The sequence below is a fragment of the Eublepharis macularius genome, chromosome 6 (genome assembly GCF_028583425.1).
Source record: "Eublepharis macularius isolate TG4126 chromosome 6, MPM_Emac_v1.0, whole genome shotgun sequence".
NCBI classification, from domain to species: Eukaryota; Metazoa; Chordata; class Lepidosauria; order Squamata; family Eublepharidae; genus Eublepharis; species Eublepharis macularius.
The window spans coordinates 45477063-45621241 of NC_072795.1; the positions used below are offsets into that span (position 1 = coordinate 45477063).

At 40.5% G+C, this 144179-nt stretch overlaps 1 protein-coding gene across 4 annotated transcripts; it reads right to left on the reverse strand.

The window, feature by feature from the left end:
* Window positions 1-25426: 25426 nt before the first annotated feature.
* Window positions 25427-98807, reverse strand: ACSL3 (acyl-CoA synthetase long chain family member 3). 4 transcript variants are annotated; one of them, XM_054982468.1, is made up of 17 exons: window positions 98750-98807; window positions 79311-79455; window positions 76186-76284; window positions 73972-74395; window positions 66671-66848; window positions 55783-55892; window positions 53447-53585; window positions 52215-52371; window positions 51011-51134; window positions 50660-50731; window positions 48075-48214; window positions 47365-47537; window positions 46314-46388; window positions 35664-35855; window positions 34554-34668; window positions 32336-32493; window positions 25427-30207 (listed from the first exon to the last, which is right to left on the reverse strand). In XM_054982468.1, exons 4-17 carry the CDS (start codon window positions 74329-74331, stop codon window positions 30044-30046), a joined length of 2157 nt encoding a protein of 718 aa, XP_054838443.1. In that variant the 5' UTR covers window positions 74332-74395; window positions 76186-76284; window positions 79311-79455; window positions 98750-98807; the 3' UTR covers window positions 25427-30043. The 4 variants fall into 4 exon arrangements, with proteins under 4 accessions (XP_054838443.1, XP_054838442.1, XP_054838441.1 ...); XM_054982467.1 differs by lacking the exon at window positions 98750-98807 and adding an exon at window positions 98596-98672; XM_054982466.1 differs by lacking the exon at window positions 98750-98807 and adding an exon at window positions 98541-98601.
* Between the last annotated feature and the right edge of the window lie 45372 nt (window positions 98808-144179).

Below are 144179 nucleotides of genomic sequence, written 5' to 3' on the forward strand. Positions count from 1 at the left end.
TCTCCAATACTAAAATGAACAACAATGGAGATAACGGGCAACCTTGTCTTGTTCCTTTACTAATCGTCAATTTCTTGGTCAATTCATCATTCACTACAATTGCTGCAGTCTGGTCTCTATAAATTTCCTTAATTGCTCTGATGAATCTTTCTCCCAATTGTAGCTTTTCCATAGTGGCAAACATAAAGTCCCAGTTTAAGTTGTCAAACGCTTTTTCAGCGTCTACAAAGAAGAAACCAACCTCTTTGTCACAACGCTTGTCATAATATTCAATAGCATTGATCACTGTCCTTAAATTGTCTCTTATTTGTCTGTCTGGCAAAAAGCCTGCTTGTTCCTCCTCTATGACTTCCGAGAGCCACCCCTTCAATCTCTCCGCCAATATCTTCGCAAAAATTTTATAGTCATTGTTAAGTAGTGATATAGGTCTGTAATTTTTCACGTTAGTCAGGTCTTGGCCCTCTTTTGGGATCAATGATATATTCGCTTCACTCCAAGTATCTGGAATCCTTTGATCCCTAAAAACTCCATTCATCACCTCTTTTAGGAATGGTGCCAGTTCATTGGCCATTGTCTTATAAAATTTAGCCGTAAGTCCATCTGGCCCTGGCGCCTTTCCTAGATTTGCAGATTGTATTGCCTTGCTTATTTCCTCATCAGTTACTTCACTGTTCAATTTATTTCTCCAAGCTTCCGAGATTTCTGGAAGTTTGGTTTTCTCCAGATATGATGCTATTGATTCTTTGTTTACTTCTTTTTTATTATACAGCTTAGCGTAGAATTTATAAAAGGCTCTACTAATGGTAGTCTGCTCCAAGTACGTTTTATTTTCTTCACAGATTTTATTTATTATTTTCTTTTCCCTTTTCTTCTTCAATTGCCATGCCAAATATTTCCCAGGTTTATTAGCACCCTCAAACGCTTTTTGGTTCAGTCTTTTAAGGTTCCACTCCAATTCTTTATTACTCATTGCTGTTAGCTGTTCTTGAAGAATTTTAATTTCCTGGTATACTTTCTTTTTCCCTGGTCTCTTTTTTAACTGTGTTTCTTTGGCTTTTATTTTCTCCTCAATTTCTTGTCTTTTCTCCTCTTTCTTTTTTCTTGCTCTGCCATTTAAGTCCATTAGTATGCCCCTTACAACCGCCTTGTACGCATCCCAAACTTTGTTTGTTGGTACTTCTTTATTCACGTTGTATTGTATAAAAAACTTTGTCTCTCTTCTCAGTATTTCCATATTCTCTCTTTCCTGTAACAAGTCCTCATTTATTCTCCAGGTTTTCCTTTTTCTCCTTTTTCCAAATTTCCACATAATTGGGTTGTGATCTGAGCCTACCATCGGCATTATTTCTACCTCCTTAGTCCATAACGCTAAGTCTTTTGAGGCCCAGATCATATCGATTCTTGATAATGTAAAATGCCTTGCAGAATAAAAAGTAAACTGTCTACTTTTAGGATATTCTCTCCTCCATACATCTTCGAGAGTCTCTTGTTGAATCAACTCAAAAAAGAGCTTTGGCAATAGTCCTCTTTTCTTTTGTACTGTTGTAGTCTTTTTGTCTAGTTCCAAGTCTGTCACTCCATTGAAGTCTCCAGCAAGAATTATCTGGTCATATGCAAGATCGTCTAAATGCTTCCTTAAATCCTCAAAGAAGCTTTCCTTTGCACCATTAGGTGCATAAAGTCCGACTACCAACACTCTCTTTAAATTCCAATTGCATTCCACTGCTACAAATCTAGCTTCCACATCTCTCATAACAAATTTTGGCTGTAGCTCCTCTTTTATGTACAACACCACTCCTCTTTTTTTCTTGTTGGAGGCCGCTACAAATTCTTTGCCCAATTTTCCAGATTTTAAATATTTTACATCCTGTTTTCTAATATGGGTCTCTTGCAAACAAACAATATCACATTTTTGTTTTAGTAGCCAATGAAAAATATTTTTCCTCTTATTCGGTGAGTTTAGTCCATTTACATTCCAAGATAATACTTTACACTCCATATTCATAGTTTTGTTGGTAAGTCTTTTTCATTGTCCTTAATAAATCGCTCCATCTCTCGCTCAGATCTGATGCGTTTTTTTGCCCCTCCAAACTCAAAGGACACTCCTTCCGGTAGCTCCCATCTGTACCTGATATTCATGTCCTTCAAAGTCTGAATTAGCACTTTATATTTTTTCCGGTCCAATAACACTGATCTGGGCAGTTCCTTCATTATAATGATCGTCTTGCCATCAATCTCCAATGGATCTTGAAATTGTTTAGTCACAATCCTCTTTCATATTTCTAGTTGTAAACTGCACAATCACATCCCTTGGTAATTTCCTCTGGGTTGCAATTCTTGAGTTCACACGGTACGCCACATCTAGGATAGCCACAACTTCCTCCTCCTCCTTCCCCAGGTATTCAGCCAACACCTCAGTCATCTGTTCTTGCGCTGACTTCCCTTCCACTTCTGGCAGACCACGAAAACGAAGCTGCTTCTCCATGTGTTTAGTTTCTGCAACTGACATCCTCCCCTTCACCAATCTCATCTCTGTTTGTTGCGTGTCTATTAAATTCTCCATCGCGTCTTCTACTGTTTTAACTCTCTGCTGCGTTCCTTGTAATTCACTACGAATCGTTTCCATACCTTTTTTCACTTCTGACAGCTCCGACTTTACTGTCTGTGTAACCTCTTTAACCTCTTTAATAAGCTCCAATTTCGTGTCCTTAAGTTCTTTAATCATATCTACAAGTTTTTTGTCCAGATTTTTATCCAGATTTTCTATTGCCGATTGCCACTCTTTTTTCGACATCGTGGGGCTTGCTTTAGCTCGCTCCCACGAATCTGCTCTCTTCCTTAACTCCGTGGCGTAAAATTAAACGTTTTTCTTTTTTCAAATGTCCCAATCTTTGCCAAAATTAAATTTTAAAGTGTCCAAAATGTTGGGCGTCTTTTCTCTATGGTTTCTCTATGTTGTTGTAATCCAAAATGGCCTACTTCCTCTTCCGCTGAAGCCGCGACCCTTCCCCTTTCAAAAATGGTGATTCCCTACTTCCTGTCCTTCGGCAAGGGCCGCTTCTCTCCAGCCACTCTATTGTTGTTACGCACTTCCTGTCTCCCGTCTTCCCACAGCAGGTCTCGCGATGGTGTCTTTTTCCCACAGCTCCAAAACCACAGGTATTCAAAACAATAGTCCGATTTCTTTAATAACTTCTTTAAACTTAGTCTCTTTTAAAATACAACTCCTGCCGAGTCTTCGCCTCCTTTTCACTAGTCTGTTGCAGTTTAAAAATCTACTTTCTTTCCTCTCTGTTTTTGTCAATCTGTCCCGTATCAAAAGATAGCGATCTTTACCTTCTCTTCACTTTTCTCGGGTTGTAATCGCTGTTTCGATCTTAAATTCTCCTCTCAGCTTCCTTTCCCAATCGAAGCTTGGGTATGTAGGTCTTATGCCAGCCGAATTGGCCCCAAAACTGCCGCAGAGATTATAGCCGACCCGTCGCAAGGTGGGACCTCAAGGATCGGGGGGAGACTCGTTGGGCAGAGCCCCCCCTCGTCCGAGATCTAGCTCACCCTAGGGTCTTGAGCGTTCTTTGCCTGCTCCCCGCCTGAGAGCAGTCGGCCGCGGGCTATTTTCACCCCTCCGGCCGATTAAAACGGCAGTCCGGTCAGCTCCGCGAATGGAGCTGCGTTAGACCTCCATGAATCCCAAACCGGAAGTCGGAGGCATTTTCCCATTGAAAAGCTGAAAGAAAGCTGAAAGAAGCCGAAACGTTTCGGCTTTTTTTTCTTTCGGCTAGCCGAAACGTTTCGGCTTTCTCCTAAACGTTTCGACTAACCCGAAAGAAGCCGAAACACTTTTGTTTCGGCTTTCTTTCGGCATTCAGAAAGCCGAAACGCACATCCCTACTTAGCAACTCGTTACTATTTAAAAGTAGCCATTGCACAAAAGCCAATGCGGCATAACGTAAGAATGTCAGATTAGGGTCTAGGAGACCCATGTTCAAATCCCCAGTCTGCCATGATTGGTGACCTTGGCCCAGGTATTCACTCTCAGTGTAATTTACCTTACAGGGTGTTTTGGAGGACACTATATACGTATATATTTGTGTATATATATATATTTATTTGTTTTAGTTCCATCTTGCTCTGATAACAAAGTTGATCAAAAGTCTTACATTCTTTGGATACATGTTATATATCATACATTTCATTTCATCTCTACAAGTTCCATCATAATTATATTATTTTCCACTAAGCTATTATCACTATAAGTCTGCTTTCTTTAATTCTAATACTTCTTTACTTTCCTCATTCATTTGATTGTGTTTTGCTAACATATAGTTGTGTATCTATTGTATACTTCCGTTTAATCCATATATAAAACAGGGTTGCAGGATAAAATTAAGGAGAGGAAAATAATATAAGTGGCTTTGCATTGCTATTGCAGAAAAAGGCGGGGTATAAAAATTAATGAAATAAATATTAAATAAGGCTGAAGACTAAGAGGACAGGGAAGGTTGGTGGGTGGAAGAGAAGGAAGCAGAGAAAGGTGAGCGTATGGGGGCTGACAGGAGGAAGGATAAATAGCATATGGAGGGTGATAAGACTCCTTGTCTGTTCCCAGTTTGTTTCTACATATTAAGCCTCTGCTGAAGGACATGGCATTTCTCCAGGCTGGTTGGCAACAAAGAGGTTGGAACAAAGAGGTCATGCAAAGTTCCTAAAGCTGTTTGCATATTAACAGCTATTTGGGCCATTCCCCAAAAACGATCTTGCCAACTGCAGAAAGGAAAGCTTCACATCAGGGAACAAGTGTGCACTCTGGACCCCATGGAGGAGCTACTGATAATTGGTGTGCAATCCCAGAACCAGCAGGAGGAGCAACTTTGAGAACATAAGGAGGAAAAGAATATATTAGGGAGTCTGAAGTTCTCTATGGTATACTGAGGGCCATTTCGTTTGCCTCTGGGAAGAGTTTCTTGGGAGATGTAATTACAAGTGTGGTGTAATTGTGTTAGTGTAGTGTAGTGATTAGGCTTGGGCAGGAGGAGGAGGAGAAGGTACCATTGAGTCACAATAAACTCATGGTGGCGCCATTCATGGGGTGTTCCAGACAAGAGATTAGTAGGTCTGATTTGCTATTGCCTTCCTCTGCATAGAAACTCCAGCCTTTTTTGGTGGTCTCCCATGCAAGTACTGATGGTGGCTGACCCAGCTTAGCTCCCAAGCTCTGATAAATCAGAGATAAACTGGGTTATTGGAGCTTCTACGCTGTGGAAAGACCTAGGTTCAAAATCCCAGTTCAACCATGATGCTCTCAAGGTGAACTTAAATGAGTCACACTTTCTTAGCCTAACCTACCTCATAGGTTTGTTGTGAGGCTAAGACAGAGAAGTGGACAAACCTATATTTTACTTTCTCTCTCACTGCTTCCCCCCTGCAAATGCCACCCCTCCTCTCATGTTACCATTAACCAACAAACATGTTTGGGAAATGTATATTTGATGGCCTTCCTGCATTGTCAACTAAATTATGTCACATTTTATGCCTCTTTTAAAAAAAACTCTTTGTCTTACTTTTTTTTAAAAATAGCAAATTCTTCTTTGGTCACAACTTGGCTGCTGAGTGTCGTTGCTGATGCAAGTTCTGAACATTCCATTTATATAAATATTACTTTGAATGAGGTAAAATCCCATGTAGGCAATGCATTTTGCAGCAGCTGCTCAGCTGGCTTTTCTTCTGCTATTCTTGCAGCACAGTTTGAAGATGTTTTGTGCCAGCAAATAAAAGCTTATATTAGACATGCCAGCTGCTGTGCCATTGCCACGTCACTACCCCCGATATTACGCTGGAATTGCAGGAAGAGAAGTCAGCATAAATGTTTAGAATGGGAGCTCAGTCCCTCAACTGGCTCCCCACTCCTCCCTATTTCTTCTTGCCAGGCATACGCATTTGCATGAGTCAATGTCTGTATTTCATTACAAAGGTAGAACAGATTTCTTTCTCTAAAAAAAGAAAACTTCCCCATATTTAACTTTCCATGGCAGCATTCATTTTTCTCTTTGAAGTGCTGTTTCCTCAGAGCTTTGTGGAGAGAACAGTACATAGAGAGCTATTTTCCAACACAAACAATTGTCCATGCTACTTTGAAGGTGATAGTCGTTCATCAAACTGCACAAAATTCACACTCACCCTGGATTTTGACCAACACTTAAAACCCAAGTACGAGGCAAAAAACCTAATACCAGTAGTTTTGAAATATTCAACCTCCAGGGAACACTTTTTACACTGACTCATGCTGAAGAAGTCCTACGCATCTGCTTTGGAGCCACAGCATATTTTAGGCTGATTTCCCACTCCTGTTTTACTGAGCAGTCACGGCAATCGCAATGGCATCGGCTTTGCACCCAATTGCCTTACACTTTTAACAAGTTCGATTTGCCATCCTGCATTTGATTTTATACTTGGTATTAGGCACCAGTTTAGTAGCAGGTTTTACGGGTTTTACTCTTTCATTTTTTTCCATGTTACATCACAACTGATTTTGAATAAGAAACCCCACCCCTCCTGAAGCACACTATTTACACATTTTTTGCAGCCATTACAGCTAGAAAAGTCGCCCTATGAAACAAGGGAAAGGGAGGGGAGAGTTAAGCTACTAATTCATGATATGCAGTTACGACCTTGGTTATTAAAAATAAATGGGAAAGTGCTCAGGGTGCTCTGAAAGGTTTGGATCCATTAGATCCACTCTTAGAAATCACCTAAATAGAAAGGGGTAGGTTGGATCAGAAAAGCAAACCTTTTGAAAGTTATGAGGACATTTAAAGGGGAAATCAAGCCATAGCTGCAGGGGCAGGGGAGCGCAAATCTCTTCCTCTGCACATCACTGCTTCATTGGAAACAGTGCTGAAATGTTACTGCCCATTATTAATAAAAATATAAAGGGGGAGGTAAAACGGCAGTGACAGAGAGGAGGGGCGATGTAAGTAGACAGACATGACATGACAAATCCATTGCAAGAGGAAAGGAGGTGATAGATCCATCGTTTAAATGGATCTGTCCATGTGAAAAAAAGAGAGAAAGTTTACTCAGCAGAGATCCTGAGGAGGGATGCTGACAAAGTGGAAATAGCGAGAGGATAGTAGATATTTTAAAAATTGTGGTGCACAGGGAACGTTACTGCCCCTTTAAAATCCCCCCCCCAAAGGAACAGAGTGATTGGGATGTGGAGGGTGGGTGAGGCTAAATCAGCTGCAACCAATCAACTACCAAGAAGAAGGGAAAAGGGGGGGACAAAAGTGTACACACTGACATGAATCGGACCAACCTCAACTCTACAGCTGAGGGCCGAGCTACAAGTGACAAATGACACTTGAATGGCAAGTGGATTGAGTGGAGGGCAAGTGAACAGGGAGAAATACACTTGCTGTTCAAGTGTCATTTGTCACTTGTAGCTTGGCCCTGATTCAAATAAAAATCGGGGCATGTCCATAGCGGGAAGAATCAGGGATGCCCCAAGCAAAGTCTGGTGCAGCATCACATGACTACCTCATGAGTGTAAAATGCGAATGGGAAGCGAAACAGGTAGTGAAAACGGAGCAAAGACTGAATGTGAAATGGGCCTTAGATTCTGGGACTTGCGTCAAATGCTTAGTTCACACAATGCATTGATAAAGCTTGTTTGTCTTCCCATGCTTTTTAAACAACTGTGTCTGTGTGTTTGTGTGTGTGTGTGTGTGTGTGTGTGTGTGTGGGGTAGGGGGGGAAATAACCCAGGTAGCCTGATCTCATCAGCTTTTAAAAGATAAGCAGGGTCATCCCTGTTTAATACTTGGATGGGAGACCACCAAGAAAGTCTTGTTACGCAGAGGTATGCAATGGCAAACAACCTATGAACATTTCTTGGTTTGAAAACTCTATAGGCAGGGCTCATTTGGAGCCGGAACACACAGGAACGGCGTTCCGGTAGGTCTAAAAAGAGGTCACATGGGTTTTGGCCCCACCCACGTAATTTCTTTTCTTCCAAGTGCAAGCCGAGTGGTGCTGGGCTTCAAAGAAACAGTAAGCTGCTTGGATTCCTTCTGCTCTGCTCGTTTACTTTCATTTGTGACTAAGGGTGGGGTGGGGAGAGAGAGAGAAAATATGAGTGAATGCCGAGTGGTGCTGAGCTCCAAAGGAACAGTAAGCTGCTTGGATTCCTTCTGCTCTGCTCGTTTACTTTCATTTGTGACTGGAGGGGGGGGAGAGGAGAGAGAGAGAGAGAAAATGAGTGCATGCTGAGTGGTGCTGAGCTCCAAAGGAACAGTAAGCTGCTTGGATTCCTTCTGCTCTGCTCGTTTACTTTCATTTGTGACTGGGCGGGGCAGGGGTGGGCGGGGAGAGAGAATGAGTGAGTGAGTGCAAGCCAAGTGGTGCTGAGCTCCAAAGGAACGCAAGCTGCTTGGAATTCATGCTGCTTTATTTTCATTTGTGACTTGAGAGAGTGAGTGAGTGGGTGCAAGCAGGGCTGGCTCTCCAGAGGAGGGTAAGCTGCTTTGAGTTCATTCTGCTTTAAGGAAATACCTGGAGACTTTTGCGGAGAGGGGCCTGAGGGGTGGATGTTGCCTTCTGACACACTTCTAGTGATGTCAGGGGGTGTGGCATATGCTAATGAGTTATGCTAATGAGTTCCTGCAGTTCTTTTTCTAGGAAATGACCCCTGCCTATAGAGTTGCCATAAATTGGCTATGGCTTGATGGCATAAAAAATGTCCCCCATCAGAGATCCCATGAAAGCTTTTACCACCCCAAACAACATATAGAACAAAGTAAAGTACTCCAGGATCGGAAAAAGTACAGAGACTTAACACAAAAGCTAAGGGCAGCGGAAATTAGATATAGATGGGAGCTACCGGAAGGAGTGACTTTTGAATTTCAATCAGGGAGACAAGTGATCAAATCGAAATATGCAATGGATGTCTTTGATGGAAAATGGAAAAGACTTTCCTAGCTCATCCAGATTATAACTATGGAGTACAAATTAATTTCATGGAATGTTAATGGGCTTAATTCACCCTCTAAATGTAAAGCTGTGTTACATTGGTTAGCTAAACAAAGAAGTAATTTCATTTGTCTACAAGAAACTCATATTAGGGATCAAGATGTTAAATATCTGATTAACAAAAAGTTAGGAAAACAATTTGTTTCGGCAACAAAGCAAAAAAAGAGGGGAATTGTTATATATATAAAAGAAGAACTACAACCTAAATTAATTGTGTCCGATAAAAATGGAAGATACCTGGCTGTGGAACGTTTATGCAATGCAAAGAAAACTATGGTACTTGGACTATATGCGCCAAATGGCTCCAAAGATATTTTTTTCAAGGATTTACAAGAACAAATGGAGCAGTGGACTTATGACCAGGTAATTATAACTGGAGACTTTAACGGAGTGGTAGATTTGCAATTGGATAAAAGTCTATCAACAAGTAAAGTAAGGACAGGGAAATTACCGAAGTTTTTTTTTGAAATTCAAGAACAAGAACATTTAGAAGATGTTTGGAGAAAATATAATCCTAAATTGAAGCAGTATACTTTTTTTTTCATCTAGTCACCAATCTTTTTCAAGAATAGATATGATCTGGGCGTCTAAAGAACTGGTAGTGTTTACAAAAGAGATTGATATATTACCAAAAGTTAGCTCGGATCATAATCCAGTGATGTGGAGATTTGGAATGAAACACAAGAAACGGAGATGGAGAATTAATGAGGATCTTTTGAGTGACCCAGAATATGTTGAGGTGTTGAGAAGAGAAACGAAGTCTGGGACACATATAAAGCCGTAATTAGAGGTGTTTTGATGGACTTAAATGGCAGAGAGAGGAGGAAAAAAGAAGTGAAATTAAAAGAGATACAGGAAAAAATTATTCAAGTTGAACAGCAATTGAAAAAGAGACCAGGTAAAAAGAAATTGCTGTATGAAATAAAGTTACTGCAAGATCAGATTAGAGCCATGGAAAATAACGAACTGGAGTGGGAGTTGAAGAAAATGAAGCAAAGATCATTTAAAGGAGCTAATAAACCAGGGAGATATTTGACGTGGCAATTAAAGAAAAAGAGAGAGAAAAGAGTAATAAGTAAGATTACAGAAGAGGGAAAGGAATTATATGATCAAGGATTGATTGAGAGAGCATTCTACAAATATTATGCCAAGTTATATCAGAAAAAAATAGTGGATCATGAAAAGATAAGAGACTACTTTGACAGGATTGACTTACCAAAGGTACCGGAGAAGTTGAAAGAGAAGCTTAGTGCTGAGATATCAATAATGGAAGTGTTACAAGCAATACAAGCTACTACAGTTGGTAAAGCTCCGGGACCAGATGGAATTACTGCAAAATTTTACAAAGTGATGGCAGAGGACTTGAAACAACTGATGCAAAAAATGATGAATGGAATATTGGAAGGGGTCGAGATGCCAGATACATGGAATGAGGCTAATATTACATTGATACCGAAGGAGACATTAGACTTAAGTAATGTTAAGAATTATAGACCAATATCTCTAACTAATAATGACGATAAAATATTTGCAAAGATACTAGCGGAAAGACTTAAGACTTGGCTAGTGGAATTTATTGATGAAGATCAAGCCGGCTTTTTACCGGAAAGACAAATAAAAGATAACTTACGAGTGTTGTTGAATGCTATTGAGTACTATGATAAAAATCCAGGGAAGCAGGTTGGTTTCTTCTTTGTGGATGCGGAGAAAGCGTTCGACAATTTGAACTGGGATTTTATGTTTGCAACAATGGAGAAGATGCAGTTGGGAGAGAAATTTATACAAGCAATAAAGGCAATATATAAAAACCAATCTGCAAATATAATTGTTAACTCGGATGTAACCAAAAAGTTGGAAATAAGAAAAGGAACAAGACAAGGGTGTCCGCTTTCCCCACTTCTGTTTGTAATGGTACTGGAGATTTTACTTAGGCAAATAAGAGAAGACAATTCAATAAGAGGATTGAGGACTAAAGGATTTGAATACAAAGTAAGAGCTTTTGCTGATGACATAATGGTGATAGTGGAAGATCCAATAGAGTGTATGCCAAAATTGATGAAGAAAATGAAGGATTTTGGAGACGCAGCGGGTTTTGTAATTAATAAGGTGAAGTCCAAAATATTGTGCAAAAATATGACTAAACAACAACAAAAGGAATTGATGGACAAGGTGGAATGTGAAGTAGTGAACAAGGTTAAGTATTTGGGAGTGGAAGTGACAGTGAAGAATATTGACTTATATAAGAATAACTATGACAAGTTATGGCAACAAATAAAGATATGATTAGATGGAATAAAATGAACTTGTCATGGTTAGGTCGTATTGCAGTAATTAAGATGAATGTTCTTCCAAGAATGATGTTTCTACTACAGACAATACCTATTGTTAAAGACAGTAAACAATTTGAGAAGTGGCAGAGAACAATGTTAAACTTTGTTTGGGCTGGAAAGAAACCCAGAGTTAAAATGAAAGTACTTTACGATGCGAAAGATAGAGGAAGATTACAATTACCAAATTTTAAATTATACCATGAAGCGATATGTCTGGATTGGATAAAGGAATGGATGACATTGAAGAATTTGAAGTTGTTAGCACTGGAAGGATATAATAAACTCTTTGGATGGCATGCATATCTATGGTATGACAAAGTAAAAGCAGACTCTATGTTTTTACATCATTATGTAAGAAGAAGCTTGTTTGCTGTATGGACTAAATATAAGAAATATATAGAAGAGACTATACCAATGTGGATTATCCCTGCGGAAGTAGTAAATCCAAGAACAGAATATGCAGGGGAAGACTGGTTGACATATAAAGAAATTCTTGAGACACAACAGAATAACTATATGCTTAAAGGTAATGAAGAATTGCCATTCCAATATGGATGGTTTCAATATATGCAGATAAAAGATTTATATGAGAAAGATAAAAGGAAAAATGGTTTTAGATTACAAAATTCTGAGATTGAGAATTGTTTGCTTCAGGGGGGGAAGAAAATAATTTCTAAAATATATAAGATATTACTGAAATGGTTTACAGAGGAGGAAGTTGTTAAAGTTCAGATGGTCAAATGGGCAATAAACTGTAATAAGGAAATTTCAATGGAAGCTTGGGAAAAGGTATGGAAAAATGTAGTTAAGATTTCAGCATGTACCATTGTGCGTGAAAATGTATATAAAATGTTGTATAGATGGTATTTAACACCGAAGAAGTTGGCCAACGGTAATAGCCAGATGTCTGATAAATGTTGGAAATGTAAACAGCATGAAGGTTCATTCTATCATATGTGGTGGACTTGTGATAAGGCTAAGCAGTTCTGGGGGGATATAGTTAAAGTTATGTCAGATATTTTACAAAGGAATATAAATAAAACCCCGGAATTGCTGTTATTATGTATGAACCTAGAAGATTTTGATAAAATGGACAGAGTTATGGTGTTTTATATGATTACGGCGGCCAGAATGTGTTATGCACAGATGTGGAAGACTCAGGAGATACCATCTATGGAAGACTGGATTCTGAAAGTCTTGAATATGGCAGAAATGGACAAATTAACAAGGAAATTGAAAGAACAAGAAGAATTGGACTATACATTAAGCAGGGAAAAAATTAAGAAATATGTGGGGGGAAAGTGGGACATGAAGGGGAAACTGTCGTCTTTGGAGAAGTAGGGGAGATAGAAACTTACTTAAGGTTAAAAAGGGGTATATTTTACTGTATTTTATTGGATTAGTATAGTATATTTACAGGGGAGTATAATTATGAGTAATAAGGTTATAGGGAGTATATGTGAAATATAGATAATATAGTTAATTGGTATGTAAGGAATAGTATGTTACATATATATATGTAGGGTTTTTTTTTAGTTAGTATATGTACCTATTATTACTTATATAATTTTTATATTTTTAACTAAGATAAGCAATATAGTTAGTGTAGATTGTTAAAATAATTAAAGAGATTTGATAGGTATAATATAGATATATATTACATTATTATTATAGATTTTAAGAATTTATGTGATATACTTTTTAGATTAAGTTGGGTATGGAAAACTGCTGGGAGTCACCAGAAAAGGGGGGGGGGAAGGATGGGGAAAATGCAATGGGGTGAATAATGATAATGATTTCTATATGTATGTTTGTTAACCCATCCAATAAAAAATTCTTTAAAAAAAATAGAACAAAGTAAAAATGGCAAACGTAAATAAATTTTAATATTCTCTGTTTACTATTTTTATTTTGCATGATGCTGCCTGCCTGCACTGTTTGTACTTCTTTTCCCTGTTCAGGGCAGTGTATCGGCTTACAGAGTATCAAATAGAAACTATGATTGGAGTACATTTCTACCACCAGACAAAATTGCTTTTAAAAAGGCCCTGTGGCTTTCACTACACTCCCTACACAAATGTACACCACTTGAATTGACCCGAGTCCGACCTAGTCAGAACAGTCTTCTCCTGTGGCTGCACATTGTGAGGGAAGGTTGTCTGTCAGGGAAGATGATTCAGCAATATTGATATTTTCCTTGACACCCCGCTGATAAGCTTCTGAGAAGCACCAGGGTTGCCTGGAACAGTCTGAAACTCCCTTAGGGTCAAAGAAGACACGATGTTGAGGATCTGTGATGGAAATCTTCAAAGCATGATTTAATCTCAAATGCAGCTTTGATGGTGTGTGGATTGAGGATGTGGTATCAGGCTAGCAAGGGGACGGGGAGGTTATACCATCTCCCCATATTGTGTGTTTTTCACTACCACGGGTAGTAGCTGCTCAGTGGGGCTGTTTTTTGAAGAGTTAAATAAAACTAAACTCATTTCAATAAAACTAGTCCCAATCTAGAGCAAAGGGATTCTATGGCAGATTTCCCAAAATCATATATAGTTTAGGCCCTCCAAGAAAACTCTTCCAGCTGTCTTTCACAAGATCACACTGCTCAGAATCCTGTTCTCAGTAACTTGAGTGTGTCATTAGGTGTATAGCAAATTTCAGCTTTTTATTGGCCAAATATTCCAATCCTTCTGATACCCTCATCAGGAGATTAGATCCAAGCTTCTTTATACAGATAAATACAGGCACATTATAAGTTAAGCAGTCAGAGGCCAAACAAACAAGTATATTTTGTGTTCTTCACTCTCCACTGGTTTAAAGAAGGTTTCTTTCCCCTTTGTTTTTCATCTAGCTAAATGTCATACAGTTTACAAAAACTGAGATCTGGATCATTTAAATGTGTTCCTTTGAGATGGTCACATAGGAGCACTACAGGAAATGATTGAGATTTGTGTTTATTATCCTGGGAAATCTATATAATGATCATTTTAACCTCTAGATGATTACTTTATTGATAACTTCCTCTAATAAAACATTACTTCTCTCTCTGGGAAATCAGATTTTACTTTAGACATGGCCATTTTTTTGCACTTTGATCTACTAGACGTCCTCTAGTTATTGAAAAGGATCTTTACTGCAGCAACTGCTCTTTGTTATTAGCGCACAGCTGCTATTGATTCTCAGAACTACAAAGTGTCCTAAGCTCCAACGCTGACATTTGATATCATCATGGAAAACTCTTTTGGCAAGCCTCATGCCTTGGGGAGGCCAGGAAGGCCCTGTCAGCGGGTGGAACTCATCTGGTAGAACTCATCTGGAAAGAACAAGACTCATGAAAGCTTGGAAAATTTTGTTGGGCTCTAAGGTGCTGCTGGACAAAATTTGTTCTGTTACTATACATTTAGATGGCTACCTCCCTGAAACTTTATCTTTCCAACAATCCCTTGAATGTTGTTTGTGTTGGTCTATGTCCAGATTAGACACATTTTCTTAAACCAGATGGAAAACTTAAAGCAGGTGAGTGAGACAAGTGAGAGAGTGTGGTTTCTTGCTTTACGCTCAGACTATTCTAGTGTGAAGTTGGGATCTGAAAGGTGGGCCCCATTTACACAGACCCACATGTAAAGTAGCCATATCTTCCCAACCATGATAACTTTCTGTGCTCAGCACTTCCCTCAGCAGTGCTAGAGGGCTGTTATAAGGGAGTCCCTGGCGCAGAGGTTGTGCCAATGTGACACAGGGGAAGTTGAAACCGTAGAGCACCTGCTATCACTTCGTTCACGACAAATATATTTCACCCCTAATAAAGGCATGGCCAGGCCAGTCAGAATCAAACTGTATTACGTTCCTGTTATCTGATGAATCCCAGACTATTACTGTTCAGGTAGCCAAATTTTGTGCAGCTTGCTACACAACCAGAAAAGATCACGTAAATGCTCTCATGTTTGCTAATGCATGAGGTTCGAAGTCTCTCCTTTAGGTATCTTAACACTTTTATATGTATTACCTACTCTTTTATCTGTACATAGTTTATTGTATAGCTAGTTTTTATCTTTTGTAATTATCTATTTTATGCTCTTTTGACTTTTAGAGGGATGTTATACTGGCACAGTGCCATAATAATAAACTTGATTACAACCTAGTGATGGAACTATTTTTCATCAATTTTAAGGAAAGTTGATATGGGTTAGATGACTCTTCTAATCTACACAAGTCCATAGAACTTTATTACTCCCGTTTTATGCCCCTCTCCAAGGTTGTTCTGTTCTAGGCCTCCAGACTCCATTCTTGGCATGTCTGGCTGAGGGGCCACGCTAGCCCTGTTTCTGTGTGTAAAGACATCTTCCATGATCATCTTAGGCAAATCCAGCAACTGTTGCCCTGTGTTTCTAGCTATAGCCCCAACAGAGTGTTTATCAAATGGGATTGGAAATGAATAGCAATAGTGTAAGCAGGCAATTCAGCTTTTGTTGGGCCCAGAGAAGGAGACATACTAATCATGTGTCTGGAATTTTTGGAAGCTAACTTGTTATCCAGAGGAAATAGTCCAACTTAAGACAACATCATGTCAACTTTCATTGCTAGACACAGAAATTTAAGTATCATTAATGTTGATTTCAATGGGCTTTGGATCAAATCCTTCATTATTCAATTGATGAGTCAAAAAGCCCTTGAAGAACAACCCTGGCTTCCTCCAGATACAACACTCCTCCAAGGAGCATGTGGCCAGCATAAAGATTAATACTTGTTAATGGATCGAGCAGTCCAGAAGAAACCTGGATGTTCATTTTATATATACTTTCTGCACATGGCCTGTCTTTCTGAACTTCTTGATTGGTAAATGGAAAACAAACTAGAACATGGATTTTTGTGCAGCATCCAATATTTCCTACTGTTAGTCCAGAAATATGATGGGCATTTCATTTTGTACAGCAGCTTTCACCCGTTCAGATTCTGAAAAAGTCTAGAAATGCTTATTCTTATGGCTATGTTGATTTTCAATTAAAATGATCAGCTGGAATTTTGCAAAACGCAAAAAACAAAACACTCGAACATCACCAAAAGTATTAAATATTCTTACAAAATAATAAATGAGCTGTAAAGGATCTGCAGTTCTCAAAGAGTGAATTCATAAATATACTGCATCTGAAAATCCCCCCCTCCAAGTATGCCTATGAAGGGCATGTCATGTACTGAGGAAAACATGAGCACAACTCATACACTCCCAGTCACCCCAAGTTAATTGCTTTAGGTCTGATTACTGCCTACATGCTCGCTCTCAATTTCTCACTGCTTCTCTGAACATATTAACCCAGACTCTTTTTTTAAAAGATGGCATTAACATCAGGTGACTGAACCCCATAGAGGCAGTTTTCCAGTTATGGCTGTCCAACAGAACACTATGAGATATAGCAATGATTGCAAGACAAATGTGCACCTGAAAACACCTTGTTTACTTTGTTATGAAGGGTTAATAACTCACTTTTAGAAAGGGAAGAGGAAAGGACTAACACTGGAACAGATGTTATTTGGAAGCTGAACAGCCAGGGTTCAGACAATCCAAGCAAAAAGAGAGCCCTACCCTGAATTTTGTTCGTCTTCTACTACTGTCTTCTTTCCCTATGGTCCTTTCAGGAATAAGAAAATACCTTTTAGTCCGATCTCTAGTATTTAGGAGGACATGCTTTGGTTGTTAATATTCCCCAAGTCTGTCAAATCATTCTGAACCTTAAATGCCTTCAAGTACAGTGAGTATTGTGGTTTAGGGATGATTGAATCATTCATATGGGATGAGCATTCCTGTTGGAAAAATAAGGCTCCCCAGAACAAACATAACATACTTGCTCATATGGTATTTCAGAAAAAATAAGGAGACAGTGCTCAGTGTTCTGGAAATATTTGGAAAGAATTTAAAAAGAAGAAACAGATGCAAACAATTAAACCCCCTAAACTATTGACAGTGTGGGAGTAACAGTGTCAGATTAGGTCAGGGTCATTTGAGGAGATCTGCAAATGTGCCAAAATTTAAAGACAGAATGGCGGGAGGAGAAGGAGATCTTTTAAAAAATTATAGTAGGCGAGTTCTTACAACGGCCAATGCCAGACATTAAATTGTGTGAAGGATTTTTAATAGTAACACCTCATTTGTATACCGCTCTTCTGGATAGATTAATGCCCACTCAGAGTAGTGAACAAAATCAGTCTTGTTATTATCTCCACGACACAGCTAGGGCTGAGAGAAGCAGCTTACCCAAGGCCACCTGGTGAGTTCAAGGCAGTAGTGGGATTCAAACCAGTGAAATGCTGCATTACAGCTCAATTACTTAACCTCTATGCTACACCAGCTCTTATTGACCATGTGGAACGAGAAGCTGCTTCTTTAAGAGTTAGAGTCAATGGCTCCTCCTCCCCCACACACCAATGCAACATTGTCTTGGAAGAAGATGCAGAATATGCATCATTGTGTATCATTTAGTGAGTGCTACATCAAGTGAGAACAGCAATCAAGAACAAATGCTACCAGACAGACCTTTCATACTATCTCACACTACATGTAATGCTTCAATTGAGACAGTTCCGTGATTCAGAGAAATCATCAAATGAGATTACTGAGAGCCATGAAAGGGACAGAAATTCTTTCCATCTATAGAACATCAGCTTCTGTTTGTAGTGTATGCTCAACTTCAACACTGCAACACAGTCCAAGATAAGTGCTATTTCTTATGAAAGGCAATTCATTAAGAGCATTGCAGCTGGATCATTTTCTGTATTTAAGTATCACCGCTTGCAGAACATAACTCGTATAGTCATCTCACACCAAACACACTCAGATGTGGTTCTGATGCAATAAACCATAATTTGGAGCTAAACAAGTAAGTCTAGGGAATCAAGGGTTTACACCAGTCTCCCTCCCTCCCATCACACACAACCAACTAACTAAAGACTTCTGATTCTCAGCTAGCCATAGTCATTATGTCTGAACCACACATGATTTGTGTTTTTTCCCTATAAACCAAGATTGAACCATTGTTCAGAATCCTTTCTTATACTGAGGAGAACAAACTATGTTTTGTGGTTCAGACATAACAACTAATTATGGTTCGCTGCAAAGCAAAAGTCTTCAGTTAGTTGCCCATATAAAAAAGGTGTGGAATAACATGAGACTGAAGTTCCCACAGCTTGGTTGACATAATAAACAAACAAGGAGTCCAATGGTACTTTAAAGACCAACATTTACTCCAGCATAACCTTTACTGAGACAGGGGTCATGCCTTTTGATATGAGAAATATGCCTTTTAAAACAGGGTTGTACTTTCCTGTAACTGTTGTTCATCAAGTGATCTGTGCAGACACACATGGGAATTGCACATGTGCAGGCTAGCTGTGGACATTCTAAAGCTTTTTCCCCAGGCGTGGCTATAAAAGCCAGGGCGAGCAGCTTCCTCCCTCAGTTTTCTAAGCCATCAGTGTAGAAGGAAGGTAATAAAAAAAGAACACACAGCAGGGAAGGAGGGAGGGATGTGTGTCTGCACAGAAGACTCCTCGATGGACACAGGGCTGGCGTGCCCATTGAGGCAGGTCTGGCTCCCACCTCGAGCACTGAGGCACTGAAGGGGGCGCCGGGGGGCGGGGCGCAGAGCTGGACTGCCTGGCCCACAGCTGCTGCAGCCTCCCACACTGCTACCGCCACTGCCACCACATGCCCCTGGCCGGGTGCAGCAGCCATGGGCCAGGTGCTGCAGGCGTCCGGGGCAGTGTGCGGAACCTCCCCAGCCACCCGCTGCACCCAACTGGGAGCGCAGGCAGCCTCTGCGTGCCGTCCCAGCTGCCCGCAGGCCAATGGAGCCAGCTTGCTGCATGATAGTCACACACAGTGATGTCATCACACAGTCCAGGGGGGGGGGCGTGTGCACACACTCTGTGCGTGCACACGTAGGGGCAGCCGCAGGCGCCAGAAACCCTGGCACTGCCCCTGGATGGACAACAGTTACAGGTAAGCACAACCCTGTTTTCATTGTTGCGCCTTCTCTGCATTCCGACATGGGAGATTAGTGAGCGATCATACCCAGGAGGTGGGTGTGAAGCTCTCATGGAAGAGACTCTTCAGGATGGATTTGCCCACAGCTATGTCCCTACATCAATGGCATAATGTTTGATGAATGTGGATGACATAGACCAGGAGGCCACCTTACACAATTCCACTGGAGAGATGCCCAAGTTGAAGGCTGGCAAGGTGGATTGAACTCTAATGTGCAATGGGCATGGTGACTGTTCATAACAATCCTTAATGAGTCAAACTATCCAATTCAAAATGGTCTGTGCAATGACCTTCAGGCCTTTTTTTGGGTCCTTTAAACAAGACAAAGAGATTAGGGTCACTTCAGAAAGGAGCCGTCCTGTCCAAGGAGAAGCACATCAAGGGCATGCAAAAATCTCTCTTTGTCAGTTGTAGGTATAGGGAAAAATACCAGTAAAACAATGTCCTGATTTAAGTGAAAAGTAGTGATGACCTTTGGCAGAAAGGAAAGGGACGGACAAACACCTTATCTGCAAACATCTTAATGAAAGGAGGGTCATGTCTCAGGGTCATGTCTCACTTCACTCACCCTCCTAGCCATGGTTATAGCCACCAAAAAGGTGATTTTAGCTGTCCAAAACGTTAGAGAGCAGGTTTAGGGGTTCAAAAGGTTTACGCATGATTGAAACAAGAACCAAGGAAAGCCTCCACTGTGGAATAGGCCTGGATGCTGGAGTATATAGGTTTGCTAAACCTCTGAGGAAGGACTTGCATTGTGGTTGTGCAAAGAGAGATTTCCCATCTACATTGTCATGGTAGGCCGAAATGGCCACCAAGTGGACTTTAATGGTGTAAAACAAATGGTAATGGGCTGAGACCATGTTTAAGTTGTTGCCTGCGGCTCATAGCAAAAATCTTTTCCATTTGGATAGGTAAGATTTCCTGGTGGATGGTTTCCTAGCTTCCAACAGGACCTTCTGGACTGGGGAGGAAAATTTCAGTCCACGGGGGATATGAACCAGGCTGTCCGTTTCAGAGTGCCTGGGGTTGAGATGGAGAACCACATTGTCCTATAGCAGGTATTGTGTTAGGGGGAAATGGCAGATTCTGCTCTGTGGAATTGAGTTGCAAACCAGGCTTGCCTCAGCCAGAAAGGGGCTATTACAATCACTGAGGAACCTTCCGTCATCATCTTGTTGAGTATCAACATAAGAGGAAGAGGGGGGGGGATGCATACAGGAGAGTGCAGATCTGAAAGGCGTCCGTGAGAGAGGTCTTCCCCTTTCCTGCCCATAAGCAATATCGAGCACATCTCCTGTTGCGGTCTGTGGCAAAAGATCTATGGTAGGATATCCCCACATTGCAAACATAGGACATAGGAAGTTCATGCGGACTGACCATTCATCGTTCCAGGATGTGGAGCAACTTAGTGCATCTGACAGATCATTCTCCTTGCCTGCTAAGTGTATGACAGAAAAGGAGACTGAATAGCCCATTCCCATACCAGTGCCCCCCTGCCCAAGAAATGCATGGCCGTTGTATTGTCTGTGCATATCTGAACATTCTTGCCTTCGACTAGGCAAGCAAAAGACTTCAGAGCATACCTAAGTGCCCTGAGCTCAAGGAGGTTGATATGCATAAATGATTCTTGATGGGACCATGCCCTCTTGACTTAGGTGGTTCCAGAGCAAGCTCCCCATCCCAGCAGAAAGGCATCTATATAGATCAAAAGGTGAACTGGGGAGGAGCTGAAGGGAGTCCTTACTAATAGGTTCTGTGTGTTGTTCCACCATTTCAGGGACCTGTAGATGAGCCTTGGAACTGAGAACTGCTTGAACAGATTCTGTCAGTGCAGGTGAAACACTCTGATGAACCAGTTCTGTAGGGGATGAAGCTTCATCCTGGAGAATGAAACTGAGTCAGAGAGATCATAAAACCTAACAGTCTTTGTATTTGCTTTGCACTTTGGTGCCTCTATGAAAGGACCTAGTTCAGAGTGAGGAGAAATTTCCCTATCCATTCTGGAGTAGGGAAGGCAAGGGCTAGCAAGGAGTCTAAAACTGCCCCCAGGAAAATCACCTTTTGCCTGGGAACCAGAGATGACTTTTCCAGGTTGACCTCAGGCTCAGTTGGTGGAGGACTGCAAGAACCAGAGATGTGTATTGGGACAGAGAGTCTTTGGTCTTGCCCACTAGGAGCCAATCATTGAGATAGGTAAATATAGTACACACTTCTTCCATGAAGTGGCTTACTTTTACTGCCATGACTTTTGTAAAAATATGAGGGGCAGAGGAGAGGTCAAAAGGAAGAACCTCGTATTGGTATTTTTCAGTGCCACATGGAAAGCAAAGACCTTTCTGTTGTGAAAATTTGTTGGAATATGAAAACATGTATCTTTTAAATTGACAGTAACGAACCAAACTTGACTTTGTAACAAGGGTAAAATGTCCTTTAATGACAACATTTTAAAACTTTTTGAAAACCATAAGCTCATTTAGGGAATTAAGATCTAAGATGGGGCAGGAACCCCATGACTTTTTGCTCTCAATAAAATAGCAGGAAAATACCCCATTGGTACAACTGGATGGAACCAGTTCTATGGCCTGTTTTTGCAGCAGTGACTCCACTTCCTCCAAGAATAAGGCAGGAGGAGGTAGAGAATTGAACAGAGGGGGAATGTTGGGTGGAGTTGTCTTGAATTCTAGGGAGTAGCCTTGGCTGATTACAGACAGCACCAAGCTTCCTGGGTGATCAACTCGCCGGCCTATTGAGGAAATGAGTAGTTGACTGCCATGGCACAGGACGGCTTGGCATCAAAAGCCCTGTTTATTGTACCCAGACAGATTCCCTTGGAGATCAGGAACCATCCTTTGATTTAGCTCAGAAATATCTCCTCCAAGCCTGAACAGAGGCTAACGAAGAAGGCTGTTGAGATCCTCTGGGCAATGTAAGCATCCGTTGGGAATGGAACCAATTCTATTTGTTGTTATAAGGTGCATACGGCCTTGAAGGAAAATTTGCCTAAAGAGATTTGCTTAGAGAGGTGTAATACCCAAGGGCCTTACTATTACCTTATCATCTTTAATCTTTTTTAGAGCCTCATTCATGGTGAACAAGAATAGGTCTGACCCTTCAAAGGGAAGATCTTCTACCATCTTCCTATGGTGAGGGGTGAGAGCCGTGATTCTGAGCCACACATGTCTATACAGTATAAGTGCAGAAGCTGTAGCTCTTGAAGAGCAGTCCCAAATGTGTATAGCCATATTAATTTGTTGTTTGGAGAACCTTCCCCTTGCAGAATTTTTGCAAGCCCTTGTTTATAATTTGGTATTAGACTTAAATATGAAAAGCTGGTAGCAGGCCATAATGGCCTCATTATTACCCATTATTACCAATTCTAAAGGTTAAGGCTACTGACATATAAACCTTTCTGCCTAGCACATCCATCTTCCTACCCTCCTTATCGATCGGAGCCAAATGGCCGGTATTTTTATGTAGGCCCTTGCCTTGGAGGGTCTCGGTGACAAAAGATTTGGTTGGAGGCTGAGTAAACAAAAATCCTGATCGTTCTTGTTTTGTCTTATATGTATTGACCAACTTCTTAGACATCACCAAAGTAGAGGCTGGCCTGAGTGAAGTACCTTGAAGACTGGATCTGAATAGGTCAGAGCAAAGCAGGTCACCTCAATATCCAAAGATCTCACTATTTGGATAAACTGCTCGGTATACAAGCAGAGGTCCACACTTGGGGATACAGCTATATCCTCCATCAGAAATTCCAATGGAGAAGACTCTGAAGCAGGATCTGATGCTGAAATCGTCATCAGAGTGCAGTGGGATTCAATGTTGGTTCTGGGACAGTGTTGTCTTCCATAACCATGGCTGGAACTGATGTAGGTTTTATTTCTAGGTTCCAAGTGAACCACCACATAACGGTCTTCTTTGTGCATGCCCAGTGACCTTTCAAACACACAAGCATAGTAACGGTACAGGGAACCATATGGGGAATGACACCGATGGTGTCTATGATGGGGAGCCAGTTCCAAATGACTGTCATTCTCAGATGGTCCCAAAGAAGCCCTCTGTCTGTTCACAGGCCATACTGATGACAGCAACAATGGAGAAATGGCTGTCAACAATTCTATGACTTCTGGAATCTCACCCTCTGAAAAGGATGGAACCAAAACAGAACACCATCTAGGGATTGGAGATGGGGTTCTCAGGACCCTGGGCAAACTCAATACAGCCGACATAGTTGGAGCCGAAGAGGAGGACTTTTTCCTCTTTTACAATTTTGAGGCTGACTGTTTATCGGCATGCTTCCTTTTAGCCTTTTTTGTAGGCGGCTCTGATTGGCACCAAGGTGGAAACGTTGAAGAAGCAACTGGAACCAACTGATCTTTCTCAGCGGTAATAGGTGCTGAGCCTGCTACAGGAACTGAGGAGGCCCGTCCTGGCCACTGTTTTTTATCTGCGGCATTATTCTTAGACTTGATAGTGCCCTTCAGGGCTGACTCCTGAAGTGCCACTTTCAATCGTGATGTCCTTTCATGACCACAAGGTGTCATGGCCCTCACCCAGACAAAACAGGCATTTGTTGTGTCCATCCGATAGGGCCATTTTGGTTCCACAATGAGAATACTTCTTGAAGAGAGCTTTTGACGCCATGGAGTTGAAAGCCCAAACTTGCATCTATCTTTGGAATCGACGAGTGGAGCTGATGAGTGGAGCAAAGAACACGTTCTTCTTCAGCGGCAGCTAAAGAAGAACTGAAGGAGGGAGTTTCTCACCTTGTCTTTTATAGCCACGCCTGGAGGAAAAGCTTGAAAAGGCTAGGCGAATTTCTCGTGCCTTTAGGCGCTTTAGAACATTTACAATTGGCCTGTGCAGGCGCAGTTCCCATGTGGGACTGCACAGAAGACATGATAATGAAACTCAGTTTTATTGAAAATGGCAGAAAGGGAGAGGAAAAGGGAGAAGTTGAGAGGCGAGAGATCTAGCATAATAAACCTGGTATGCCTTTCTATGTGGGCACTTAAATGGCTTGTGTAGTTTACAGTGGAAGAAGTCAGAGGTTCTGGCATCTCTCACATTAAAACAAACAAACGTTCATTAAAGTAAGGTAAATAAACTAATTAAGGAAGACGCAGTTTGAAGCGTAAGAAAACTGACCTACATCAGTAAAGGTTATGATTTGCTACAGCATGTTAAGAACAGTCTACTGAAGTTAGTCAAAGGAAGATCCTTTTGGTATTAGAAATTACTATAAGTGAAGAATCCCAAGTCTCAGTTAAAGCTAGGATGACGTAAGGCAACAAATTATGTTTTTATATCTGATACCACTGGCTCATTTTAGATGTGATGACAAAACACGGCTTGGTGCTACACAAACAAGCTTTGACTCATGCACTTTCTCCTTTGATCCATTTATTACATGGCACTCTATGGTTTGTGCTTACTGTCCAAAATATAATTGTAAACCACAATCAAACTATGGTATGCAGAACTATCTGACCTATTTACTGGAATGGCTTGGGGAGGCTATAAGGGGCAAGTAGTTATACAATTAGTTGTACAGCACATACCTGACTGGGCCACAGCATGACTAAAAACTATGTTTTTCTGTAGTAAACAAACTTTTGCCCATACAACAAGATATTCTGGCCTGGCTTTCATTCTGATATACAAGACTAGCTGATTCAGGGATTTTTTCCCCACAAAGAAACATTCAATTATGTGATTCCCTCCCCTGCAGTCTGAAGAGATGCTTTCCAGGAACATTTTTACTAGTTCAGCTGTTGGTAAAAAGTCAAAAGCTTACCCAAGATGGGATACTTCAGGGAAACTTCCCTTTCTCCCCTATGCCATGGGGACAGAGAGTAAAATAAATCATTATATTGATTGCCAGGTCATGGTAATGCTCACAGCAGTTGGGGGTGGTGTGGTGGTTGTTTCTGTTTAGAACCTCTTCCCAAGCTGCAGATCACTTTCCCATTTTTGCCACTATGAATTGGTTTTGCTAAGACTGCTAGAGTGAAAAGCTGGAAACAGATTAACTTGTGAAACTCAAATTTAATTTTATTTTTGAAGTGTAAATGTCCAATTACAAATAAATAATTCATACAATATAACTCAGTTATGATAGACACATTTTCAGACAGTTCAGAGTAACAACTAAGATTAATGAATTTACATTAAATACCCAATTACTATAACAAAACAACTGGTCATCCAGTTACATTTTCAGCTTGTCTAATGTGTATAAACTTTTTTTGCCAGTTTAAAAGACAACAGAGGAGTAGTTTTCTTACAAGCCCAGAAGAACACATACACCACATACTTAAAAATCAAATTTTAAAAAATAAGTCCAATGGAAAGGAGGGGAGAGGGAAACCTTGCCCATGTTGGCAGCAAACAGTTATTTTCTACGAGCTTCTATTACACTGAATTTGCTGTATAAATTCTCATGGATGAACCATGTTCATGTTCAACTCCACATATTTTCCTCATCTTTATTAAAAGCAATAGCCCATAGCATATTTACAGGCTTCATTGTGAATTTTAATTGCACACTGCTTTTAGCTTTAACTTCAGCAAAACATTGTACTGCTAAAAAGACAGTTTCCCCTTGAGGTAAATAGATGTAATTTCTGTAAACTGCAATAGCAGCAGCATCTGTAAAAACGTCCAAGGTTTTTCTTGACATATAAAGGTACAATCCATCACTGCTGCTGTACTCCTTTCAGTGGAACTTGCATGGATCTTTGTCACAAACAATGGTGACACAATGCCATTTTTTTTTAGACAGAAGCAGTGCTTAGTTAATATCTTCTATCCATTGCTACAAAAATGTTTTGCTTATCCTTGTTATGGTAACATGCAATATCTGGGCCAAAATGGCTTTATATTTAAACTCTTGAAGAATTTCAAGATGTTTAAAGTAAGTCGTCACAGGATTTTGTTTCTCTGCACATTCTATCTAAGATTACTAAAATTTCATTCACTCGTCCAGTGATATGGGAGCTGCGATGAGAACTCATACAACTATAAGCTGTGTTCCTAGTGAGGTCAAAAAGACTCACATGGTCAGCCCTGCCAAGGTACACATCCATATGGATTCACACCTTGGAGCAATGTAAGAGACTTTGATCTTTAATGCCACAATCTAGGAAATAAATTATGTCAAATTAGTCTGGCTAAGCTAAACATTCCTTTGCAAATGTTTGTTAACTGGCAGGTGTATTAGGGGGAGAAACAGCAAGGGGAACGACCACAGAACCGCTCCTTCATCCATTTTTTCTACTCAAAAGTGACATGACAGTAGTGCTGCAAAAGGTAGCTCTTCTTGCCATCTCTCCTTGCTGTCTCTCCTTATAGACTTTGAGCATAACAGCTTGAGAAAGGGGTTAAGTAGCTCCTCTGACTTGCCATTTGTTCATGGATGATTTTCATTAAAAGGACAAACATCAGTTTTGGGGTGGGGGCTGTTGCATGTAATGTTTAGTTTGGTCCAGAAGTACTAGAAATTTTAAGTGTAAATGTGGCTCTCTTTTAGTAGCAAGTGTTTTAAGTTTTTAAAGTTTCTGAACATGCTTCCACATCGTTTCTAAAGGAGTTCTTATACTATACCTTGCCAAAGGAGCCATCATGGTTTATAGCCAGAGGGTTATAGCCAGAGGGTTTATAGCCAGGTCAGTAGTTCAAAAGGGATTAAATGACAATTAGGGAAAATGACAAAACGGCTGCAAGGAATTCCTGCATTATAATTTTAGTGATCAAAAAGGGTGATCATTTCATATTGCTTGGTTTCATCTTAGTACCTGAATCTTAAAAGCAGAAAAGAACCCACATGTAGTAAAACCGTTCAATGGAAGTCATGAGACATTTCAAGTTAACCAAACATCAGGCCATTTGAGTTCCTTCCCTATGAACATGGAAGAATAGCTTCCATAAGAACTGTCATATATAAAACTCTTTCAGTAGAGAGCACATAGTAATGCACACAAAAGCTAAGTTGGATGTCAGATTTCTTATTCCTAAACATATAATGTTAAAATATCTAATTAAAAAACTCTACCAATTGGCAGGGATTAGGCCCATGAGTCAAGTAAACATGGAACTTAACATTTACAAAGAATGTATTGTTAAGTTTTGTACAGCAACACAAAAACCATCCCAAATGTCAACCCTGGATTATTAAAATACCATCTTAACATAATAAAGGAGCCAGATAACTATGAAATCTAGACATTCAAAAAAATATTTGCAATGGCCACATGTATCATTTTTCAACTGAGTTCTCTTTGCAGAGGCCGCGTAATTGCCATAAGTTTCAATTACAAACTGAATTTTGTACAAAGGACCAAAAACACGATGTGTGGCTGTGGCTGCTCATACATTTAAAAATATTTTAATAAATCCACTAGAATTTCATCCCACTATGCCAGTTCTTGAGAAGTGACACCAATGCAAAGGTTTTCGTTATCAGTCTTAACATTCATTTTAACTATTACAAAAAATCTACTTGACAATTTGCAATAAAACTCCATAGGAGAACCCCACATATCACTCTCTTTAGGTTTCAAATTTTATTTTTCCAACTAAACTGCTATTGTAAATTTGTTTCCTGAATCTGCCATGTTAAAGCTTTCAAAAAGTACTAAATAGCAGTCATGGATTGTTTCAAGTACAGGATGGACATGATCCAGTCCCAGATAAGCACTTTTCAATCACATTGACTTCTATGGGAGAAATTTAAGTTCTTCGCAGTGCCAAACTAAGCCGAGTTACAGCATTCTAAGTCCTACACACTTTGTAGTGTGGTACTGTAACTCTCCCACTGGAAGCAACAGGATCAAAAATTGATTAACTTTGACAGAATTGTATCCAAAGTCTTTTAAGTATTTAAAGCCCCATTACCAAACCAGTATGAAGATCCAAGACCACAGTTATATGTTTCTAAGAAAGGAAGCAAATTCTTACAAATTAAAGCCTTTTCACACTTGCAGGATAAAGATAATGGGTGCTGTTTATAACATGAAGTTGCCAATATTAAGGTATTTTTAATATCAGAATAAAAAAATATGCAGGTGACGTGGTACCCAGAATACTAATCTTGATATCCATGAGGCTCAGCTGAACATACAGACCTCTGGAAGAACAGGGAGTGCACCTTTATCTTGAATGTCAAGAAAATAACTTTTACGTTCATCCTCAATTATCTATGCAAAACTTTCCCCAGTTCTGCAATTAGTTTCAACTTTTAAGGAGGAAAGCATGCGCACTAAAGCAGATAGATTAAGTGCCAAAATCTTCATTGCAGAATATATAATTAAACTTATTTTCAAACTAAATATTTTGGGCACAACAATGAGCTATCCACTTAAATGAGACTTGTGTTATGATCCCAAGTACACTTAACCTGGAAGAATGCGTTATGAAAATGAGCAAAACTCATGTCCAACTAAATATGCTTAAAACAAGTTTCCACCAGCCAGGAAATTAAAATGGACATGTCCATCAGCTTTCATGAACCACCATCAGTATAAATGAAAAGTTCTCATCACAAAGAGCACAGTGCAGCATCTATTTTTCTTGTGCAAATCACACCAAAATGACAGATCTGCAGGAGAGCAACTTGAACCCACTGTAGTTGGAAATGCACAGGAAAATTTCACAATGGACTGCGCTCTTAAATGTTTGGGCTTCAGCTAGCCTTGAACTGGACCATAACTGTTGATTTGTACAAAACAAGACAGCAAGCCTGAACAGTAAAACCAATAAAACACAAATAAAAGTCTCACTTTTTGAAAAAGACATCAGTATGCATTTTGTTTTTAAACTGAGTTCTCACTTTTTAAACAATTCGATTTCTTTATAAAATGGCCTCAATACATTTTGAAAAGTGAACTACTTCTGTTAGACGGACTGATCTTAGACATAACATTTGCAGTGTTAAAGAGAAAACTTTGTATGAATAAAGTCTCAAAACAACTTGTTCTGCAGGCACACCTGCTTATATACAGTGCTTTGCCATGACAGTTTTTCCTTATTTTAGAAAAAAATAAAATATATATGTAGAAGGAAATTGTCAGGCACATATATCAGCTGTTGTTCTATAACGTCAGAATGTCAGACTATTTCTCTTGCAATTTTATACAAAACAATTGCACAGCAACAAATAATCTGGTCTTCTGGCCAACAATGATTTTTTACCTGTAAGTCATTTAATAGTACATAATTTGACCTTGATAATTCTTTAATATTTAAATACTTATGTAAAAAAGGCCCCCAAACTAATCATGTAGCCAAGTTATCCCTCTATATATCCAAACTTCAAAAAGTTACAAACAGAACATTGTACAGGATTTATAAATCAGGTTTAAAAACTTGAGGCTTCAAAATCATGTTAGTCCAAAAGGACTTTCAGGAAGAGTCACACACTGACAAGGTAGTAAAGGAACTGGGAAAAAGAAGACAGACACAAATTTTCTGCCTTAAAATTTTACTAATCCTGCCAGTTAAAGATGTTGACATTATCAGAAGTAACAGCATAAGCTGAAATTGATGAAACGTGTTTTTCTGTTGGTCCCAAGTGACGAGACATGTGATTCAAGTATTTCCTATTTGATCTGAGCTCACCATACCAAACTGGTGCAAGAAAAAACGATTATTTTACTTTTGTTCCATACATTCTATTAATATCTGCCTGGTAGTGTGCAGTAAGCTCTTTACGTTTTAATTTGAAGGCATCTGTCACCAAGCCAGTCTCTGGAGTCCAAGGGTCAGGGCTCAAACGAATTTTCAGTGGGATTTCAAATTTCTCCAGATTTGCTGCAATGACAGAAAAAGAAAAAGGACAGCTTAGCTGACACTGACTATTTAATATACTCATTATATTATATTCCTAACAGCTAATTGGTGCTGACAGCAGTCATGAGTATGACCTCTTCAGGATTGGATGGAAGGAATTCAGGCTCTCTCACTCTCCCCCAATAAATGGCTGGTGCCAGAGACAACAGGGCACGTGGGCCTCTGCATCAAGGCTTGCATTCTTGAAAGCTCAAACAATTCCACATAGCATTTGTATATCAGATGGTAGGAAAAACTGAACAACACAAGAAGTGAATAATGGTAATTAGTGGGCTATAATGTTTTGGCCCTTTTTATTATTGCCATTATATGGTGCTTGAGGGTACCAGACACACATATCGTGCTGTTACTTCTCTGTAACCAGAAACATTTTTGTCAATCAACTCTTTCTTAAACATTTAAAAGCAAGACATCAGCTATGAAGCATGAGTGATTGTTATTTAAACAAAAATTAAATAGAAATAGGCAAGCCCCCTCAAATGGTGATTAATAAAAATTCAGAAAACAAAATAGAAAGGAAGAAAGGTCCAATGTCCCTGAACTTTTGTGGAATTTGTTGTTCCATAAAGTCAGCCTAGAAGTGATATGAACTACAGTATGAGTAACAAGAGAAACCTGGACAAGCACTATTTTGTGTTGATGCAGCTAAAGCAGCATTCTGGACACTGAAAGGAGTACAACTTTCAACCATCAACATTCTCCTAGTTCCATTTGCTATTATCAAGAGGAAGAGAGAGAGAGAGAGAGAGAGAGAGAGAGAGAGAGAGAGGGAGAGGGAGAGGGGGAGGGAGAGGGGGGAGAGAGAGAGAGAGAGAGAGAGAGAGAGAGAGAGAGAGAGAGAGAGAGAGAGAGAGAGAGAGAGAGAGAGAGAGTTCTATACCATCCCAAAGAGCCGTTGGACAGCCTAACAGATTTTTACAGCATTTCCCCCTTTTTCTTTCCATAACTATTTTGCCTTTCACCTTACATAAGCTCTCCTGACACCTAACAAAGTTCTAGGATCATAAGATACACAGCAATTTAGACCAAAGCTTTAAATACACATCAACACATGTACAAAATAACAGGCTATTCTTACAGCCACGCAAACTCCTTGTTCTATACTCCTTGTACATGAGAGAGAGCACTTAGGATGCATATGCCATGTTAAATTTTGCTGCCCGTTTACAATAGCTCAGGATTACAGACTACGGATGTGTGTTTCAGGTTTCCGATTAGGGTTTTTAACCTGAATCAGGCCCAATTAGGAAAGATTCAGGATTCCCAAATTTGCGCCAGCACCGCTGAGCTGATTTGGGAATCCCGAAGCAATTCATATCACTTCTGAAAGCTTCAGGTAAAGCTGCAGCAGCCACAGCACTTCTTTTTCTTGCAAGAAGCAAGAAAAGTGTTGCTTTCAAATGCCCCACCACTTTTTTCACCCAATGGGAGGGGGAAGAGGGAACCCCTCCCCCTCCCATCAGATGAAAAAAAGAGGCAGGGCGGGAAGTTTAAAAGCAACACTTTTCTTGCCACTTGCAAGCAGCAAGAAAAATGTTGCTTGAAAGCAAGCAAACTCCCTGCAAATTTCAAATGCCCCACTGCTTTTTTCACCTGATGGGAGGGGGAGGAGAGACCACCAAATATTTTTTGAGTGCATACCCCTACTGTAGACTACATTCTAAATTTTGAAATATTCCTTCCTATTTTTCTAATCTTCTCTGCATCATCATTTCCAAAAACATAGAAAACTAGTGGTATACATTGCAATTCTAAGAACAGTTTCCTGGGAGTAAGCCCCACTCAATAAATCTGAGCAGTATTCCTGCTGGAGACCGCTCTCATATAATTCTAACTCATACACATCAGTCTCCTTAGAACCACCCTTATACCATATACCTATTGACAGTATTCTCAGTTCAACTGCTTTTTTAATGAACACTTCAATACTGGATTCATTTTAGCACATTCACCCCAACTTGGGATAATGAAACAAGTTTAATGTTAGAGAAATTCTTCTATATTTCTAATTGTTTTCTTTATATTTCTACATTTTTAACATTTGTTTTCATGGAAAAAATGAAGTACCCAGTAAGCGTCCTTTGCTTACCTGTGTTAGCAGCATCTGCTAAAATCTTTTGCACTTCTTTCTCCATTTCAGAAGAGTTACATATCTCTTCCCAAGTTCCTTTAAATCCCCTCTTTCTTGCTAGCTCTGTAAGTTCTTTATGGTTTGGCACAAGAAATCCAATGATGTAAGACTGGAAACTAAGATGATTAATACAGATCAGCATGAAATCAACAATATACATTTGTGTTCCGTTTTATGAAACTATAAAGTATCTAAATGCTTTATCACGTTTTTCTAAATGTTTATTTCCTAGAGTATAAATATTAGAACTCGTCATTCATTCATTCTGCCACAAGGATTCTGCTGAAAACATTGTCCCTGTGGCAGGTTCACCACACTCACACACCCCTCTTGTTTACAAGCTCTTACCACACCTTGAGCGAGCATCCAGCAATGAGTAATTCCGTATCTACCTCCTGTTCTATACACTCCACAATATCTGCTAGATATATAGCGGTTGTTTTCAACATGGGGAGGAGGAGGACAACAAGAATATCACTACTTCAGATTAAAAAGGCCTTGTAAATATCAGATGCTTATACAACTTCTACAGAAATGGCATCTAGGATTATATTTAAATTAAATGTAGTGTTCCACTAAAAATTTTCCAAATGTGTATACCAGTTATGCACAAAGACATTATGTTACTGCTTTACAGGGTGAGAAGAACTAAGATAAGGATCGTATGTCAAACCATTCAAAGTCTTGTACATTTTGCACAGGGCGACATGTGGCAGCTGTTCTTATGAAACTCTTGCAACCATCCCAACTGCTAGGAGATGCTGGAATTTTCAATTCTGCCTGGCTCAAATTTTCTTCTGAGGTTTATTGGGAAGTAGAGAAGATTTATCATGTGAGAGTTAACAGTTCCTTCCCTCAACTTAACTCCTTAGGCAAGAAACAATTCCCAACTCCTGGTAGGGCAGGGAAATGCGATTGTTGAAGCAGAACATCAAAACATTCCCGAATCCCCAGCCCACTGAGTTAGCAGTAGGAGGGAGAGCTTTGGAGTTCTCAGCAGCAAGCTTACCATACAAGTAGCAGGGCTGTAAGGTGAGGAATCTTATAACTGTTCTGGGAACTAATTACATAAGTAGTCTTGGAATAAAAATCTCATCAGCCATCCTTCTTCAAAAATGTGCCATCCTAAGCAGAGTTACACCATTCTAAATTCATAGGCTTATAAGGCCGTACGTGTTTAGGCATTTCTTTTCAAGAAGGGTAGGAACTTGTCAGTTCAGCTCACTTTTCCCATTTACCAGTGATAATCAGGCAGCCCATTAATTTGCAAGCTGTTCACAACCTGTTCATGTGTATTTGCAGGAACAGAATACTTCAAGCCATCAAAAGTTGAGTTGCAGCTGATGAGAAATGAGCTAGGAGTCAACTTCTGAGCTCCTACTGTGGAAATTTTGCTCTGGACCCAGGTGGTGGTGGTGCGGTTATCAGGAACATACTCTCCCAGCTGATCACACAAGTCCAATTCTTCTGATTGCCCATCCTAGAAACCTCTCTCCTCCCCCTTTTACAGTGAGGACCTCAGTGGCATTGCTTCTGTCCCTGCCCAGCTCCCACCCTTTTGCAGTGCAGACTTTAAAAGCATTATTTCTGTTCCCATCCAGCTTAAAGGGGAAGAAAGAGAATTGACATCTTTCTCCTGTCCCTTTTGCAACATCACTCTGTAGCTATTTTGCTGAGGTGCAGGGGATCAGAATCCAACTTCCAGCTGACCCTCCCACAACCAGTTGAGAGTTGGCTTCTCACCAACAGAGCAATGCAAACATGTTTAGTAGCTGTTATCTGAATCCATCCCTAATCAACTCTCAATCTGATTGTGAGTACTGAATCAGTTAAGTTTGTGTTCACTCAGAAATCTGTGGCATCTCTAATGAGGAGTTCAATACAGTTAACAAATCATATCCAATACTGAAACAAATGGCAAGGCAAAACAATATTAAAACAAATGACAATAATAAAAAGCTCAACAGTCCACCATACTAAAAGTGGCACTAAAAATTTCTGAAGTGTCACCCATTTTTTTAAATAACAGTGCTTGTTCAGAGCCTGGTAATGATTGGGTCAAAAGGAATCAATCCTCCTGTCAAATCTCGCAGAGAGCTTATACATATTAAAAGGTGTTATTTAAGCAAGATTTTGGTCACTTTAGCACAAATAACAGTTATTCCAGCTATCTTACCTGCTTGCATATACACAAATATTATCTACCAGTGGAAGATTCTTCAAAGCTGCTTCAACTTTACCAAGAGAAACATATTCTCCTGCTTGAAGTTTTACAAGATCTTTTTTACGATCTAGAGAAAGCAGAATTAAAATGAAAATTATTCACAAGATTTGACCTACTTTAAATAAAGTCATACAAGGATGAGACTCAGTCCTATTGTTTATTGCCACACTAAGGTCATCAGAGGTTTAACACTCTAAGAATTCTTACTATTTGCTTAATCCTTTTAAAACAACACAACAGGCCTTTCAAATGCATATAAAATTCTAATCATCAATCATATATTTACTTTGTATTAAATCATCTGTCTCGTGAAATTAAGATCTTGTGTTATATATCAATTCCATTTGCTTTTGCCACAATTCATTTACAGACACATACCTAACATATACCTACCTACCTACCTAACATATATACATACATATATATCTACCAAATATAATATACATTGCAATCTAAATAACACTTTCCTAGGACTAAACCCTACTGAATAGACCTAAGTAGGATTCTGAGTAGACCTGCTTAGGATTGCTCTCTTAACTACTCCCAAACTTTAAAATCAAACACATTAACAATCTGACTCATTGTACCTTTTGTTGGGACTAAATCTCAATTAACTGACTGTATTAAAAGTGACTTTTTTAAAGGCCTATTGGCGTCTTTCCAGTCTTAACCTGGACAGTTAAATTTTAAATACAAAGTACCTGATCATGGAGAAGTATCTGGGATATGATCTTACTACAGTCAAGGACTTTTAAACACCATTTAACGCTGCAGGCAAGAACATAAGCTCTCCCATTTAGTTCTAGTAATATCAAAGTGCTTAAACTTTTACAAATTGTTCCCCCCTCTAAAAGCACAATTCAAAAGAAATGAAAAGTAAAGTGTACTGATGAAGTAACATTTAGCTGAAAAAACTATTATTGTGTCTGAAATAAAAAACACTTAAATAAATGTATAGAAGCACTGAAATTCCACCACATCTATGGGAATAAAAAGCACCTTAAAACAACAGAATAGGTTTAAGACAATAGGTTTAATCAAAAGACCACTTGGCTAACTCACCAATAATTTTTAGACACCCATCTGCATGAAATTCCCCAATGTCTCCAGTGAAGAGCCACCTCTGTCCATTCTCATCTACCATAAAGTCAGCTTTGGTCCGTTCTTCATTTTTGTAATAGCCCATTGTCACATTTTGACCTCCAATGAGAATCTCACCTCTAGGGTATGGTTTGTCGGTGTTAAAGTATCCACCTACAATAATGTTAATACATCTTAATACATTTCAATATGTATTACAGAAGGATGACATTCCATAATACAGTAGGCAATTTCCTTCCCCATGGAAAATGCAAAATAAGTCCACACAGCAACAGATAGGTCAAAAGCTTTCATCTGAAAAGATACCATCACTTGCTACATGTAGGAAAGCATACGGGACAGTTCTATTTCATCTGGCATTTGAAGGAGATGCACTACCTAGTTGTGTGTTTCTAAATCTGTGTCCTTTTATATCTGTACATTGTTTTTAATCTATTAATGGGCTTCATGTTTTGTTTCCTTACATCTTGCAGATACACTGTTAATTGCTGTGAAGCAAAGGAAAGAAGGCAGGATATAAATATTTGAACTATAAGTACACACAGGTGGGCCAGCTTATTACAGTCACAATTGCCCAATGCACTGAAGATGTGCAGAAGAAGGCTGCCCACCCTGCCCGTCTTCCCCTTTCTAGAGCCTGTTGTATTTTTCCCCACAACTGGCTTTGTTGCTACTTTTTCCATAAAATTTGTTGCTTTAGGGAAGTTTTCAGCTTGGTAAATACCATCATTGATCTTTTCAAATATGAAGTAGTTCCATATTCTTGAATACTAGATCATTATTGTGGGTACAGCTTGATTTTTCCATCTTAATGCTATAACATTTTGGGCTGCCTTTAAGAGAACATTTATTAAGTCTCTTCTGATTTGAGGAATCTGCATATTATCCCATTGATCTAAAAATATCAGCTCTGGTTTCAGCAGAATAATATATCCGGTCATGTCATATATATGATTCAAGACTGATTTCCAAAATTCTTCTAAAAGGGGATATTTCCACCAGCAGTGTGAATAAGTACCTGGTTTTCCACATCCTTTCCAACATAAAGGCGAACTTTTGGAATATATAGCAGCTATTTGGGGGGGCAGGGTTAGATACCACCTAGTTATTATTTTATATAACTACCAAGGCTGGCTGTGGCTGTGGCCATTGGCAGCCCCAATCCCAAGTGTTTCTATGGTGTGGAAGTCTTCCCCACAGTAGAAAGACAAAGTGGTGTGGCAGGAGAACCACCTTTGGGGGGGCCTAAAATGGCCCCCCAAAGTGGGATCAGCTTGGGCCTTGGTGGAGGGTGGGAGGACAGGTAGGAGATGGGCCCCTGAAGCCAGACAAGCCTGTCTTATTTCCACTATAGGAAATAATGGAGAAAGGAGGGGCTAAGAGCAGCATCTTTGGGAGGCCATAAAATGGCCCCCCAAAGTGAGATCTGCTTGAGCCTTGGTGGAGGGAGGGAGGACAGGTAGGAGGAGGTCCTCTGAAGTTTGGGGGCACTTTGCATGCAAAATGCCACCCCTAGCCAGACAAGCCTGTCTTATTTCCACTATAGGAAATAATGGAGAAAGGAGGGGCTAAGAGCAGCATCTTTGGGAGGCCATAAAATGGCCCCCCAAAGTGAGATCTGCTTGAGCCTTGGTGGAGGGAGGGAGGACAGGTAGGAGGAGGTCCTCTGAAGTTTTGGGGCACTTTGCATGCAAAATGCCACCCCTAGCCAGACAAGCCTCTCTTATTTCCCCCATAGGGAATAGTGGAGTGGAGGTGGATAGGGGCACCTTCTTTGGGAGGCCGTAAAATGGCCCCCCAAAGTGGAATCTGCCTGAAACTTGGTGGAGGGTGGGAGGACAGGTGGGAGCAATTCCCCTGAAAGTTGGTTGCATTTTGCTTGCAAAATGCCACCCCAAGCCACCTAGAAAGATGACTCGTTTTTCCCCATAGAGAACCATGGAGAGTGTAGGAGGATGGGGGCACCTTATTTGGGGGGGGCATAACTTGGCCCCCCAAAGTCCAATCTTTCTGAACCTTGGGGGGTAGTTAGAGGAGAGTTAGGAGAAGGTCTCCACCACGTTTGGTGTGATTTGGACAGAAATTCCCCCCCCAGACTCCCGGAAAGCCAGGAGAAGGTTTTCTCATTGAAAACAATGGCCGAATCAAGCCGAAACTCAAATACCGAATCGGCTTGCTGTTTCGGTATTCCCTGAATACCGAAACGGTTTCCTGATTCAGTTAAAACCTACTCAGGTTTAACGAAACAGGCAGGCCTTGCACACCCCTAGTCATCATGATACAATGCAATTCTAAACCAAGTTACACCCTTTTAAGTTAATCTAACACACCAATCCTAAACATGTGGAATAAAATAAAAATATAACAAATGGCAAGCATAATTTTTTAAGATTAAAGTAATATACATATATATTTTTCCACATTGCACAAAATGCTTGGATGGAATACAACAGAAGTTTCTCATTTTATAGCTCTAATCACTCAATAAAAGCTGCTAAACGACAAAGTACAAATTCATTAGGGAGCTACTCTAAACACATGTACTCAGATGTAAGTCCCATTTTATTGAATGGGGCTTACTCACAGGAAAGTATATTCAGGATTACAGCCTTTGAGATCAAATGGCTTACTTTGAAAGGAATTTTTGTAGACATTAGCCTACTTCATCACAAAGCCAGAGCCATCTCTCACATATTGACTCTCTCACCCTTGGGGTAGAAGCCAGATCTGTAGTTTACCATGGAGCTGGATGATCTAAAGAGGGCTGAGAGAAGTCTAGAAAGATTCTTGCGGAAAACTTGTACAAAACCTGACAGAGCAAGATTGTATTTGAATTATAAAATTGGTTACTTGTTTAGACACTAATTTGTCATCTATAGGCACAAGCATTTTATATTTATATAAGAAAAATTTTTATATAAGAAAATATACTTAGCACTTGGCACTTTGTTTGCCTATTGCAAAAGTGTTTTTGATGTGTTGCCTTTCATACATGTGACCATAACGGAATATATGCTTTTAAACATTACATATAAAGAGATTTTTTTATAAATTGCATAAAATTACTTTTATTGTGGTATAAAATATTCTATATAGTAAGCAACGGTTGTTTTTCGCATTTTGGTTCTCCTGGATCTACCTGCAGCCTTTGATACAGTAGATCATGCTATCCTGTTGAAGTGTTTAGAGGTAGAAGGGGGTATCAGGGCATATGTCTTTGACCTGTTTGAATTGTTCCTCATGTAATAGACTCAAAATGGATGCTGTTAGAGACAAGCAATCTTCAGGGTGTGAGGCATCTCACAGGGTTCCACAGGGTGCAATCTTATCCCACATGTGATTCAAGCTTTATGTAAACCCTTTAGGATAAATAAATTGTAGTTGTAGAACTGGATGTCATCAATATACAGAGCTTTATATATCTCTATACAAGCTTTATATATCTCTATCCAAATTTCCTGGTGATGCAGTAGAGGTTTTATCACATACAAACCCTTTTGCTGCCTTTTATCCATCATAGCGATAGGAGCACCTCTTTCTCTATGCTTCACCATGGCAGCTTTGCTCATCTGAACAGGGAGTTCTGCAGGCTTCACCCTGCAAATGGGCAAAATCAACAGTTGCCCATACATGGACATTCTCTGTAGTGGCCCCCTCTTTATGGAATAGTCTGACTGAAGAGGTCAGGGAAGCTCCCACTCTCCTGGCTTTCTGCAAACTATGCAAGACCAAATTATTCAGGAGGGCTTTCTTACACTGGTAATAGGGCAGTGCTATAAGGAAATGGTTCAAAGAGATGCTTCAATGAAGGGATAGACCTTATACTACTACTATACACTGTCTGTTTCTGTTATTGATTATATCATGTCAAATGGCTTATGTTTTGTTTCAACACTGTCAGCTCTGCATCAGATTTCTTCTTGTTTTCAAATTTCTGCAACCTATACCCTTGTTAGTCCCTGGCAGGTAGATCTCTCAGCCCCTCCACAGTGAACGCACGTGGATTCCAGCAGAAAAAGCTTTATTAGAATCCATTCAGTTCAGGTCTGTTCTCCATCACGGAGCTTGACAGAAGTGACAGTTTCTTGCCAGCAAATTTCTATGGTGTATTGAATGCTCTAGCTGTTGATTGTATTGAATTACAGTGTGAAATGTTCATTGAGTCTCAGTAAGAAAGGTAGACTATAAATAACATAAAAATAGATAAATAATAGATATACCAACACAAGAAAATATAAATGCTATAATGAATAAATTGTGTCATAAAATATAGTATTTTCTAACAGAGAAATTATTTTTCCCAGAAGAGAGATTGGTGCATGCTGTGACCCTGAGAATCCTAGTTAAGCAAGACATGAACTCAGGTCTTCCATATTTAAATCTGTCACCAACCACTGAATTGTACAACTCTCATGTTTTTAGTTCAAATTATCTAGTTTTCTATAATTATTTAATTAACACTGGCTCACAGAATTTCCATCACTAAGAAAATCAAAACAGTAAATACTGCTGTTTTCTGAACTTTAATAATTCACTTCCAGAATGTGAATTATTCTGGAATTCTTGCATGATCCCTTGTTAATATTTGTTTACCTAGAAAGTCTAAAGTGTGTATCATAATTTAAGGATAAAATAATTATATAGTGAGCAGAGAAGCAATCCAACAGCTTAAAATAGTACAAATATGAATATCTAAATATAATTAATCAGCTTTCAGTTTCTTGGAAAAAAGTTTTTAATCAAAGGTTCTCTGCATAACAGGAAAAAAAGAATGTATTTAAAACTTGATAAAGAGATTAACAAAACAGTAGGGTGAAAGAACCAAATAATGTATCTTTTTTTCTTAAAGAAAACAAAACACATACTATATATTTTTACTGCTTAGGAAACTCATGCTTATTGATTCTACAGAAGAGAAATTGTTAGTCTGTTGCAGAAAAATTAAAAAGGAATTTTGTGGTATAACAGTATTTTATTACTGCATCAACTTTTGTGTACTGTAACAATTTTGTTTAAACTTTGCCCTTGGACTTTTTTTGCAGCTTTTCCTTACGTTACCTTAAACTTTTACCTCAGGAGGGCTCTGGTCACAAGTTCAGCTCTTCTTTTATTTCCACACACAGACAGCTTTCGTTGTTCTCACTTTACCCAGGCTTATACCTCAAGAACACCTTCCCTTTAGGGTTCAAATCCCACTTCTAAAACCACCTGTGGCATTTTGCCCTGTTTGGGTGGACCTATATATTCCTGCTTCCCAAAGGGTCTTCATTGTCATCGAAGGCTTTTGCCTTGAATCTCTTCAATTTAACTGGCATTATAGGAAGGCTTATTGATTGATAGTATGACAGAATGGTTAGTATGTGAGGGTGGATGTGAGGTAAAATAGGGATCCTTTTTTGCTTAACTAAAAGTAGAATTTATTTCTAAGTACATAAGTGCGGTGGTTATTTACATGTAAAATATTACAAGTATGTTGCTAGCTTTTTAATCATCTGAACTTTTACCTCCTTTTCTATATGCATTACATATGACTCAACAAATAATCTGGGAAAAGCATTTCCTAGGTAGTAATTTGATTATTGATAAAATTGCTCATCAGGGGCCAGAAAAGATCATTATAATACCAAAGGAAATTAGAAAGAGTGCTGAAAAAAGTTGAAATTTTTTTTTTACCTAACACCAAATTCAACAAAAATGTCAAACAAAGTTAAAATTTTACCTGAAACTCTAAATTTGCTCGCTTTGCGATCACCTGGTTCAGAGGATGTGAGCTATCAACTACAGTATAGTTTAATACCAAATACTGACACATATGTAATAATGTTATTGTGGATTTATATTCAGGAAAGGATATGAGTAATCTTTTTTGTCCAGGGGAGTAGCTGTAGGATACCAAAAATAAAATGGAGATTGATCTGGTAAGGGCTGTGGTGGTTGGGACAGGCATAGACCAAGGAGAGAAGTCCAGTCACAGGAGGAACTGTCAGAGGGACTAAGAAGAGTCAAAGCCACCTACTCAGTTTCCTTCATACAGATCACTTCCTACAGGACAGGAATCCTAATCCTCTGGTTGCCTACATCCAGCCCAAGGCCCATCACTGAGCACAAAGATCTTCACAGGCCAGATGTATCTGGAAGACCAAATCCCCTCTTGGGTGGTCCCGTATGAAGTAATAGACCCGAGAACTGTCGATAACGAACAGCAATGTTTAACTTACAAGGAGATAACACAAATACAACATTTAACGCTAAAAATAAAATCAGAAGAAGAATTGTCTCCTTGTTATAACTGGTTTCAATATAGACAGATTAGAGATCTTTACAAATCGGACTGTTCAAGAGGAGGAATAAGAATGGAAAATTCAGAATTGGAAGAAGCAATGCTACAAGAAGGAAAAAAACAAATTTCAAAGATCTATAAGATACTTCTAAAATGGCACACTGAGGATGAAACAGTGAAAGTACAGATGGTGAAGTGGGCAATAAATTTTCATAAAGAAATAGCAATGGAGTCCTGGGAGCACTTGTGGAAGAATACAATTAAGATTACAACGTGCATGAATATTAAAGAAAATGTGTACAAGATGATATACAGATGGTACCTAACACCGAAAAAAATTGCGCTGGGGAATGTTAATATGTCGGACAAGTGCTGGAAATGTAAAAAGCACGAAGGATCATTATATCATATGTGGTGGACATGTGAAGTAGCTAAACAGTACTGGGGAGAAATAACTGAAGCAATAAATGAGATCTTACAAATACAAATAAATAAGAACCCAGAATTGTTGCTACTGAACTTGGGAATGGAGAATGTTCCAGTGCAGAACAGAACATTGTTATTCTACATGACAGCTGCAGCAAGATTATTGTATGCGCAAAAATGGAAAGTGCAAGAAGTACCTACTGTAGAGGACTGGATTTATAAATTGCTGTACATGGCAGAGATGGACAAAATGACAAGAAAACTTAAAGACCAAGATCTAGAACAATTCATGGCAGACTGGGCGAAACTGAAACAATATCTGGAGAAAAAATGGGATGTGAAAGGAAAACTGTGGCAGTTTGAGAACTATTAAACTATGATACTATAAACAGAAGAGAGAAGTGACTTTACCAATAGAAGAAATGTGTGTTTATATTAATCTAAGCTAGGATTATGGTTAAGTATAGGAGGGGAAGAATTTATAACTGATACTTAGAAGTAGGATTGATATACTAGAAAAAGTAATATAGCATATATATAGTTACGTAAGGGAAGATGAAATTACTTAGAGTAATAAATGATATCAAGTTAGAATATCAATTTAATTATTATTTGGATTATGGTTAAGTATAAGATATGATAAGTATGCTGTTAATTACGGGAAAGTATTAGTAAAATTAATTTGTTAAGTATGTCATTAATTATGTCAGTAATTAATTACTGATATTTCTATCAGTAAAACTAATATAGTATGTATAGAGTAAATATGGGCTTAGAGTAAGGAATGTTATGTAGGGATGTTTGACTGTTTAATATAGAATTTGTTAAGTAATAAAGGGGGTAAAGGGTTGGAAAGCTGTTGGAAGTCAAGAAGGAGGGGGGAAAGGGGGGATTAGGTTAGATTAAATTAGATAGGGTTTAATTGAAATAATGTTTGAAATTATGCTCACCAATAAAAAAATTTTTTTTAAAAAAAAAGATCTTCACAGGCCAGACTGATAGGTCTAATGAGAAGCCAGCTCTCCAGACTACTTAGTTCTTGGCAAGACTAGGATGCAAGTGTTTTGTTTGAACTGGACTGAATTTGGAGTTTGAAGGGATTTCAAATAGACTCTGTTATTGACAGCGATGATTTTACAAAATTCGGGCTTGGTTCGGGAGTGAGTATTTTATATCATCCACACTAGCCACTTGGCCCTCTGGCAGAGGGAGAAATTGTAGGGGAGATGAGGATTTATTATCGAAGGCTTTCACAGCCGAAGGACGTTGTTGTAGATTTTCTGGGCTGTATGGCCATGGTCTTGGCATTGTAGTTTCTGACGTTTCGCCAGCAGCTGTGACTGGCATCTTCAGAGGTGTAGCACCGAAAGACAGAATTCTCTCAGTGTCAATGTGTGGAGAAAATGTTAGCAGTAATTTATATCTACTCAGGAAGATGGGTTTGGGCTGAATCATCCTGTAAGAGTTTCCCAGGTTTTGGCATGCTAATGGGGGGAAGCTTCACTGTATCCTGAGGAGGTTCTTTTGCATATGGATTGGTGGTTGATATGGTAATCTTACCTGTAAGGCTATTGTAAGATGTCGGGTATTTTGTTAGTCTGATGTTTTTCAGGACTGGAAACAATGCCCTATTCATCCTTAAGCTCTCTTTCCTGTTGAAATAGTGCTTGTGCTTATGAATTTCAATGGCTTCCCTGTGCAATCTGACAAAGTAGTTGGATGTGTTGTCCAGTATTTTAGTGTCCTGGAATAAGATACCGTGTCCTGTGAGTTAGGCTATGTTCAGCCACTGCTGATTTTTCAGGTTGGCCAAGTCTACAATGTCTTTCATGATCTTTTATTCTTGTCTGGATGCTATGCTGTGTGGTCCCGATGTAAACTTGTCCACAGCTGCAGGGTATGCGGTACACTCCTGCAGGGGTGAGGAGGTCTCTACTGTCTTTTGCAGATCGTTGCATCTGTTGTATTTTTCTGGTGGGTCTGAATACTGTTTGTAGGTTGTGCTTTTCCGTAAGTTTTCCCATCTGATCAGTTATTCCTTTGCCATATATCAAGGAGACGGCAGGAAATTTGTGATTGGGTTTTCCTACACTTGCTGACAGGTTCAGCAAGAAGAGAATGGAGCTCTGAACCCTATTTGACATCCAATCTCCTTAAGATTACTTTAAACTGTTAGGGGGACTGCCCAGGTTTAAAGCGCTGCAGGACCAGCAGGACTGATGTAAGACAACTTACATGCCGGGCTTGGCTTTGAGTCAAAGCAAGTAAGTGTCAGGTGCTCAGCATCACCTGTCATACTCAGCAACACCCTGCTGTCTTGTGATCTAATGCTTCATGTTATGGTTATGCTATTCTTTTACTGGCCTGAAAATGTTACTCGGCTTGTCTTTCGAACCAGCGATGTGAAAGTATGCAAGGGAGGCATTTGTTCCTACTGTTATCTCTATGAACCTCTGAATTGCACCAGGACCTCTCTCCTTAGCCTGGGAAGAGGTGCCTACCCAGATGGCACAACCTTGAAAATCTCATACATCAGTTCTGCTGTTTTCCTGCTTAGGTGTTTTCCCTCTGAGCTGACCATTAGACTGAGGGGAAGAGGATCTTAGAAATTGCCAGCACTCTAGAAACCTATATATGTTTGATGCTTGCATGTTAACGTCATGGCAAAGATGGAGTAAGCTCCTGAGACTAGCAGCTTTTCAGTAAAGTTCTTTTACTGTCTTCAGTGGAGTCTTTTGAGAGTTGCTTGGCAGATCCTTACAGTAAGAAGCATATCCATTGGTCCCCAAAAGTTCAAGTAAAAGGACAGCTGAGAAAGCAACTCAAGGCTGAAGGTAGATGGAAGGAGGTTAAGGGAACAAAAGACCCCTCTTTGCCCTGTGGGTCCACACTTTTTCATAGTATTTCTAAGTGATTACTGTTTGTACCCCTCATACTCCAGAACAAGGCTATGAAGCTTGGTCTACACATACAGAAGAATTAAGTGCAATCCTGAGGTGGCAAAATGGGCTATACCTCTTCAGATTGCAGGGAGGGCAGGGATCACAATGATCCCACCCACTGTAAACATTCCCTGCAAATTTTTAAAAAGCACATTAACAAGCCCTTCACATGTTTTGCTAGTTCTCTGCATATTGGAAATTAACAACATTGGTGAACATTGAAAAGAATAATCCCTCATCTGCAGTCTGAAATGATACAGAACAACCTACTGCTTCAGCACCCTGCCATCTCATTCTGTTTCATGTATCAATCAGATATAATAAAATAAGCTCCCTCTTTAAAATGCCAGGAGATAACCAAGAACTACATATTCTGATGAAACCAACGAGCACGTATGAGCTTTTGAAGGGGAATAAAATAAAGTATATCCAGGTTACCACCAATAAATGTAATGATACAGCAGATGGGAATCCAATATTTTTCTAATAATTTCCCATGAAAAAAATCTTTCCAATATTTCTTTCAAATTTTCTGTAAAAAGACTTAGCATTTATATAGCACATTTCAAGTCTTCTGAAGTGGTTCACATATCGCAAAGCCACAGGTAGCTGTTGCATAACTGAGAGAGAAGTTCTTTGAATATGTTATTCCCCCACTGTGTCCTCGCCACGAAAAGATAGCCACCATTCAGAGAAGGGTGTCAGCAGATCATACAGGACTCCTCTCCTTGCTCCCCATCTCAAATTCGCATTCCTACTTTTTTACATAGCAGATTTTAAAATTCAGAAGAAGTATAATAAGCAATAGCAGGAGAAGCCCTTTTTAAACAGAAGAAAGCCTCTGATGATACAGAAAAAGTCTCATAATCAGAGCCACATTCATTTTGTTTTAAACACTGTTTGTTCTGAATGTGAGAGATCATTTCACATTTAAGATTTTTTATCAAAAGAAAACCTTCCTACCTTCTTCCCAGTTCATTAGTTTGATTTCACAGCACACCAAGGGAGCACCCACTCTGCCCGTTGTATAATCCCAAACTGAAATTTAAAGAAAATGAAGAAATATGTTCAGAGACGCTTGCAGCAGTTCTCTCACGTGGAGGCGCAGACACAGCCGCTAATCAGGCTCACTTTGCAGTGGCACTTGCTCTCTGGAACCCTTTCTCCAAGGACGTAAGCTGCTAGCCAGCTAGCTCCCACAAACTAGCAAAGGTCTTCCTTTCCTTTCTACGAAGGCCTTTGGGCTTATACATCTAGGATGGAGAAGTGCTTTAAAATCTGAACAGCTGATACTGCTTTGTAGTAGCTTCAGAAATTGTATACATAGGACATTTTAATTGCTGCCTTAATTTTTTAAGGTACGTATTTCTTTAATTTTGTAAGCCATAGCAGAAGGGCCTGAGCACTGGATACAAATGCAAAAATAAACTATCAAAAATATCACCAACTGCTACTAAAACTCCTAGTAGTCTCAAAAGCATTCAGCTTCTGGGTCTCCTGTCTGGGTCTGCTGTCTGAGGAAAAAATAAGTTTGAAATAGAATGAAGTTTCACTATTCTCTTGATTCTGACCAGTAAAATAAGTTTTTATTCAAAATTGCTATCTGCAATTGAAATTTAACACATATATGAATAAAAAGAGAAGCTATGATTTCTGAGTACTTCCTTTCCCTATTTCACACTTGACCTTGTTCAAAAATTGGACTCGTGCAATCACTTGCCGTTACCACCATATAAAACGTCAATTGTAGTAATCTGCAGAAAAGGTACACATAATTTATGTTACTTCCAAGAGGTTTTCTTTGCAGGGAATCAAAAAAGGAACAGTTTCAGACTGAATAGTAATGTAAAATACTTTCCTTAGGAACAGTAAATACCTACTGAAAAATAGTATTTAAAATACAACCCCCCTACATGCATATTTTAAGATATAGAACTATGTTCATTATTGTGAATTTCACAGGACCCATCCCATTGAGCACTGATTGCCCTTCCATTCAACACACTGCACTCACTTTCAGTTATTGTTCCAGCCCCAGAGGATTCTGTTAGACCATATCCCTGTCCCACAGGGCAACAGAAACAGATGTTCATAAATCTTTGAGTTGCTGCAGAAAGTGGAGCTCCTCCACACAACAAGACCCGAATCTTCCCACCTAGCAGCATTCGAACTTTCCGGAAAATCAGGCTACAAGATAAAAAAGCACAGCATGTTTTTATTACTTAACAAGGAAGACCTTGCATAGTCCGCACACACAGGCACAAAACCTCTTCCCACTTCTTTATTCTTAGCATTAAATGGGGGTAGGGAGATAAGGAGTAGCTCCTTTTGCTCAGCATTCTAGCTAATTAGTAGCTTTTTAATTAATATTGAATTTTCATCTAGCAAACTTGGGATGAAGACAAAATCCTCCGTCTGTACCACTCAAACGCTGCCTAGCTCTCTCTTGCTATTGCTAGGCTAGCACAAGCTTCTCCCCCAATATTTACCTAGTATATTAATATTACATTTTCCTTCCACTATTGGGAAGTACATAGGATTCCCCAGAAGTGTCCATCTAGGCACTGATTAGACCCATACTGGCTTAGATTCAACAAGTCTTATATCATTCTTGTATCTCCAGCTCCGATCCGGGCACTACTACCTGCTACTATGTAAGCCAGTCCTCAGTCAGCCCACCTCCCTTCTAAATTCTTTGACTCTTAAGAAAACTCATTCACTTACCTGTTACAGAGTGGAGTTGTGCAGCCTTTGGAAATCTGTTCCATCTTGTAATTGTAAGCCAATATAAACAAATTACGCTGGAAACTGGACATTTCATTAACTCTGTTCATGACGTTTTTGTAGATTCGGTCCATGATTTCCTGGTTACAGAAATGGATTACCCGCATCAACTAAGAAAGATAACTGTATAATAAAATTCATTTACTGGATAAGACTGTGCAATCACACTACTTTTAGATTAGATTTCATGTTTCCAAAAGGCTCAAGGTCAATCAGAGCACTGATAACTTTAGAAAAACAACACAAATATAAAAAACAAACCCTCCTCAAAACTAGACTACTATTCCCTTCACCATAAATCCAGATTTGTGCCAGACTTTGAAAGGCTGGGAGAAAACACTGAAGTGATCTGAACTCACATAGACACTCTAACTTCTCTGCCTTTTCAGGGAACGCCATTCCAAGAGGCAGAAAGGAGAAATAGAATGGAAGGCTATGGGCAGCAATCCAAAGAACATCTTTCTGGGATAAAACCTCACTGAATACAGTGGAATTTACTTCTGAACAGATTGCTTACGAGTGCTCTCATCATGTGCCACTGTTTCCACAAATGTAGCCTTTTCTTTACCTACCCTCTGGCTTTAAGCATTATGCTTAAAAAGGAATCAGACTCGCAGATACCAGAACTGCTCTACCCCTGCTTACCTTGAACTCAAGTGTCCCAGGAAGCTGTAGCAAAGACCACTCTGCTGCCATCACATTACACTCTATGCACAGCACTATGTATTTTTCTACCTTACAACATCAGCGTCTTTAAGACAGGAGCTAGAAAGAGCATGTGGGTAACATGACATGATAACAGCTAGTCCCAGCTGGCTTTCACACTCTCCAGATCTAAAAATTACTCACTGCACCAATCTAAACATAAGAATGTTTATTAATATTATTTCATTATGATATTTAATAGTAAAATAGATGGCTTATACCAAATATGATAACCCAGGCCAACATAGGATTTTCTAAATATTCAGGGGACTCCCCCAGGACTGTTAAAAATGGTTTTGTAAATTTGTAAAGGAAAAGACCCCACCCCTAAATAAAACAGCCTGGTGAGTGCTAAGCATGCCCTACCAAGAATGGAATTTTTAGAGCAGTTAAGAATCAGTTGAAGGAGTAGATTGGGAAACTGACCAGCTCAAATCTGACTGTTCTCTCAAATACTGATTTGTAATTAAGCATCTATCACTAGAAGAACAAAAAGGGACCCATCCAACAAACAAGAGAAGGAGGGCAGCATATTCTATATGGGGAAAAATTAGTCTGTACACTTTTTTAAAAAAGGAAACCTCCTCCCATAACAGCCTGATCAGTGCTAATTATGAACCAGAAGGTTGACAGCAACTGGGTTTAAAAAAAAAAAAGAGCCAGCTCAAGTCCCTAACAGCTTTTAGCATGTCACAGAGGGAAATCATGGTCAAAGAATGGGCATCCTGAGGTATCTAATTCTTCCACACAGACATTCATGCCAGACTATGATGCTGTAAAACTTTTAAATTTCCTCACACAGACTGTCAAGATTCAAGGTCTGTGGAGCAAAAACCTTCTCATCTAGTCCCATACCTCAACAGCATCACATTGTTGTACTATTGGAGAAATTTCCTAATTAGTTTATCTTTCTCACCTCCCAGTTCTCTACAGACTCCCAAGTTGTTCCTTCCAATAGCAAAACAGATCTTTGCCTATGAACAAGACAGCAAAACAAGGCCACTCCAGACAAAACATATATACACACTTAGGGAACTCCCCAGAAATGAAGAAAAATACTATTTCATGTTTGTTTGTTTGTTAAAAACCCTCCCTTACATTGCCTCATGAGGATTGAGCATGCTCACTGCCCTTGAGGTGGCACATAATGTTGAGGACAGTAAAGAGGGAGAGGAGAGAAAAAACAGTGGAGGCAGAGGAAGAACGTATTTGCCCCCCTCCATTTCTTTGGGCAAAATTTGGGCTAGAAATGATAACGTTACACAAAATGAATAAGATCCTTCCCTGAATTTCATTAGCTAATATTATTACATGACTGCTAAATTAATATAATAAAAGTGTCATTAATATTTGAAATTGTTTTTATCTAAGTTATAATTAATATTCATGCCTCTATTTTTCATTAAATAACAACTTCAATACAACTCCTAAAGGTACATTTATTTGTTCAGGTTATTTCAGCAATCAAAACTTGCTTCTGATTTATTATTTGCCCAAACAGCTATTTCTGTGACAATATCCCTGCAGAAAATGCATAGTATATTTAGGTGCTACATTTTAGGTAATATATTATAGCACAATCAATATTTAAATTATTAAAAACTCAGACATATTATTTTATCATGTGGATTTATCAGTACAGTTCAAGAAAGAATTAAGCATGTTTTCATGAAAAATAAAACAAAAAAAACTCTATGGTTGACCTGATATGTTTTTATTTATTAAGAAACAGAGAAAGTAAGCATTACTTGGAAACTGCTCTCAAAAGATTGTCCTTTTATGTTATAACTGAAAAATATATATTTAAAAATGAAGCTTACCGGCACAGCAGCCATTAGAGTTGGCTTCAGTATAGAAACATCACCTTTACTTCCTTTCTTTATTTTAGAAGACTAAAAGAAAATAAAGTAACATTAATTTAACCCACATCACAAATCACATAATTTGCTCAATACAAATGATACATGTTTAAAACATCATGTTTCACAAAAAGGTTTAGTTAGAAAATATCTAAGATTCAATTTGTCATAAATATCAAAACAGTGATATCACTTTAAATAAAAACAAATACAATTTTAAATACAAATAGTTAAGGTCATATTTAGATATATTTTGGAAAAAGTTAGTAGGTACTCTTCACGGCTATGCTCTGATTCATGCAACCAACCTACCTGATCACTTAGGGTCTGAGGTGATGAGTAACCAATACAACATCCATGGGCCAAGCAAACAAGCTCAGCACTCAACTCCAGAACATGAGCAAGAGGCAGGTATCCAATGTAAGTGTCTTTCTCTCTGAAAAATATTACAGCATGTACTGTGTTAACCATCGAATTTCCTCCCATTTTTAAAAAATCCCACCTTCCCTCCAAGGAGTTCAGAGGGCATACATGGTCCTTCCCTCCTCCATTTTATCCTCAAAATAATAGATGAGGCTGAAAGAGAGTAGCTCAGTGAACTTTATGGCTGAGTGCACATTTGAAGTCTCCACAGTTCAATTCTAGAACTCTAAGTCCTATATGACCACTGACCAAAAGTCTAAGATTGCAACAACATGATCCAAATCATGTTCTGGTATTGCGCCTTTGCAAAAGAAATAGTCTTACGTAGCAACACTGTGCAGGTGGCCGATGATAATGCTGGTTCTTCTTAAGTACAACCAAATGGCTCCTGTTTACCATGAGACTGGGTACTCTCTTCCCACAGGCACTCTCTTCCTTGGAGATCAACCTCCTACAGTCTTGTACAGTTTGTCTGCACTGTTAAAGTGACACGGACTTTTCCATTAACCAATATTATTTTGTTGTTTCCTTGGAGAATGTAGTTTTACTTGAAACATGAATCAAGTTTATGTCACTTCAAAGTGTTGGCCAAGGCAATGAAAAAGCTTGAGAAAGATCTGCATCACAGGCAGTTTTGAAGTTTTCAACAAAATTTTCAAGTTGCAGAATACTTTTAGGCTAGGGTTCACCTTTCAATGATGAATCATTTCTGAAATATACCTGAAAAGTAATTATTCTTTTGTCTGGCTTGCAAACAAAAGTGTTGCCCTCTACTGAATAATCAAAACAAAGATTAGTAAATAAGAATTTTAGCCACATACAAACATTTTATGTCTGCGTAAATAAGCTTATTTTTCAGTTCCAGAATAAAAGCTTGGATAAACTGAGCATGGGGTTCCAAGTTGCCTAGAAAAAAGGTGGGCAAATAAATACTTTTAAGTAAATAAACATATTCTCCATGTATACTACAAATATGTTAATAAAATAATAAAAGCTTGTGTGTTAATAAGAGAGTTATTTCCATTATTCTATGAATGTAAAAAAAGCAAAACAAACAAGTAGCCATGTATAGATGATGAGATTTGATACATACCCCAGATGAGGAATCCTTTCAGCCATTCCAGTTATACCAGAAATAAGATTACAATGTGAAATCATGACTCCTTTGGGAATTCCTGTAGAACCACTTGTGTACATAATGACTGCAATGTCTGATGGTACTGGTCTCATCTTCTGTTTGTTGAGTGACACTTTTTTAAAAAAATCAGAAAAAAATGTAAAAGCAGTTGTATATAAAGTGAAATTGCAAGAATGATTAAGTTACCACAATGATAAATAAATAAGTTACAAGAGTAATTGTTCAAGTATATTTAAAAAATCTAGTTCAACTATGGAACTATTTTTTATGTCCAAAGCCTTTTGGAAAAATTCTAGCACTCTGAATTCTTAGAGAAGGGAAATCCTAAACAATAATCCTCATTTTGAATTACACCAAATCTAACTTTTCTATATGCCAACCATGGGAAATCTGCAAAGCTCTTACGGATCAAGTCCCACCACCTGCTGGACACAGGAATCCTAACCAAAATGTACACTGTGAAAGAATTATGCATCCTTCCTTCATTGAAGACAACCTCAAATATGTGGCTTGTTGCAACCCAAAGAGGTCCTCCAATTAACCTTCCTGCCTCAAGAACTGAATTCACCTAATCTAAATCAACCAACCACCTAACCTGTTCTAATGACACCTGGCAATAAAGACACTATAACATTCTGCAACTTATTGCAGTGTTACAACAGTTAGAAAGGCCTTTCTCTATTGACTCATCTTTTCAGGTAGTTTGAGCATTTTCCCCTCTCATCCATGGCAGATGAGGCAAAGAATTATAATTATGTATATAAAAATTTGATGTATTCTGGAAATACACGGGGGCCACGGGGACAGTAGTTTCAGAGTTCTGATGAACACATCCAAGAACTGACCATTTCCTGCCTTTCTTTCATATTTCAGCCACAAAACTTTACACTGAAGGAATATATGCAGGTGGGAACTTCCATTCTGTTCAGTAACAGAGTCTATGTTCACATAGAAACTTCAGACTTAATGACCATCAGTAGCAATAAGGAACCACACACATATACCAGAACAGAAGATATTTATTACCTACCCTCTAAGGGTACACCTTAGCAGAACACCTGGAGATACAGTAGCCTTCCAGAACTGCCATGCCTTTGATTGTCTCCTTTCTATTTTCTCCCCCCTCCCCCCAAAATCGTTACAGGAAGGACAAAAAAGTGATCAAGAAAGCAGAGAACTATACATACTATTTTCTGCTTTTGCCCCCATAGCTTGAACAGATGTCATAGTGTGAACAATTACACCTTTGGGGAATTCTGACCACGTTGTTGGTTTGCCATCCACAGTAATAATATGGCGCAGTAGCGGAACCTGAGATGCAATACTCTGCAGAGAAGCATACATACACACATTTTAAAATTGTTCTCAGCCCAAGGATGAAGAGAATGTAGAATTGCCTTCCTTTGCTTTTTTAACTTCTCTAACTAAGTTTATATCATAAAGTTAGTACAGATAAGGTCATAGAGAACATAAAAGAGGTAAATTGTCAACTCTGCTAGTGCTGGCATTTATACCTTGACCAAACACAACACTTAAAATATACAACCTTTTCAAGGCATGGATCTGGCAAGTCTATTACTCCTTGGAGTTTTCTTGACCATCCTACTTTTGCACCGTAACTCACAGAAATCAAGGGTTTCTAAATTCTATTGCTGAAAACTTTTCTTACCCAAAAGAATATTCACAAAATAGTATCTATAATATCACAACTTATCTGCCACTAGGAGCCACAAGTATCACTGCCACTACAAAATCCTTTAGTAAATGGCAACCTTTAAATCCTTTAGTAAATGGCAAATGTTTCAGAGCATATGGTCTGTGAAATATATTTTTAACATGCCATGAGTATAGATCATAAATGTGCTGTGACAAGATTTTAGCTTATGTTTTTTTTTTAAGGCATCTAATGGCCCTTTTATGGGGAACATTGAGACTGGGCATAATTTCTATATGAAGCAACCACATAACTGTCATACTTCTTTTAAAAAAATATTGGCCTTTTATTCCACTTCTATTGAAAGTATTTATGTTGTATAACTGCATAACGATTTAATCAATGTATGCAATGTTTTACCTTTGTTTTACCTCTCCTATCCTTGGGGAAGAAACCAAACCCATGGAGCTGGATGACCTAAAAAGAACTGGAAGATACCTAGATTTTACAAAAGGCTTAATCCATGTCAATGGCTGGAAATATCATGTAAATTATTTTTGTATTCTTGGCATATCTTTTTAATTATGTTAAAGAAAGTTTATTAGGAGAATATGGATCTTTTCATCCTGGGAGCAATGCATTAAGAATGGCAGGTCCCTGAAAAAAGAACATCTGGAAATGAGGTGGGTCAAGCCAGCTCCTCGTCGGACCAAGCCATGTTCATTTTCTCCTTTTCCTCTAACAACGAACAAACAACTAAGCGCCAAGTTAACTTTATGGTACTTATGGACTTTCCCTGTTTACATTCCTTAATTGTTAAACAATAGTAGTCTAACTGGTGATTTAAATTGCGTGTAATTGTGGTTTATGACTTGGTACTTTGATAGCAAGATTATGCGCCTTGGCTACTGTAATCAGACAGAATATTATGATCTCTTTTAAGAAATTTTAATTAGATTTTAATGATTTTATTCATTTTAATATATAGTTGTATTTAATCCTTAAATATGTTTAAATTTGTAATTAATGCACTTGTTATATCTTGCAGTATATAGCGATCTGAATTCTTGGATTGTAATTAGGGGTGTATGCTTCGGGTATCCGATCTGAGATAAATGCCCGAATCAGACCTGATCCGTAAAGATTCAGTGGTTCCAAATCGGGGCCAGCATGTTGACCCTAAAGCGATTTAAATTCCTCAAGCTGAAGCAGCTTGCCACTTTGGCTTTCAGGTTTTTACAGTTTATTTTCCCGCTTCGGGTAAACCAAAGCAGGAAAACCAAATTTTTACCCCCGTGCACATCCCTAATTGTATAATAAAACTGAAACTGAAGCATATACAGCTGTGATACACTTATGAGTCTTACTTGCAGTAGTTAGTTGTTATGATTTTTTCTGTATGTTTTTTTTTCAAAAATCTGCAAATTTGCATTTGCATACCCTATTGCATTGTTTATTGAATGTCCTGGTTGCTAATTATATTGGCTTACACTATGTAATTTGCCTTTAGTTTAAGTGAGAATGGTGGAGTACAAATAACATAAATTTAAAAAAATCTGCAAAAGCATACAAGCTAGAGTTATCTTTAGAATCTATGAAATGAGCCAAAAAGACTATGCTAAAAACCTAGACCAATCCTGTGGTGTTTAAGTACCAGACAACTATCCATTTACATATTCAGCAACCTAACAATTCTATTCTGCAAGTTATCAGTAGAGTTTCTATTTCTATGGTCTGACATTATAGTATAACCAAATTATTGGAGATGAGGAACAATAAATTCTGCAGTATTCATAAATTATTTCCCTTTATAATAAATAAGCAAACAAAACACAGCATATAATACATCCACACAAGATTATTCCTTACCTTCAATTTTGTTTGCATCAACTCCCTGCTAGTAATAATGGTTGTCACTTCAGTTTCATTTAATCCATGTACTACTGCAGGACCACCCAGAGTAGCATACAATGTAACAACTAGAAAAATGAATAATGAATTTCTTATTAGAGATGTCCAGGCCCCCTACACACACATTGCATACTGAAAATGCTTCCTTAGTACGGCTGTATCAATTTCAGTATGCAAAACTTGTGGAGAAGCAGAAAATGCAGAAAGTATTTTGATTTTTTTCATGTATATTTGGCTGCATTTCCTCAAAAGAAGTGCAACTCTGCTTCTTAAGCCCTAAAGCAGAATCTTTTGTTTCCCTTTCACAAATACACAGAGAAAGCTACTTTAAATTTTTATTCATTCAGATTAATTGTATAGTAGGAACATTAAAGCATTACACACACAAATAGTATGAACAGATTTCTACCCTACACTTCGCATATCTGCCACACCATACTATAGAAAGAACAAGCAGGGGACCCATGAGTGCTTGGAGACATTCCCTTTCACACCCACCAACCAATCTACCTTTATCTACAAACCTGTCTTCAGCTTTCTTCCCTTTCCCCCAAGTCAGCTTCGACCAGGAAAACTATGGCCCAGTGGAGCAGCTCTGGCTGCTGGGCTAGGCACAGCTGCATGGTAAAGAACCTGCAAAGCCTTGCCAGGGGCACCTCACTTCCCCCTGTATCCCCCACCACACTCTATAGTATCTTTCCTTCCTCCTGGTGACACCCAAAACTTCATCTTTTCTTGCTTTTTCCTCTCCTTCCCACACACCAACCAACATATCTTTTATCTTCCACCATATTCAGCTATATTATTTATGTGCTTCATTTATACCCTGCCTTTCTCAACAACGGAGATCCAAAGCAGATTACACCATTCTCCTCTCCTCCATTTTATCCCCTCAACAATCCTGTGAGATGGTTAGGCTGAGTGTGTGTGACCAGCCCAAGGACATCCAGTGTGCTTTTATGGCAGAGTCTCCTGGGTCTCCTAGATCCTAGTCTGAAACTTTAGCCACCACACCCCATTGGCTTTTACTTGGTGGCTGCTGTTGAACTGAAGTGCACTGCTGGGTCTGGGTGAGTCCTGGAATGCATGTGACATCAAATTGTACCAGGCTTAGATTTGGTTAGTCCTCCCTCAAAGGCTAAAACAACCCTAGAAATTGTCCTGCTCCCTTCCCATGCCTTTTACTGACAGAGACCAAGACTTCAACAGGCAATACTGTTGTGTTTGCGTAGCAACAGCCACAGAAGGTATTTGTTTCTTAAAACTATAGGCTTTGCTTCTATTATTGGAGGGGGGGTTAACCCCAAGTGTATTTATTTATTAGATTTCAGATTTTTGCTCAGGTTTGTAAATCTGTCTTGCAGGGGTCATTTCATGGAAAAAGAGCCGGAGGAACTCATTAGCACAACTGATTTGCATATGCTACACTCCTTGACATCACCTATCCTGGCTGTTTTGGACCCAATCCTGGCCATTCAGGGCCGAAATTGGGCCCAAAATGGCAAAAGGGGGCTGAAAATGGCCGAAAAGGGGCCCAAAATGGTCAGGATCAGGCTGCTGCTGAGAGGGAGAGTGATTCACCACTCGTCAGAGGCCCAATCCGGGCCATTTCGGCCCCAAACCAGGCTGAAACGGGCCCAAAATGGCCGAGAGTCAGGTGGGCGGGGCATGTCACCACCAGACATGTGACCTCTTTGGGGAACTGCCAGAACTGCGTTCCTGTGCGTTCCCCCTTGAAATGAGCCCTGCTGTCTTGTCCATTCATGGCGCCCATCTCCAGCTTTAAGTATCCACAGATTTGGCCACTTTGAGAATTTGATGTAACTAACAAAGGAAGTGGGGAATTGGGGACCAGCTACTTTCCCCTAATATACAAGGAGGCCAAATGTTGACAGTCACTAAATTTAAAGAAAGGTCACCCAATCTCATCAGATCTTGGAAGCTAAGCAAGGTCAGCCCTTGGTTAATAACTGGATGGGAGGCCTCCAAGAAAGACGAGGGTTGCTAATGCACAGGCAGGCCATGGCAAACCACTTGTCAGTATCTTGTCTTGAAAAACCCAGCAGGGCTTGCTGTAAGTCAGCTACAAATTGATGGCCCTTTCTGAAAACAGCCTCCATGGGAGGACTTATCCCTGCTGTGGCATGACTTCTATGTACCTGCTTCTCAGAAGCAGTAGTATTGTTGGCAATTCTCATGCCAGAATGGAAACAACAGGAGAATCTCATCACATGGAGGCAGTTTTTTCCAATTGCACTTGAGATCATAACATGTGCACTGGCTCTTACTTCTGAGTTAATACGTTTAAATTGCTGCATGCACTAGCTGCAATTAGCATACATGCTAAAGGAATGTGAAGTCAATCTTAAACACAGTCTCATGTCTCTGTTACAAATAGATCATACTGAAAACATCTCACAACCAAAACTGATGAAATATGTTGGCAGCATTATCATGGAGCAATTTTCATAGAACGTAACTCCATGGCAAACAAAAACAGTATGTGTAACTCTAAACTAAGTCCAGTGTGATGCCCTCCTGGAATCATTTAAACATAGGACAGGAGTCATATAATCCAATATTACACTCTGAATACTATGACCTTCAACAAACAGTCTGATGCAGTTTGGTGTGCATATGAGAAAAAAAATGCAACTAATGCCCCCAAGCCTCTTTTCAGTGAGCTATTGAACTTTAAAACAAAACAAAAAAGCCTATTTAACAATGAACCACAGTTACATATTATTGCAGAGCAAATACACACGCACATTGTTTTGTTTAATTTGGTGGGAGCAAAGTACAAAAGATTGCCTTTATTAGTTCCCATGAGCTCTTTCTATTTAGTACAGTGACCCCTGTTATGTAAACACAAGATTCCTCAGGCCAAATTTCTGCAAGATGGGGGGGGGGGTAATAATCTCTTGAATAATAACTGATATATTTGTTAATTCACCTAAACAGCAAGGGGGGGAGAATAAAGTGAAAAACTATTCAGTGGTTAATGAAGACAAAAAGTCTGTCCCCTTACAAAGTGATATACTGACGTCATGGAGAAAGAGATGAAGTGAGCTACAGCAGCTGCAAGCCATTATCACACAGCCTGATCTGCCGAGTTGCCACTGACCAGCCAAAATACGTAACACTTCCTCATGCATACACGAAACATGATTAAATGTTACAAACAACTATAAAGTAAAAACTTCCAATTGCATATTTGTTACTATCAAACAGTGATCCAAGGCAAAAAATTCTCCAAAGACAATTCTACTTAATATGAAGCTGGTTTCAAATACAATAGCATAAACTGTCCAATATATAACAAAGCAAACACAAAAACACTACTTAATTCTACAAAAATATTATGGGTTGAATCCTGTCTAAATTCCATACATGCAAGCATAACCTCCTCCTCTTGTACTGCAGCCTGCAAAGTGCCCTAAAATACTGCTCTTAGGAGGCAAGGAATCCACTAGGAGCAGCAAGAGGTTGGTGTTGAAGGGCTGCCAATGCAGTGGGCGAAAAAGAAAAATCAGCAAAAAATTCCACAGGATTCAACCTTATACAACAACCAAGACTATGATATCACAGAAGAGCCCTGCTAGATCAGACCAGTGGTCTGCCTAGTTCAGTATCCCATTTCACACCGTGGCTGTCCCAGAGAGCTGACAAACTGGGGACAGAGACCAGTGCTTTCCCCAGATGTTGCCTCCTAGCACTGGTTTTAGAGGTTTTCTGTCTAAGCATGGAGGTTCCCATTAGCCACTGTGGCTAGTAGCAAATAATAACATAAGAACATAAGAAAAGCCCTGAAGAAGGAAACACTAATATAGTTGTTCATACTGACAGGGATCTATCATTGATCCCCAAATAACTAAAAAGATAAATAGGAGTTTGGAGTGTTTCAAAATGAAGACATCTAAATAGAGATCCAACAGAAGTTTATAAAACTGAGCATGATATGGAGAAAAAAGACAAAAAAATGTTTTCTCTCCTCTCCAGTAATGCTAGACCTCAGTGATATTAGCTGATCAATGACACTGACTGGCAGTAGAGACAGGACAGCTAAAAAAGCAAGAAGTACTTCACATGATGTGAGATCGATTTATGAAATTCACAGCTGCAAGATGTGTGGAGACAGCTGTCACCTTTGCTGGATTTAAAAGGGAATTAGTACAGTTAGGGAGCAGCAGTGGAAGAAGGCTGTTGCCTTCATGTATGAATACAGTAAAAAAACCCAGTTCTTTTTATGCTGATGGATGTGTGGATTACAGGGGGAAAAACACAGAAGATTATGAATTAGCATGCACAAACATAAACAGAGCAAGCTAAAACCCAGCACATGAACAATATAGGAAGAGAATTACTTTTCCAAAACAGTTATCGCCAACGTTTTTCCTTGCAAAAATCCAATTCATGCTGTCTTTTGACTGCAACTCAGTGTTTAGAAATGACTACGTGAAAAGCATATGACCATATTACCATCTGCCAGAAAATAAGTCAGCCAAGTTCATTCATTTGAGATCACAAAATGATGTGTCATGCTGTGAGCTGAGGCACGTCTCAAGAAGTTGAGATGTCCAGCTAAATCCTCACCATCCCGCGTGACATCCTGATTCAGATGCAAGCTTCTCTACAACAGATGCTTCCATTTTTTGCCACAGTTTTATGTAACAAATGAAAGTCTCTTCTTGAAAATTAAACTGTCGTTTCTGATGGTCTGAACTAAGTTTATCAAATTATCTTAGAAAGAATTTTTAGTATTTCTGAAGACTCTTTTAACATACAATAGTTGACACTTCAGGTTCTCAATTACAATTTTAAAACATTAATAAACAGAAGAATCCATAGATCCTGCCTTCTCACAGGGTATTCCCCGGTAAACTTTACTCCTTTAAAGCAGTGCTTCTGCAGTAAGTATCACAGTGGAAAACATGTAGAAAACATTATGTCAGACTAAAAATCCACAGGGATTTTTCAGAAAAGATCAAGAAGCAGGAACCTACTATCCACTCCTGCTCAAATTCCATCTTAAAATATCCCCCAAGAGTTTCACTTCCTTCACAGGAATCACTTCAAAGATGAAGTACATCTTTGCATAGATAGAGATATCAAATTTCTGGCATGTGACTAAATTACTGAGGAAGGATAAATGCAGTAACAGTCAGTTAGGCCACAAAACCTTATTTGGGTTCTTTGGGAAAAGAGGGTTCAAATACCTTATTTTAATCAAATATTAATGAAGAATATATGAATTGCCAAACACAGAACTGGAATTTAGCTCAGTCAGGCTGGAAACAAAAATTTAAAACAATTTAGCTGCCTCAATTCTTCCTGGACTAAATCAGCTTAAGACAAATTTAAGGCAATTTAATCCGATTGTAGGCTCTGAGTTACTTAAATATTTGGAGAATATTTTGTTTTGAAGGGGAACAAAAGGTAAAAAGTTACATGTCTACAACAGAAAATATGATTTTGGACATGATGAGAGCTCACAAATAGAGCTGCCTTTTTGTATCATAAAACCAGTAACATACTCATTTCTAGAGAAAAATTACCTTAATTACAGGTTTCTCAAACTCTGAATTCAAGATTCCTTTAAAAATCAGTATACTTTCTGGGATCTCCCAACCTCACCTTAACCTAAATATTTGTGGGGTAGCTGATTCTCACACTCAGCAACCTGCATCTTCCTACTTGAATCTGAGAATCTCTAAACTGGGATACTGAATATTTTAGCATGATTTCTACCCACTCCCATGTTTGCCTACCAGCTCTACTCTTTTGCCTAGCATCAAGGTCCATTTGGTTGCTCTAGGCGTGACCTGAACAACAAGTAGTAAGCAGACAGACCAGGGGAAACTCAGAGTCCCGGCAAATGTGGCCAACTGCTCCACTGCAACACGTTCCCTCTCCTAAGAGTCTTAAACCCACAGAGAGAGAGCATAGGCAGTATGCTGTAAAAGATGGCAACATAGGTGTATTTTAATAATATTTCAAACAAGTCCATATTTTCCTAGTTTAAAATGATGTCCATGACAAAAGAACACCATAAAATGACTGAAAAGAAAGTGACCAAAACAATCATTATGTTGGTAGACCTCAATATATCTGAACTGTTCTTCTTCTCCTTGGATTCAGGGGTGCATGGCAGAGTTGGAACTCATCCCTTCCAGCCTCTTCATAAAGATGCAAAAGATGACCCTGAGAATGACTTGAGTCACACACTCATGCATGGTCACTTTACTCACTGACATCACATCATGCAAGATGCAATACAACATCATGAAATCAAGTAACATAAAAGGAACAGCAGTTTAAAAGTAAAGAACTCCAAAAAACTGAAGTGAGCAGTCCTGGATCCCTTGTACATTCTCTATAGCTCCTATGATACTAAATCATATTTCATATTTATTTAGAGAGTCTACAGCACTAAGAAGGAGACAGTTCATGAAAATACTTAGTGAGACTCAGGAGCAAGGACACAGTTATTTTATCATGCCAAATAGTTATTCCCCATTGCTACAGTACAGAAATTCTTCCAATTGGCACTAGATAGCATGTACCATAGCTTCCATGTAACTGCCTCCATAATTTTCAATGCAATGCAAGTTAGGCAGTATTTTTTTAACATGCACAACATACTCTTTGCTTCCCCAGAAACAGAGAAAAGTTTCACTGCAAAAATCCTGCTCAGCTGTAGCTATAACACGCAGGCAAAAACAATCTCTAAAAACAATCCTAAAGCCAAAGACTTTACATACTACTCCGCGAGGCACTTATCATTTTCAAGAATTGATATGATCTGGACATCAAAAGAGCTGGCTTTAAATACAAAAAAAGTGGAAATTTGCCAAGGGTTAGTTCAGATCATAATCCAATATTATGGAAAGCAACAATGGGTCAGAGAAGGTTAAGATGAAGTACCTAGCCTGGCAACTGAAGAAGAAAAAAGAGCAGAAAATTATTAGCAAGATAACTGAGGAAGGAAAGGAACTGAAGGATCATCAGGCAATTAAACAGGCCTTCTATAAATATTATGCGAAACTATTCCAAAGTAAGGCAGTGAATTTGGAAGAAATAGATCGATATTTCCAAAAAATAGACCTAACAAAAATATCAGAAGAAATGAAACAGAGACTGAATGCTCCAGTAACAGAGGAAGAAATTTTACAAGCAATAGAAGTAGCAAAGATTGGGACAGCACCAGGACCAGATGGGATCACAGCTAAATTCTACAAAGTAATGAAGGAAGACCTTGTACCGATATTAAAAAATATAATGAATGATACACTTCAAGGAAAAGGACTTCCAGATACATGGAATGAAGCGAGCATTGCTTTGATCCCGAAAGAATTACTAGACTTGACAGATGTGAAAAATTACAGACCAATTTCGCTTATAAATAATGACTATAAAATAATGGCAAGAATACTAGCAGACAGACTTAAAATATGGCTAATGGACTTTATAGGAGAGGACCAAGCTCGATTCCTACCAAACAGACAACTAAAAGACAACCTGAGAGTGGTTATAAATGCCATTGAATATTTTGACAAGCGACCAGACAAAGAAGTTGGCCTTTTCTTTGCTGATGCAGAGAAGGCCTTTGACAACTTGAACTGGGACTTTATGTTCGCATTAATGGAAAAGATGGACCTAGGTAAAGAATTTATAGAAGTAGTAAAAACAATATATAAGGAACAAAGAGCGACAATTTGTGTCAACGACGACCTGACAGAGAAGTTTGAAATAAGAAAAGGAACAAGATAAGGATGTCCACTATCACCATTATTATTTGAGATGGTCCTAGAAATATTACTAAGGCAGATCAGAGAAGATGATAATATAAAAGGAATAAAAATAAAGGGATCTTCTTATAAGTTAAGAGTGTTTGCAGATGATGTGATGTTTATAGCAGAAGATCCACTACAAACTTTGCCAAGATTACTTGATAAAATTAAGGAATTTGGAGATTTGGCAGGCTTTTATATAAACAAAAAGAAGTCAAAAATAATAACCAAGAATATGACCAAGAAGAAGCAACAGGAACTGAGTGAATTAACAAACTGTGAAGTGGTACACAAGACTAAATATTTGGGAATAATGCTGACAGCTAAAAATATTGATTTATTTAAGAACAGTTATGAAAAGCTCTGGACACAAATTGAAAGAGATATGATAAAATGGAATAAATTAAACTTATCGTGGTTCGGTCGGATTGCCACAGTCAAACTGAATGTGTTGCCTAGGATTATGTTCCTAATGCAAACAATACCAATTATAAAAGACAAAAAAACAAATTGAAAAATGGCAGAAGATGATATCGGAATTTGTGTGGGCAGGAAAGAAACCAAGAGTAAAGCTGAAAGTACTTTGTGATGCTAAGGAAAGAGGTGGAATGCAGTTACCTGATCTTCGACTTTACCACGAAGCGATATGTCTAGTCTGGTTAAAAGAATGGGTGTCGTTAACCAATCATAAATTACCAACTTTGGAAGGTTATAATAAACTATTTGGATGGCATGCATATATGTGGTACGATAAGAATAAAATGGATGCAATGTTTCAGCACCACCATTTGAGAAGAAATTTACTGTTGACTTGGTTAAAGTACAAAAAATTTATAGATCAGAAGAAACTACTGTGGATTATACCAGCTGAGGTGATCAACCCAAACCTAGAATACAAAGGAAGAGAATGGCTTACCCTCAAGGACCTAACAGAAATAGCAGATAAGGAGGTGAAACTCAAACCAAATGAGGAGTTGCCATTCAAATATGGTTGGTTACAATATAGACAAATTAAAGACTTATTTGACTCAGACAAGGTTTTAGAACCAAGAATTCAGAATTTGAAGAACTATTGTTGGGAGATAATAGTAAAGCAATTTCTAAAATGTACAAATTGTTTTTGAAGTGATTTACAGAAGATGAAACAGTCAAGGTACAAATGGTAAAGTGGGCTATAAATTGTAATAATGAAATAACGATGGAAGCATGGGAACAACTATGGAAAAATACCTTAAAAATATCAACATGTACCAGTATTAGAGAGAATGGCTATAAAATGTTATACAGGTGGTATTTAACACCGAAAAAATTAGCCATAGCCAATAAACAGCTATCTAATAAGTGTTGGAAATGTAAGGAGCATGAAGGTTCTCTATTTCATATGTGGTGGACTTGTCGTAAGGCTAGAGACTTTTGGACCAAAATATGTGCTGAGATGTCTTTGATACTTCGCTATAATCTTGCTAGAAATCCAGAAATGTTGTTACTATCTTTGCATTTGGAAGATGTTAACAGAAATGATAAGATATTGTTATATTACATGATAACAGCAGCTAGAATAATATATGCTCAGTACTGGAAGAAAGAAGAGATACCTGAAATTGAAGAACGGACAAGCAAATTGTTGTACATGGCTGAAATGGACAAACTAACAAGAAACTTGAAGGATCAAGAATCAAAAGCATTTTTGGAAGATTGGAAAAAGTTGAAAAAATATATGGAAAAGAAATGGGATGTTAAGGGACAATTAAGGCCTTGTGAGGGGTTTTAATGATACTAAGTAAGATAAGATATAGTTAAGATCTTTACTAATAACAAGATAAGAACAACTTTCGTATAGAAATAATGTGTTACTAATAACGGGGGGGTTGGAGTGCTGTTGGAAGTCAACATTGAAAACGGGGGGAAGGGAGGGGGTGTGGGAATATATTCATGGGAATTGAAATGGATTATATTTGTATCTTAATTTGACCATATATTGATCCATCCAATAAACATTTATTATAATAAAAAAAAACATAGACTGCACATCCAATTCCTAGAAAAAAATATAGATTATATTACTTGATGTGTGTGTTTGTTCTACATTTCTGACAACAATCCCAAGAAAAAACTGGGATGGGATTGTGAAGAGTAGGGCAAGAGGCAGAAGCAGCAAAACTTCCATTAACAGTGATTGTAACATGACCTGCCCGGAAAGAATTACTGGATCCAAAATACGTTCTGCAATTGTTTACAACGGCCTATTATGCCAACCTAATTTATAGTGCAATCCTAAGTGGAGTTACACCCTTCTTGACTTGATTGGACTTAGAAGGGCATAATTCTGTTTAGGACTGAACCGTTAATTCGATGCGTTCACAAATCTTACTGTTGTCGCCTTGATGGATCTTTTAATTGCTCCAATTCATGTGCTGGTGACCACGCATGATAAAAAGACACAAAGGCCTTGAAGTAATTATTGTTCTGCTTCCTGCCAATCCATTGTTTTCACTAAATACAAGTAGGGGAGAGGGGATATGGGAAGAATCTTCAGAATGAAGAGTTAAATTGCATTAATTTAGTTATATTAGCCTCTATGTTAGTGAATGTAGCCACTCAAGTGATCTGAAAGCTAATCCATATACAAAGGGTGATATTCCTCCCAGGAATACCTTGGAAAGGAGAAGACCAGACTGGCCACAGCCATCAACCGGAGGAGCAACCACGGGAAGCCTTCTTCTCACCTACCCCCTTCAAGGAAGAACTCTTTTCTGTCAGCTGCACAGGCGCTGCAAAAGCAAGTAAGATGACAATTCTGGTTGCTGCCACTCACCAAAGGCCCAAAGACCTCTGGGAAGTTACCCTCACCATCCCAGAAGTACCACCAGTAAAACAAGATCATCTTGACCTCAACTGGATACAAATGCTTAGAAGACTGGTTTCTGTTATCTGCTTTCCACTTATCCACCTGAGGGCACAGACTCGTGTCTCTTAATTGACATATACTATTTGAAAACAGGACACAAATATAATGAACAAATGAACGAACAACATAGGACAAATAAAATACTTACGCCGATAGTTGTTCATGAAACAAGCTTGCGCAGCGATCATCCATTCTGCTCGAGTCTCACAGAAGATGGCAATGTTTGTCTTTGGTTGCTGGCCTAACACTGCTAATCCTCTCCCAAAGTTATTAGCTTTATTGTAAACATCTTCATACGAAAGCCAGTTATATTTTCCAAGGATGACCTGATTAAAAACAATATAGACTTTTAGTCAGAAACTAAGCCTAAATATTTAGCTGCATTCATGCAGCCCAGCCAACTCATCATCCTGGTCTTTTCACCCTTTCCCTCACCACGAGCCAAAGTTTAAGGTCTTTCAGGTAATGACCTTTTTGCTAATGCTAATCTGTAAAGCGTTGTGCATGGATTTGGTGCTATACAAATAATAAAAACTAACAATAATAATAAATGTAAGAGAATCAATGAGGGACTTCTGAGGATGTTCTTATTGTCTTTCTTCTGCAAGTCGAGGGAACTGGGACTACACAAATAACAAAAATCTTTAAAATTATCTTCATGCGCTACTCAAGAATAATGATTCATCGCATTTGTGAGGGAAGCCACTCTGCAAAACCTCCATGAAAGCAAAAGGCCTTGCCACCTATGGAATTAAGTGGGATCAGGCCTCTTCTGTTGTTTCAAAAATCTCAGTAGCCATAAAATCTATTAACTTTACCATAAGATATTTATGGTCTGTAAAAAAATGGAAGAATTCAGCTGTCTGCTATGGAAGGGAGACACTCTATGGGGGTCTGCGGGGACACTCACTGGCTGATTCCGCACTTGCTGGATAATGCACTTTCAATGCACATTATCAATCATTTAAGGTGGATTTTTTGTTCTGCACACAAAAAAATTCGTTCCAAGTGATCTGTAAAGAGGATTGGAAGTGCATTATCCAACGTGTGCAAAATCACTCCCTGTCTGCTATGTAAGGGCCATAGACAAACTCACGATCTTTCACTCAACTGCTCTATTTGGGGAAAACCTGTGTTGGTATTATTTTGTATGCTGAGCCATCTACAGAAACCAGGAGTACTTAAATCTCACTGTAATATTATTTAAATGTGTCTTATTATTTGGCATTCTCTAGCATTTCATTGCAACTACTTAAGATTCCTAAGTTTCAGCTACAGGTCTGAAATATATTTTGTTCTAAAAAAACAACAGTATATTATAGAAAACAAAAGATCGAGGTGACGTCTACTAAATGCACTAGCACTTCTGCTAGTACGGTTGCCAGAGACAGTCAAAGGTTGTCCATGGACTGCCAAGGGTAGTCCATGTGCTCTTTAGCCAAGCAACATAGTGGCTTTAAAAAGAAAAAGGTTTCAGGTGGCTTATCCGACAGCTTTATTTATTCAGATTTGCTATTCACACATCTAAAACTGCATTGTATAAATAACAGATAACAGCAAATATTGTGATTTACAAAATTTTGGTAAATTTTTTATACACAGCATAAACTGATAAGATACTGCCCTCTAGTGTGCAACACTAATTAAAACTTTAGTCTGTATACGTTGACTATGATGTAACAATAAATTAGATACTGTATGGCGTTTATGTGATTATTAAGTATGCAATCCTACACAAACTTAACCCAATCTAAGCCCACTGATATAAATGGATTTAGACTGGAGTAACCGCAGAAAATTATACTGTAAAGCCACAATCCCAAGCACACACATTAGGGAACAGTTCCCATTTAACTCAGCTAAAATTTAATTCTGAATAAACATGTGCTCAATTGTAGTACATGACATTCTGATGGCTTTATTTTTAATTCAGTAAGGAAATGCATACTTTTCAAAATGCCATACTTACTCAAATTGTGAACCACCAGCATAAATGCTGAAGACTGTAACCACACATATTTTGGAAGCCAACTTAAACAAGACAGTATATGCTTTGTCAGCTGCAAATGCTCAGCTGTTTGCAGTTCTCACACCAAAATTAAAAAAAACTACTGCAGATTAATCATTTTTAAAGTTCATATTTATTTTAAAGAGTGGAAGAAAAATATAAGACAAATCTGATCAGACAGCCAAATACAAATAAGACTTTAAAATCTAACAGGGTTCTACAGCATAGAATGAAAACCCATTCTACAAGCAAGAAAATCCAATGCCACCATCCTATGGAAGAAAACAGAATAGCAGCAAGGGTGTCAGCTGTCTGCAGCATAATCAAATCACTGGTGCACTCTCTCTAGAGTCTACCTACATGCATATTTTTTAAAAGTCTGACTTTCCCATGTTTATATTGCTATACCAGAATCTGCATTTTCAACAGAGTAGTGTTTCAGGTTGTGGGAGGAGTGTATGTGATTTGTAATGCTGTCTGCCAGCTCATTCTTCCCACTATAGCCACCACATGAACTATGTGGCTATGTTCAGTCATTACATTGAGCCTGAATATGCACTGACGAGGGTTACTGCCAGGCTCATGTGCACTCCTTGCTCCTTGCTGGGCACAGGAGCCCAGAAACAAGCTGAGTTTGTCTGCATTCAGGCTCAGAATGAGGGCTTGACGTGATGTCTGAATGCCGCCCATGTCAAAGCTGGTAGAATTGCTAAAGAAGAGAGAATGGGTGGCTTCTGTGATTTATCCCTCTGTAGCAGAGGGGAAAAGATGAGTGGAAGAGCTCTAACAGTAATTATACACACACACACACACACACACACACACAGCCACAAGCAATTACACAACTGTGGAAAGGAGGACAGGGTCAGAGCCAATGGATTGAGGGTGACAGCCAAAGTGAGGTTTCTCCCTTCATGCTACTACAGATAGCAAGGAGAAAAGAACTTGAGCCCCCTTCACTGCTTCCTCTGTCCCCATCCAGAAACTCACACAGAAAACACACATGAGCAGACAGCTGCTTCTAGAGCTATACAACCCTTACCAGATTCTTCCAGAATCCAGATAGAACATTATTTAAAAAGTAGAAAAATCAATGACAACTAGTAAGGGGACAGGAACACACGAACTAAACAGACACAGGAGTGCTAATGGTCTCTGGACTGCACTTTACGTCCAAAGTGCCAAAATGTTTCTGTAGCTTATAAAAAGAGAATTTGTCAATAAATAAGCTTAAAGTCTTCAATCAGCCCATTTTTTTCCTCTTTCTCAAGAAAAAGTAAGCAAATCTGTCTCAGCATTTTTCAGCTCTCTGGTAGTTTAACAACTTATATAACAGAATGACCTAAGGGTTCCTAATGCCAAGCATTCATCTGATACTTATACTTACAAAAAAAAAAATCTTACTAAGTAGCAAAAAATGCTAATCTATCCACAAAAGCCGATTACATGGACTGTGTGGACTGATTCATGGTCAGGTTAATGGTGAGGTAGAAGATACTGAAGGCCTGGTGGAATTCCTCCAGTGTTTCTTTCCCTTGTGTCCAGATGACAAAAATGTCATCAGTAACTCTCAGGTACAGGAGGGGTGTTAACAGGTGGAAGTTGAGGAAGGATTGCTTAAATTCAGCCATGAAAATATTGGCATATTGAAGTGCCTTCTGAGTGCCCAATACTGTGCCATTGATCTGAAGGAATAAATCTTCACCAAGTAGTTGCAGGTGAAAAACAAACTGGAAGAGTTTGGGTCACTAGGTCATCTGTAGTGTTCCTACTGATTGAAACCCACTGACTGGCAAACATATTTACATGCCTCCAGTCACCATCCTAAACACATCAAACAATCCATTGTCTACAGCCAAGCTTTGTGTTACAGCCAGATCTGTTCTAAATTTCTCTGACAGAGATTCTTACCTGCGGGATCTACAACAGACATTTTTGGAATTACATTACTTCCCTAATTTAGTAAGGAAATGGACTTGTAAAGTTAGAATGATACCAAGAGATAACCTGCTGCAAGACAGGCCTGAACAAAACAAAAACAGAACATCATTGGTAGTTACATACAGCTCTCAGCTCAAGACAGTTCAACACATTAATTAGTTGCAACCTACACTGGACAATGATACTCCTCTCACAAGTGTTCGGAGACATGCCTTTCTTGCCCAGAGACAGCTCCCTAACCTTAAGCAACTCCTCACTTACAATAATGTACTTGCTAATATGGACACAGCCTCTGGGACCAAGGCCTACAATAAACCAAGATGCCAATTCTGTCCTATTTACTACGACAACACAATTGCTGGACCTAACAACTCCAGTTATACCATCTTCCAGTGTTATATATGCTATCAAATGTCAGCAATGCCTTTCTACTCTCTACATTGCACAGTCCTGATGCAAAAGAATGGACATAAATCAGATGCTTAAAAGAAGTCAAAAAAATAAAAACAGCACTCAAAAACCAGTGGGAGAACATTTTAATCTTCCAAGACATTCCATTGCTTACCTAAAAAGTGGCAGTTCTAAAACAGGAGAGGATTACAATTTGAGATTGCTGAACTTGAGTTCATTCACACATCACATCTGTGTTTGTTGAATGACTGCTTGTCATGAGACACTTAAAAAACACAGGGCCTACATATGCAATCCAGATATACAGAAGACACCACACTACTAGCAGAAAATAGTGAAGACTTGAAATGACTACTGATGAAGGTTAAAGGAGAAAGCACCAAAACAGGATTACAGATGAACATCAAGAAGACAAAAGTAATGATTACTGAGGAATTACACAATTTTAAAGTTGACAAAGAGGACACTGAAATTGTTCAAGATTTTCTATTCCTTTCAATCATCAACCAAAAGGGAGACAACAATGAAAAAATCAGAAGAAGATTGAGACTTGGAAGAGGAGCTGTGAGGGAGCTAGATTAAGATCCTTAAAGATAAAGATGTCTCTCTAGGAACCAAGATCAAGATAATCCAAACTATGGTATTCCCCATTGCCATGTACGGATGTGAAAGTTGGATAGTGAAGAAAGCTGACTGGAAGAAAATTGATTCATTTGAAATGTGGTGCTGGAGGAGAGTTTTGCGTATGCCATGGACAGCCAAAAAGACAAATAAGTGGGTACTAGATCAAATCAAGCCTGAATTCTCCCTAGAAGCTAAAATGACAAGACTAAGGCTATGGTACTTTGGTCACACCATGAGAAGACAAGATTCTCTGGAAAAGTCAATAATACTAGGAAAAGTGGAAGACAGCAGGAAAAGAGGAAGACCTAAAACGAGACAGCTTCACTCAATAAAGGAAGCCACGTCCTCCAGTTTGCAGGATCTGAGCAAGTCTGTTAATGATAGAACATTTTGGAGGGTTTTCATTCATAGTGTCACCATAGGTCGGAGGTGACTTGATGGCACATAACACACACACACATATGCAACCAGGTACCTGGAGACCTGCCTGAAAGGGGGTGGATTAGGGATACAGTACTTTACTTCATGCCATATTTCATAGAAAAATAGTAGTGCTATTTCTTCTCTTCTCTAAAATGTTGTGTGAAAAAAGCCCAGAGAACTTTGCAGAAGGGAATATTTGGTCTGTTGTCGTGTCCAGCAGAGATATTCTCTACGGTTACTGTAATGCATAGAGAACTAGGGGGAGGGAATCTTTGTACTAGCCAAGGACATTGGCAAAGGAGAGAGAGTTGCCCCAGGTGACCTGGCAAGAGGATTTGTCCCCTCCTGTTTATGAAAGTAAGATGGGACCTAGTTTAGCTGTTCATCATGGTCACAGATTCTCTAATGCCAAAAACAAAACAAAAAAGCCCTGGAAGTAAAACTAAAGTACAACTGAAAAACTGCCTGCAACGTTTTCATACAAACTGCAATGTGATCAATGGATAAAGTGATCCTCCAGGATATTACTGCCACTGTTCTTCCAGCCTGATAGACCTCTTGCAAGGCCAGAAGCAACTTATCCCAGTAAAGAGATACGGAAAGCCTTTGCAAGTGTCTGGCTGTTTATGATACAGTCACTGGGAAGATACTCAACAGGGCTGAGAGACTTTTGAAAGTGAGAAGGGAAATAGTTGCTCAGCAGTTACTCTACCTAGAGGTGTGTGATTCAGTATATCTGGTCTGAAAATAAACCCAAAAAAACCTTATTGGTATTTTTCAGGTATATTTGGGAATTCCAATCATCTGGGATTCTCAGATATACTGGCACTGGTGGTCCCAAGTAATCCCATAAATATTCTGGAATAACCAGATGTGCCATTTTAAAGGTCACAGCAGCTTATTTTACTCCTCTTGCAGGTTTCCTGCCTTACTTCTATCCTGCTGCCAGGATTGTCTGGGTCAGCACTGGTTCAGCTAAGATTCTCTGGTTTGATGTTGGTTCTGTTGGGGCTTTGTTGGTTCAATTTGCAATGAGAGGGTTTTGGTCAGTGATTGCTCTCGTTTGTTTAGTTAAGACTTGTGCCCTGGAGAAAACACTGCATTTTTTCTACCATAGGAAACAATGGAGAACAGCTGGGGGCACCTTGTTCAGGGACCCATAGAACTGGACCCCGTGACTGTATTTGAAACATGGGGGGGGGGAGTCTTTAGAGGACAGGCAGTCCTTGTTTCACTGCAACTTTATTGTAATTTCAATGAAAAACACACACACACCCCCCAGCCCCATGAGAAGACTGCCCCACAGGGAATAATAAATCTGAGTAATTTCAGAATCCTGGGGGAAAAGAAAAGGTCCAAATACAAAAACAGTACGGGAGGAGCCAAATATTGTGAATTGGTCTTCCCAATATCCAATTTTGAAAAATTCCTATTTTTTTAAGCACACCTCCTTAACTGTATCTATCCCAGTAAAAATGGTCAACAGGGAATTGCAACACCAAATATGAGCCTTAGAAAGAGCTACCACTTCCAAGCAAGGAAGCAAATATTGCAAATTATCTGTTCCTGAACCAAGTACGTAAATATGAAAATACCCTAAAACATATAAATTTCTTAATATCCTTTTATATATGTGTGTGTGTATGTGTGTGTGTATGTGTGTATGTATATGTGTGTGTGTATTGCTAAAACACCTAATTTATACTTTAACCTATTAAATTATTCAATTGTAAACAGTGTTTGAAAGAAATCTTTTTCATACTTGCAAGAATTTTCAATGTACAGCCAAGCCTTCTGAGACTTCCAGTTCAACAAGCAGGCTTTTCTGCTTGACCAATCTTTCCAAAGAACACAACTTTTTATTTGCAAAACAGTTTGGAAACCCAACGTGCCTGTGTTCTTCCAGCATAGTACAAATTCATTACACATATACTGTTTAAGATTTCTTGACTCACTAAAGAGAATACCAACACAATAAAACTTTTCAGTTTTTCTTCTCTTCAGTTGTATTGAAATAAAATAAAAACAGAGGAGCAACGTACCTTTTTAAAAACTTTTCCAGATGGCTGGATTTCATCTTCTTCCTTTAAGATTTCCCGTGTTCCCAAGAGTTTCTTATCCTTAAATTTACTTGTAGCATACTTGAAAGCTTTGTCAAGCGTGTCACATCCAGGATATAATACAGATGCTAAGCAATGCAAACTGTTAACAGATCTGTATGGACTACCTGGTTTGTTATTCACTGGTTTAGCTTTAATTTGCTTTGATTTGGCAATTGCATATCTTGATCCAGAAAATATATACCATGGGATATAGGTTACAATTGTGTATATCAGGATTACAAACTTTATAACATGAAGAAGAAAAGGGTTGATAGTATGCTTTAGCTTCATTGTGTCCATTTTTGAAGAATATAAACTACTCAGAACAGCCTGACAAATATATCACATAAAGATCAACAAAGTCCTGAAATAGAAAGAAAAAAAAGGGGGGGGGGAGAGAATGAGAAATACTCTCATATACTGAAAGCACATATTTGATCACTTCTGGTCACAAAAATACTTAAAAAGATTTTTTGGACTAAAATCACATTCATTTTAAAGAAATATAGACAGAAATATAAATATCAAATAAAACAGAAGGCCAAACAAAAATGGATGACTACTGTTAAATATTTTAACACTTCCTTCAAATCTGGGGCCTTGACCCACCATTTAAGGGATATAAAGTACAGAACTATACCAGATCTCTACTAGAGCCCTAAGAGCAGGGTATGGGACCAGCTATAAGTTAGAATTGTAAGCGCTGGGTAGATGAACCAATACCAGATAGTTCAGGTATCACAAGCCCAGTCCTTCCAACAATGGCTGGCAGTGCAATCCTAAACAGAACGACACCCTTGTAAAGTATATATGGAGACTATATATAAGGTCTTCTTTGTATCTCTAAGCACAAGATGTAGTGGTGGTCAATGTATATAAAACTAATGTATTATTTCAATACATTTTCTAGCTGATTTTCTTAAGCCATGCATTGAAATACTTTTCCAGCCTTAAAACAGATTCCATCCAAATATATCCCAAGCATTCCCAAGCATAAGCATCATTTTTTCCCCAGTACCCAGCTAAATAGGTATTCAGGAATGCCATTTCAGAGGTTTGGATCCAACAATGTTTTCACAGATAGGATTTCTGCCCATGGAGTGCAACTGGGGACCCCAGGAACAGCATTTTTGGGAGGTATTTGGGGCTGCAAAGGGGAGAGTGGGAGAAAGATACTTTCCATGGACAGAAATCTGTCTGCAGAAATCTAGTGAATCCAGGGCAGGCTTTGGAGCAGTATGAGAAAGATGCAGAGAGATTTCCGAAGATTAGCTCAAGACTCTCACCAAGGTTTAAAAGGTGCCCCCCTCCTCTGAAATGTAAACACAATCAAGTTGCAAAAGATCAATTTTTTTGAAGGAGTTTGGCACAGATGCTTTTTATACCTCAGAATAACGACAACAATGTTACTCTTCATTTGTATGTAGCAAAGGGGATTGTGTTCTTGGCATAGACTTAAAAAACTATTTATAAAAAGAAGCCCTCAGTATGTTGAATGAGCAACATGGCCAAAGATACTGGTGGTCCTGACCAGTAATCAACTGTATTTGCACAGCAACCCATCCCCCATCTGTCCTCCCTAAATGGAACTTTTCCAGCTTAAGAGTCAGGAAACTATCATAAGGAATCATATCTGGTTCTCAATAATCAAGATATTATGCAGCTACATAAAATAACCAATAACTGTGGCTTGTTACAGAAGTTATATGCTCAACATATAGAATTAAAAGAACTATTGCTTGGGTTTAGATTATATAGTCCCCGCTTCTACTCTCTGCACCAGAGCAGCATGCACAGGACAGAAAGACAGAAGGGGATTTCCTACTGCCAGCCTCAGCTTCCTTGCATGTAAGCACTGCCTCATGCTGCAGATGTACTGAATTTTCCCCTTATATTTTATAGCAATTTGGGTCATTATTTGTTAATGATAAGTACGAACAAAATCTGCACAGTGCCTAATGACAAGATCATATACATGCTTTTCATTGTAAATTATTAATTTGGTTGGTGGAAATATTCCCAAAGTATGCTAAAGGAAGTATGAATTCCATCCACTGTTCACATTTCCACATTCCTGGTTTATGACTTGAAGGGGTATTTAACACTGAAAAATTACTTAAACTCAGGAAAAAGAATAGTATTTAAGGATCTTACTTGTTCACCTTGGCTACCGCGCCATATTGCTATCTGATGCAGCTGCTTACTGTCTGTTTAGTTCACTGGCAGAACTTGCATTGTCACTGTCTCTAGCAGCTGTAATAGAGAAAGAGAGCATGTTTTGAAAGAGTAAGGCGAAGTGCAAATATCCAGTTGATGGAAGAAAATGCTATCACATAAAAATGTTTTTTAAAAATTATTGTAAAAAATCAGAAGCAATCTGGAAATTGTTGGGATAGATGTCCACAAATTACTCTGCCGCTAGCCAGTCTAAAGGCTAGTGAGGGGCTATACTTCTACCCTACCAGTAAGAATAATGCCAAGGGAAAATCAGTTTACTCCCAATGGGATATAAATACTCATGACCTTTAACCTGATCTCCAATATTCTACTCATTGTATCCCTCTACTTGTTTCCCCTTGTATGTCTTGTAATTTAGTCTAAAAGCCTGTGGTCAAGGACCTAGGTCTTTTCAATTATGGGCACTATTTTGGGAGACAAAACATAAATATAATGAATAATCAAGAGTACACTGTAAATCTAGATGATACACCATGGTACATTTCATTATGATTTATAGCAGTATTTAGCAAATATGAGGGTATAGTGGTTAAGGGTTGGACCAGGATCTGAGAAAACCATATCTGAATCCCCACTCTGTCAATTCAAGTTATCGGCTATCACATACTAAGTCCTTCATAGTCTTGGTCCCTCATATCTGCAGGTCCACCTCTCTTCCTACACTCTGCCACAACAGCCTCGCTGATCTAAGCAGGGCCTTCTGCAGGTGCCACCCTGCAAGTGGGCAAGATCAACAACTGCCTGTACATGCACGTTCTCTGTTGTGGCCTCCGTCTTATGGAATGACCTGCCTGATGACATCAAGAAGGCTCCCACTCCCCTGGCTTTCCACAAATTATGCAAAACTGAATTATTTAGGAGGGTTTTTATCTACAGGTAACAGAGCTGGTTTGTAATGAAATGGATCAGAATGATGCTTAGGGACAGGAAGTGTGGACTATACAACTGTTTATAGCTGTATATCTGTCTGCTGCCGTAAGTATCGTCCTACTGTGTTAATTTCTGCATTGATTGACATGTTGTCATGTTTAAATGCTTATGTTCTGTTTCAGATTTCTGCTTGTTTTCAGATTCTGAAATCCAAACCCTATTGTACTGTTTATTGGATGTCCCATCCTGTTGACTGTATAGCCTTACACTATGTAATCTGCCTTGAGTCTCATTGAGAAGGGTGGAATGGAAATAACATATAAATAAAGCTTGTCTTTTATAACTGAGACACAAAAAGAAACTACTGGCAGTTATCTATACATTTTTTCTTAAGTGAAAGAGAATTCTAAAAACTGTACGATTAAATTTCTGCCTGAAATAAACTGGCAGAATTACCAGCTCATCCAGTCCCAACAGTTGCAGTTAAATTCTGTGAGAATAATTTTGTCAGATACACAACTTTATAAAGTTTGTGTATACTCCTTTACAGTTTGTAATCTGAGACCACAATCAGGCAGATCCTTGTAGACATCAGTCATTTAAATCTGCTCAACCATGGAACTTCAGAAGACAGTTCAGTTCTCAAGTCACATGTTCTGGAGAGACAGAGTGACTGGCCCAAGGTCACCGAGTGAGCTTCATGGCACAGTGTGAATTTGAACCAGGCTCTCCCAGATCTTGGTTCAACACACTAACTGCTACAACACACTCGCACTGAATTCTAAGAAGTCTGCCAGCAGCCTATGCCAAAGAAAGAGAGCACTACTCTACCAAAGGCCAATTCAATCCTGGGTTGTATCAAAGGGGCCATAGTGTCGAAATCGCAGGAGGTCATAGCCCCTCTCTATATTGCCTTGGTCAGGCCGCACCTGGAGTATTGTGTGCAGTTCTGGAGGCCTCACTTCAAAAAGGATGTGGACAAAATCGAGAGGGTACAGAGGAGAGCGACGAGCATGATCAGGGGTCTGGAGACTGAGCCCTACAGGAAAGACTGAGGGCCTTGGGAATGTTTAGTTTGGAGAGGAGGAGATTGAGGGGGGGACATGATTGCTCTCTTTAAGTATTTGAAAGGCTGTCATTTGGAGGAGGGCAGGGAGCTGTTCCAGTTGGCAGCAGAGGATAGGACCCAAAACTACAGGCTTAAATTACATGCAGAAAGGTACTGGCTGGATATTAGGAAAAACTTTTTCATGGTCAGAGTACTTCAAAGGTGGAATCAGCTGCCTAGGGAGGTAGTGAACTCCCCTTCACTGACAGTTTTCAAGAAAAGGCTGGATGAATATTTGTCAGGGATGCTTTAGGCTGATCTTGCACTGGGCAGGGGGTTGGATTAGATGGTCTGTACGGCCCCTTTATGAGTGCAAAAGCATGGCGGCATGCTTCAAGCCTTGCTGTTTTGATGCCTCCTTTCTTGAATATATCTGAAATTAAACTGCAACAAAGCAATGTATTTTAACAACATGGTTGTGATTACCTTCTCATGCCTGAAATTAACTAAAGTTACTGGTGTTCCTGAAGAGTGGTCACAGATGGTCTGAACAGTGTGATGCTCGAGGGGGGGGGGAGACCTAAGGGGAGCCACCTCCTCAAGGGAAGCACCGGCACTACTCCCACTGCATGATTTCTCTTTATCCTGTCAATTATATGGGGTTTTCCTCCCTTAATTAAGGATGCTGGTGCTCAGTCACCATGCCAAGAACTGCTGTTCTAAGGTGGTAAATCAAAAACTGTATGCTCTGTTTCATTTTTCCCACAATCATTGTGTACAGTACAATAAGTTTTGCTAACACATTAACTAAGATTCCAACATTAAATAGACTTAATTTCAGAAAAGTCAATCAAACTTACTGCAAGAGAAAATGCATTAAAGTTTCTGATTAAAACGAGGTTTGAAAAAGGGGGGGGGGGGACAAAAAATCTTCATGTTCTGATTCATCTTTCCAGATCAAGTCAGTTTAAACTTAGTCAGGAGTTTTGAGAAACTGCCTGACTATTGCTAGAGTTGATCCTTGTTATCCAATATAATCTGTGATTTTACCCATTACTTTCAGAGATGCACTTGTTAATTGGAAAAGGGGGAAAAATCCATTAAAATGTGTTTACCAACTGACCTGATAATCTTGCGACAAACAAGGAGTCACAAAGTGTCACATCAAAGAAATTTTAAATGATTTCTCATTGTTATGGTTGGTACTGATGGGACCGTAGTTTCCCTTCACTCTCAGCTGGATTTGTCACAGGTAACACCGTTAAAATCTGAAAGACGAAAAACTTACAATTAAAGTAATTTAGCATTGCCCTTTCAATTAAACAAATGCAAAATAATATTGGTAAATCTAAGTTGCACTGTAGTAACCTAACATTCATATACAGAAGAGGAAAAGTTTTCATCCAGGCAATTCAGAAAGCATTGTTTAACATGTTATATTTAATTGCTTGTGCTTTATTTCAGCTCTGTGTCAGATTTCTGCTTGTTTTCAAACTTTATTGAACGTCCCACCCTTGAACGTATTGACTTTTACCACATAATGCACTTCGAGTCTCAATGAGAAAGACAAACTATAAGTAACATAACTAACTAAATAAATATCAGTCTATTTATTTGGGTGTGTATCCCAAAAAATGCCCTGACCTGGATGACCCAGACTAGCCTAATCTTATCAGAAGCTAAGCAAAGTCAGCCCTGATTAAAACTTGGATGGCAAACCACCCAGAAAGCCAGGGTTGCTAAGCAGAGGAAGGCAAGAGCAAACCATCTTTGAATGTCTCTTGCCTTGAAAGCCCTATAGGGTCACCATAAGTCAGCTGCAACTTGACAGTGAAAAAAATCTCAATAATATGGCTCAATAGACATTCAGGGAGATTCACAACTAAATAAATATGAACTTTTCACTGACTAAGTAAGTTGTATCACATACCAATTTCAAGTTTGACCACTTGCCACAACTACTGCAGGACATATGACAACTATTTATGCTTGCTGACTTCTAGCCTGTGGCCAGATGGTCATGTATATCTGCCAGCACAAGCAGAATTCAGTGTTTGGAATGCTATAATAAACACTCTTTTGCTAGCTTGTTAAAAGCTGAATCCTGCATTATAGTGGCTGCTTCCACACACATTGGATAATTCACTTTCAATACTCTTTAGTGAACATTTGGAACTGCTTTTCCATGTGTGGAACAAAAAATCCACTTCCAAAGGATTGCTAAAGTGCATTGAAAGTGCATTATTCAGCGTGTATGGAAATGGCCAGTGATGGACACATGCAATTGCCCACAGGCTGGGAACTGGCACTGGCAGGACTTCCAAGTGATATTCCTGAGCTACTACACTGTCAACGACCACAGAGGATCACTCACAGTGACAACAGCCTACATGGGTAGAAGCCAGCCGCACTGAAGTCAAGCTATGGATGGAAGAAAGACCTCTTAGAAACCCTATTTAAGCAGTCTTGGAGTTCAAAATGGAAGAAAAGCAAGATATAAATATGATAATTACATATTCCTTTAAAACAAGCAATAATATTTTGTACTTAGCGTGATACTGCACTTAAAGTGTCGGACTAGGGTCTGGGAGACCCAAGTTCTAGTTCCAACCTGCCAAGGATGCTTGATAGGTGACTCTGGCCCAGTCACATACACTCAACCTAACCTACCTCACAGGTAGTTGTGAGGATTCAATGGAAGAGAGGACAATAATGTAAGCCACTTTGGGACCCTATTTGGGAGAAACATGGGGTATAAATAAAGTAAATAAATAACAGTCAAGGAAAATAAAATTCTGGACATGAAAGAATAACATACTGAAAGATCCCTCCCACACACACACACACAACCTTGCCAACAGCTCAGATGCTTGGCAAATCCACCATTTCCATACACTTTTCCCAGGCCAGGTTAAGACTGTGTATCTACTAGTTACTAAGGATTCAAAACAACTGAGAAAGATTAATCACTACCAGAATGAGAACTTTTGGGTAGTGATTTCTCTTTGGCTCAAGTAAAATAACTAGAATTGTCTTAATGAGGAGGCTTATTTTCTTTCAAATTTAACTTCAAAAACCTAGATGTCAAGGATCACAGGACTCAAGAGTAATCGCTAACTCAAAACAGTGAGACAGTTCTGAATTTTTGGAGATTATTCCTCTTTGAGATAAATTTAGACAGTATTAATTGGCTTTAAATAAAACAATTTACTTGCAATTCCCTCTTAAATTGACAAAAAAGGAACAGCCTGAGAAAGTGAAGCTGTTTTGACGAGTTACAGCAGCCTCACTGGAGGCTGCCCACAATCTCCCCGCTCTCCTACCTTTCAAATACAGAATACTTGGCATGCAGAGTATGGCTGCCTACCACTGACCCATGCCATACTCTGCACCCCAGGTATGCTGTGTTTGCTAGAGTTCAGCTGCCTGCATTGGCTGGGCAACAGCAGGGATAAACGAAGAAAAAGCTGTGGAGCACAGCTAATAGGTTAAAGAACTCAGTATTGTACTTGATCCTCAGGTGGCAGCTGTGAGTAAGACTGTTTTATTCCAGTTACACTTGATGGCCAAGCTGAGCGCCTTCCCGGAAAATTTAAAGTGCTAGTTCTGTGCTTCGAACAGTCTGGGCTATCTTAAAAACTGCCTTTCCTTCCATATATTCCTTTATGTAACTTAAAGAGCAATCCCGTCTACTCAGAGTCCTACTCAGGTCTATTCAATGGGGCTCATGTACTGCATTGTGTAAAGAATTGTGTTGGACATCCTTACCATTATGATCCCAATGGGAAGAGTCAAGGCTGCTTCCCCCCCTCCCCCTCTTGTGCTGCAGGCATTTAAAACTTGGGTATGGCTGGCCTCTTGACTCATGGCTCTTAGTCTGCGGGTCACAACTGCTGGTCAGATGTATTAACCTGGTGGACATCAACCTAGTTTGGTTTTTCTTCTGTTTGTTTATAAAATAATAATAAAGTGCTGTCAAGTCACAACTGACTTTTGGTGAGCTTTCATGAGGTTTAGACTATGTTGTATTTAAACTTGTTTAGGGTTGTTTTTTGTAAGCCACTTTGGGTCCCTGTTAGAGAGCAAATCAGAATAAAAGTATGTACTAAACAAAGAAATACAGAGAAGGAAGTTGTAATTATGAGTACATGGATTTCATAACCAACCGTCTAATCCTAAACAGAGTTGTGTACTTGTAAGCTCATTTACTTCAATGGGTTTACAAAGATATGAGTCTGTTAAGGATTGCATTTGTAAGAAAAGTTTCATGTTTCTTATTGGTATCTAGCTTCTAAAGAATTTAATCAAAAGCAAGATTAGATTTTCCCCTCAGAGGAAAGAGGAGATAAAAAAGAGGGAATCATCTTATTCGCATACTGGACATAACTATAACTTGTAATATTTTTAGGTCTTACATTCAGGGTTGTATTCCTTGTGAGTAAATATGGTATTTAGTTATGTTTATATGGTCTGTGATTTTATAAAATTAGATCTCATGGGACAAAGGTCAGGGAATAGAATGTTACTGTGGAGTTCTAGAGGCTACAGTATGAGATTCTTTGTGTATATGAAGGCAGTTCTGTAAAACTATGGTGTTTTGTTAGCCTTAATTATAATAACACCTATGCATGTATCCATCTGCTTTACTTATCCTATCCCTTATTAGGGAAACTGTTAGGATTATTTTTTCAGCAATACTTATATAGGCTCTCTCTTTCTCATCCCCCTGGTTGTTTAATATCTGATTTTTATGTAAAGGGTTTCATACCTTTTTTGGCTACTCAGAATAGCTTTTTTCTTTGGGATGTTAATATTTTGCTAAGATGAGGCCCACTCATCTAGAACATAAAGGAACCGCAAAGCTTTGAGATGTGTCAATACTGAATGCATGATTACACTATAAATCTAAACCAATTTCACTGTTCTGGCCAGAGAGCTTAAAGAGTAGTAGTTTTGTGCAGGTGTTTATTCTTAAGGGTTTTCCATTCTTTTCATCAGCAATTTCCAGGTACTTGGATGAAGGGGTAAACGGGCGACTCATTAAATTTCCTGATGACACCAATTTGGGAGGAGTGGCAAACACTCAAGAAGATAAGAGTTAAAATTCAACAAGACCTGAATACTCTGGAGAAGTGGGCGGTTGTGAACAGGATGCAATTCAACACAGATAAGTTCACAGTATTACATCTGGGCCACAAAAATGTGAAGCATAAATACTGGAGGGTGATACACTTCCGGGTAGAAGTGTATGTGAAAGAGATCTTGGGGTAAGAGTGGACTGTAAACTAAATATGAGCAGTCAGTGTGATGTGGTGGCAAAAAAGGCAAACTCAGTCTTGGGTTGTATCAAAAGGGCCATTGCATTGAAATCAAAGGAGGTCATAGTCCCTCTCTATACTACCCTGGTCAGGCCACACCTGGAGTAGTGTGCGCAGTTCTGGAGGCCTCACTTTAAAAAAAATGTGGACAATCGAGAGGGTGCAGAAGAGAGCGATGAGGATTATCAGGGGTCTGGAGACTGAGCCCTACGAGGAAAGGCTGAGGGCCTTGGGAATGTTTAGTTTGGAGGAGATTGAGGGAGGGACATGATTGCTCTCTTTAAATATTTGAAAGGCTGTCATTTGGAGGAGGGCAAAGAGCTGTTCCAGTTGGCAGCAGAGGATAGGACCCGAAACTACAGGCTTAAATTACATGCAGAAAGGTACCGGCTGGATATTAGGGAAAAACTTTTTCATGGTCAGAGTAGTTCAAAGGTGGAATCAGCTGCCTAGAGAGGTAGTGAGCTCCCCTTCACTGGCAGTTTTCAAGAAGAGCTGGATGAATATTTGTCAGGGATGCTTTAGGCTCATCCTGCATTGGGCAGGGGGTTGGACTAGAAGGTCTGTATAGCCCCTTCCAACTCTGTGATTCTGTGAAAGTGTTCTTAGGACTGCACTATTAAGGAAGCCTTGCTTTAGGTCCCCCCATACCCACCTGTCCAAACAAGCACCAGAAAGAGAACTTTCTTAGTAACACCACTTGCGTTTATGGAGGAGGGCCATCAGATCAACTCTCTCCTACCTTTCCAACTTTCAACTTCAAGAAAGTATTTACTGGATTTGTAGGACAACTGAAGGAATGTCTGGCAGCTGATTTCAAGTACTTCTGCTTGTACTATACACATGCAGTTGTTATCAGTAATTCTGAGGAAATACTTTAAAGGCATATTTTATTGTATTTTTTACTTTTAACTGTAAGGTGCTTTGAATCATAAGCAGTTTTTAGCCTAAACTGCTAAAATATAACTAGATAAAATAAAAACAGTGGGTACAAAAACAGAACATCATACAGATTTACATCAGCTGAGCTAGATAAATTCTACAGCAGCACATAGATTTTATTTCCATTCACAGAAAGTTCACTGTCATTATTTGATACCCTACGACACAGGGACAGGAGCACAGCTCAAGCAGCCCTGCCTTTTAAAAAAAAGTCTGGATACATTAAATGATGGCAGATCTATCAATACAGATTCATTTCCACAGAAGAACTTCTACATTTAGAGTATATTTCTGGCTACCACACACTGGACAAGCAGCAGAGCATGACCTTTATGGCTGCTTGAGAACCTCCAGAGGGCACCTGGGTTAGCTGGCGATGAAAGTGACATGACAGACTGACGGTCTCATCCAGCAGAGTAATTACGTTCTTCCTATGATTAGGGCAAACAAATTCCCCTGAAATTAACAGGGTTTGAAGTTCAACTCTAAACATTTCTCCAAAGCAAATTACATTGAGTTCACTTACTTGATGGTAGAACATTTAGGAGAGCAGACTTGCAGTGCAAAACATACAGTCTACTGCGTCTTGCAGCCTAATCTGTTTACTCAGAATATCTGGAGTCAATGGGGCTTACTCCCAAGCAGGCAAGCACAGGAATGCAGCCAGCAATTCTATGACCACTTAGTGCGAATGAACTTTTGCAATTTGCATGAATTTCAGGGTACTGCAAACAAAAGGCAGAAAGCTGTTATAACATCTTTTTGCCAAAACAGACACCAATTACTAGAGCCCATTAGGAACACACATTCGCTTCTCAGTAAACGTGCACCAGATCTTTTAATCCAGGTGGCTACAATATGGATGCAACACACACAATATTGGTCTGTAACACCCACATACACCACAGCTGCTGCATCCACTTTACCCACAATTCGGCAAAGACTACAAGCAAAAGCAGGCGTGTGAAGAATCGATTATACCACCACCCCGTCAAAAACTCACCACCTAACACCATTCTGAAATGAATAGAAAAATCGGGAGAGTTAAAGGCACAAAGGAATTATTTCCAAGGACAGCGTACCTGGGGGCAAAATCAAGGTTTTTAAAAGGGCGCCTATTAAACCTTGTTTATTATTAACTGCTGGTTGCAGCAGCAGTTGCTCGTGGCTCAGGGCTTGAAGCACGATTTCAGGAGACAGCTGCGCGCCTGCAAATATTCTCAAGACTCATAGAAACCATTGAACACACCCCCTAAACTCAAATAAAGAAAATGCGCCCTCTGGCGTGCACTTCTGACAGAGAAACGGAAAGTCCCTTTGCTCACATTCCGCTGTATCTATCGCGAGTCGGCGCGGGAGAAAGTGCGCAGCTACGCTCCGCGTTCCTGGAAGCCCCGTTTCCCGGGTGACGGAGGAGCCCGGCGCCTTTGAAAAACCTGCCTCCCCCATGGAGCCAAGGCAGCTTACCTGCGACCCGCCCGAGTGGGCGGCCAGGCTTCGTCCTGCCCCCCTCCCCGCCCACTAGGTGTCCCAGGCAGCACCCACTGCCACGCGGTCTCTTGCGTTCGGGGGTTTAGAGCAGCCACGGAGGAGGCGGCGTCTCCGTGGAAACGGAAAATCCGCTTTGTGACGCGCCGCACGCCGGCTGCTTCTCTCCACCCCCACCGGGTGACCCAGACAAAGGAGGTCGCTCCCTTTCCCCGCATCCGGAGTTCTCTAGAGCAGCCGGCTCCGGCTGCGCGCTCCTGCCGAGCATGTCGAGGCCGGTGAAGCGCAGGCAGCACTTGCAGCAGCAGTTGCAAAACAAAACGGTAGCTGGCCTCTAATGCATTCCATGGGAGTTCGATTGCAACGTTGAGCAATGTCTGGCAGTGGGGCTGGGCCGGTCGCCTACTGCGGAAAGGTGGGTCTGAGAGCACCAAGAGGAAACAGCTCCTCGGCTCCGCCTCTCAACGCTCCAACAGTTTCGTTCTAATCTAGGCTTGGGCTATAATCAGCTTCTCATTCAAGAAAGCGATGAACATCTGCCGGATTTCTTCATAAACTTGGAGTTTTCTCTAGTCAGCATCAAATACTCCAGGGCTCCATCAGAGCGTGGCTAGATTTAGAATATAGGCTCTTAATCAGGCCTCCCTGCCCCCCCGCCCGCCCCCGTGACGGTAGGAATTGGCCAACTACCAAGTTACAGTTGTTGGCAATCCGCACTCTGCAATGTCTACCCATAGTGATCTTCAGAAATTGAATTTTTTCTTCTGTTCAGTCTTATTTCAGTAAGGAAATAGCAAAAGTAAGGTGAGTTCAACAGGAAATACACAATTGTTAATACAATCAAAACCTCAGAGCAAGTTTCATGTGGACAACATAGCATAAAAACATAAGAAAAGCCATGCTGGATCAGGCCACTGGCCCATCCAGTCCAACACTGTGTCACAGTGGCCAAAAAACCCAGATGTCATCAGGAGGTCTGCCAGTGGGGAAGGGACATTAGAAGCCCTCCCACTGATCGCCCCCTCAAACACCAAGAATACAGAGCATCACTGCCCTAGACAGAGAATTCCATCTATACCTTGTGGCTAATAGCCACTGATGGACCTCTAACCTTGCAAAGCAATTGTGTTAACGTTCTAGAGATGGAAACTATTCCAGCTGCTCGTCCTTTTAATCAAAACTAAAGTTAAAGAATTTTCTGTTTTAAAAAGTATTTTAAACTTCAACCTTTGGTGGTTAATTTGTAATTGCTGGTCCTATGACTGTAATAAATTGAACTGAATAACTAAAGTTAAAGGATTTTGCAGAGGTGTTTCACTTTGAAGCTTTTTATGAAGTCACAATCACAAATACCAGTAATTCCACAGAAGTCCACGGATAAGCTAGTATTTATTGGCTGCAGCCTCGGTGTGGTGTGGTGCTTAAGAGAGCTCAACTAGAAAAAAGGAGACTCAAGATCAAATCACTGCTCACCATGAACTTACTGGGTGACCTTGAGCCAGTCATTCCCTCCAGCTTAATCCACCTCATAGGGTTGTTGTGATTGTCCTGAAAGCACAGCTAATTTAGAAGTGCATCCTATTTCAAGTCTTATGATTCACTGCTATCGGAAAGAGTTCTACCTGTACAACTGCTGCTGTTAAAGACAGTGTCAAGAAAAATGGTGGCAACCCTACTGCTTCAGAAACTGGCATACCATCTGTCCACTTCAGGCAGGCAATCTCCCACCCTTGCAGCCAGACTGGCAGGAGAATGGGGAGGAAGGTGAAATGATGTTGTGCAATGTATCAATGTCACATTCAGGCAAAAACCCAAATGTGATGTCAGCTGGTCTGGAAATTCTGTAGTAATATAGAATTTCAAGGGCACTAGCTGACATCACGTGACATCGATACATCTTGCGATGTCAAGTCCTCTCCTTGCCCTGTACTCAAAGCTCCTGAGGGTGCCAGGAGGCAAAGAAAAGATCAGAAAAGATGCTGGCATTGTCAAAAAAAGTGGCCATCAGAAGTAGCATATAATGTTGATCAAGCACAATTTGGTGCTGGGATTTAGCCGTAAAGATGTGCTCAACAGCATCTTTATTTCACATGCAGAATGCCCTTCTTTTGAGCTGTGCTGGGCTGTACCACCAATACATGTAGGATTGGGATAAGACAATCCAAAGTAAATGAGTGCAACTATTAGACTTAAGCTCCAGCATAGTTTGTTTTGGAATGTAAGCATTACCCAGGTAAGAAGAAGCTGGCAGTTAAAAAAAAAAGAACCTGCAGCCATTCTTCCATCCTGGTATTCCCAGGTACAATACTGAGCACTAGCAGGGTGTAATGGTTAGACTGTGTGTGCGCTATGGGAGAAGTAGATGATTTGATCCATTATATTCTGAGATGTCCTCTCTTACTGGATCCTCAAAATAAATTCCTTATTAATATTGTATCTTTGTGGGAAGGACTTTCAGATTTGGATAAAGTAATATTTCTGCTTGCCGATGAGGAACATTTTGTTTCCAACAGAGTTGCTCTGTTTGCATTAGCAGCTAGAAGGATTAGATTGAACTATATGAAACAGTGTAATGGTTAAAACGGTTTTGAATATATTTTAATTTGGTCTCAACACTATGGGGTTTTGTTCTGCATTACATTGTATTGTATTGTAATTTTCATAATTTTTTGTTAATTTCGGAATTTTAGTATGTAGAATAGTATGTGTTGTTTTACATTGTTACGACCTATGATCAATATAATACAATAAACAATGACTTAGACTGTTGGACTAGGATCTGGGAGGACCAGGTTTGAATACCCACACTGCCCTGGACCAGTCACACACTCTCAGCTTAACCTACCTCACAGCATTGTTGTGAGGATAAAATGGAAGAGAGATTGATGTAAACTGCTTTGGGTTCCCACTGGGTGGAGTATAAATGAAGTAAATAAATAAAATATTTATTTCCTCTTGTTCTGTGCAATTTGGCAATCAAAGGTCTACAGGAAGCACTACATTGCTACTTTTCACAGTTAACAGCCACAAATAGATCTTCCTATACTGATTTATTTTATACATCCATTTTATGCTAGGGCCATTAGAAAATCCTATGATATTTCATTCTATTTCATATTGAGAGAAATGACTCTTCCTTTTCTTTTGTTGATCCTACATCCGCTGCTAGTCACTTGAATTGGGAGACTGTTCTTTAATTTGGAGAGAAGTTGAATAAACTTTTTCCTTGGGCAAGTAATTATCTTCCAAAGCTCTAGCTTTATCCAGATAAAGAAATGATCCATGTCTCTGGCTGACAGCACCTGTTGAGCTTTTCTGAAGCTCTTCTCTACACTGTTTGAGATGTGGTAACCTAAATTGCATAAAATGTATATCTGGATATATTACTAATCCAGTAATAATTCTAGCTTGCCTTATAAACATTTAGCCTTTTATAATATGTTTTTATTTAATGTCTGTATATCTCTTTCAGTGTTCCTGATTCTTTATAGCAGTGATCCTCAGTATGGTAACTGTGGGTACTATGGTGCATGCTAATGTGCTTCCCGACACCCACTTCCTCTTCCTCAAAGCATCTATCTGCATTGAATGATATGGCTGCTAGCAAAGTGATGTACACGTATACACTCCTTCCATCCCCATGCACATCAATTCCCTTCTCCACTTCCTGCTTTGTTGTAGTCTTTGTTTGCCTGTTCAGGCATGGCAAACTATGGTTACCCTGAACCAGTAAGTGGAAGAAGGAAACTGCATGGATGAGGGATCTGCCTGCCTGAATTAAACAAGGACTTGCTAATCAGCACCAGAACGCATACCGTTTATCTGCCTAATATTTGGGTTAGATAATGATTGAAACAGTGCAGTTTTATTTTTTCTGGCAATTCCAGATCACATGGAGTTCATTAAAAATGCTTGAAATAATCCACAATTACCTTAAAATATTATGTAGCCAGTTCATTTTTTAAAAAAAGTATTGCAATCTTTTCCAGAAGATGCCCATCACTCTCGTTTGTCTATATAAGACTAACCTACCAGTAGCCCAATATACACTCAACAGAGGTAGGTACAGAATTAATGTATGCAAAGGCAAAGCAGGAATTAGTGTGATAGTCCCACTCATGACCAAGCATGCTTTTTCCTACCTATGCCCATATGCTTCAAGGAATGCAAACAAATTATAACAGGACTGCAGTCTCAGTGGTGTGTACTCTGATAGAGACTGGTATGATGACATTTTCATCTTCATCGGAATCTATAAATCCTGAAGACAGTGTGGGGGAGATACACGTTAATTCTAATAGAATAGATGATTTGGCATTCCAGATTGGAATCCCCTCCCTGTTGAGCCTCAGAGAGGTTCTTATTATATATTTACATATGTAGGTTTAATTGTATATGGCCAAAGGCCGTCACAATACAAAGTTAAAAAAAAAGTAAAAATAGAAATCTATCTTACAAGCATAAAATACAGTTATTAAAATAATAAAAAATAAAATACAATTAAAATGGGACCTTAATAAATACCAGATAGTTATGAGAAAAGTTAGGTTTCTGAGGAAACAATCTTGGCCCTAATCTTTTTTGCAGCTAAGGCAAACAGGGATACTCTGCTAGTGACGAATCAGTATCAGATAACAAAAAAACTAATTTGTCAATATCAGAGGTAAAGTTACTCCCCACTAACGAGTTGGCAAGAAACTTAGCTGTAACCTCTGCATACATGGGACAAAATAAGGTGTAATGTAGAAGATCCTCAGGAACTGAGGCACCGCATATGCAGAGACGGAGAGCCATTGGGTTTTGATGGTATCTTCCTGTAAGTAAAGCTGTCGGCATTGTTTGAAGGCCCAGGGAGGTAAATGATTTTCTGAGATTTTGGGATGTGATATTCACTTAATGAGATCTAACATGATCTCTTTTGATCAGTTTAAACAGGGGGAAGATTTGGACTAGGAAATTGTAAGACTGTCCAAAAGAGCATCACATCTGTAGACCCAATTTCGTAAGTTGGGGCCATTATTTAAGACCCCCAACAAATCATCTGGAATGGTATAATGAACAAGAATATTATTGTAGCAAGCTGCCTAGGGTGAGTCACTGTGTGTCATCAGCTGAAAGCATCGCTTGCTGAAAGTGTTGGTAATAACAGTATTACCCTTGCTCCAGAATTTAAGTATGGCCAAATGAACCCTAGCTCTAACTGGATGCAGACCAAGTTCTGCCCTCATTAGGGCTGCAGGGGTCCCCCTGGGTAGTGCAAGCAATCGTCTAATGAAAAGATTTTGAATTGATTCCAGATGGGTTATGATATGTTCTTTCAAACCCCAGACCTCTATACCATAAAGGAGGTGGGGGATTGCCTTACATAAATACAGTTTTATTGCAGGGTCTACAAGAGATCCACCCTTGGTATAATAAAATCTCAGAATTGCCCCTATTATTTTTAAAGTGGAGGATTTGACAATATCCAGATGTATATTCCAACTTAGGGTCTCGCTAAAGGTCACTCCCAAATACTTATAGGAGTTGCACTGTTCAATGGAAATTCCATGAATACTCCAGGTAGTCCTTCTGGGCCGCCTTCTAAACACCATGACCTTGGTCTTGTCATAACTTATTTTGAGGGCCTCCTCTTTGCAGTATTCACCTATTTGGTGCAGTAACCTTTTTAGTCCAGTTTGGGTAAGGCAGAGCAGGACCATGTCATCAGCATATAAAAGTATCAAAATTTTCTGATGACCAAATGAAGGGGCAACAAACTCAGGACCTGAGAACCTGTGCACTATGCCGTTTACGTACAGGTTAAAAAGCATGGGAGCAAGTACACATCCCTGCTTAATCCCTTTAAGAACTGGAATTTCATCTGTAAAAGAGCCTGAAGTACCAACCCTGATTTTGGCAAAGATGTCTGAGTGTAATTCCTGAAGAAGAAACAGCAAGCATTTTATATTTGTGCTAGCTAGCTTCTTCCAGAGACAATTTCTATCTATAGAATCAAATGCAGCAGCAAGATCTACAAATGCTACAAAAAGGGCTTTAGTAGGGCCATTTATGCCTGATAGGGCTAATTGATAAAGATTTTGACAGTGCTCAACTGTACTTTGGCCCTTTCTAAAGCCAGCCTGATTGGGGTGGATTACATGATTAGAAATTTCCCAGTCCTCCAATTTATGCAGAAGATATTTACTATAAAGTTTTGCTGTAATATTCAACAAGCTTATGGGACGGTAGTTTTTTGGATCTGCTTTATCACCTTTCTTATGAATAGGAGCTACAATACTCAGTTTCCATCCTGATGGGAAAATGCCAGTTTCATTAATCTGCGTAATGACTCTGGCAAGTACTGGCGACCACCAGTCAGGAAAGGACTTTAGTAGTTCCAGAGGAATAAAATCCTCTCCTGGAGCTTTTCCTGAGGCTAGAGAGTTGATAAGATCTCTAATCTCAGGTTCAGTAACTGGGAGCCAATTAGGAGATACAGAGAATTCAGAGTGGGAAATTTGCTTCAGTATGCCATCAGTCAAGGATGGGGACGAAGGCGCTCCAAAAATTTTGCTGAAATGTGTATGCCAGTCTTTTCCTGAGATTTGAGCTTCAAGCTGAAAAGGAGGCTTGCCAAGCCCAAAAGAAACAAGTTCCCAAAAACACTACTCTCTTTTCTCTGCGACTGCCAGACCTAATTCACGCCATAGGTGTTTGGCATGATCAAGTTTTTTTCTTTTAAGATTTTTATATTTAGATCTAAGGAGTAAGAGTTGGGTTACAGATGCTTCATCTTTGCGGTAACGAATCAAACGTGTACAGTTACTTAACTCTTTCTTGGCCATTTTACACTCCTGGTCAAACCATCCACTACCATGGTTTAGAATTTAATGGTCTGTTGTTAGAAATCATGGGTTTTAAGGAGCTAACAATGCCTCAGAGAGGTATATCCCTAACATGGTTAACACTTTGGACCTGGAGACCATAGCAAATAATGGCTGTAGACAAAAGGTACCATGTTTAAATGAAGTATCAATGCTAAATTTTTCAATCAATGGATAATACCTTATTGATTATGAATAAATATGTGATACATTTTGGAACATGTTAGAAGAATTCTTGTGGACTAATAATAAAAGAGAAGTATAAATGATGATTCTGTCATATTTATAGAAGAGGAGAACATTATGCAGAGATTCTGAATTTTGTCATCTTGTTACTAAACCAGAACTGAGAGAGCAATCCTTTAAAAGATCCCTGGATACAGAAGGATTCTTCAGATTCTTTCACAGAGAAAACAGTTCTGCTTTGAAATTTATCATATAATTCCTCTGAAATGGGGGGGACTAATTTACTTAATAGTCATTATTCCAATTGTTTAAAGTAGTTTGTTGGGTTTAGAGTTTTTAAAGTATCTATGCAAGTTTGGACTAAGTTGCAACAGTCTAATGCACCTCAATGTGGGCCAGTTTCTATAAAAGTGTCTCCATCCCTCTGATGTGGAAGATCTGAAAAGCAGTTTCCTAATCAGAAGAATGTATCCTATGGATATACAGTTTGTGTACAGGCATTGCATCCATGTGAGATAACTGTTCTAGGTGGAGCCAGCATAGTTTGTTCCGGGTGAGTCCAACTCACTCCTTTTCTCTATACACATTGTCCCTGTGTCCACATCAGTGTGTCTTCAAATAGCTGCAAGTGTAGATTGTGAAAACTTGTAATCTGTGTAATTCCTTTTTTATTTTATCTCACCTGCAAAGATGTGGAACAAGACAAAACATCTATCTTTTATCCTCCTCCTCACCTACTTCTGTTCAATCCAACTAAGAAGATCCACACAGGGAAGTAGCTGTCCACCTACACATTAGCAGCTAGATCAGATATGAAATCTGATGTGTATCCAATGAAATACAGAAAGGCTACATCTGCACTGTGACACACATCTAATTTACCCCTCACAATGTAAACAATTCTTCATGGTCAGGAACTTGGCCTTTATGATCACACAAAACAGGTTTTGCTGATTGCTTTCTTTCAATCTCAGATCTAATGCCAGTGAATGAGGGCTTGTATCCCTGATTTCTACTGCCAATGTTCATTGGCAGCATGAGGATACTGCATTTGCCAGTGGGGGAGGTTGGATGGGTAGATAGACTTTTTTTTTTTGCTTAAAAAAACATTCTGCATGCCTGGGACTTTCCGCCATCTGTAGGGATCACCTCCAGCCATGTCCCTTCTTGAATTTGGTATACTAGACAGCCCTTTGCTAACAGAGAATCAATGCCAAAATTGTCACTGAAAGATCCCCAGAAGGTGCCTTTGATGTTGAAAAAAATTAACTTATACCTTTCATTTAGTGTTGCCTGAAGAAAGCATGTATCTGAAGTAGCTAAAGGTGAAGTATTTTCCTAGTTATCAAATCAAGATAAGCTAGGATCTAATGCACAGTAACGGGGCCAGTTTTGAATCCACACAGAAAACACACAACTCGTAAATCAAAATGGCATGTCACTTTGCAGACAGAATAGCCTGCTTTTCACAAAATAGATAGTTCATCATGCTCAAATGCTTCACACACTAAAAATGTGGGTTGCGATCCCATTTAATGCCAGAGTTAATATTTTTGTCTTTAGATATAAGATTCTTTCAGAGTTAGGATATCTGGTAATCTAATTACTTATAGGAGGGATCTATATTCTGAACAGGATTGATGTGTATGGCTTCTGAAGCAAAAACTGCCTGCAGAGCATATGCAGCCATATTAAACACCACCTATGCACTTTCCTGTATCTATATTTACATGTCTATAAATAGAGAGAAGCCTCTCCAAGACCTTATGGACAGCTGTTAGATGCTATGGTCCACATGTCATCTTATTTCCATGGATCCCTTGCCCTTTTACTGCAGCTAGCCCCAAGCTACAGATTATATAGGGGTGGAAAGACAGGAATAATAAATATGCACGTGCCATTACACTAAGTTCAAAGAGTATCAGAAAAAGTAGCTTAAATTCATATCTATCATTATGTATATGTAGTACTTTCAATGGTACACAGTATTCTACAGTATTTCTGGGAAGGGATAAGAAAGTGTTCAAAAGACTACCGGTCTTAAAAATGTCATTTCAAAGACTGAATTTTCAAAGAGTAACTTAATTTCTACTTTTAGAGTATTCCAAAAACACTGTCATTGCATACCCATGTGAGCCAGCGAAATATATTCTAGATATAAACACAGCACTCACAACTCTCAGAAGTATAATTTTTTCACATAAATGAAATTTTGCCTTACAAACATTCTCTCCACCTCTCTCACTGCATGTGCCAGTCAAAGTAAAGCTATGAGACACAAAATACAGGCCTCCAAACACCTTTAAATTTTATTTAAAAGCAGCCACAGGAGGCCCAGAACTGAATAAGCTGGTGGAAGGAGGGAATATATGAATGTGCCCCCTTGCTGCTATTTACCCTGGTAGCAATTTAGCGGGAAGCAATTCAGATTGAGAATTGGAGGGGGGATGTTCCTCAGCACCATAGGCCAATATATTTTGGACCCTTCCCCTACTTTAAATAAAATTAAAGCTATCGAGATATCTGATAATAGATTTTCTCAGATATTGCACTGGATCCAGACTAAGTATACAATTGTTAGCAAGGCAGTATGTACCTATATTGGCAGTATGAACACTATCACCTCCTCTTAGAGGTAAATGAGTTCTCAAATTGTGTTCTGGAAAGCCCCAGCATTCCTGAAAGGGGGAACAAGCTTCCCTGAATGACATCTTAGACACCACTAAGCATCTTCCTTCTACAGTGAATAGCTGGTGGTGGTGAATTCGAGGATGCCCTCCAAAATTCTGTGGGGTTTGGAAAATGAGCATATAACCTAAAATGTTTCCTAGAAATCTCTGCAGCATGCTGGTGTTCCTCAATAAGACAAGACGATAGGAAGAGAATCCCCTAAGGATAGAAAACCTGAAAAACAAACACTGGTCTAACACATGTTCCAGCTGAGAAAGCCTTTGCAGGTACAACAGCTCCTGTGCTCTCACGGAGCTCTTCCATCTTCAAAGGGTTCTTTTTTTCAGTCTGTCTATCTTATTTCCACCCTCCCCACGAATGGGCTCAGGGCGGCTAACAACAGGAAAACATTAAAATCATCAATAGTTTTCTAAAATCCATATTTAAAATCAGTACAATTCTCTATTGAGTTAAACAGAGGGGGCAAGTACTATGTCGGTGAAACTATCCCTCCACTGAACAGAATGGAAAAGTCTGCAGATGTTAGAGCTATAATTCCATTTACTACCGTATAGCTCCACAGATAACCAGTGAAGGGAAAAAATACATAACATTACTATTCCCTCTTTTGGCAATAGCCGTAAAGAATTGGAACACGTGTTTCTCCAGACATAGGGCTCCACTGCCTACTCTATACAAATAAGGGCTATCTTATTTATTTCTACATCAGGGAATACTTGTTGTATACCTATTGTACTCGAAGACCATTGCCCAAGTGCACAGAGCTGTATCCTGGAATTCTAGTGTGCACATAACAAGTTGAGGACTGATACAATTTTCATTCTAGATCCCTCCCCGGCCAGCATCCTGGAAAAAGTAAGTTTTAGCATAGTTGTGTGCGATAACATTAACTAGAGCTCCCAGTTTCTTTCACAAAAATTCTAAATAATAGCAGAAATTATTAATGAAATATACAGTGCATTTTTCCTTTTTTATATAGCTTACTGATGCCCATGACAGTCCTAGTAATCTCACTTTATTTTCTTTGGGGAATAAATTGTGGAGTATTCCCCACCACCACCAAAAAAGTGATAGATTTTGTTGGCCTTTGCTCTGAATTCTCATGATTTATAAATCCCTGTCAAGATTGTTACTAATCCCTCATACACACATGAATGAGAAGTACAAATAGAACACATCACATTAAGCGACATGAACAAATTATTTCCTGAAAAAGAAATACTACATACAGAATATGGCCAGTGATGCAGCTCACACATCAAGAAACTGCAGCTAAATTTTGAAGGAATATTGTATGACAGCGTTCTACAATCCAAGCTGCTATTTAATTAACCTGGTATGATTTCAGCCTAACCATCAAAATATGAAAAAGCTGTCACTTCATCTCTGAGGAAACTATCCAATATTATATCAGAAGAAACACTGCTTATAGATCCATCAGGTTCAGTTTGGCATCTGTTTGGCACTTGGCCACACAGACTCAATAAACATCATTCAATGAGAATTATATTAACTGTGACCCTACAGTCTACTACCCATTTTATGTTTCTCACTCTCATATTTTCTGGAACACTAGCATTGACTTATTCAGGCAACAGACAATGTGATCTTCCAAATTAACACTATAGGGTTTTGTTGCCAAAAGCACTTTCGTTTGGAATTGTTGTTGCTGTTTTGTTATTGTTACTATTTGTTTGGAATTAGCAAACTAATAACAACGAGTTGAGTCTCAGTTCTGCTTAAAACAGCACAGATCACAGTCATTCCTCCACAAGCAAAGAAGACTGATTTACACTAACTTCCCTGTCCTGCCACCTTCTGGCTACAAAAGTGTGTTGGAGTATCAAAGCTTCCTGTAGCAATAACACCTACCCAGTGCCTGTAAACTCTAGTCATCAAGTTTCCCACTCACCACAGAACATGTATGTTTACCAAACCCTATCTGCGCTTTTGGGCATCATCAGTGTATATAGACTAACATATATTTCTGATTAAGTATGGTTTGTGTGAGATTGCACTCACTCAAATAGAGAAAAAGGATAGAGCTATCATACTTTAGACACCCTTTTGTACAAGGTTCAAGAGAGAGTCTAGGGGCAGAGAGAAAGTATTTCTTCAAATCATGTTTACTTGATGCATACATTTCATTCATATTCAACACTTTCTCATATACTGAGCTGAGTAGAATTCCTTTTCTCAACCAACGTTTCTGCTGATGCTATCTCATGTATACAAATAGAGCATTACCACTTTGTATATGGAATCGCAAATCTAATTTACGTTAATGAACGTAACCACAGAACCAGTATGGGTGTGTGCACATGTCAGTGCATCACAGGTTCGCAGGGCCACTTTCACTCCTGGTTCTGTTGCAGATCTTCACAAACAGAGCAAGTGGGCAGATGGGGGATCCCCACCCCTTTACCTCCCTGGGACCACAACGACAAGAGCTTGAAAGGTCATCAAGAGGGAACTGGGTGCGGGTTTACGCTTGCCTGTTTATCCCGAGTTAGTGGCGGTGCAATCCTAAACTGCGTTACAGCCTTGTGAACCCACCAACTTAGACAGACTCAGAGGGGGCAGCTCTGTTTAGAACTGTGCCACGGGGCACACCTAAAAGGGCGACCCTCTGTCCAGCACAAGCCAGCAGACGCGCCATACAGCATTCAACATCGAGGGGGAATCCGCGCACGCAAGAAAAGTGAAATTGCCTACGTGTCCTTCGAAGAAAGCTTATTCAGGATTAATCACCCCGGAACAAAACCGTGCCGCCTCGACACCACAGCTCTCTTCAGCCTGCCCAAAGCAGGTCGCCGCCCTCCCTCTCCCGTCCCCCGCCTCAATTCCGGACGAGCCCCTCACCCTCAGCCGGCGGGCTTCTCCCTCCGCCCTGCTCGGCTGCCTCTGCCCCACTCACCGCCGCGGCCAGAGGTCTGCAGAGCCGGCGCGCGTGCCGAGCGAGCCCTTGGCCTGCGAAGCGCAGCCCCCGTCGGGTGGGCCGGTGCCTCGGAGCCAATGGCTGGGCCCTCGTCCTCCCCCCCGGCCCTTCCCTTCCCCTCCCACTGGCGCACCTCGCAATCGCCGCTCCTTCGGCGGCCCAGCATCCTCCTGCCGTCTGCCCGAGAGCCGCTTCCTCATTGGCCCGCGCCGAGTGGCGCGCGAGGGGCTGGCCCTGCTACGTTCTCAACGGCTGCGGCGGCGCGAGCGCGAGCGGTGGAGGGGTTACTATCGGTCAGGCGCCGCCCGGGGTCACGGGCGCCTGCGGTAGGGGCTGGGGAGAAGGAGGCCGTTTGCGGACGAGGGCCGGGTGCGCGAGCGGGTGGGTGGGAATGGGGTGCAAGAGTCATGCACTCGCGCATAGAAGCTCTTGGCGGCGCTTAAATAAACCAAGCACCGTCCTTATCCTGCCTGATCCACGCACGGTTACGCTGCTTAGTAATTTGAAAGTGCATTAAACGGCTGTGTTACTTAACATGCAAATCAATATAGCAGGTTGCTAGACCGCCGCCTTCCTTTTAACTCCGCGATCTAACCGGGTTATTATTTATTACATAATAACGTAATCCCCAATTGCTATTCAAACCCATCTGCGTGGTGCTGAGAAACCTTGAATGGAGCGTAGGCAACCAGACGGTGGTGGTTTTGTCCATTTAGAAGACTGGATTTTCACCGACGGGAGGGAATCTCCTTCCCTCTCCCATGCTCCTCTTTATCATTTAGAATTATCATTAATGCTGCAGTAGGAAGAGCAATTTACTAAGGGAGCTTTGACTCTCAAAAGCTCATACCTTGGAAATCTAGTTGATCTTTAAAGTGCTGTCGGACCTGGACCTTGCTCTTCGACTGTAGGCCAACACAGCTACCTAAAACTATCCTAAACAGTTACACCATTACAAACCCATGGACGCATAACTCTTTAGGATTATGTGGACAAAACATGTTCCTAAACGCATTATGCATTTGTAAAGTCCACTGCTTTAAAACGGAACTAGTGGCTAACATCAACAAACAAGGAGCCCAACTATGTTTAACGTGGAATGCTTTCCCATTGCTTCAATGGGATTTGCTTTGTTCAATAGATGCATGGATTCCATAAAGGCAGGCTTTATAACTTGCGCAGCAAGTGTTCTGATCCAGTGTAACTTGTGGACATAAAATACTCTAAATGAATACATAGTATGGTTGTTGTGGGTTTTCCGGGCTGTATTGCCGTGGTCTTGGCATTGTAGTTCCTGACGTTTCGCCAGCAGCTGTGGCTGGCATCTTCAGAGGTGTAGCACCAAAAGACAGAGATCTCTGTGTCACTGAGAGATCTCTGTCTTTTGGTGCTACACCTCTGAAGATGCCAACCACAGCTGCTGGCGAAACGTCAGGAACTACAATGCCAAGACCACGGCAATACAGCCCGGAAAACCCACAACAACCATCGTTCTCCGGCCGTGAAAGCCTTCGAGAATACATAGTAATTGAACCTCACAGTACTCTGCTAGATTCTCTTAGCAGATGAGGAGCGTTAACATCAGTCTCATTGTTCCAGTCTTTTATTGAATGCTGTGCAAATACCCATGGGCTATGCCACATTCTCCTTTGCAAATACTTTTCTACCCTTTCTGCTTAGTGTTAGATCCGTAAATAAGCAATACCGGAAGCGGCAGTCTCTGAATATGAATGTAGACTCACTGCTCCACCACCTAGAGCAACTCCATAAGGCGATCATTTGCTGCAACAGTAATCTTGCAACAAGCAGGTGAATGGCTGGAGAACATCCTTAAATATGCATGTATATACACTTGCATACTGGATGAGGGATACACTTTTGGATAGCACTGTATGTGAACAAGATCTAGGGATACAGGTGGATGGGGAGCTAAATGAGTCAGTGTGATGCAGCAGCAAAAAAAGGCAAACAATATTGGGGTGTATCAACAAAGGCATAACATTCAAATCACAGGATGTCATTGTCCCACTATATACCATGTTGGTCGGGCCCCACCTGGAGTATAGTGTGCAGTTCTGGAGGTCTCACTTCAAAAATGATGTGGGCAAATTGGAACAGGTGCAGAGGAGATCAACCAAGATGATCAGGGGCCTGGAGACCAAGCCCTACGAGGAAAGCTTGAGGGACCTGAGAATGTTCAGAGAAGAGTTTGAGGGGAGACAAGATTGCTCTCTTTAAGTACTTAAAAGGTTGTCACTTAGAAGAGGAAAGGAGGCTGTTTCTGTTGACAACAGAGGATAGGACTCAAAACAATGTGTATAAATTCCAAGAAGAAAGGTACTGGCTTGACATTAGGAAAAACTTCATGTTAAGAGTAATCAAGCAGTGGAATTGGCTGCCTAGGAATGTGGTGGGTTCCCCCTCCTTGGCAGTCTTTATGGAGCAGTTGGATGAATACTTCACCGGGATACTTTAGGCTGTTCCTGCACTGAGCTGGGGATTGGACTAGATGTTCTGTAAGGCCCCTTCCAACTCTTTGATTCTATGACTCTATGACCTGGAAGCCCAACTGGGCTGCATCCTTTCCAAGCCCATATGCATGGATGCATAAGGATAAGCACCTGTCCATTTTCAGTCCTTCACTCTTCTGAGCCTTGCCTCCCTTTCATTCTATGCCTATTATACACTGAAGTAAGTATGTGTGCTAGCACAAGATCTTAATGCTTTTATTGCATCACATACCCTTATTGTAAATATGCTCAATTTCTGTGCATGGGTAAAGCTGTTGGGGGAGAAGGTCTTATGAAACTGGCAAAGATGCAACACCGAAAGGTCCTTAGAAGGTCTTCACAGATGCCTGGACAGGTCTTCCTCAAGTTTTTCAGAAAAGTGACAGAAGATCCTTAAGGCATTTGGGACCAAAGAATTGTATATTTTAGCACTGTGTTTTATGAACTAATTTCTTAATAATGGCCTGTCTGATATTATATATTTCTGCTCTTCACAATATTGAGGTTACAACCTATATACTACTATGAACATATGAAGCTGCATTACACAGAGATAGACAATTTGTTCCTCTAGCTCAGCATTGTCTACACTGACTCTCAGTAGCTCTCCATAGCATGAAGCCAAAAACGGTCCCCAAATTGAAATTGCTTTCCAGACTACAGAGATCAGTTACCTGAAGATAATGGCAGTTTTATAGGGCAGACCATATGGCATCACATCTCCACTGAGCTTCCTCTCATCCTTAAACTCTACCTTCCTCAATCAGTTCCCCCAAATCAGGAATTTCCTAAGACAGAACTAGCAAGCCTAGACACAGGAACAGATAGGCCTAGTTGGGACCATTGGACATTTCCACCTTTGGTTTCTGTCAATACATATTAAGTCATAGTTGTGAGAGTGGGTTATGACTGAGTTGCAAACTGTTTTGGAGAAGCAGGAGCAGCAGTGAAGAACTTCCACAGACCTTTATGAGACTTTTGGAAACTATAGCAGAAATTTGTGGACTGTAGCTAAACAGTTACATATTTAATGGAACTAGGGAACACAAGATTCATTAAGATTTCAAGGACACGGAGTCTCCACTAGTTTCTTACTCTGGTTGTTTCTTATAAGATTTAGGCTGAGAGAAACGAGGCCTCATGGTAGCCTGTACAGTTCATTCAAAGACACATCGCTAGAGGATCTTCTGTCTAGAGTAGCTAGCTTAAGCTTAGTGTCAAAACAGCAGACCATTTATTATGAATAATAATTAAATAAATTTATATATGTATTCCTGAGGACTCAAATCTATGCTATGAATAAATGTTCAAAAATGAAAAAAAATACTGCCTTCATATATTGCAAAAAACAGCAGTTGAAAAATGATTTTCGTTACTTTTTTGGCTGCCTAATGCCTGATATTGATACAGGTCAAAAATTTCTTTGTGGGAGGGAGTAAAGGGATTTGCCCTTTCACCTGCATAGGTCTGGTATACAGAGGTCCATTATATTGTTGCTAACAATAGTTACTCCATCCTAACATCAATAGTTAGAGATAAAGGTGTTCCTGAAGAATAATACTGTGGCCTGACCCTCAGGTAGGAATGTGACAGCTCCCCCCCCCAAACCCTTTATAAAGGGGACCCCTGCCAAAGTTGAACAGCTTTCTTTTTTCCTTCCTCCAGGCAGGACCATAGTTAATTTGTCTCTTTAGATGCAACCTTTTCTCCAGATTGGGAAAGAGGAGAGGAAAAGGCAAGTATTGCAGAGGGAAAGCCGGTCAAAAGGGTTGTTAATGTGTAATATATAGGGGAAAGATCAGCAGACAGGGTAAAGTCAACAGACAGTATTAAAATGAGCAGACAGGGTAAAGTCAATAGGTCAAGTAACCCTTGTCAGGCCATTCTGAGCTTGAGATTCCTATTAATCAACATTGCCCTTTTGTCAATGGTTTATTTGCATGGCACTGTTTTGTTAGTTTTAATGACAGGGAGCAAATCCTGAAGTGACTGGAGAAGATTTCTCTGACCATCACCTGACCAAGCTGAGGTAGGAATAGGCAGCAGCAATAGGAATTTGAGGATGAAGAATATATAGACCAAGGTGCCTACAGTGCCATTCTAAGCAGGTATATTCAAAATTCCACTCAGGTCTATTCAGTGGGGGTTTACTCCTAAGAAAACATTCTTAGCATTTCACTGTGAATTGCCTTTGGAAATTTTGGAATTGGTAGGTCACAGTTTTCAGAAGTAAACATGTTGCAAAAAAGGGAAGGAGTAGGACACTGCTAGCTATGGGCAAGGTGCATGTGGGTGCAGAGATATTTACATAGGATCAGAGTCTTAAATATTTTTAAATAAGATATATATGCTTCACTAATAGCTCACCACTGGGGAGTCAAAGTGGTTTACATCATTGACCTTTCCTCCATGTTATCCTCACAACAACCCTGTGAGGTAGGTTAGACAGAGAGAGTGTGATTGACCCAAGGTCACCCAGCATGTTTCCATGGCAGAGTGGAGATTCAAACCAGGACCTCCCACATCCTAGTCCAAGACTCTGACTGCTACACTATACTGGCTTGCTATACTGGTACATGCTGATTCTTCTTTCCACGTAACACTATCAGAATTCAAATAGGATCTGTTATACTGGCACTTTGTTGATCTTTCCCCCTGAATTTTGACATGGTTTTAGAAAAGCTTGCCGATCCCTGCTCCAGAGCAAGATTCCTCTCTTAGCAGAAAAAAGTTGCAGGACCCAACCCTATGTGTAGACCCTGTAAAGAAATAAATAAGTGCTCTTTTTCCTCTTGAATGTTTGGATAGGTTTTTCAGGATGCTCAGATGCTGAATTTGATCCCTTTGAACCACACAGCACCAAGAATCAACCTGAATGGATTAGTTTGCATGGTAAATGTATTGTAGTCTGGGCATAGCTGGTGCAGTCCACATTTAAGAAAGAATGCTGATGCGGGGATCTAAAGTGCTGTCAAGTCATAGCTGACTTGTGGTGACCCTCTGCTGGGGTTTTCAAAGCAAAAGACTAACAGAGGTGTTTTGCCATCGCATGCTTCTGGTCTTCCTTGGAGGCTTCGCATTCAATTACTCAGCCAATCCTGCTTAGCTTCCAAGATCTGAGATCGGGCTTTTCTGGGCAGGACAGAACGCTGCTGCAGGGACAATATTTTCATTGTATTATATAATCTTATCGTTGTTGGGGGGGCTATTATTATATTAGGCAAATTTACATACAATGTGATATTTCATAGTTGTTTCTATTGTTGGGTTATCCGGTGTCTTATAGTTTTGCAGATTCTGCACCATATTGTGCTTTGTTTTACTGGTCCTCTTCCTGATCTTTATGCTAACTAAACGGCTGGCCTGGAGTGTGAAGAGCTCCCATATAGATTTGGTCTTACAGAAGGAATTCTGGATCTAAGCCTGATTCCCCTTTGCAGCAATGCTCATTGTGCCAGAGAAAGGCTTTGAAGATCAGAACCCAAATCTTAAAAGGCAGAGCCAGGCGAGATTCTTTTCTTTCTAGCCCATCTACTGAAAGCACTAAAGAAGAGCTCAGATTTGGAAATCATTATATAAATCATTGAACTACTGCTGTGGAAGTGATATATGTTACTTTCTATATTAATGTTAAAATTGTAGTGCAGCCACCCTGTCTAAAAACATCTAAAAAGAAACATATCCCAATCAAAGGTTGAGTCTTCAAGACCTGCTTGTGTTTCCTTCTTCTGCATGTTGCATATATTTCATCTCTGTTCAAGTCTGTATATTGGGCTGGCGCCTCATATACACAACTCTGAAGTACGATAGACAGTCAGTGCTGCGTTCACACATTCTATTTAACACGATTTTCAGCCCTTCTTCCACTGTTGGTGTGTGTGTGAAAAACAAGTAAATGTTCAATGTGCTGATACATTTTTTAATCAGTTGATAGCCATGTAGGGAAGTTGATTTACAAGTACATGGCAACACTTTACAATGTACCTATTATTTTGGTCCTGGACTTTCTCTGATAGGTATCAGTCACTATCACTGGTTATGCTCTATTTTTCTCACAATCACTCATCTATAATACTATATCAGTAGAAAAGAGCAAGAATCCAGTAACACCTATAAGACTAACAAATTTTGTTAGTCTAATACTATGTGTCTTGTTTGATGTCAATGAAATTTACTGATATTAAATCATCTTGTCTGTCAAGATGGGTAGCCGTGTTAGTCTGTAGCAGTAGAAAAGAGCAAGAGTCCAGTAGCACCTACAGGACTAACGAAATTTGTGGTAGGGTATGAGCTTTCATGAGCCACAGCTCACTTCTTCAGATACATCCTATCTGTGTTAACTAGGAATCTTTTACCTATGGGAATAGGAATATGAGGCACAGCGGTGGCAGGAACTATGAGTGAGATATCAGTGTGAGCATTAGCTATCTGACTTCTGTCCATGAGTTGGATCCAGACTAAATTTTCCACTGGCAGAATGGAATTTTCCTGCCTCCTCCTTCCCGCTGATCTCTACAAAATGCTGTTCCTGGAGAACATGAGCCCTATGGAATAGCATGGGAAGAGTCTGTAGTAGGAAGGGTGAATTAGGGGAAATTGCTAATATAGTTTGGATCCAACCCTGTGGGTTGGATTCAGCAGTAGATTTCCACTGAGAGGATTTCCCCCCAATTCCCTTCTTCCCCTGGAAGCCCCCAGTTCACTCCTCATGTTCTTTTTTTTTTAATTTTAGTACAGCATTTACATCCTATCTTTCCCTGTGGCTCAAGGCAGTTTACAACAGATAATTAAAGTATTGTATAACAATAAAATGTCAAATCTTGCATCCCCTATGCCCCAGGAACACTGTTTTGGTGAGCATTTTTGACTGCAGCTGGACAGCGGAAGTGAGAAAGTGCTGTTCTGCTGAAGGAAATCCTTTCAGTTTGTGGAAATTATCACAGATCCAACCCTGTGTATGGTTAAGTCACACAAGCTCTGGATCTGTGAGCAGAGTATGTTGGTTTAAGTGGATCAGTCTTTACCTGTATTCAAAGGATGTAACTCAGTTACATAAAACTCAGTTTTTTACTTCCATCACACACATGCACTTCAGTCATGCTTGAGTGAAAACATGGCAAAAGCTGACAAATTGGCAGGGGCCCAAGAAAGCTGTATGTCCAGAATGGTGAAGGAGCAGGCAGAATTAGCAGAGCTGGAATAATCAATGCATATAACGAAAAGAGGCTAGAACTAGGGGGACAGGAAGGAAAGAAGATGGCTTCCCAACACTTCCTACTCTGCTGTCCAAATGGATGGGTTGTTACTTCCTTTTTGTGCCATATATTAATAGGTAGTTGGCAGAAGTATACATAAAATGCCAACGTTATTTGAGAAAGGGCTACACTCCAAGAACTTTGTGTTCATGGTTTATACACATTATGAATAGATCATGGGAAGAATCTGAAGGACTGGTTCAAACAACAGATTAGCTTGGCATTGAGTACCACAAGAGAGTCCAAATGGTACTTTGCCAAGAGACTTGGTTCTACCAAGATATCAAATGAGTGGTTGTCGAAAGGATATAATTGTCCATATGATGGAAATGCTCTGGGCTTACAATTCTCTTTCAAGCCCCCTGTACATTTTTCTATTCTATAGAAGCTGATGAAGGTATGTCAGTGATGTGTTTGACTGGCAACACAAGGGTCACAGAAATAGAACTTCATTGTGGAGCCATAATCTTCAACCAAGCCTCTGTTATTCCCCAGTCCTTCAGCAGAATTGAATTATTTGTACCCAGATATGGACATTGATCCCAAAGTTGCTATGACAAATGAGCCAGCATGACAGAACGAAAAATGCACTGAAACTTTGCTCTGTGCGAAATCTCTTTCCAACCTTTGTATCATGGGAATATATTCTCAACAAAACAGCCAGCCTAAACTTCCCTTGCCTCTGCCTCATGCACTTTAACACGGGAGCATAAAGGTCAAAGTACATGTGATGTGGGAATATTTTCCTCATTTTTTAAAACCCAAAACAGTTGTGGGTAGCTGCAATCATAATCCAAAGTTTGTATAGAGGGAGGGGGTGGTTCCCCCCCCTTGTGTTCTGTTTTTCTTATCAAAATTGCTCTATCTGGGGTGCTGTTTGCCCTGCCAAAGAAAATGAACACGTTCTCTAGAATTTCATCCACAGGCAAACAGCAGCTTGGAGGGGGAATTTCGATATGAAAAGTTGTCCTCTAGGAAAATGTAATCACCCTCCCACAGTGTGAACTTCTGATCAAGATTGTAATGTACCACAATTGTTTCAGGTAAAAAACAAACAAATGTCAGAGAAAACATTCATACGATTGAGCGTCATATATGGTTTGAACCTTATTTTTAAAAACATGCAAGACATCCTTTTAGAAAGGGGAATTGAGAATCTTTAGTATGCAGCCCTACTTTCTCACAAGTCATAGTGTTGCTTTATTTAAAACATTCATAATGCTACACAATTGAAATTATTGCTTCCACAGGGTATTGTCATATAGCTAAAACTGACTCTTCATAGAACACTGCCAAGGGATAGCTTTCATGACGTTCTTCCAGCAGCTATAGAAAGCCTGCTGAGAATATTTTCCTGCTCAGAGAATGTGGTCATCATTGCATGTTCTCCTCCATGTTCCTCCTCTGATTGAAGTGATGACAGCTGCCACAAGAGACAGAACCTTGGTGGCTTTTCCTCCCATCTTTGCAATACCTTCCTATTAGCAATCCATATGTTCCCTTCCCTGACTTCCTTTTGGTGGCAGCAAAAGACACACGTATTTGGTCAAGCATTTGGAAGTTATCAGTTGCTGTTAGTCATTATGGATAATTTTTTAAAATTCAGAAGCTGTATTGCCAGCGAATACCAGTTGTTTGGGCCCTACAGCTAGGGAGCCCTTTTGCCCTGCTTGCAGTGTCCCAGGAAAAATGGGTTGGCCACTGTATGAAAACAGCATGCTGGACTTGATGAACTATTGGTCTGATCCAACAAGGCTTTTTTGATGATGGGCTTTAACAAAATAGCATCAGTTGGTGAGTAATCTTAGGAATGATCCATCTAGGTTTTTGCCAGCAGCTACCCACCATCCAATAGCTGTTTTAAATATCTGCTCCATAACTATTCAGTACAAAAGCATGACGTTTACTAGGTGGGAGAGCAAAGTGGATGGGGCAGACATAGGTACTATAGTAATCACTTGATAGCAAGACCTCTCGTATATTATAGACATTACTCCTCCACAGGGGAGATTATTGAATTTTTTTATACCCCACCTTTCTTCTTAATTGGGACTCAAAGAAGGTTGTATCATTCTCCTCTCCTCCATTTTATCCTTATAACAACCATATGAAGTAGGTTAAACTGATAGTTTGTGATTGTCCCAAAGTCACCCAATTTATTTACACTGCAGATTTTCCATAGGTTAATAATTCTTTTAAATCAGTTTAAAAAGCAAGCATGACAATAAGAAAATGAAAGTTAAGTATAAATATGGCTTATTTTGTGAAAAATCTGACTGAATCTATTATTAGATTATAGCAGAAGATAAATATATATGCACACAGTGCAGCCTAAAGCCTACTGTGGATTACTGTATGATATTTCTACAATAAGTACTAAATGTGACTCAGTAATTATAATACTGTAAAAATAATATTGTAGGCTCTCCAGATATAATCCATTAAATAATCTAACTGAAAAAATACTATGGTTGGTCTTATATTGACTATGCCAGTTACATGGGCAGAAACTATCTAACTCTGTTGTGCAGAACAACCAAGAAGAATGAGTAGGAAAAGATACAATTCAGTGGGGCCAGTCTGGATGAGGCTGGACTGTTGTTGTTTACAGTTATAAAGCTATGTTGTGTTAAACCAGGATCTGGAATCCAATGCTTGTTCTGCCAAGCTCACTGGGTGACCTTGGGATAGTCACTCTTTCGATTTAACCTACCCCATAAGGTTCTTGTGAATAGCAGAGCTGGAATAATCGGCCCGAATAGGAGTGCTGCGGGGTATAGCAGTGCTCCCATGCTCCAGAGTGGCCTGATTCAGACTGATTCAGCACAGGAGCTCTCCCAGGACCAGCATGTGGCCCTCACGATGATGTCACTTCTAGGGTTTCCAGGTCCCCCTGACACCATCCCGGGCAGGAGGTTGAAGACTCAGCACCTATTTTATGGCTTCGCTATTGCATGTGTGCAGAGTACATGCGGACTCCTGGCCTGCGAGATGACATCACTTCCAGGAAGTGACATCATTGTGTGAGTCACATGCTGCCCTGGGAGCGTTCCCATGCTTCCCGGGGGGGGGGGGTGAATCAGGCCCAATTTGTCCCAAATCCTGCTGAATCACTGTGGTGCATGTCCCCCCCCCCCCGGCCAGGTAAGCAGGGAGGGTGAAGGGTGGCAGCAGGGGATCTCCCGCCCCCAGCAGGGGACTGGCATCCCTAGTCATTTCCCGGAAGTGACATCATCATGCAGGTTGGGAATGCACATGTGTAAAGCACGCACACCTCAGCACCAGAATGTTAAGTGCCAGGTTTCCTACATCCTGCTGGGACGGTAAGGAGACCTGGCAACCCTACAGAGAGCCCTGACCCCAAACTTCCCAGTGTCCCCTCTCCTCTTCCAGAAGCTCTACCAGACAAGCAGTCAGTTCCCTGTACATGCCTCCCCTCAGCCAGCCATAGCCCAGGACTATTGGGGAAAAGGGAACTCAGGGGTTAGTTTCCCTCAATGCACTCGGCCCTTTTCACGTAACCTCTGTATGTGTGTGTGGGGGGGGGGGGTGCATGTGTTATTTCCTTCTCAACTAACAACTTCAGGCCAGCCAGGGTTAACCAAACAAGAATAAACTTTATTTATAAGAAGGGACATAGGAGTGAATGAATTTTAAACTAAAATGCATACTGAGGTTAAACAGGGAAGGTTACAAAGTAGAACAGACTAACAACCAGCTTTCTGCTGCCTCTCTTAGCAGCATCTCAAACCCTTCCCCCTCTCAGTCTCTCAAAAGCCCTCTTTCCCCTGCAATGGACTCTAACTCTGATTGGCCCAACTTTCCACCCGCACCCATTGGCTGTCTCTCAGGAGAGGTGGAGCTAGAGCCTGTCCTGGATAGTTCAGGTGAGCCTGATCTCATCGGATCTCAGAAGCTAAGCAGGGTTAGCTTTAATTAGTATTTGGATGGGAGACCTCCAATGAAGTTCATGGTTGCAGAAGTAGGCAATGGCAACCCACCTTTTAGTCTCTTGCCACGAAAACCCCAACAGGGGTCTCCATAAGTCAGCAATGACTTGAGGGCACTCTCCATCACCACCTGCAATCAAGTGTAAGATGGAGAATATGTCAAGAGTTGTCCATGAGTACTGGTGGTGGTGGGGTGGAGGGGGTTGTTAAATGGAAGTCAGAAGGAGGCAAGACTATAATGGCTCAGATGGTTTTGAAAAGAGATGTGGAGATGGTTGGAAATACAATGTCTTGTGTATAGAGAAGGCAGGAGACCCAGAATACCTGCAGGGGACAGCAAATCTGATAGTTCAATAGCAAAATAAGATCCTTCTCTCTTCCTCTCTTCTGTCCTTCTTGCATGTCTCCAGATGGGTATTCTTAGTGCTACTTCCTGCTTCTTCCTGGAAGTCCCTCTCTCCTAGTTTAGTAAGGTAGTTAGTATCTATTCTATTTATCTGCTTTCTATCAAAGTTGTAGTTCTTCAATAAACTCTTTTCATTCACTCCTTAATCAGACGCAATCCTAAAATATACCAGAGCCTTCAGAGATGGACTCCATCATACACCTGACAAGTGGACTCCGGTCTGAGAGATTGCGTGTAGGGAGGAACATGCTAATCTTTAACGTGACATAAGACTCTGCTTTTAAGAAGACAATGTTTCAACAGGAAAACAGTCCTCCTACTACCACCCTGAAATATCCTCTTTGATCCCTTTCTGGTTTCTTATACTTCCAGGCCTAATTCAAAAAGCACAGCAGTAATTTTCCACCTGAACACTTGGCACAAACCTCGGGCAAATTCCTTGAAGTATAGCAAGTCCTGTTTTACAGGTTAGTATTCAAGACTCGAACGCCTAAAGCAAATTGAGGTGGAAGCGAGAGAAGACACATTATTAATAGGAATGGTCTCACTGTCCTTCTCTGTCTAAACTCTCAGAGTTATTCAGCAAACAGCTGGTGTTGGATCAGGCTGCATCATGGAACTTCCCAGCAGTTTCCTTGAACTGTAGAGATGGGAAGGCTAAGAAGTCTGGCCTTTGCAAATGTGGTTAATATTTAGCAGCTGATGGGACATCGATTATTTTAGAAAGAAGAGACAGAACAAGTACTTTATCATTTCAGGCACATTGGGTTAGCAAGTCTGTTAGAAAATCAAGCTGCTGACAGGCAGCCCAAGAAATAAGAAATACAAAACAGGCAAGGGATGGTATGTTTCGCTTGAACCAGCCTCTGATAGTGTAGAAGTGTGAATACAATCCCATTAGCCAGGTCTGTGCACATTGATTACATAAAGTTACGAAAATTCTCTCATATGTGCTGGCTTGGATCCAGCAGATGGTTCCCATGGACAGAGAGTTTTCTACTCATGAAGCATGGCTTTCTTACTCCGAGGAACAGCATTGGGTGGGGGGATATTTGGAGATGCAGCAGGAGTGAGGAAGGCAAGAAAGTCACACTCCATGGGCAGAAATCATCTACTCCATGCCATTGATAGGACCAGCTCTAGGGTCCATGCCATTGATAGGACCAGCTCTAGGGTTTGGAGATCTTGACCAAGAAGCCCTCCTCACTAAGCATGCTGCTAAATATCACATTCTCACTGAAGTGTGCACATGCACATACATTCATGCGCGCACACACAGCCTCCTAGAACATGAAACAGAGTGTGACTCTTTCATACTCCTTTAAGGCCTGTTGGAGTCAGCAAAAGTAAAAGTAGTGTGAAAGAGTTGTGTTCCATTCCCTCCAGCAAGGGCAGGAGGGACATTGCTCAAGAATCATTCCTGGGACGAGTGGATAGGCCAAGCACATCTGGTCAATAGTGGGCCCTCTGCTTGACTGTGAACCTTGGTGGGTGCCTCACCACTTGATGCCAGTCGTGTGAAGACCTCTAGATTGGAGTCTACTTCTTGAGGTCTTCGAACAACAACTGCAGTAACCTATCTTCTGCTTATGTTTACTCTATAATGAGCCAGATACCCCAATAATGTTACAGATAACAGAACACAGCTCCAAAGACAGTCCCCTAAATGAAAAACCAATTTCAGATATTCAAGCCTTTGATTTTTGTATCACTGAAGTCAATAGTGTGTATATTTTGAAAATACTGCAAATACATATTCTTAGTAGGAATAGAAAATTTCAGTCATTGCTTTGGGTTAAAGAATTCAAACAATGCCAGCATGAAATGAACTTCATAGATTGCTCTTCCTACCTTAATTTCCCTGTCATTATTACTGGAGTTACAGAATATTCTAGCCCACAGCACATTCTTGGAACAGGATAATAAAAGTCATGTTTGGATATGTCAATGTTTCTGTAGTGAAGGTTCAGCTATTACTGTTTCCCTGAGTACAGCCAGGTGATGTCACCAAATGGAGAAACAGTCAACTCTGCGGTCAACTGTGTAATTATTTTAATAGTTCTTTTCTCATTGTACTACCCAACTGCTGTTTGCAGAAGAGTGAGTTTCACATTTAACGTTTAACAGCTTTGTGTATTTTATCCTAGCAAAACGCCTATGACATGGAACACCTTACTTCTGTTGCAAAGTTTTTCTGTGTACATTGCTCTGCATACATTGTCCTCTCACCACATGAGGTGTCTATGGATGGAGACTGCGCTACTGGCTGCCAGGCCTGGTGAATAGGTATTGCCCCACAACATTCCCCACAGTACTCTTATATGGCACAAGTAGCAAAAATGCTTGGTGATAATAAAGAGTTACAGATAGACATTCATCAAGAGATTAGGATTTGAAACCTTTGCTGAACTGCAGCATAGTTTGTGATACCAAAAGCTGGACCATTAAATTACTTTGTAATCTACATGCTAATTATTCTAAAATGGACCAGATTTAGAAAATGTATCCTTAGTGATACAAAGAAAGCCATATTAGTTTCATCACAGAACCATTCCTTTAGGTGTTCCTTCACTTGACAAATAAGTCATCCCTAGAGACAGCTGATGTAAGTGACAAGCAATTTTCATCTGGGGGGGGATAGGATGCAATAGAGGGAGTTGTGCATTTTAGCTAAGTTTATACTTTTCTGTTGGCTCTGCTTCTTGACTCTTTGATCATCAGCCTTGTCCCTTGGCTTTGCTCTGGGAACACATGAAGCCACCTTAGACAGAGTCCAACCACTGGTCTATCAAGGCTGTTCTTGCCTGCTGTGAACAACAGCAGCAGCTCTACAGGGCCACATTTTTTATATCACCTACTATCTGAGCCTTTTAATTGGATATGCCAGGGACTGAACCTGGGGCCTTCTGCAGGCAAAGAAGATATTCTACAGCTCAGCCATGCTCCTTCATCTGACATCATTGGTCTTGCCTCTGTGGGAGTCAGCCCTGGGCTGGCATCTGCCATATATGGGGTCTTCCCATCACTGGCTCTGTACCTTCCAAGAGTTGGCAAACTTGCCACACCTAGCTAAAGGCTCACATCTATGTGTGATCCTCTGGGGCCAGTACTTACCAGCTGCTTAGGGCAAGCATGCACGCTCAGCCCTTGGTCCCTGTCACTTTCACAAAGTGGGATTTATTTTTTTAAAAAAGATGTTCCTTCATATCATGGGGATCTACCAGATGTTATGCTGAGGGCATCCACTTTGATAATAATAATAATTTATATATAAAATTATATATATATAAACAGAATGTTATATATATAATTCTGTTTATAGTACAGAATAGGTGATGCTTGCTCCTAAAAAAAGGGAACTTGTTTGTGTCCATGCACATACATATACATGGTGTGCATGTGCATGGGCTAGAAGGCAAAGTTATCTCATCCCTGCCTTTGCTATCAGATGACCCCAGGTTACAATTTTGAAGGTCAATTGCCCCGTATACAAGGGCGATCTTGAGTTTACAGAATATTTAACTCTCAAATATTATAAGTAGGTCAAACAACAATATTTCATTAATCAATTTACCAGTGACTTTAAGGGAAATTTGCCTCCAGCAGCTGAATCTCCTCCCGAACACGGATTTCCCCATGTCTTCCATTTAGTTGTTTGTACTGTCAGCAGATGTTTATTTTGTGAAAACATTTGCCTATTTCTAGTATATATTTCAAAAAAGTGAAAATAATTTACTTTTAGGCCCATTGTGAGAAAGATTCCCACAGCATTTTTGGAAACAGTTTTTTTAAGCTGTTTGTAGTCTGTTTGTATGATCTCTGTTTTTATGCATGGCTGGGGCTTTTTAATGCTTAGTTTTAATTAATATCTTTTAATGTTTTGTTTTCATTATTTTTGTTTTTTAAGATGCCTTGGGCAGGTTCCTGAAGAGGTGGCATAAACATGCCCCAGGCAGGCAGGCAGGCAGGCAGGCAGGCAGATTTCCCAAGTACTGGTGAGCCCAGATGCTCACCCATGAGGGCTTCTGCATGAAAGCAAAAACTGGGTATACAAAAGGGACCTGGAATTTCTACTCTAATATATTAGCTGGAATTTTACTTTAATTCAAGGCATACATAGAGTGTGCAACGTGCAGACCAAGCAACTCCTTATACCAATAATTTAGCATTGTACGTTTACTCATGGCAAAACTGGGATAAGGGAAAACAGTGCTTTTATATGACATACATAGGAGTAGCTCTTATTCATATTAATAAATCATAGAGAAGCATTCATTAAGCAATAAGAAAACTGCTGAATCTCAACAGAGCTTGTTATCAGCAGATTTCAAACCAATAAATGAGTCATGAATGTAATCTACAAACTAGCTATTCTGAAATGGACCAGAGGAAGCAATTTGAAAAAATGTATCATCAGTGATTGAAAGAAAGCTGCTATATTAATTTTATCACAGTACCACCCTGCTAAGCAGTTTCTTCACTTGACAAATGAGTTAACTCTTGAGATATCTCCCTGGAAATTAACAACTCACTTGGTTTGGGTAACAGCAACATCTTAGCCCTTTTGCAATAACAAGTGGTTTCATTTAAAAGATGGGCACATATTAATTTAAAAACAAAGGAGTAGGAGAAGTTACTGCAGACTCTACTTTGCCATCAAATTGCAAGTGTGGAATTTAAATTAAAAGTATATTATATGATGAAATGCATCCAAGATGGCAGCATCCACATTCCGTTGGGCTAGAAAAAAGTCACTTCACAAATATCCAGCTGCATTGTGAATCAACAGCCGGTAATTTGTGTTGTGCGTGAAACAGGAACCTTCACTCTCAAAACAGAAATGGCTCAAAGCTTATTTTGGAACCCCAAGGCAAAAGATAAGAACCTAGAAGATGACAATGATCCTATTTTGCCCAGGGGGCAGGATGCCGGAGCAGAATGCACTTTGAACAGCTCACTAATGGGATGTTCAGCAATGGAGCTGCCCTATCCCCAAGCAGGACTGGGGCTTGGGTTGAGTAGCATGCCCTGGTTGCTCATCAGCTGATCAAAGCAAAGCAGCTGAAGCAGCTACAATCCTCCCTAGGACTGAGGCTGAAATATCCTAGAGGGGAGCAGCCTTACCCACTGTATGTGTTGATGCTGGGACTTCAAGCGGCAATGTCTTTGGGTGGCTTTCACTGCAGGAGCAGAAGCTGCAAGCTGGACACTTCTCTTTCCCTATCAGCCTGTCATCTCTGACAATCTTGTTGCTCAGGAAGGGAGCTGGGGTCAGAGAGAGCTTCTGGTTCAAAGCCTGGCCCTACATAGTCAAGAGACAGCTGACTCTGGAGCTGGAAGATCACCCGAATCTGCTGTCAAGGTTGCTTGCTCTTATGGCAGATTCCTCTGCTGAGGCCACTGGACCCAGTTTGGAGGGGTGGCAGGAGCCTTCTGTGTGCCCCTTGGCTGTTCATGGGAGTTCCCACGCCCTCCTGGTTTTTTTTCTCCCATGAGAAATCATTTCTAGGATCCAGACTAGATGGTTCCAATTGAAAAGAAATGATAACAAAGCCACAGATATTGTATAAGCTCCCTGGTTAAGAAGATACCCCCAACTATAATGAAGTCTAGCCTCTTTATATGAACGCTGTAAAGCTGAAAGAACAGAATCACTTACCCCCCAAAGTCTGTAAAGATTATCTGCAGTAATTAATGTTAATCAATTACATGTTGATTAAAGGGAATTTAAATTGGGTAACTGAACATAGGTTAGACAAATCTGAGAAAAACTGTGCTTTAGTTTATAGAGGCTCCTTCTTTAACAAACCTGTTAGAACAGCATGTGTTAACTGATGTATGGTAAAAGTATAATCCAACATTTTATTCCACTGATTCCCCCCATACATCTTTCCATACTCTTAGTACTGGGTCACAGGCAAATTCAAGGTTGTTTCCATTCCTCACATGGCTAGACTGTTCATTTCCACAACCTAAGAGTCCCATGAAACATAACTGAATTAGTTATTCAAAACCATATTGGAGACTTCTTGAAATTTAAGAGGTAACCAGAAATAATCCATCGCTGGTATATCACTCCTCAAAAATTATCCAGAATAACTTCAAAGTTTTCACCACTATGCTGGAAAAAATGCAGCAATACAGGTACATTCGCCCACTGTTGGTGGCAATGTAAATACATAGAATCATTTTGGAAACAGATACTGCACCATATTGCCTTAATAACAAACTACACAATACCTTTCAAACCAGAACTCATCTTTTTAGACTTATGGCATGAACACTCTTTGCCACAAATAAGACAAGACATGCTTTCATCACTCCTAATAGCAGCCAAAACATCTGTTGCTTCTTGTTGGAAATCTCCTTATCCACCTAATATAAATACATGGTACAATAAAGTATGGGAATTTATGACGATGGAAAAAATAACAAATATCATACAACACTCGTCAAATTACGCCAGAATGATAAATTTTACAGAAAAATGGCAGGCTTTTATAGACTATCTTGCTACTAAAGAAATACAAGGTGCAACAATCTTATATAAGAAATTTTTGAAATTAGAACTTTGATGCAATAGAACTATATCATATGGTTGAATACCATTATTTAAGCTTTAAATACTCTAGTCTCACAATGTTAAAGAAGTATGTACATTTAAGGAAAGAAAAATGACGTAATAATGTAAAACATATGCTTTTCATGTACAACGATGTTAATCATATATATTCTTAAACTATGCTTTGTTATTGTATATACGTTTAATAAACTGTTTTTTAAAAAACATATTGGAATAGACTTGACTACTGTAATGCACTGAACATCAGTCTCCCCTTTAAGTGCAGAACTCTGCAGCTGAGTTTTTATTGGGAACTGGCAGGAGTATGATTATTCCCATTCTGCAGTCACTCCACTGGCTACCTATCAATTACTGGGGTCAATTCAAGGTATTACCTATCACATACAAAGTTCTTATGGCCTTGGTCCAGCATATCTATGGGACCACCTCTCTCCATATGTTCCACGATGGCAGTGTCACCGGTCTGACCAGGGCCTTCTGCAGGTGCCACCCTACAAATGGGCTTCCCATACATGTGCATTCTCTGTGGCAGCCCCTACCTTATGGAATGGCGTACCTGAAGAGGTGAGGAAAGCTCACACTCTCCTGATGCATCATCTCCGCCTGCTGACAGAGATTAGGTTGAAAATTTTCAGTGCACTTACAGGATTCAGTTCCTAGTTGGTTCATATATCATATAACAATTCTAGCACAGAGCTCCTGCCTAGAGAAAAAAAAACCTTGACAGCACTAAGGATGACTGATGCTGGTGGAAAACAACCAGCACCAATGGAGTGGATTGAAAACATTATCAACACAATCCTATGCAGAGTTACTCAAGTTTAATCCCATTTAGACATTCATAGAGTGGCTTCCATTCAGACGCAGAGGCACATGTTCATAATCATTCAGGCCACTAAGGCAGAAATGAAGGGCATGGACAGCTGATTATTAAGTTAATTACATTTGTACATGGAACCAAGGTGAGTTATGAATTCAATAAATATCAATTTTTTAAAAAAACAGTACATTTCTAAATTAATCTCAAATCTCTATACAAACATTAAAACAACATTGATTAAAAATATTTTCTACTTTTCCATTTCTCATGGTGCCATATTCTTTCTGTTTGGAGAAATATGAGTGTTGAGATCATAATTTAAAACAGCCGGGCTGAATTTAATATCGGTTTTTATTATTTTATTATGGTGATGGTCTGCAGTCGATCAACTGCTTATTCCAAAGTCGTCCTTGAACATCCACATAGACTTCAGTCTGGGAGTTCAAGGAGACCAGAGCTCCAGAATAAATGTCATATAGATTCCATCCTTACATTGTTTTATAATCTAAATGACCATTTGTTCTCATATGTCCCCATATGCAGGGGTGGTGCCAGGGTTTCTGGCGCCCAAGGCCCCCCCTATGCACGCATGCAGAGTGCATGCGTGCGCACGTGCCCTGGACTGTGTGATGATGATTGGTGCAGCAGGTGGCTGGGATGGCGAGTGGAGGCTGCCTGTGCTCCCAGTCGGGCACAGCGGGGGGCTGGAGAGGTGCCCTCCCGCTCCGTTGTTCCGCATGCCGCCCCAGATGCCTTCTGCACCTGGCCCACGGCTGCTGCGTACGGCCAGGGGAGTGTGTTGGCGGCGGCGGCACGGGGTGGGAGGACTGGCAGGCTTCAGCAGCTGCGGGCCAGGCATGGCAGGTGGCCGGGGCAGTGCGCGAGCGGCTTCCCACCCCTCCTGCTCAGCCACCAGCACTGCCACCACCAGCTCCGCGGTGTGCGCCCCTACCTCCAGCTCCCCCTCCAGTGCCCCCTCTGGCGCCTCAGCACTCGAGGTGAGGGCCAGACCTGCCTTGATGGGCACACCAGCCCTGCCCATATGCCAGTTGCAGTCCTCTGGCTTCCACCAGTTAGTTGTTCCTCTGCTTAGGATTGCCTGCCTGGCATCACCTAGAGCCTGTGCCTTTTCTTTTTTTTTAAAAAAAGAATTTTTATTGGATTAGAAACATATAATAACAATTATAATCACATTCTTTAATTTTTTCTAATTCTAACCCCCTCCCTTTCCCCCCCTTTTTATTGACTTCCAACAGTTTTCCAACCCCCTATCCACTTTCGCTCTACTCCTTCATATTTATTTTATTTGTTTATTATAATATACTTTCAGATTCTTCTAAGCACTATTTCCACTTCCTTTCACATATAAATTGTCATATAAATTGTCATATAAATAAAATCCTCTTAATCTATCTTCTTCATTAAAACTATTAATAATATTCATTTTGATAACCTGTGTTTTATCTTACTCCTTCTATTCTCTTCAATATGGGACAAACAATTTGCCCCCCTTTATACATCAATTCCAATACTTCTATACACATACTTATTATACACACTTATTGTCATTTGCTTAGGCTTCTGTTTTATATGTTGTTCTTTATCTATACATATACCATAAGTCTAACAATTAGACCTATCTTTGAATTTACGTATGTATGTATATATTCACTCTATGTTATACGGTTATCTTTCCAAAAAATATAGATTAGTTAATTTCTATCCCATTAATTCACATAGTATCAACGCTATTGCTACTTAATATAATACTTAAAAATCATATAAAGTTGCTTAGAATTTTTCCATTAACTCTCCACCCCCTCAGTATAGTCACTTCTCTCCTCCTGTGTACCTCAATAATTTTCAAACTGCCACAGTTCTCCTCCCACCTCCCATTTTTTCACCAAATATTGTTTCAGCTTTCCCCAGTCCGTGTTAAACTGCCCAAGGTCTCTCAGTTTTCTTGTCATTTTGTCCATCTCCGCCATGTACAGCAATTTGTAAATCCAGTCCTCAATAGTTGGCACTTCTTGTACTTTCCACTTCTGCGCATACAAAAGTCTGGCTGCTGCCGTCATATAGAATATCAATGTCCTATGTTGTGCTGGGATGTCTTCCATTCCCAAGTTCAGTAGCAGGAGTTCTGGGTTCTTGTTAACTTGAAATTGTAAAATCTCACTCATTACTCTTATTATTTCCCCCCAGTACTGCCTAGCTACCTCGCAAGTCCACCACATATGATACATTGATCCCTCATGTTTTTTACATTTCCAGCATTTATTAGACATATTCGAGTTCCCTAGCGCAATCTTCTTTGGCGTCAGATACCAACGGTAAATCATTTTGTAAATATTCTCTTTAATATTGGTACATGTTGTGATTTTCAATGTATGTTTCCACAAGTATTCCCACGCCTCCATTGTTATTTCTTTGTTAAAGTTTATAGCCCACTTCACCATTTGCACTTTGACTGTCTCATCTTCAGTATACCATTTTAACAACACTTTGTAGACCTTAGAAATTTCCTTTTGGTCTTCTTGTAAAATTACTTTCTCTAATTCTGAGTCTTCCATCCTTATCCCTCCCTTCGCACAGTCTGAGTAATAAAGATCTCTAACTTGTCTATATTGAAACCAGTCGTAGTTTGGAGACATCTCTTGTTGCGTTCTTATTCTTATTTTAAAGATTCTATTTGAGTTATCTCCTTATACGTTAAACACTGTTGTTCATTATCGACCGTTCTTGGATCTATTACTTCATATGGAACCACCCAGGAGGGAATTCCTTCTTGTAGGTATTCTTTGTACTTCTTCCAAATTGTGAAGAGGCTTCTCCGAATATAGTGATGCAGGAACATAGAATCTGCTTTTACTTTATCATACCATAGGTATGCATGCCATCCAAATAATTTTTTGTATCCCTCTAAGGCCAGCAGTTTGCGATTTTTCAATGTGATCCAATCCTTCAACCATACCAGACAGATTGCATCATAATAAAGTCTCAAGTTTGGCAGTTGCATTCCCCCTCTTTCTTTTGCATCCTGTAACACTTTCATTTTCACTCGAGGCTTCCTGCCTGCCCACACAAACTCTGATATTTTCCTCTGCCATTTATCAAATTGCTTGGAGTCCCTAATGATTGGTATCGTCTGTAACAGAAACATAACTCTTGGTAACACGTTCATCTTGATTACTGCAATTCTTCCCAACCATGACAAGTTCAGCCTATTCCATTTGATCAAATCATGCTCTATTTGAGTCCATAATTTCTCATAATTATTCTTAAATAGATCTATATTTTTTGCAGTCAATTCAATTCCCAAGTACTTCACCTTACTTGTTACCTCACAGTCTGTTATTTCCGTTAATAACTGTTGCTTTTGTTTAATCATATTCTTACATAAAATCTTTGATTTCTTTTTGTTTACATAGAAACCTGCCAAGTCTCCAAACTCTTTTATTTTTTCTATTACCTTAGGCATGTTTTCAATTGGATCTTCCACAATTAACATTATATCATCTGCAAACGCTCTGACCTTATAGGAAAAGTCTTTTATCCTTATACCACGGATTGCATTATCTTCTCTAATCTGCATCATCAAAATTTCAAGAACCAAAATAAACAACAATGGGGATAGCGGGCAACCTTGTCTTGTACCCTTTCCAATAATCAGTTTTTTAGTCAGCTCGTCATTCACCACAATTGCTGCACTCTGGTCTCTATAAATTTCTCTCACTGCTCTTATGAACCTTTCCCCCATTTGTAGCTGTTCCATGGTGGCAAACATAAAGTCCCAGTTCAAATTGTCAAATGCTTTTTCAGCGTCTACAAAAAAGAAACCAACCTCCTTATCACATCGCCTGTCATAGTATTCTATAGCGTTTATGACTGTCCTTAGGTTGTCTCTGATTTGTCTATTTGGTAAAAAGCCTGCTTGTTCTTCTCCAATAACTTCGGCTAGCCACCCCTTTATTCTCTCCGCCAAGATCTTTGCGAAAATCTTGTAGTCATTATTAAGTAAAGAGATAGGTCTGTAGTTTTTAACATTGGTCAAGTCCTGTCCTTCTTTGGGGATCAATGATATATTTGCTTCACTCCAGGTATCTGGGATCCTTTGGTCCCTCATAACACCATTGATCACCTCTTTTAAAAACGGTACCAGTTCATTGGCCATTGCCTTGTAAAACTTAGCTGTGAGTCCATCAGGCCCTGGCGCTTTTCCCAAGTTTGTTGACTGTATTGCCTTCCTTATCTCTTCTTCTGTTACTTCACTGTTTAGTTTAACTCTCCACTCCTCGGACATTACTGGCAGCTTCATTTTCTCCAGATATGCGGCTATCGCATCTTTATTCACTTCTTTCTTATCATACAATTTAGCGTAAAATTTATAAAAGGCTCTGCTAATAGCGACCTGTTCCAGGTGTACTTTATTGTCATCACATATTTGAGCCTGTGCCTTTTCCATCATAGCTCTCACCCTTTGGAATGGTCTCCCTGAGAAAGTTAGGAGGACGCCAACTTGATATTTAGGAGGCATTGCTAGGGATTAGAGGGAAGGGTTTTATTTTGTAGTTTTATTCTGTATTTTTTTAATTAAATGTGTTAGCCACCTTCAGCTGTGAGAAAAGTAGAGTATAAATATTTTAATAAATAAATGAATAACATTATTGGAACAACAATTATGAGGAACTGCATACATTCTCAGTAAAATATTGTATTACTATTTGTTTATTCATTTTAAAACCTCGTCCTATGCTCTTCATCCATACAACTTCACAAGACAGTTCACAAGTGTAAAAACTTGACAATACCAAAAAAATGACTCCGAAATATGAAAAATATTCAAATAATATCCATACAGTTCCTTTTTATGACCATATACGAAGTCAAAATTTTTAAAAAACTAACCCCTCCCCCAAACACACACACTTAATTAAACTATGGTTAAAAGCCTGCATAAAGAGGAACATTTTTTCTAGATGCTTTAAATTAGCAGGGCTAAGCAGCAGAAGATTCCCCCACTGGGCAAGCACTCCACAATGATAGTAATTGAATGTTCAGTTGATCAGTTTTCGAAGTTGAGAGGCATCTTTCCAGTTAAAGCATGGCTAAAGGGAAACATTATTTTGTATGTCATTAGCAAGTCGATTGGATTTTCGACCTCATTCTTACTATGAAAATTAAAAAGTTTAATTGTGTTTAATATCACAGTAATGTTTCAAAAGCACTAACCACATTTTAAGGATGGAAAATGAATTATTATTGTGTGCATTGTGTGTTAATTTGTGTTTTACCTGCACTGCAGGTTTCTAACTGATGAACTTAAAATGCCATTGAGAAAACAAGAATTATTCTTGATTTTATCAGTGCAGTTATGTTAAAGGTACATTTATACTTTTCAATAACTCAAATCTGAGTGAACGGGGATCCTATGCAATGCCAGGAGAAGGAGCCAGTGGAGGCAAAGCTTTCCTGTCTTCACTTTCTCCAAGCAGTGGCCTGTAAGCATTGACAAGGAGAAGTGGGGCTTGGAGGGCTGGCATGTGCTAAAGAGCCATGCAAAACAGGTGGCTGCAGCGAAGAAGAGGAAGTGGTCAAACTCTCACCCAACCTCTTGTGCAAGTGGAGCCTGTAATGCCAGCAGAAGGCTTCTTATGACATCAAAAAGAGGCACAGGATCAAAGTCACAGCCCCCCCCCCCCCGTTGTCCTGGTGCATGATTTAGAACTTTGCATCATAGCCACAGTGATTCAACTGCAGTTAAGACTCATTTCTGATATTTTGTTGAAATGATTTACTTTCAGAAGAGAGAAAATATGTGGGAAGCAGGTGGAAATGGGATAGAATTCAGAAACATGCAACAGTTATATATTGCACACAGAAGAAATAGATTTTATTTAAAATCACATGCTATCCTCTGGAAGATTAGAAACAGCTGTTCATACGCTCCCTCAGACAACAGCAGCCTGTTTCTTTCTCCTAGACTGTCATCCCAATGAATCTTTTCATTTCATTGGTTCAGAAATTCAGTACACAGTTTTTATTCTGCCCAATGTTTGTGAACGTTTATAAAAATATGGTACAAGTAAAAGATTTGGATTCTGGGTTTTCTTGCCATAATGGATAGTGACAAAAATGTTTTGCTAGAAGTCCTATAATGTTATACTGGTATTCTAAAAGAGCAATCCTAAACTAGCAGGTCTACTCAGAAGTCCCATTTTATTCAGTGGGGCTTTCTCCCAGGAAAGTGTTCATAATGTTTCAGTTCAAAATGACACTGAATATCCACGAGATGTTTCCCCAGAACTCCATAAAGTTTCTTAAGACCTGCTAACTTTTATCTGTTACAGACAGTTCCTCTTTCTTCTGTGAACAGAGAATCAAAGAATTGTGAAAGAACCTGAAAAATAAATATAATGTCAAATGAATATCCTTCAAACATGATCTATAGACCATGGCAATTCTGAAAGGTATAAAACCGTAAGGTGCAGCCCATGCTGTTGTGTATATTGCACAGGGAAAAAAAGAAGAATGTGCATAATTAAATCTTAGTTTGAAAGAGCGAAGTTCAGTGGATGAAGGTTCATCTGGAAAGATTATGCAAACATAGGGCAGTTCCTTCTTACTGTACATATAAATCAGAATACAGTATGGGCAAATCTCAGATGAGGTTACCCTATATGTGTGAGGAAGGGGCAGGGAAATCTAAACAATTCCTGTTGTCTTGAAATAACGTGCTTTTAGATTGGTTGGGGGCATAATACGTAAGACGGCACTCCTAGGAAAATCAATCAGCGTTTTTACACTGATTAGTATCTTTTTAGGATTCACACCCTGATTTGTGGTCCTTTTCACATGAGCAGGGCACAACCAGATGTGCCTAAGGTTTAGGTTTGTGGGTAGGATATGTTTACATGAGACACCTGGTGTGTGTTCATCAAGTGCCGGGAAACACAATGTTAGCTGGGAAGTGTAGTTTTAAAAGACAGAGCCGGCAGTGATCATTCCAGAGGAAACAGATTCTCTCACAGCCTCCTGCTGCCTCTGGCATGCTGGGCTGTCTCCCCTTCTGGAGCCTTTGCCATGCCGAGACTCAGTTAATTCAAAGCTTTAAGCAGCGAGGATGGCAGGGCAAACGCCCCGGAAGAGGAGACAGTCCAGCACGCCAGAGGTAGCAGAGGGCTATGAGAGAATCCATCCCTTCTGAAGCAATCTCCACCGGCTTTGTCATTTAAAACTATGTTTCCCAGCTAACATTGTGTCTCCTGACACGTGAAGAACTCATGTCAGAAGTCTTATGTAGAGAGACCCTACATCAGGTACCTTTTATTTCACTATTCATAGAATATACTTTTCAACATTACATATATTTGGATTCATGCAGCATGAAGTGGAACTGTGCTAAGTTTCAAGTTCAGGAAGCACCAGATCACCAGATGGAAAACAGAGTCAAGAAGAGTTGATTTAGGAAATAGGAAGTATCTAAATTTGTTATTATCGATTGTAATCTGCTGTGTCCATAGGATCTGATCTTGCTTGCTTCTCTGTAGTGATAATCCTCATTTAATCCTCATTTTCATTCTTCTCTCACAGCATGCTGCCAGATTTTACATATTCATTACATCCTAACAGGGCTTTTTTTCAGGGGAAACGCGGGGGAATGGAATTCTGGAACCTCTTGAAAATGGTCACATGGCAGGTGGCCCCGCCCCCTGATCTCCAGACAGAGGGGAGTTTAGATTGCCCTCCGCTCTGCTGACCATTTTCTCTGAGGGCAACCCACTGAGTTCCACCACCTCTTTCCCCAGAAAAAAAGCCCTGCATCCTAACATAAAGAATGCATAGTTGTTCCAAGCGCCCAATGTTGCTAAAGAGCTTGTGCAACTTAATTACTATGCCCGGTTAATCCTACATAATGCAGATTAGTACTGTCAAATATTGCTCCAATCAGTCTGCTGTCAATCTGATCTATTAACTCAATCTATCAAAATAGTTGTCCCAAAAAGTTGATCACACTACAATAGAAACATCTGTAGGAGTTACAGAAACTGTGACTCAAGCCAGCATATGAATAGAATGCATGTATACCTGCAGGGTTTTTTTCTGGGAAAAGAGGTGGCAGAACTCTCAAGAAGAAAATGAGGAAGAAACACATGGGATTCTTTGAAATCATATTATTTTCAAACACTATTGCCGAATATTTTCAAGAGGTCCGGAATTCTGTTCCCCCGCGTTCCTCCTGAAAAAAAGCTCTGTATACCTGTATTTTCATGGGAGATGACAAAGCAGAAAATAGCCAAAAGAAATCCTCAGAAATCTCTAATGATCGAACACAAGATGAATTTATTATCAGACTGAAATTCTACTCAGTATTGCTAGAGTTAAAGTGATGAGACACTGAAGTAGATTTCTTGGTGGCTGGCCTTACTCTTTGCTGCAGATTTTTTTCATACACAAATCTACAGCACTACACTCTTGTGGGTTAACTAAGAAAACCTTTATTAGGGGCTGTTTCCACAAGGCAAGCATTCACTGTGTTGCATTTATCACCAATGCAAATGTGCACTGGTGATGAAAGCAACACAGTGGATCCTTGCAAATGTGCACTGGTGCATGTGCATGCACATTGACAACTCATCTCCCACCCAGCAGTTTCCTGCACACCTTCCGCTGTTAGCCTTCTACATTTTCCCTGCATTTTGTTTCTGCCATGCTTCCAGGGGGCTGATAGGAGTTTTTTAAAAAAAATGTAATTGCTATAGCTGTATAAATTACCATTTTTTAAAAAGCTCTTTAAAAGCTTTCAAAAAGCCCTCTGGTGCACAGTGGGGAAACTGTGGCCATGAGAGGTTGGCTGGCCATAGCCACAGCTGTAGGCAGTGAATGTGTGCCCTTGGAACTGAGGAGAATGTGAAGTCAGCAGAAGGTGGGGCCAGGGGAGTTCAGGGTCGGACAAGGAGACTGGGGAGAGCACAAAGTTGATATTTGGGAAAGGATGTACAGAGAATGGGGAAGGCCTGGAAAGGCAATGTCATATGGATGCTTCAAAAAGAAGCTCTTCAGTTTGGAAGCAAAGGCAGAGTGCTGACGGGAGGGCCCAGAAGCACTTTCCGTGCATCCAGAAGTTGGCAGGGAACAGACAGACCCAGGGCATTGGCAGTAAGGAGGGGCAGAGGAAGTCCAAGCCAAGTCTCTAAGCTAGGGGAGCGTGGCCAGGTGATGGCTCCTTTAGTAGGAAGGGTCTAGCTCAATATACGAAATGCAGTAGGGTGGGATTGGCTGACCATAGTCTCAGCTGTAGGCAGTTAATGTTTGCCTTTGGAACTGAGGAGAATATGAGGTCAGGGGAGTTTGGGGACGGGCTAGGATGCTGGGGAGAGCACCAAAGACAATGTTCAAAGCACAGCTTGGAGTGGATAGAGGAGGGAGGAGAGCCCACAAGAAGGGACATGTGGCATGGAGTCTTGAAAAAGTGTATATGACTTGAAATTGGAAATGTCATCTGCCTTGTGGAAGTCTGTTTGGGGGTGGGAGATCTTGCAACCATGACCCCTGCACAGTCTATTGCATACCCCCATACTGCAAATGCCTGCGAGGTCTTGAGGATGCTCACAGGGACTACACTGTGAAAAATCACAAGCCCTCTCTGATTTGTCTTCTCAGAATTTTAATGAGATGATGTGCTATACGAAAGAGAACACAACAGAAATTATGATTAAGATCTAATTTTTTCTGTAACACGTTCTTTAGGTTATGAGGGAAAACAAATTGGGTTTTTTTGTTACTTGAATCTTTTGCTCATGGCCAGGAAAGGCTGAACAGCAGAGAGAATATAGTGGTTGGGCTGCAAATCAGTACTCTGCTGGTTCTGATCCCATTACTGTCAGGAGCTCAGAAGGTGGCCTTGGGTAAGCTACTCCTCTCAGCCCTCGCTCCTCAGCTGTATTGTGGGGATAATAACACTGACTTTGTTCACCGCTCTGAGTGGGACACTAATATAGCTAGAAGAGCAGTATATAAGTACAGTTATTATTATTATTTGTTACTTGTGTGTGGTCAGGCAAGCAGAGGTACTGTAATACATGTATTAGTGTAAAATTGTGGGTCGCTTCTCATCTGAGCATAGAGGTGAAAATTCTTTTTCTGCCTCTCGCTCCTACAGTAAAGTAGCTGCTGGCTTTTATACTTGGCTATAAAAGAGCCCCCGATCTGGGCAGTGATGCACACAACGTATCTGCTGACCCAATGACACATCTCCTCCACAACTCTTGAGAGCAATACTGAGAATCTGGATAGAATGACGTCAGAAGTAAAGTTTATTAAGGGGATTAATTCAAGCAATTGGCCAAGAGAACTAGGAAACTCAAGCGGACACAATTATATCAAGCATGCAGCAATAATACCTTACACTAGAATGTACATGATAAATGCCAAATATTCCAAGCAACTGTATATACTGTACAGAAGGTTCCACTCAAGAAAGGGAGGCAAGAGGTCAAACAGGTAAAGCAGAGCTCATTATACTTATCCATCTGTGCAGGTTCTTGGCAAAGGTGCAAAGGTTTGAAGCAGGGGTCAGTAAATAATCTAAAAAGATAACGCCAAAGGGGAAGAGCAGCAAAGGTGCAAAGGGAAGTAGTTTTGTGCCAAATATAGGACTTTTCTGCTCACAAGACTGTAGTAATCTTGAGCAGACAAGATCTCAATTTGGGGCCAGATTCTGGCTGTAGTTACACGGCTTGAGCACAAGAAAAAGACTGTTTTTCTCTAGGACAAGATGAGCCAGCAAATGCCCTCTGTTTGGCTGAAAGTGAAAAGGAGGGAGTCCTGGGAATATTTCCAGATAAGGAATGGGGGTGGAGGTATGGATCTGTTCAAACTAGTAGCAAATACAGATGTGAGCCTAGATCTTTGTCAGGAGGAATACTGAAGCAGCAGGATCCTTTGTAGCGTAACAGGACATTGATTAATGGTTTGAGATGTCCTGAATTCCCAATCTTTGGTGGGTCTTTACTCCTCTCTCTGGAATGCTCCTACTCTTTAGCAAGTATGGTAAGATTAAGCTCCACCAGTTCTGTCCTTGTTTGTGGAAATGGGCAGAAGCTCTGCTAAGGAGCTTATCCTAGTCTCGAGATGGCAGGCAGAGAAGTCAACAAAAATCGAGGCTACATGATCTTTTTTATAAATAAAAGATTTGTTTCAGTGGGTTGAATGCAGATTTCTGTAAGTGGAACAGAGTTTGCAGAAAGGATTTTTATTGCCTGGGGAATGCAGGGGGCTGTAGAAAGGAAAAGATCTCTTCTGTGAGCAGAGATGAATTTGGGCCCAATCACAGAACCGATGAGAACAAATTGCCAAGAACGCAAAATGGGTCTGGGTCCTCACTCTTCATCAGATGAGAGTCAGACATGATTTGAAGGTTCTCCTCAATTCTTGCATGTTCAGTGACTGGTTTGAATCAGGACTGCAGCATGTGGCCCATGCAGAAGGGGCTTCAGCCACCCACCCACTCCTTGCACTAGTTTCCGAACCTGAAACAATTCCCAGGGTGCACTATTTGGCCCATTAGAAAAATCCATAGGATACCTGGGATATACATGGATTTCTCCGGATAGGGCAAATTGTATACCCCTGGGCCACTGAATGTTAGGAAAAAGGCAAAGGAGGTAAGGCTGAAGGTCCTTCTCCACATACACAACAATCCTGAGCTGAATCAGGCACTACACACACACAGGAACTGAGGAGACAGCCTGACTCATGTCTGATACAGGGTGGGACCTGAGACCCAACCTTCGTACTCCATGATGTGTGAAGCAGAAAGGGAACAGAGGCCATTTAGATGTACTGCAATTTGCCAGGAAACTTTGATTAACGTCTGAAGGGTCAACTAAAATAGAAAGGTCCTTCTTCCATGACGAGTTTAAAATAAAGTATTTTGGTTTCACTGTTTGCTCTGTGTGTCTGTTTTTCAATCAAAATAATAGCCCCAGGCCACTGTTCACAGCACTGACAGAAGAGTTTGTACAGAACACTGAATCAGAAAGAGATTTGCATTGCCTTACTTCGTGAAGGCCAAGGATTGTGCAGCAAATGGATTTCCCACTTTCAAGCACTCCCTGGGCTAGTTATTTTCTTCCATGATCTTGTGAGCAATGAAAAGGAGAGTTGCGATCTAGTGGAACTAAAGAAATGTGAAGCAGCTATGTTCTGCAAGTAGTGGAAGGGAACAGCTCTCTCCTGCAAAGGAAAGTTGACTCATGGTGCAATCCTAAAACAAGTTACTTCAGTCTAGGACCAATGAAATTGATGGGATGAGATTGGAGAAACTCTGTTTAGAATTGAACTGCTAGGGTCTTTCTTTAACACTATAGCACTGCACAAAGGGAGTACTATAAAGCCCTAGCTGTAACCAGGTATCTGTTCCACCTCTGCTACAGCCACTCTGCAGGTATATTAAGCTTCCATACACACTTGTGTTTGGTGTTTAAGGACCCAATGTGATACACTTTTACAAGTTGTCTTGATGGACAACTCAGATAGGAGTTACACACTCAGATAGGAGTCATTCAGACAGGAGGGCATATTGTAGGGAGGGGGTCTCAAATGTTTCGCTAATGACTTAGGGACCATAGACTTCACCATTATGTTGCCTTACATATTATCTGTTGCTTTAAATATGTACTCCTATATGCTACCTGTGCTTCATGTTGTCTAATGTCAGTCCTAGAATTGATTATGTTCTGTTTCAGCAGTTCTTCAACCCCGTATTGGATCCTTGCTAATGCTATGTCTTTGTAAACTTGTATTCATTTACCCTATGACACTGTTTACAGAAATGTTCTTGACACTGTATGGAAATGCCTGCCCTTGTCCTTGCTACTGATTATACTAATCTCACACTATGTAATCTGCCTTGAGTTTCGGTGAGAAAGGCGGACTATAAATAAATAAATAAAATCTTGATAACATTTACCTGTTGACTTGACTACAAGTGATACTTCCATGTCCACCCTTTCTCAAGTGAATCGAAGATGAAAAATAATAGGTATGTATCTAATCCCATTTTGTGTACTACTATCAGGAACAGGATCTGGTGGTACAAGGACAAATAAAAATGAAGGGTTTAACAAGTTTATTTTGGCAAGCTATGGTGTAAAAGGGAATCAGAGAACTAATTCAGCAGAAAAATACACAGCAATGAAACTGGGCAACTGGAAAGCAATGCTTGATGATCTGAGCATTTCCTCCTCATTGAAATTTACTAATCAACACGATTACAGAATTTCCCTCTTCAATCTAACCACAAGGAGCAGGAAATTCTATCTGTATCCAACCTCTAGTAGAAAAGCAAGGCTTATATTTTGCAACAGGATATAGTTTTCCTACTGAATTCTGTTCGAGAGCTGTCGGTCATAGAGATCAGCAGCACTATGGTAAAAAAGCAATACAGAGTCTATACGTTAAGCAGATCAACAGAGGCCATGCCCTAAGGGCAAACATTTACATTCTCATAACAAAAGCTAAGCCAGCAAACAGAACATAAAACACTTAGATACCATGTTATCTAAACAGGTTCTGAATGCTGTTTAGGATTTCACTGGACAACTTTTCTATGGATTTGTTTCAGTTGGTATAACTTCTGGATGTGGACAGAAATCAACATTCAGTTATTCAGTCTGAATAATCATAGGCCAATATCAAATTTGCCTTTTTGGAGTGAGATCATGGAGACATTGTAGCCATGGAGCAACTGTTGTTTCTGGATGAAACTAATCATCTTGATCCCTTTCAGTCTGGCATTTGTCCAGTTTATGGCACAGGAACAGCTTTGGTTGCCCTGGCAGATAATCTATGCCATTTTATTTCCTGAAACTCTCAGTGGCTTTGATACCATTGCGCATGGAATTCTTTTGAACCTCCTGGCAAAGATGTGTCTAGCAGGTGTCGTATTTAGACTGGATTTAGCCCTTTCTGACAGATAGGTTCAGAAGATAGTGATGGGAGACTTTTGCTTGGCCTCTTCTCAATTGGCCTATGGGCTTCTGCAAGGTCCCATCTTGTCTCCCGTGCTATTTTATATCCACATGAACAGGGAGAGATCACCCAGGGATAACACTTGGTATCACCAGGAAAGCTGTGAACCCACCTGAGGAGTTTTTGGAGAGTGTGAGGGGTTGGATGAAAGTAAGCAAACTGAAATTAGATCCAGACAAAGTGGAGGTGCTGTGAATTAGGAGTAAAGCTGATCCAGGAACAGATGTCCAGCTTTCACTAGACAAGGTTATACTCTTGCTAAAGGAGTAGGCTAACAACCTGGGAGCGTTCTTGGACACATTGTTCACTGTGGATGTCCTAGTGACAGAGATAGTGATTGGCGACACCATCCTCTTGTCTGCTTCCACCACCAGCCCTGCAGCAGGAGGCACTGTCCCCAGATCCTGCAGCAAAGCCTCTGTCAGTATCTCAGTTGCAGGAGCCTCCATAGAGCCCCAGACCACCTTCCTCATTGAGACAGCAGCTGGTGGCAGCTGTACATAACCCTGGACAATAGCCCCCAGCCACCCAGCTGACTTACCTTTCTTGTGCAGTTGCCCAGACAGCTCGGCCTCAGCCAGGCCCACAGGAGGTTGTTGGCAGCATAAGCAGGGCAAGCAGACCCCAGGCTGACAAGGGAGCCACTGAAGAAGCCACGCAGAGAACGGAGCAAATGCCCCACCCTAGGCAGAAATGGAGGGGGAGGGGCCAGGAGACTGCAGAGTCTACCTGGCTCTTCCATCAGATAGGCTGGGAGAAGGGCCATTCAGAGAGGCTTGGGTGAGGATTGGGCAGAAACTCAGGGAGGTGGGAAAAGGACATTCCAAAAGCAGGTTCCTGTGAGGGTCAAAGAGGAATTACAGGGAGATGCAGCTGGAGTGTGCTGTCACTTCCAGGGCAGGATATGTATGCATTCTATAACTGAGTCATCGCCAATTTGGCCTCCAGAAGGTGTTGTCACGGCAGGAAGTCCAGGTGAGGTGGCCCATCCCTCTGGAGGGCACCGCCGCAGTGGGAAGGCCAGCGTTCCTGCACTCCATTTTGTAGGGCCCGTTTTTTAAAAAACAGGCTCTGTTGCTAGTGCATATATAATTGGATTGCAAATTACTCAAGCATTCATTCTTTTGCCTAGAAGGATTTGTGCAAAATATATGATGAACCATATAGAAGACTATATGTATATTAGTTTTTGCTCTAAAGAAGCAAGGCATAACATAAATTCCTTGATATGCAGTTTTCCCTTAAGGTTAGAATCTGAATATAATTACTTACTCTACAAATTAAACAAGAACAATTTCACTACTATGATCAACTAATAAAGCCATCAAGTATATTCCTGCTGTTGACCCTATAGCTCTTAGGGGTGTTGCAGGTTTATCATAACTGCACAGTGGTGCATTCAAATTTTGTCAGTCCATTTAAACACGTTGAAGAATTGTACACAGCATGTTTGATTGATACAGGAAGCAGTATCCTTAGAAGCAAGTGGTTTCTCCCTTTCGCTCTCTGATCTGGGAGGAAGGAGGGCTGTCCTAAAGAAGAGTACTCTTCTTTGGAGACTTTCAAGCATGTCAAGGTCAGGGGTATGTTAGCTAAAGGGTTTACGGCCTTGCAACAACGAGTGGGCCTATATGACCCATGACCCAGTTTCCAACCATCTCCTGTTCTTGTATGTGCACACTTCTCTTCTTGAGTACATGCACAAGTAATCTACTTTGAATAATGTCATGGAGTTAGCAGAGCTGAGAATGATTCAAGAGCCAAGAATGTGGTTTTAAGAAGGAACTGAGTGGAGGAAACATACGCTGATAGTGAGCCAATCTTCTGCACAGAGGAAGAGCAGATGCAAGATCATGTTTAGCATAAACCTCAGCAAGGCTTCTTTCATCAGCAAAAACAAAAAGGAATGTTGTGGACTGGATCAGATAGTACGCGCACTCTTCCCTTCACTCCCTCCTGGAACAGTCCATTCCTAGAGGAAAACAAGTGGTGTAACTTATTGTTTCCACCTTGTTTTTCTCCCCGTCTTGTTTAACATCACAACTCTTGCATGAATAATGCAATCCTAAGCAGAGTAGCATCCTTCTGAACTCATTTACATCAATGCAGTTAGCTGTAATTTTGCTTGTGATTGTGCTGCTAATCTCCTGTGTCAAGCAGATGTTCAAATTGCACTGGAATTTCTCCAGATACAGCCTAGCTTGACAAAACATGATCCAGTTGTGTGAGACTGGAATCCAAATGAGACTATAGCTTCCTGGTTAGCCAGTGAGGTTCTCAGCAGCTGTAATTAATAATTTAGGTTTGTGATGTAAAAATCCCAACCTACCAAATTCTGTTGATAGAACAAATGACTGGTACTGGACACATTTGCTTACTTTTCAGACTTCTAAGCCTTCAATTTTTTTTCTGCTGTAAGATTTTATAATAGCAAAAAAAAGTGTTTAAGAAAAACAAAAAACAAAAAGCTAATATGCTTTAGCCACCACAACTCTACCACATTCTATGTTTAAAAGATTGAGTCCTGTGGCTCATAGTATAATCCTGACCTATATAATTTTTTACATCATTTCCTTATTAGGGCTATTATTTCCCCCCTCCTTGACATTGTTAGATAACTAAATCTAGATGGTTATGTGACAATGTCACTAATACTAGGAAGAAAGAGGGCTATTTTTAAATAACAGCAGCAAAAATGGCTACAAAACAAAAGCCAGATGGGAAGGTAGAGAGTACACCGTTGCCTGAATGCCATTTTGTACTTCCTGGAAAAGATATGGGACATTTTATGGAGGTGGGGGGGACAAAATGTTACACTTGCTAAGTGTAAAAGAAAGTCTCATACATAATTACAACTTATCTTTGAACACTGGCTACCATTACAGCTCAATACATTGAGCAGGTAAATACACTTATCTGCTGTTACCAGCACAGTAAAATACGTTAAGCATTGTGCCCTCAATGCAGCACAAAAATGCCATATTTTGCACAATGTAGCTTTAGAACTGAGCAGAAGTTATTCATACGTTTTCCAAACATTTTTGACACTGTCAAAGAATGCTTTCCTTTCTGGATGATTTCTTGATACACTTTCGAAATCAACAGGATTTGAGTTCAGTAATACCTTAGAGACTAACAAGATTTCCTGGGTATCAGCTTTCAAGAATCAGCCCTCCCTTTTTCAGATACTGAAGGAGGGAGTTTTGACTCTCAAAAGCTGATATCCTGAAAATCTTGGTCTCTGAGGCACCACTGAACTCAAATCCTGTTGTTCTACTGTAGACCGACATGGCTACCTACCTGAAACTTTGTAAAACAAGTTCACATTGTCCTCAAATGTTTACTTGGGGTTGTTATTGTTGGAAATACAATGTCTTGTGTACAGAGAAGGTAGAAGACACAGAATACCTGCAAGAGGAAGCGGGTCTGACCGTTAGATAGATGGCAGAGCGGGATCCTTCTTTCCTCCTCTCTTCAGTCCTTCTTGCATGTCTCCAGATTGGTATTCTTAGGCTACTTCCTACTTCTTCCCGGAAGTTCCTGCTCCGTTTACTGAGGTGGTTAGTATCTATTCTGTTTCTCTCCTTTCTGTCAAAGTTGTAGTTCCTAAATAAACTCTCTTCATTCACTCCTTAATCAGACTCGAGGTCATTCCTAAGATATACCAGAGCCTGCCTGGTAGCAGAGGATGGTTTGTGGATTGTTCTCTGATTAAAGGAATAAGACTCACCAGAGGCTCCCCTCACAAGCTGTGTGAGAAAGAGAGAGAAGGGACAAAATGGCCGCCTATAGCATTCAGCAAGTTGCAGTGATAGAAAGACTGAATGAAAGAAATTATGTAATCTGGAAAGCCGGCATGCAGACCCATCCCATGGAACAAGGAATTTGGATGCAATTAAAGATCCAAGACCAGCAAATGAGGAACCTGAATAGCAAAGAAAATGGGATGAACACAGCAACAAAGTCAAAGGGATCCTGTTTAAAAGTTTGGAGGACTGGGATATTTTGCAGGTAATTCATATTGATAAAGCTAAAAATATCTGGGAAGAAGTTCAAAGACTTTATGTAGGTACTTTGCTTAAAAGTCTAATGTTTTTACAAAGGAAGTTGTTCAGTATTAGAATGGGAGATCATCAGAGCTTACGTGAGCACCTGGATGATTTTCTGGCTTTAGTCCAGCAGCTTCGCTCAGCTGGAAAAGATCTCCTTGATGAAGATCTGCTAATACTGTTGCTGGTCAGCCTGCAACCAGAGTATGAAAGTTTCATAAATCAAGTAGAAGCTAAAAAAGATTTGACTCTGAGACAAGCCATAAGCATGCTGGAGGAGTATAATAGACATAAGAAATTCCAGAATTCAGACGGAGGGTCTTGAATGAGGGTTAGTGAAAATGCTATGGGTGCTGTAAAGTTAAGCAAGAAAGCTGAAGCATTTTGTCATGAATGTGGGAAAGGCAGTCACTTCAAAAAGCTGCGCTCTCTCCAAACAAAGGGATTCCTCCCAGAGAGAAAAGGAAGGAGCAGGGAGGAATTTCCAACGTGACAAACCAAAACCTGCAAGGAAATGCTTTATGTTAACAGAAAGAGAACCTCAAGAGCAATTTTGGTATATTGACTCTGCATGTACAGCTCTCATGACAGGGAATAAAGCTTTCTTTGAAATGCTAAAGGAAGAAAAAAGGGAAGTGTTGCATGTAGCAGATGGTAGATCTGTAGAAATAGCAGGCATACAGTCTGAAACATTAAGGTGCAAATTTTCAAACAAACAGACCTGGGAAATCTTGCTAACGAAGTGCTTCTATGTGCCAACTTTGGAAACTAGCCTGCTTTCTGTAAGTGTGCAGAGAAAAACATGAAAGCATCTTTTGGGAAACAATGTCTCATTAAGGAGGACAGAGAAATAATAGCTGTAGCTAAGAAGAGGAACAGTCTGTATGCCCTGGAAACGTGCCAGCAAGTAGTTGACTTTGCAACTGCAAAGGAGACCTGTAAACATAAGAATTGCTCATTCTGACACAGGAGGTTTGGGCATCGAGATGTAAATGCAATCAGCCAACTTCAAAGCAATAATTTGACAAAAGGCATGCAGTTGACAAAGTGTGTTTCTGAAGAAAAATGTATATGGTGCATTAAAAGCAAAGCAATCAGGGCCAGCTTTAAAGGGAAAGAAGCTGAGAAAATTAGGCAAGGTGGCCATTAGATTTAATACACAGTGACTTATGCGGTCCAATGAGAATAGCGACACCAAGTGGCAACAAATAAATTCTCGCCTTCATTGATGCATTCTCCAAGTATACTGTAACATACATGATCAGGAAGAAAAATTATGTGCAGGAAAAATTTAAAGTTTATGTAGCAATGGTCAGTAACAGATTCCAAAGAGGACCATTGGCACTCTGCACTGACAATGGAGGTGAATGGTAAGACATGAAATGAAAAATTACATGACGGAGCAGGGGATTCAGCATCAAGTCAGTGCCAAACACACCAGAGCAGAACGGAGTGGCATAGAGAAAGAATTGCTCTCTTACTGAAAGGAGTAGGTGCATGCTCCTTGAAGCAGGGCTACCTGAGAAATTCTGGGGAGTAGCAATTAACACTGCTACCTACCTGCAAAATAGACTGCCCACCAAAGGTGTAAGCAGTACCCCATATGAACTATGGTATGGGTACAAACCAAGTGTGAATCACCTGAAGGTTTTTACATCAAAAGCCTACAGTTATGTTCCCAAAGAAAAAAGGTTTAAGATGGATCTCCAAGCAGGAAGAGGAATAGTTGTGGGGTATGCACAAGGATGTAGAGGATACTGAATCCTTAACCCAAAGACTGAAACTATAAAAATCTATGTTAATGAAAGGAAGATAGCAGACATTGGTGAAAGCGCACCAACAGGAGAAAATGAAGAACAGCAACAAAGAGCAGTAAAACTACCCATCATGTAGAGCCAGAAGGGGCTGAAGAGCCAAGAATCAGGTGATCAGAGAGAGTAAACAAAAACATGCTACCAAAAAGACTTTCCTGTCTGGCAAAGACAGAAGTTATTGTGGGCTCTGATTCCTCTGAGGATGAAGACTTCGTGGAGGATGACACGGGACAGAGTATTCCAAGCTCCTCAGGAGTCAGGCACATGGAGGACCAGCAGGGAGTGGAACAGCAGGAACCCTTGCCAGAGCAGGCTGAGGAATCCAGGGCAGACTCAGAGACAGAGGCTGTTCCCCAACCTGCACCAGCGAGACCAGGGCAACATCCCCACCCAGCTCCCCTGAGCCTGAAAGGCAGCGTAGGGTGCAACAGTGTCTCATTATACAGGACAGGAGACGAAGTGCAAGGCTTCAGGCACTGAAACAGCGGTGTAGTAACCTTGAGTCATAGCAGGATGCAGCACTGCCTTGGAGGTGATTGCTCTTAAGCCAGGACACCCTTTCCCTCATTGTAGAAGCACCTGTGCAAAGACCCGCCCAGCTCTACTGTGACCCAGCTCTGCACTATCTGCTCTCTCGGCTCTGACCTTTTGGACTCGGCTCTCTGGACTACACTCCCTGCTTTGTCCCCTGGTAGGCTTCGTTAAACTCCAGACTTTAGTGAGGCTTGTGTCGGACTCTCCGCCTGCATTCCAGCACAGAAGTTGTGCCTGAACCCTTCACATGGGAAGACACAACAAAAATGCCTGCCAGAGAAACAGAGAAGTGGAGAAGGGCTGCAGAGGAAGAGACTGAATCTCTCATCAAAAATCAGATATAGACCCTTGAAGAACTCCCTCCAGGGAAAAGAACAGTTGGGTGCAAGTGTATTTTCAAGACCAAACACGATACAGAAGGCAAAGTGTAAAGCTACAAGCCGAGATTGGTTGCCAAAGGCTACACTCAGAAATACGATGAAGACTACACTGAGACCTTCGCATCAGTGGTGAGGCACACTTCAATAAGGGGGCTCTTGAGTATAGCTGCAGTGCAAAAGATGCACATGAAGCATCGAGACATAAAAACAGCTTTTCTGCTCGGTGAAATAAAAGGGGAAGTTTATATGGAAGAGCCAGCAGGATTCAAACAATCCCAGGACAGGCATCTTGTGTGTAAACTGCAAAAGAGCTTATATGGGCTCAAACAAGCTGCAAGGTGTTGGAATGAAAAACTACACTAAATGTTGAGCAAAGAAAGTTTTAAGCAAGGCAAAGCTGAATAATGCCTTTACTCAAGGTACCAAGACAATAGATGGACTTACATTCTGGTTTATGTTGACGATCTGATTTTGTGTTATGAAGAGAAGAAGGACTAAAACAGTCTAACATCTGAGTCAAGAGGCTGAAGCAAAAGAGTTAGGAGTTATCATCTACTACCTGGAAGTCCAAGTAGAAAGAGAAAAAGATGGGAGCTATCTTCTCAGCCAAAAAGAGAAAGTCCTAGAGTTTCTGGAATATATGCAAATGAAAAATTGTAAACCAGCAGATATTCTTATGGAATTACCTAAAGTAACAAGGAAATGATGAACTCCTGCCCAACAATAAACAATACAGGGAAGCAATTGGAAAATTGCTGTACATAAGTACACTAAACATGTCCAGATATAGCAGCAGTTGGCATGTTGTGCAGGGAGGTTGAATCACCAAGCAAAAGAGATTGGAATAAAGTCAAGAGACAAAATACCTGAATGGGGCTATGCATCTGAAACTGAAGTTGCCAACAAGTGATAATCCCAGATTGGTGGGATATATGGATGAAGATTGGGCAGGAGATACCAAGGACAGAAAGTCTACCAGTGGACAGTTATTCTTCTATGGCAATGGAACAGTGAGCTGGAGTAGCAGAAAACAAGAAACTCTGGCTCTGTCCTCGACTGAAGCTGAATATGTATCAGCAGCAGAGGCATGCAGACAACTGAAGTGGATGCTGCAACTGATGAATGACTTTAGGACAGAAGAATTCAAACTGATAAAAGTCTTTGAGGGCAATCAAGGGTGCATAAAACTTGCACAAACAGAAAAGATGAACTCTAGAATCAATGTGAAACAAAACAGGGTTAACATACCTGTAACTTGTGTTCATCGAGTTCTTCTGTGCTGACACACATGGGGACTGCGCAGGCGCAGGCCAGCCGCCGGAGAATTTTCTAGAGCTTCCATGGCTCCGAAGGGGCCGTTTGTCGCGCGCCTCAGCGACCGTTTTCCCGCCCAAACGGTCACGTGATCCTCCAGCGACCAACGGCCCCTTCCCTCAGTTCTCCCTTGCCGCCGCTTGACCAACACACTTCAGCCATAACACCTTAAAAACACCAATTTCCGTTACAGCCAACACATTATCGTGCATTGGAGTTCACAGCGGGGTAGGAGGGAGGGTTGTGTGTCAGCACAGAAGAACTCGATGAACACAAGTTACAGGTATGTTAACCCTGTTTTCATCTTCGTTCTTCTGTGCCTCCACACATGGGAGTGTACCAAGCTTCACACAATAAGGAAGGCGGGGGTGAAGTCCAACACAATTTTATTGAACAAACAAGAACAACAATAAATAGATATGCATATATACATCTATGTAAAAATACTGTGTAAGGACACATAAATACTCAATATTTACATATATACACACCCCCAGGTACATATATACACACTTTCACTCAAGGGTACCCAGCAGGTACGCCAAGAAAGTCATTCCTAAACTCCCTCAGGAAAAAAGGGAGTGTAAGACAGCCTTGGCCACAGATACATCCTGCTCCGCATTGACATCAACGGCGTAATGCCTGACAAAGGTGTCTGCAGAGGACCATGTGGCTGCTTTACAAATGTTAACCAGGGGCACCCCCCTGAGGAGTGCCGAAGAGGATGCTTGGGACCGCGTGGAGTGGGCTCTGACATGAAGCGGGCAAGCCACCCCTGCCAGGGAATAGGCCTTGCTAATGGCCGTCACAATCCACCTAGACAGGGTCTGTGAGGAAGCCCTGTTACCCTTGTCCTTGGCCCCAAAACATACAAACAGGTGAGGACAGGAGCGGAATTCCTTCGTCCTATCCAGGTAATAGGCTAGGGCCCTCTTCAAGTCTAGGGAATGGAGGGCCTTTTCCCCCTTAGAGGAAGGCTGAGGACAGAATGCAGGCAGTGAGATATCCTGCGAGAGGTGGAAGGCGGACACCACCTTGGGCAGGAACCCGAGGCAGGGACGCAGGACCACCTTGTTGGGATGAAACACAAGAAAGGGAGGGTCAGACCGCAGTGCAGACAGCTCACTGACCCTTCTGGCCGATGTGACGGCCACCAAGAATGCTACCTTGTAGGATAGCATATCCAAGGGGCATGTAGCCATAGGTTCAAATGGAGGCAACATGAGACGTGAGAGCACCAAGGACAGCGACCACTGAGGCACTGGCGCCGACACAGGTGGGTAAAGATTGTACATGCCCTTAAGGAACTGGCGGGATTGTGGGTGAGAAAACACCGTAGCACCCTCTACTCGGGCGTGAGCAGCTGATATCGCTGCCAAGTGTACCTTGAGGGAGGACACCTTCAAGCCCAGGCCACGCAAGTGGCACAAATACTCGAACACAACCCCCAAGGGACTGCTTTCGGGCACCACTCCTCTGGCAAGTGCCCAGAGCTCAAACCTGCGCCACTTGGCCGCATAAGCGCGCCTAGTGGATGGCCGACGAGCATTCAGGAGGACCCTCTGTACCTCGTCAGTAAAGCCTATCGGGGAGGAACGATCCGCCAAGCCGTTAGGTGCAGCTTCCTGGGATCGTGGTGGACCAGGCTCCCGTTCAGGAGAAGGTCTTGCCGAGGGGGCAGACTCACATATGTCCGTTGGGACATCCGCAGGAGCTTCGGGAACCAAACCTGCCGTGGCCAGAAGGGGGCCACTAGGATGCAGTCCGTCCCGTCCTCCTCTATCTTGCACAGGACCCTGGGAATCAAGGGGAACGGAGGAAACATGTAGTGCAAGCCCTGCGTCCACGTAAACTGGAAGGCATCCCCAATAGAGAGGGGGTCGCTCCCTGCCCTGGAACAGAACGTGTGGGCCTTGGTGGTCGCCGCAGTGGCGAACACGTCTATCACCGGATGACCCCACATCTGGAAGATCGGCCCAATGTACTCTCCGTTCAGTTCCCACTCGTGGTCTAGTAAAGGGGCCCTGCTGAGGGCATCTGCCCGGGCATTGTCTGACCCAGCTACGTGTATAGCACGGAGCGACACGCCGTTCTTGATAGCCCACTGCCAAGTGAGTGTGGCTTCCCGGCACAGGGCCATGGACACTGTGCCCCCCTGCTGATTCACGTAGTACATGGCAGTCGTGTTGTCCGTCTGCACCAAGACCTGACGATTTCTCAGCAGTGCTGTAAGAGACACAAGTGCGAAACGAATGGCCCTTAGTTCAAGCACATTGATATGGAGGGTCTTTTCCCTCTCAGACCAGACATCTTGCACAGACACATCACCACAGTAAGCCCCCCATCCCATCAGAGAGGCATCAGTGGTAACCGTGATGTCATGGTGTTGATACCCAAAAGGGGTCCCTCTAAACAAGTTGTCATCAGACAGCCACCAGTCCAAGGAGGAGAGGATGACCCTCGGGATAGAGAATTTGAGGGACGGAGGGTGCAGTAGAGCATCGTACCTCCGCACAAACCAGTTCTGGAGAGGGCGCATACGCAGCCTAGCGAAAGGCACCACAGAGGTGGCCGCTGCCATATGCCCTAGTAAGCACTGGATAGTGCGCACAGACTGGAACCGGTTCCTTTTAAACATGGACACCAGACCCCTTAGGGACCGAGCCCTCTCCAAGGGGAGCAGGGCCTTACCCTCCACAGAGTCTAAAAGTGCACCAATGTAGGACACCTTGCAGTTGGGCACCAGCTTGGATTTCTCCAAGTTCACCAGGAGCCCCAGGCGTTGGCAAGTGCTAAGTACCAAGCCAATGTCCTGCACCAGCCTAGACTCCGATTCAGCCACGATGAGCCAGTCATCGAGGTACGGAAAGATGGTACAGCCTTCTTCCCGTAGGAAGGAAACCACAGGGGCCACACATTTAGTGAACACTCGTGGGGCAGTGGACAGGCCAAAGGGGAGCACCTTATACCGGAAAACCCTTTGCCGGTAAACAAAGCTCAGGTACTTCCTGTGCTCCTTCCGTATGCCCACGTGAAAGTATGCGTCTTTTAAGTCAAGAACCGCAAACCAATCTCCCTGTTTCAGCAAGGCGATCACAGCCGCCAACGCAACCATTTTGAATTTGGTCACCTTGAGGAAGGCATTAAGGCCCCTCAGATCTAAAATGGGACGTAAGCCCCCATCCTTCTTAGGGACCAGGAAGAACCTAGAGAAGAAACCCTTTACCGAGTCCTCATAGGGCAATTCTTCCACAGCACCCTTGGCCAAGAGCGACACGATTTCTGCATCCAGCTCGGCCATAGTGTTATTGACAGCTGTCAGGGGTGAACTGCATCTGGGCAGCTCAACAAACTCCAGCCCGTATCCCAGTTCAACAATAGTTAAGACCCATGAGTCAGATGTTATTGACTCCCACTCAGAGAGGAGTGGACTAAGTCTGTCCGAAAAGTTCGGGGATACGGCTGGCGTGACCCGTCAGTACTGCCTCCCGGCGCCCTGCTGATCTTTCTGCTGGGCCGGTTGTTGTGACGGGCGAGGCTTGAAGGGCCGACGCCTCCTCTGCTGTTGTGCGGGAGGGTATGGCCGCTGCTGGTAGGCAGGATACGGTTGGTAGCCCGGCCGCTGATGTTGGTATCTGCCCTGGTAGTGGTAAGGGCCGGACCGGGGAGCGTACCGTGGCCTGGAGGAGGGCTTGTCCGCCGGAGCCAGACCCAAGGACCGTGCCGTCTGCCTGTCCTCTTTTTTCTTTTTCAGGGTCTCGTCGGTCGATTTGGAGAACAGCGAGTCCCCTTCGAAGGGCATGCTCTCCACCCTGGAACGCACCTCCTGGGACAGGGCCGTAGACCGCAACCAGGAGTGGCGCCTGAGGACCACCGCCGAAGCCATTCCCCGAGCAGCAGTGTCGGCAGCGTGG

Coding starts and splice junctions, on each gene's coding strand:
- ACSL3 (XM_054982468.1), bottom strand. CDS start 74,331: ATGGACACAATGAAGCTAAAGCATACTATCAACCCTTTTCTTCTTCAT. Junction 46,389..47,364: donor GGCTGGAACAATAACTGAAA/GTGAGTGCAGTG, acceptor TTTAAATTTCAG/TTTGGGATTATACAACGGGC. Junction 32,494..34,553: donor ATTTGTGTATATGCAAGCAG/GTAAGATAGCTG, acceptor TAATCATCTTAG/TTTCCAGTCTTACATCATTG.